General features: G+C 42.1%; 1 protein-coding gene across 1 annotated transcript; it reads left to right on the forward strand.

The window, feature by feature from the left end:
• Positions 1-40,758: 40,758 nt before the first annotated feature.
• MIRO1 (MIRO-related GTP-ase 1) lies at positions 40,759-109,409 on the forward strand. Its single transcript, XM_087401373.1, has 15 exons — positions 40,759-40,920; positions 41,163-41,588; positions 41,744-41,876; positions 41,961-42,107; positions 47,886-48,062; positions 48,211-48,465; positions 48,563-48,631; positions 61,320-61,375; positions 84,955-85,036; positions 85,715-85,926; positions 98,851-98,920; positions 99,099-99,211; positions 100,707-100,857; positions 102,435-102,621; positions 108,833-109,409. Exons 2-15 carry the CDS (start codon positions 41,383-41,385, stop codon positions 108,904-108,906), a joined length of 1,932 nt encoding a protein of 643 aa, XP_087257499.1. The 5' UTR covers positions 40,759-40,920; positions 41,163-41,382; the 3' UTR covers positions 108,907-109,409.
• Positions 109,410-144,179: the final 34,770 nt, after the last annotated feature.

Raw genomic sequence — 144,179 nt, forward strand, 5'->3', positions numbered from 1 at the left:
CCTCTCCTACTTATCTGGCTTTCTTGCCTGCTACTACTAATAGAGGGTCAACGTCAAGCTCATCCATGCCTCCACTTTGTGTTGCACCATTCAAATCTTTGGTGTTGTTTTTTGCCACAATTTCCCTACCTACAAGTTGAAAAATAAGAATAATATTAGCATTAAACTTGGGTATCTGATCTCCATCTTGGCATATTGACATTCATCTTTGCCGGTCTTCTTCTGCTTCTTGGTGGTTTGCCCCAGTTTGTCTGGGGATGTGTTCTTCCTCTTCTTCCGAGCAATCTATTCTAGTGTCTCATTATCATCTCCTACATGAACCAGAAACAAAGTTGAATTAGGCTCTTAAAGCAAGGCAATTTGCGTTAAATTCAAAAGTGAAATATTACAGCCTCTAGCTATAGAGGCAAGTCCAACTCACCATGTCAAGCACCCTATCTTTAGTTTCCTTTACCACCGATCACATGTAATGTGTTAAGGGGCTTTTCCTTAAGATTTTTGGGGCTAGTTTTTCTATTCAATGCATGAATGAAATGTCAAAGTCAATCGTGAAAGAAGATGTAAATTTTGAGTTAGAAATGTGGCGCCCAAGATCGACTAACTTGTCTTTCTTTGGGGTTGGAGTGTCATTCTTTGAGGGTGTAGCTTGCTTATGCCTGACTATTACTTTTCCTTCTTTTAAAGAGTTAGGGCTATCATCAAGCTAGCCATCATCTCCAATTTACCCCTCCCCACTATCCCTATTTGCATTGATTGGGCTTCTCATGCATCATTCAAGTGATGCCTCCTTTTGTAAAGGATCAAAATGAGAGTGCTCTCAATGGAAGCAAGAACGGAAGAGGGAGAGAGAGAAACAGAGAGCCACACAAATTTTGGTGGGTGCAGAACACCCTAATCTTCTTTTTCATTCATTTATATATGTGTTTGAGTATTGTACATAACCGGGGTAAAGGCACAGTGACCTTCAACCCCCACAACGTCCCACTTAAAGGACAAAGTGCCTTTAAGGGAAAACAACCAGTGAGCATACTATCCAATGCCCATCAATACATGACAATACTCAAACTGCTGACTAGGTAGACTCTTCGTTAGCATATCTGCAGGGTTATCATCTGTATGAACCTTGACAAGCTCTATGCGCTTGTCCTCAAGTACCTCCCTGATGAAATGGTACCTGACCTCAATGTGTTTGGTCTTTGCATGAAAGACTGAATTCCGTGCTAGCTGAATAGCACTCATGGAATCACTATGCAATGTCGGTACACCTGTATGAATCCCCAAATCTCCCACTAGCCGATCAAGCCATATAGCCTCCTTGCAACCCTCTGTGGCTGCAACATACTCAACCTCTGTGGTAGACAAAGCAACGCACTTCTGTGCGCAAGACATCCACGACACTGCACTACTTGCAAAGGTGAACACATAACCAAAAGTGGATCTCCTACTATCCACATGCCCTGCATAGTCTGAATCTATGTACCCAAGTACATGCATGTCTCCTCTACCAAAGCAGATGCACATCTCCTTGGTACCCTTCATGTACCTCATGATGCACTTAACTGCCTCCCAATGCCTCTTTCCTGGATTAGCCATATACCAGCTAACAACTCCCACTGCAAATGCAATGTCTGGTCTAGTAGCTATCATAGCATACATAAGACTCCCAACTGTTGATGCATAAGGAACCTTGGCCATCATGGCCCTTTCCTCATCTGATTTGGGACTATCTGCATGACTCAGTTTCACATATGGAGGCAATGGAGTACTCACTACCTTCCCCCCCTCCATATTGAAACACTGCAATACTTTTGTAACATACTCTTTTTGTGAAAGCCAAAGGAGTTTCCTACTCCGATCACACGTGATGCGCATACCAAGAATATGACCTGCAAGTCCCAAATCCTTCATATCAAAGGCCTCATGCAACTTGGCCTTTAATGCATCTAGCTCATAAGTATTCTTGCTAGCTAATAGCATATCATCCACATATAGTGCCAAGATAATCAGGCTATTATCCTTAGCCCTTTTAGTGTAGAGGCAGTGATCAATTTCACTCCTTCTAAAACCTTGGGACTGAATGAAAGCATCAAACTTCTGATACCATTGTCTAGGCGCTTGCTTAAGACCATAGAGACTCTTCTTCAGCTTGCAAACTAAATTCTCTTTGCCCTTTTCTTCAAAGCCTTCCGGCTGCACCATGTAAATTTCCTCATGCAAATCCCCATGCAAGAAAGCTGTCTTGACATCCATTTGCATAAGCTCCATATCCTCTTATGCCAGTAGTCCAAGCATGCATCTAAGTGTGGTCATCTTCACAACCGGAGAGAATATCTCATCAAAGTCCACACCCTTCTCTTGCTTGAACCCTTTAGCGACCAAACGGGCCTTGTACCTAGGCACATCATCACCTGTGACCTTCATTTTGTAGACCCATTTACATGGCAATGCTTTCTTTCCATGTGGCAAAGAAACCAAGTCCCAAGTCTTATTCTTCATAAGTGAACTCATCTCTGATTGCATAGCATACTCCTACTTGCATTGATCCTCGTGCATCATAGCCTCTCTATAGCAAGAAGACTCCCCACAATCAGTAAGCATCACATAGTCTACCCCTGGAACAAACCTATCAGGCGGTCTAGACACTCTAGATGATCTTCTCAAGGGCATTTCAGCTTACTGTCCCACCTGCATATATCAGCCACATTTGGCTCATCATTTCCACCAGTAGATGATCCATCATCTACCCTTGATTGTATACCTATGGGAGTACTTGGTGGTACCATTTCATGCACATAGAAGTTTTAGGACCTCCTGAGTCCACCGGAACTGACAGATCTGCAAATGGTTGCTCCAAACTTGAGTTCCAACACCTGGGCAGAAAAATGTAGAAACTGACAGTGAGTCAGAAATCCAATGAAATGATCCCAGATTCAAGAATGAAGGTGTTTCCAAGCTCATGAAGTGAAGTGGACACCAAAAGCAAGCAATAGTTGCCTCTACAAGTCAATACGGAGTCTTTGTCATCGAATAGAACAGGGAAAAGCTCAAAAAACAACTTTTTCTTTGAAAACACTTAACAGGCTCTCAAAACCACTTTGCAAAACCAAAGTGACTTTTCCAAAAGTTCCTCCAAGGTCTCTACACACTCGAATGCAAGTAAAGTCACCCACAAAGCTTCCCACAGAGCTTCTCCTTCCTCCCACAGAGCTGCTGAGCTTCAAGCATTCACACACGCTCAGCTAGATCACCCGGGCTCTGATACCAATTGAGAGTGCTCTCAACGGAAGCAAGAACGGAAGAGGGAGAGAGAGAAATAGAGAGCCACACAAATTTTGGTGGGTGCAGAACACCCTAATCTTCTTTTTCATTCATTTATATATGTGTTTGAGTATTGTACATAATCGGGGTAAAGGCACAGTGACCTTTAACCCCCACATAAAAGCACCTGCCAAAGCATACAATTTACATGATAAGCTTGCACTAGACCATCTATTTCTACAAGCAATTGGTACCATAGCATATACTCAATAGTACCTATAAATCAATTAATCGGAGGAGGGAATATGAAAATGTTACGGTCCCACATGCCTGTGCTAGAGTTGATTAAAACAATAATCATCTCAAAACAAAAAAGGTCACTACATTTTGATAATATTATTGTTATTTTAGTGAGTAAAAGTGCTAAAGGACATCTTTGTAACCTCATTACTTGCTAACGTGTTCTATATGCATTAGTAGTGGTGTTAATAACATAATAGTGGTTTTGTACCAGTAGGGATACCACTTCATATCAATAGAAAATCAGCACTAGCTTCCTTCTTGTATTCGATTGAACAGTGGTATTATATAATGAAATAGTAGTGCTAGAGTGAAATATCAGTATTACACTAAGCATAATAATACTTTCCACCACATATACTAGTTGACCGACAAAGAAAAAGCACTACCTTCCAACATTTGCAGTGGTAGTGGTGTTAATAATATTAAAGTGGTTTCTGTTAGATATCAATGCTCCACTCTCGTGTAACTACACAAAAACCAGCTAACTCTACTTATAAGCCCCCCATATGAGAAGGCATTTGAGTAGCTCGATTATCCGATAGGTCCTGGTTTGGATACCAGATGGGGGCCATGTGTGGCCTGATGGCTGGATGGCTTCAGATAAAGTTGGCACACTGCCAATTAGGCTACATGCAAGTGCGGGAAGGCATCCCATGACTGACCGCACTAAGGATAGATGGAGCATTTCCTGGGGCAGCCCACTCTCGGGTCGCAAGGCCCGTTTGGAGCCCTAGATGATCCCGGATGTGGCTCTGGGCAGAACGGTGACCGTAGGTTAGTTGCTCTATTCCGTGTGGTCGATGGCCTCGACCTCCAGTCGACCATTTTGGGTAGACTGAATCGGTCTCCCAATTGGGTCTAACTGACTACAACTGGTGGCTATATAAGAGCAAGCCCGTGAAGCCCATATTCATCACTGGCTACAGCAACCTTGATTCCTTAGCATCCAGCCTCCGTCCTCTATTGTTTCCAGCATGCCATCAAAGCTCCTCACATAGGAGCGCACAGCTGGGAGGCAGCACCATCTATTGTATCAGTTTTACAGTAATCAAATTTTTTATTCTCCATACTATCTGCTTTTCTCTCTTGCATACAAGATCCTGTTATCTGTTGAGCACAGACATTGTATTATTTTCTTACATGGTATCAGAGCTTGGGTTCTAGTAAGAAGATTTGGTAGTGTGTTTATGTTTGCGAGCAGATTGTGAGAGATGTCCCAGCCCGCAAGACTGCGAATCCCACCATTCGACGAAAGCGGAAAGTTGGACGGCACTAACTATCCACTCTGGAAGTTTAAGATGAAGACCATCCTAAGCGCATACGAGCTTTGGGATACTGCTACTAGGGTGGACCTGAAGCCGGTTGTGAGACTGAATCTAGCCAATGCAGCACAACAGATAGTTCCAACTGCAAATGAGATTCTCACGTGGACAAGAAGAAATGCAGATGCACTGTGTTCTATTGTCTACAGTGTAAGTGATTCTATCATGGCGTTAATTCAACATGTCACCATAGCGGAGGAGGCATGGACGGTCTTAAAAAATCAGTATGAGACCACGAATCAAATGCGGATTCAGAATCTGGAGACTCAACTCACGAACGAGAAATTGTTTGAGTCTGAAATGGTAGAGAAGTTCATCACTAGAATGAAGAATCTGCGTGATCAAATGACTGCAATTGGCATCACCATTATCAGCGAGAATCTAGCACAAAGGCGCATACGGATTCTCCCGCTAAAGTACGACGATCTTGTTACGGCATTGAATACGCAGAACAGAAATCCACCCTTCAACTTTGAGGATTTTAGCGCAATGCTTCTAGAGGAGGAGATGCATCAAAAGATGAGGACTGGAGAAGATTCGGCTTTCTGGGTTGGATCAAAGAAAGGTAAGGGTAAGGACTCTGGTAACCCATCTTCTTCTTATGATAAAGAGAAAGAAGAAGATCAAGTGCTTCTATTGCAACAAGGTAGGGCACAAGCAAAATGAGTGCCGGAAGAAGATTGCAGATGAGAAGAACGGAGTAAAGAAAGAGTCTAGCAACAGCACGCAAGCAATACCAGTAGAGCTGTTTGTAGCAATTGAGGAGATTTGCACAAAGGTAGTTCATGTACCTGCAGATGAACCTTGGATTATTGATAGTGGTGCATCGCACCACATGTCCAGTCGGAAGGATTGGTATACCTCTCTACATCCGGTAGGGAATGACATACTGGTAGCAGTCGGCAATGATGCAAAATGAACAGCAAAAGGAAAAGGTACGATTGCTCTCAAGTCATGGAGTTGTAAAACAGTTGTCCGATGTTCTTTATGTGCCAGATATCAAGAGGAACTTGTTGTCCATTTCTGCGATCACGGATCGGGACCTCAAAGTTCAATTCGATAAGAATGGTGCACAGATTTTGGATCTTCAAGGGAAGGTCGTTGGTAAAGGTACAAGGCGCAACAACATCTACAAACACTCAACTTTCAGTGCTCGAGCTGATGTGAGTAACACTAAGCTGTGGCATGAGAGGTTTGGTCATCTAAACCTTAGTTCGTTATAGGAGATGCATAAAAGTGGAATTGCAGACTTACCAAAAATTACAGATCTGCCCGATGTATGTGAAGCTTGCATGATGGGCAAGCAGCATTGACAGCCCTTTCCCAAAGAGGCCAGCAGGGCAAAGGCTCCTCTAGAGATCATTCACACGGACCTTTGCAGAAAGATGGAGATGGAAGCTTTGGGTAGTTCCTACTACTTCATGATGCTAATCGATGACTACAGTAGAAGGATATGGATATATTTCCTGAAGACTAAAGATGAGGCTTTTAGTAAGTTCAAGGAATGGCATGTAATGGTCGAGAAAGAAACGGGGAGGAAGGTGAAGAAGTTGAGATCAGACAGAGGTGGTGAGTTCACATCAAGTGAATTTGAAAGTTACTGCAAAAGTCATGGGATCAAGAGGCCAAAACCCCCACCACATACACCATAGCAAAATGGAGTAGCAGAGCGCAAGATGTGCATCATCTGCGAAATGGGCAGGAGAATGATGAAAGGGAAAGATTTGCCAAAGACTTTTTGGGGTGAAGCATGTAACACAGCAGTTTTCATTCTGAATCGTAGCTACACGAAGGCTGTGAACGGGATGACTCCATTGCAGGCCTTTTCTGGTAAGAAACCTTCAGCTGCACATTTCAGAGTTTTTGGATGTGACTATTGTGTGCATGTCCCTGATGCTAATAGAACCAAATGGGAATTGAAGAGCCAGAAATGTATTTTCTTGGGCTAGAGTGAAGAGGCGAAGGGTTACCATCTCTATAATTCTGTTACCAAGAAGGTAATAATAAGTCACGATGTGGTCTTCTCAGAACAGCTGCATCAATTGGAGGAGGATGCTTCCTTCCCAAACAACCAAGACCAGGATATCCATCCAGTACAACCACCAACAGTAGACCAAACTCCCCCAATGGTGCTTGGGAGGATTCAAGATAAAGAAGAGGAAGAAGAGCCTGCAAAACCACAATGGCAACAGACATTCCCGAAGTGGGTAAAGCAGCTTTTGGACGGCAAAGAACCTCCAGCCATTGAGGAGGAACCATCCGAACATTGTCAGTTCAAGAGATTAGAGGAGCAAAGAAGGGCACAGGAACACTTGGTCAACTACGCTTCGATGACAGAGGTGATCCATGCTAAAGAACCCAAGTGTCTTGAAGAGGCATAGGGTGATGATAGGTGGATGGAGGCTATGCAGTCAGAGTATGGCTCCATAATGAAGAACAACACTTGGGACCTTGTGGATTCGACCACCAAAATGCAAGGTAATTGGCACCAAGTGGGTGTACAAGACCAAGTACAAGTCCGACGGCACGTTGGATAAGTACAAGGCTGGGCTCGTGGCAACAGGATTAGCACAAGTATATGGTTTTGATTATCAGGATGCTTTTGCTCCCACAGCTCGGCTAACCACAATTCGCAGTGTTTTGGCTTTAGCAGCACAGGAAAGTTTCTCGTGTTTTAGATGGATGTAAAATCTGCCTTTTTAAATGGAGATCTGAAGAAGGAGGTATACGTGGAACAACCACCAGGTTTTGTGATCCCCAGTTCAGAAGGTAAAGTCTATAAACTGAAGAAGGCACTTTACGGGCTGAAATAGGCCCCACAAGCGTGGTACCAGTGGATTGATGCCCACTTTCTACAAAACAGTTCAGGAGGAGCCCATCTGATGCAAATTTGTATATCTACAGAGAAGGAGGCATGTGTATGATCGTGGTCCTTTATGTGGATGACCTTGTCATAACAGGGAACCATGAAGAAAAGATCTCACAGACAAAGCAGTTGCTAGAAAGAGAGTTTGAAATGACAGACCTCAGACTGATGCATTTCTGTTTAGGGATTGAAGTTCGGCAAGAGCCAAAATAGATCTTCATCTCACAACCGAAGTATGCTGGAGAGATATTGAAGGCATTTGGCATGGCTAAGTGCAAGACAGTTGGTACCCCTATGGAGGTTGACATGAAGCTCTCAAACGAGGATTCATCACCACTGGTGGATGAAGCGAAGTACAGAAGGCTTGTGGGCAGTTTGATTTACTTGTGTAACACGCGGCCAAACATTAGTTTTGCGACTGGTGTACTAAGCAAGTTTTCCAATAAGCCCCGGGAGAACCATTGGAGGGCAGGGATGCGGGTGCTGAAATACATCAAAGACACACTTGATTATGGCATTACCTATACCAAGGGCAACATCTTGAGACGTGGACGGCAGGAGATCAGTGACAGGTTACTGTTTCTCACTTGGATCTGGAGCTATGTCATGGGTCAGCAAGAAGCAACCTACACTTACTCTTTCTTCTACCGAGGCTGAGTACAAATCAACATGTTTTGCTTCTTGTGAGGCAGTCTAGTTGGGGAGGATTTTAGGGGACATGAGTGCAGTGCAAAACAAGCCTACACAACTATCATGTGACAATCAGAGCTGCATGGCAATTGCAAAGAACCCTGTGTTCCATGCTCGCACAAAACACATTGAGATTCAATATCACTTTGTACGCGAGCTCATCATGGATGGAGAGGTCAACTTGGTATACTGTCTAACTACAGAGAATGTTGCGGACATCTTCACGAAGGCTCTTGGAAGAGACTTGCTGGAGAGGCATCTTCATCGACTTGGCATTGGGTCAAAAAAGTAAGTTCACTTGCGGGTGGACATTGAGGGGGGTGTTAGATATCAATTCTCCACTCCCGTGTAACTACGTGGGAACTAGCTAACTCTACTTGTAAGCCCCCCATATGAGGAGAAGGCATTTGAGTAGCTCGGTTATTCGGTAGGTCCTGGTTTGGACACCAGATGGGGACCATGTGTGGCCTGATGGCTGAACGGCTTCAGATAGAGTTGGCACACTACCAACTAGGCTACATGCAAGTGCGAGAAGGCATCCCATGACTGACCACATTGAGGGTAGATGCATTTAGTGGGGCAACCCACTCTTGAGTTGCGGGGCCCTTTTGGAGCCCCAGATGGATCCCAGATGGCTCTGGTGGAACGGTCTTTATAGGTCAGTTGCTCTATTCTGCGCCACAATTCTAATGTGTGGTCGGTGGCCGACCTCCAGTCGGACCTTTTGGGTAGACTGGGTCGATCTCCCAATTGGGTCTAACCGACTACAACTGGTGGCTATATAAGAGCAAGCCCGTGAAGCCCATATTCATCACTAGCTATAGCAACCCTGATTCCTTAGCATCCAGCCTCCATCCTCTACTATTTCTGCCATCGAAGCTCCTCACATAGGAGCGCACAGCTGGGAGGTAGCGCCATCTATTGTATCAGTTTTACAATAATCAAATTTTTGATTCTCCATACTATCTGCTTTTCTCTCTTGCATATGAGATCCTATTATCTGTTGAGCACAAACGTCGTATTATTTTCTTACAGTTTCATACCAGTAGATACTACCTCATACCAATAGAAAATAAGCACTACTTTCCAACATCTTGTATTTGATTTAATAGTGATATTAATAATGTAATAGTCATGTTAGGAGTGAAATAACAATATACATGAAGCATAATAGTAGTTTTCATCATATACATCACATGATATGGACAAACAATAAGCACTACTTTTCAACATCTTATTTCTCCTAACTTTAATAGTAGCTTCTTGTCACAAATACCAATTCATACCAATAGAAAACATCTAAACATATTTAATAGTGATATTAAGAAAATAAGAGTGATGTCAGTAGTACAATACATGTATTATAGTAGGTTTCTTATAAATAGGTAGTAAGTAAGGTAGCTCTCCAAGTTTAATAGGGACAGATACCACTTTATACCACTACACAATGTCCACCATATTGAAATGAAGCTCTCCCAAGTTTAAAAGGGATAGATACCACTTTATGCCACTACACAACATATTGAAGTGTAGCCCTCCAAGTTTAATAGGGATAGATACCACTTTATAGCACTACACAATATAAACCATTATTCAGTCCCCGATTGTGATAGCATTCATCACATGTGCTTCCTTTCATGAAGTCTATAGGTTGTCATATGACTCCACACCATAAGGGTTCATGTACTACAATGCTATTTGTAAGACTGCACTTCATCTTTGAGTTGCTTTAGAACAATAGAATCAGTTGATAGTATAGTTTTTACTTCATCCAATGACTTGTTTGATGGACATAGCCTTTCCTAGATGCTTGCCATCAATCCAAGGACTTATTTTATGGACATATACTTTCCTTGAGGCTTGGCATCAATCCAAGTACTCCCTCATTGCGATGCAGCTCACACTTTGCACTCTCCATGTTCCTAGCCCATGAATCCATAGACAACACGGCTTTCTATAGTTTTTGTTGCACTAATCCTAGGATATTTGTCATCAAAGATTTAGTTGCATCGCCAACTTAGGCTTTCAAAATTTTCTCTCTGAATTCTTCTGGGCCTGGAGTACATGCAATGTCAATGGATGCTCCAGCAGTGCCATTGAGGAGGCCACTGATTGGTTCACTAATTTCATGGGACCACTTTTTGTAGCTTTTTGAGAAGCTACCTTCAGCACTTAGTTTACTCACAACACTCTCTCCAAACTCAGCCCAATAAATTGGCCTTGTACACACTTCAAACACAAATCCCCTTGCAAATGCAAGATTAACTTTAGAATTTGGAGGAGGCCCTTGAAAACACTTGAGGAAGCTCTAACAACACTTTAAGACAATCCTTCATTGTTACCTCCCTTTTGGTAAGCTGCCTTGGCTTCTCTCCTTCCATACACACACTGTACTCGCAATTGAAGTCACCTTTTGTCTTCCAAAAGGCCTTTAGTGTCTACTTCTACCATGGGAGCACGTTAGTGGCTTATTGACTATGTAGCCCATCCCACAACTAGAAGCAAAAATGGAACCATTTAAAGATCCAACTGAATAGCGAAGACCAAGAAACTAATGGAGATAAACTAAAAATGAGACCCAATACCAAAAACTCACCTTTGGAGAGGTGCATCTTCATCCACCTTGTTCTTTCCTTTATTGACGGGTTGAATAGGAGGCATTGCTGGAACCGAGCACTCCCCACACAACATACTTGGAAAAGAGCTCAAAAATATGCATTCAACCTATGTGGGTGGGGAAATCGAGGAGGTTTTGGTTCTCCTAGCAAGCGCAGGGTAGTGCAGGCATGAAAGTCTATTGATGGAAAGTGTAGAGGGAAAGATGTGCATGGAAAACTATTATTGCATTGATGATGGCAAGCTATTAACATGATGGTTGCTTATGGAAAGCTGTTAACAAGTTTTACATTTGAAACACATTCACGTTCAATACCATTTCCTCAAGGCTTCACAAAATCGATTAAAAGTGTACCACCTTACCATGCATGTACCCCCAAAGGTCGAAGATAAATTCTCACAATTTTGCTAGTAATATATTGACCCAAGAATCCAAGTTGTTGAGCCCTTAAGATTGCCTCGACATCACTCATTGAATCCACATTGCACATTGATTGTAATTTATGTCAAGTTGTTCCACAGACAATTTCCTTAGTGGTGCTAGTTTTCTCATTAACTACTTCATTTGTTTTTGTACATCTTGCTTCGAAAAAATTGATGGTTTCTTCTCCTTGTTTAAGGAAGAGTAACCTTCTTCCCAAAAATATTTTTGGAGGAAGAATAACACTCCATAAATCTTGAAAATGCTTGATAACACTCTCAAAGTATCCATACAAGGGATGACCTAGTATCACTAGACATTGACCAAAGGGATTTGCTCTTATCATTGATCGAACATCTGAAACATGTCTTAATTCAAGGAGATAAGGCAATACTTTTTCTATGAGTTCAACATTACCTTGACTTTGAAGGTTAAATGGCTCTGGAAACAAACAACTTCTGAAAGGATTTACATAACCCTTATATGGGATATCATCGATCAAGATAGGGTTTGTCTGATCATATTGTCCTTGCCACAATTCCCACATGCTATAAAGTGGCTTGAATAATGCTTCTACATTCTACTTGTTTGATCTAAACAATGGATGGTTTTGCCTTTTATAACATTCATCTTGTCTCCAAACCATAAAAAAGGCAACTTTTTATTTGCTGCATTATTTGGGAATTTCCTGATACTTTGGGAATTTCCAAAGGTAAAGATTTGGCAACATGGTCAAATATCAAGCACTTAATTGAAAGTGTAATCCAGCCTAAACACTATGTTTAGGATTCTGTACAAGTCCCAGTTTCAAATAAGGGATCAAGATTTTAGCCACATGGTCAAATCTTTAACCTTATTTGAAAGTGGGACTTGGGAAATTCCCAAATTCTCCAATATAGTGTTTGCTACTTCTTCTTGTAATTGAATTATTTGCTTTAGATTCCACCCCAAGGCACAAGACGATATGCCCACATTAAAATGTTCAAGAAGGATGTGTAGAAAGTATATGCATCTATTCTATAGTAATATCTTCTCTCTCTTAATGTTGTAACATCTATTATTAAAGAAGTTCTTATCAACCTTGCATAGAAATAATCCATTTAAGTCTAGAATGATAGCTTATTTATGAATTCTATGAGTCTCCTTTGTATGCGATGAACCCTGTATGGATTCCCACATTGAAATTTTGTTTTGGAGGATCATTCTATAGTTTCTCTTGAATCCTCTTTACAAATGTTCAGCTCAAGGTCCTCTTGTACTTGTACAGTATTTGCATGATCAACATTATGGTTTAATGACTCGTGAGCAATCACTAAATATATGCATAGATTCCTTTTCTTCTTCTTGATTCAGCTTAATAGGTTCACCTAAGGTGCAATCTCCTACACTATGAGATTCTTCTAGTGTGCAATGACCCACACTCCTATGGGAATCATTATTTCCTATGTACATGACCACTTCTATAAGCATCTTGTATATCTATATCTTGGTGAACGTTTTTCTTCACAATAGTTATTAATTGAAAAGTGCCTGTCAAGTAACCATATGAAAAATAGTATAAGTTATGTCATTTATATATTGAACAAGCTATCAAGTGTCATTTAAAATAAAGTAATGTAGGGGTGCAAGGATTATGTGCCTTCCTCAATGCTCTTCATATCCTTCCTCAGTGCAAGGATTATGTGCCTTCCTCAGTGCTCTTTATATCATTTCAAATTGCATTTATGTATATTGTGAACATGTCATAAGAAAAGTTTAATATTTGATATAAAAAGACTATGCTAACATATGCAAATCAAACATAAAGGAATAACAACTAATATCAAACTAATAAAGAAAATATACAAATCATCAAATGTACAAAAAATAAATGTCAAATATTTCATATATCAGCATTGTCTGAGTCCTCTTTGTCTTTTGTATCATTACCTCTATGCCATTCATCAATTGAACTACTTGGAGATGTTGGATGAGGTCTCTTTGCTTCGTTGTATATTTGTTTTAGAAGCTTGACACTTGTTATTAGAGTTGCCTTGGTAGATTCCTTGTCTTTATGAATGTCTATTCCCCCTCAATAAGGTGTGCACACATTGCCTCCAAATCTCCCACATCACCTTTTGATCGGATTCCTTGTCTTTATGAATGTCTATTCCCCCTCAATAAGGTGTGCACACATTGCCTAAATCCCACATCACCTTTTGATTTTGTAAGGGCTAGACATCTTCTTTTCATTAAGAGTTCTAATTCAGTGACAACCTAACCTGTGAATACATCTACAACATGGTGTTCATCATGACATAATGAATCAATTAAATGATCAACATATTTTGAATTTCATCTTTCTTCTAATTCTTTGTTTCTACCCAAGAGAGATTAGGTTCACAGTCTGATGGCATGAGTTGGCCAATGATTATAATCATCTCCTTTGTAAAAGTAGATGTGAAGCACCATGTATTGGTGAGATATTCAATTGGCATTTCTATCATATGAACCCCATTCCAAGATGGTATTCCAATTTCATTGCTTTGTGCATATAGTTAACATCCCAATGACTTCTAAGTCCTTGATAAATGCAACAAGGATGAATTGATCATGCTTATTAATCAAATCCAAGAGTATGAATAAGCTAGAAAAATCCTCTTAACTCCATCAATGGAATTATTCTTCAAATACCGTGTCAAGGACAACAAGGCCCAATCATGGCAACTTATTTAAAAACATCCAGGCATTCAAAATGTGCTCCTACTACAAACATTGTCCATGGCATATTTTTATCTGATGCCCTTGTCAATCCAACGTGTTGCCCATAGCATGAGGTGATCATATCCATCAATAGAATAGGCAATGGTGTGGGACTCTATCTTTGTATTCATTCATTCAAACTTGGTCTTGTTTTTTAAAGTGATTTTTGAGTAAAAGTTGTATTTAATTTAAAAATATTATTAATTATCTTAATTAAAGATAATTAACTTAATTAATAAGAACAATTATTAAATATCTTGATTAACAAAATCAATATAACAACTTTGTAGTAGTCAACTACATTAACGAAGTTTCTTAGAGCTTTAAAAAGCTAGGACTCATTGTAGTCATCACATGGCAATAGTTACATGCATGTGCAATGTTTTGTAATGGAAATAACTATCATAGACACATTAAACATATATCACATCATAAACATAGAAACTAGTCACAAAAGGATATACAACAATGAGTAGCATGCAAACCAAATTGTCCTTAGCTCATGCATTAGGGGAGAATTGGGGTCTCAAAAGGGCTTCATAAGGAATGGATTAAGAAATGGATTAGGCCTAATGCAAGCCATATTGTGGGGTCCAAGGCAGTCCTAACCCCCTGCACCTAGGTGGGTTAGGCCCAATTGAACCCACCTCTTACACCTCTTACAACAAGAAGGGGGCCACCTCTTACACCAAGGAGGGGACACTTCTCTCAAAGATAAAATTTCAAATTTTGAATTTGAATTCCCTCTCTCTCCCTCCTCCCCCCCCCCATCCTCCAAAGTCAAAATTTCTAATTTTGAATTTGAATGCCCTCTCTCTTCCTCCTCCTCCCCCCATCCTCCTCCCTGCCTCCCTCCTCCTTCTCTTCCACATGTCCCATTCCTCCTCCTCCTCCTCCTCCTCCCCCTCCCTCCCCCATCCTCCTCCTACTCCTCTCTCCACCCTCCCCCTCCTCCTCCTCCTCCCTCCTCCCACATGCATCCTCCTCCTCCTCCCCTTGTTGCTTTTTCCTACTCCTCCTCCTCCCTCATGCTCATCCATGCTCCTCTTCCCTCATGCTCATGCCTGCTCCTCCTATTGCTTCTCCTTCCTCCTGCTCATGGATGCTCCTCTTGCCTCATGCTCATGCTTGCTCCTTCTCTTGCTTCTCCTCCCTCTTGCTCATGCCTATTCCTCTGCCTTGATGCTCACACCTAGTCCTCCACTTACTTCTCCTTCCTCCTAATCATGCATGTCCTTCTCATCCCTCCTCATCCATGACACATCTTCTATCATGGCCTATCACATTATCTCTAAACTCTGTGACTATTGATGGCACCATTTGAGGAGATCTCCAATGTTACCATGTGAATGAACGTACAATTGTAGGATCAATATGTGATCCATGGTCTTTGTTTTCAAGAAAAGAATCATCTTGAACCATTGGAGGTAATCTAAAAAGGAGAATATGAGCTAAAAGGTTAATTCCCTAGTGTTTCGATGAAAATTTGGAGTTTGGACTATCCACAGTGGTGCATTGTTTATGCTAAGGTTGCCTTTGCTCTTCTTTTAGGAACTTCATGGAGGATGAGATGAGAATAGTTGGCATGGATGACATTGACTCTTCATACCCAAAGACACAAAGTCATGCATGAGCAAGTTGTTGCAGACGTGATGTAGGACTTCAAGGGCATGGTGATGCAAAGGAGATTCCCGGAGGTCATGGTGCTACTGATGTGAGTCTTGAAGCTCAACACCTTTCTCTCCATAAAGCAACTTAGAAGTTGATCCAAGAAGAAGAATTCACATGATGCATTACATTTGTTTAAATTTAGATTTCTAAAATGATGTTTCTTCATGTGTTTAGCAGCATATTCTCTATGTGCATGGACCATTGTTGTAAGGAATCTATCCATTTGGAAACAAGAAGGAATGGGGAATCTATCCATTTGGAACAAGAAGGCATGGAGAATTCACACTATTGACCCAAGTCGGCCTATGTGATTCATTCCAATGTGTTGTACATGGGATTATAAAAAATTACGAGTTGAATGTGAGATTCCAAATAGCATAGCAATGTTTCTAAGGTTACTTAAGGATTCAAAGACCTTATGATTGATGTATTAGAGTTGAAGAAGAAGAGAAATAGGCTATGAAGCCTCTTTGTAATACAATTTGAAATACAAAAACCTATTTCTAATAATGTTCTTCTATCTAAAGCTAAAATTCTTCATGTATCTATGGCCAAATGGTGAATCTTTTGTTATGGCTATTTTAATTATTTGTTGTTTTTGATATTGCATCTTTTTTTATATAGTCTTCCACACAAGTAAAAGAGACTCAATCGATACATGAGCTTGTCTTTTCCTGAGGCTACAAGACATGTCTTCCATTAGGCCTGTCGCCTTTTCTTGCCCACCATTCTCTTGTGTATATTTTGGATAGTGCAGCCTCAATGACCGATTCTATTCTCAACTTGTCTTTGCAAGTTCCTGACCATGGGGGGGTGACTCATCCTCCTCCAAGAGCTTGATTTGTTCCTCAAGTTGATTGCATCTTTTAGATCTAGCAAAATCTGCATGCTTTTTAATGGCTTTAAGAAAAATACATGTTCTTTTTGTAGCCCTAATCCATTTTTTGGTAACACTGGCGGTGCCCTCAAAGATTTATCCCACATTTTGATTACCTTTTATTGCTCATAGGGTAAGTGAAAGAAAAACGGGTTAGCTTTGAACCAAGATTTCCTTCTCTTATCTTGACTCTTATCCAAAGAAATCAGGATTGGTTTATGGTCGGAAAAAGGAAGAGAAACAAGGGCTTCACTCTTATAACAAAGAGCTGAGCCTATAATGTCTCTTGAAAAGTAGGCCCTATCTATCCTTGCTTTTCTATGGAGATGACCAATTTGATTAGTCCAAGTGAAAAAGGTATCTGTCAAGATATCAACAAGCACTGCAAAGTCCTTAAGAGCATTCCGCAAAGATAATTCGCTACCTCGGATAGTGTTTCCTAGTTCGGTCCATTTGTCTATCTGGGAGTCTACCATATTTCAATCACCTAGAAGAATAGTGTTGTTTTGAAGGAACTTGCCATCCCATAAAAGAGTCCTTTTCCTTGCGGAGTTAGGGGCGTAGATAGAGAAAATCTGAAAATTCAATTGAGGATGGCAAAAGTCAACTCCTATCCCGAAAGTTTGAAAACCACCGAGCTGTTTAGGACAATCACATTAAGTCCAAATGCATTTTTGTTGATTTAGGATTACCTGCAACCCCCACAAAATATAACCTTTAGTAAATCCCAAACAACCACTGCGCTTGTTTCAGTAAATCCCAAACAAGGGAAAATGTAAATCCTAAACAGTATACTAATCCCAAACAACCACCGAGCTTGTTTTAGTGACAATGATTGTGCATGAGGGACCATCTAATTCATAGTGAGGTTTCAGCTCTTCAAGTTGGAGTTGTTGCACTGGAACTACTAGAGCAAGATTGGGAGCCCGTGGATATTGCGGAGGATTGGGATTTCTCATTAGTTGAGGCACTTGTGTTCTCACCAAGAGTGGGTTGAGACGTGGCACTTATGCGTTAGATGCCAGTGCCGATTTTCTATACACTGGGATTGGCAGCTATTGGTATTGTTGGGGCCGGGGTTGTGCTACCCTCATATTGTAGAAACATGTATTTACATCATGCCTTGCAACATTGCATATGGGACACCATAACCGTGGGGGCTAAGCCACTTCTGGTGGGTTTAGTCTGTTCCTCAAGATTGGGCATTCATTGGATGTATTGTTGGCCATACAGTGTGGACACCAAACATTTTCTCTCCATGGGTACTATGGTGGTTGAGAGACACACAGCTTTTGCTTGATGGCCTACATCATTTCATCTTTGACTCTTAGGGCCATGGCTTCCACTCTATCCTCGATGGTGCAATCTTTGTTGGAAGTGCTTTCCTTCTTCGAAGATTTCTTGTCCCATTGACTTGATTTATAGCCATCATTGTTGCTACCAGAATCGGTCATGTCATCCTCAATGTCAATTGCAGCTTCATGAGCATCATTGAAATATGCATAGCTACTGACTTTTTTCATGTCCTTGCAAATGGATTTTTCCAGGCCAGAGATGAACCCCATGCTATGAGGTGCTTGTCATCCGGGCAGGGATCACACTTTGCTATTAATCTTTTCATTCTTTCTAAGTATGTTCTGACCTTTTCTTTCTTGCATATATCTATATTGCCTAGTTGTAATGCGAGGTCATCTTGCAGCCTTCCTATTTGGAATCTTCTTCTAAACTGCTCAAATAGTAGTTTCCATGTGGATCTTTCCTCTACGAGAAGGTTGAGGTACCATTCTGAAGCCTCATCAGTTAGCGCCATTGGGAACCAGGTGGCTTTGGTTTCATTTGACTGATCACCTCCAACACAACATGCTTTGTCGAAGAGTTAAAGAAACCTAGCGGGATCCCCTCGTCCATTGTACTTTGGCATTTCCAGTTTACCAAAGTGTCGTCTACCATTATTGTTGTGGTTGCAGTTGCATTGTTCTCTAAGGTGATCTGTAGGATGCAGATCGTCCTTACCTATTTCTTCTTTAATTGTTAGGTCCTCCATGCTACTTATTGATGGTGAGAGGCTGAATTCTTGAAGGGCATCAAGGGACGAAGAAAGCTCGCGAAAGTATGCAGGTGCTAGTCTTCATCCAGATCTGAGGTGCATACACAATGCTTAAGTGTATCCTTTAAGTGAGTGCCTTTGACTTTGAAATTCACAATTGATTTCGACCTTTGTAGCCCGATAATGGCAAAAAATATGCAATCAACGAGTCAAAATTAGTAGCTACAGAATGGCAACTAATGAGATTTAAAATGAGTAAGAAGACTTAAAAATTATATTTTGAGATTGGACGTTGCGTGAGTGAATCTTGGCATCAGACTGGGTGTAATTTAGTCTTCAAACGGTCATGATACGAGCTTCCAAAGAAGAAGTAAAATATGTTAGGGGGGGTTAGAGGTGCATTAGGGTAGTAGGGACCATCATGTTAAAAATGTGCCTAGGATTGTCCCACATGAGTAGGAAAATGTGCCAGTGCAGAGGGATTGTCAATCAGAGGTCACGGTGGAATCTTATGAGCGAAATAGTGCAAAAAAAGGACCCACATGGGGGTGCAAATTGACAAGTGTTATGGATGCCTAAATGGTGTGGGATTGGCTGGAAAAAGTCCCCATAGCTTGATGGCTCCGTGTGTGAGTTTGTGGTTCAATCCGGGTCCCCCGGGTCCCAAATATGCAAGTTATGGACCTTTAAAGTTAGGGGAATTTAGGGGCCCTTTGGTCTTTAGGTCCAAGTGTGAATGGACCTTAGGCCTAAGGGTACTTACCTTGTGTAGTTTGGCTAACCAAAGTGTTCAATTAACCTAACATTTTTTTTTACCTAACCTAGTTTGGTTATACTAACTACTCAGTTGGCCTAACTTTCTCTAACCTAATGGTGGTTAAGAATGCCGAACTATAGTTTATTGACTTTAATTTGTTGTGTTAGGTTAGGTTAACCTAACCTTAATCTAACTTAGGTTAAAATTTTAAAACTGACCTAACTATAGTAACCCTATTCTAACTAACCTAAGCTACACTAACTCTAATCTAACTAACCTAAATCACACTTACTCTCTCTCTCTCTCTCTCTCTCTCTCTCTCTCTCTCTCTCTCTCTCTCTCTCTCTCTCTCTCTCTCTCTCTCTCTCTCTCTCTCTCTCTCTCCTCTTTTTTAGGGGAGGGGCGACGATGGGCCTGTGTGACTTCTTCCTCCCTTAAAAAAATAAAAAATGTACAGCCATCACGTGGAGGAGGGCGGGCACCGTCACTTGGCGTGCAATCGCCACTTAACAAGCGGCACCGCAGCATGGCACACGAGCTCCGCCCAACAGGCGTGTGTAGCCTATAAGGCCTTAAGGCCTTTTAGTTAGGTTAAGGAAAGAGGGGAGCGAGTGAGGGGGGAGGGGGTAGGGGGGGGAGGGAGAAGAGGGGGGGGGATGGAGGTGGAGGGGGTGGGGGTGGGTGGAGGAGGGGGCAGGGGGGGGGGGGAGGTGGAGGTGGAGGTGGAGGTGGAGGTGGAGGTGGAGGTGGAGGTGGAGGTGGAGGTAGAGGGGGGGGGAGGAGGGGGGGGGGGATGGAGGTAGAAGGGGGGGGGAGGAGGAGAGGGGGGGGTGGAGGTGGGGGTGGAGGTGGAGGGGGGAGGAGGTGGGGGTGGAGGGGTGGGTGGAGGTGGAGGAGAGGGGGGAAGGCGATTGGAGGGGGGTGGGGGGAGGTGGAAGGGGAGGGGGGTGGGTGGGTGGAGGTGGGGAGAGAAAGGGGAGATGGAGGGGGAAAGGGGGAGATGGGGGTGTAGAGAGAGGTAGAGAGATGGTGGAGTGGAGGGTAATGGGGGTTTAGAGAGAGATAGAGAGATGGTGGAGGGGGAAAAGGGGAGTGGAGAGATGGTGGAGTGGAGGGTGATGGGGGTTTAGAGAGAGATAGAGAGATGGTGGAGGGGCAAAGGATGGTTACCTTGAGTGGGGGGGATGGGGGATGGAGGGAAAAAGTGGAGGTGGTGGGGAGGAAGATGATGGGAGGTGGTGGTGGTGGGGAGGAAGATGATGGGAGGTGGTGGTGGAGATGGAAGGGGGGTGACAGAAAAAGTGGTGGTGGAGGGGGGGTTGATGGAAAAAGTGGTGGTGGTGGTGGTGGAAATGGTGGATGGAAGTTGGAGGATGGAAAATAGAGATAGATGGAAAAAATATGGAGCTTAATGCAATTTGGAGAAGTGTGGCTTGCAAAAGTGTGGGGAAAGAAGTGAGGGGGTTGCTATTGATTTTATAGGATGTGAGGGGATTTAGGGTTAATTTTGGGTGTTTAGTGTATTAATGTGATTTTGTAAGTCAATATTATCCTTTTGCACCATTTGGAAGCATTTTTCCACTCCTTTGCCATGAGGGATGTATCTTGAATGGTTTTTTTGAAGAAGGTTCTTTTTCACACATGCAAACACATGCTCTGCTGTTGCTTCAGGTGTTAGCCTCCCCAACAACGGTGCCAAAATGTTGTCACTGTTTCTCCCAAGTGCAGGTTCTGAGGTGTTGGTCACCTACAGTTGTGTCATTGCTCATTGTAGCATAGGTGTTCACAAGTGTAGCATAGGTCCTCAGGTCATGTTCCGATGAGAGGTGTAGGCTAAAGCGTGGAAAGCAGAACTGATGCTCACTTGAATGAGAAAGAGAGGTTGATCATAACGATTAATGGAGGCTCTCACCTCCACATGAGTTTAAGGGTTTAGAGGGGGATTTCATGGTTCAAAAGGGGGATAGGGTTGAGAGAGCTAACTAGGAGTTCTAGGGTTCAGAGGGGGTTGTAGGGTTTAGGAGGAGTCCAAGGTTGAGGAGTGAAGAGCTAGTCTCCTTTGCAGATTTGAGGGGTAAGGGTTGAGGAGAAGGGACAAGGAAGGAGGAGGAAGAGGGAGGCGAGTGGAGGAGGAGGGAGGGAGGAGTAGGAGGAGGGAGGAGAGAGGAGGGAGGAAGGAGGAGGAGATGGGAGAAGGAGGAGGAGGGAGGAGGAGGGAGGAGGAGGGGATGGAGGAGAAGGATGAGGAGGAGGAGGAGAAGGAGGAGGAGGAGGAGGAGGAGGAGGAGGTAAGAGACGGCTCGATAGCTATAGATATGCGACATCTTGCAACTCATTAAGGAGCTACCATGGCCCCGGCTACATATTTGGAGCATTCACACTACCCGCTTGAGTCTTTGGAGAGTTTTTGAGATTTTGGGCTTATTAACTTAGCTTAGCCCCCAATAAGGGCCTTAGCGAGGCCTTTGTTTCAGCCCAATTGGCTTGTATGAGCTATTCTGCTAGTTATACTTTGTCTCATAGGCCCGCGAGGCCTCTTAAAGATGTTAATACATCTCTCTCTCTCTCTTTCTCTCTCTCTCTCACTCTCTTCTTCACATATACTTTACAAGCTCAAGCTTAACTGATTATGTTGGTGCTCTATGGTAAGCCATGGAAGATCTTCTTTCTAATATAATAAAACATACTTTGACTTGGATATTACTAAAATTCACTTGTTGCAAGTAGCGATGAATCAAATGAGGCGAGGAGTGAAAATGCTAAGAAATTACTAGTACAGCTTTTTTCCTTTCTTAATACATAACCAAGGTAACAATTGGTAGTACAAATTCTAAATCTTCCTTAGTCTCTCTACATGTATATCCTAAACCTTCCTTACTCACTATACATCTATATTCTAATAATGGTGTTGTTTGGAATGGAGGGATGTGATTAAACTCCCCCTTATTTCTAAATTGAAAATGTGACACAATAAAAAATTTACACAGCATCTCTGTTAATTTTTTACTATTGATTGAAGATCATAATATCCACTAACTTAGGAACATTTCCAAGGGTAGGCAGTGCATACATGGACAATATAGTGCGAAAAAACTATTTTTTAATAAGCCAGTGCATACATGAACCTTCCATCTCATTCAAAAATAATTATTTTCTTTGAACTCGTTATGATTCATTAATACTGCAATTATTGCCCTCATCCTCACCCTCTCCATGAGCTCAAAAGATTTCTCTCTCTTTATGTATTAGTATCGCTATGATCATGGTTTTTCTCTTGTGTTCATCATGGATATTGATTTTTGTTTAGAGGCTCCACCCTTCAGCTCATTGTATTATGTCTTTTTTAGTCTCATAGGCCCTTTGGTCTTCCAAACACTTTTAATTAACTTTCTATCTTTCTTTTTCTCCCATCTAAACCACTACATATAATGAAAAGTGCCAAGTTGTCTGAGTATGTTATTAGTTATCATTTATTGGTAGTGCAATGATTGTTTTATTTGAATTAGTTATCAATTATTGGTAGTGCAATTATCCCTTATATAAAATTAAGGAAATCTTTTATTGCTTTAAAGCATTGTATAAAAAGGTGATGTATGGTTTTCCTAAAGCTTTGCACACACATATTGCGAAAGCTAAAGCTTCCAATCTAAAGATAAGTGGATTCTCATCAAGAAATCTGAGCATGAGTGGAATGGATCATTGTAAATACCATGTGTATGAATGATAAATACCTTGGTATGGGGTGAGAGTTATTTGTGTATGGGATATTATGGGGATTTTAGAAAATAGGAAATAAAGAGGTGGGTCTCATGTCCATGTGTGCAACAATGTAAGAGTTCACATGCCAAGCATGTGAAAGAAGTGTGGAAGACTGTGTAGTCAAGAGGAATCCTTCTAGAATTCCTATGTGGAATAAGGAGGATGTGGACATATGGAAAAGAGAGGGTCCCTATGGACTCCATGTGGGAAGACCCTTGACTCTCTCAACATTTTAAGGCTCATAGCATCTTTTGATGGGGCACATATCAAGAGTAACCAAAAAGGACATGGATGGTGACATATGGGCTTGTGTGATTGATGGGGAAAGGAATCTACAGGTAACAATTGTAAATGGGTGAAGGAGGGTGATCAAATCTCTATAAAAGGAGCCCTCCTCTCCCTTGTTCAACATCTCTTCCACCATTGAGCCTCATGCTTCTATAGCTCTAGTTCCCTCAAGCCTCTTCAATGAGCCTTCTCTCTCCCTCTTGTAGATATCCTCTTATGTAGACTCTTGAGTCCATATCTCTCTAGTTCATTCTCTTTCTATGACTAGGCTTGGAGCACTTGCTCCCTCTTGTATGTATGAAAACTCTTCTTCTCCCTTGTGTTTGCAGTATTTTGAGTTGCATTTGAGTAGAGTCTCACTCTACTGGTAATGAAGGTCACTTCGAGTTATCTTTCTGGAGTGTCTCTCCCCTTTTTCCATTGCTTTGTTCTTTCTCTCTCTTCAAAAGTCTTCAAAAGTGCTTTCTATTCAGCCGCTCATTGTGCATACATGGTTTATCAGTTTCCTAAGATGCAATGGGAGCTCTTCCTTCCCTCCTAGGCAACCTCTATGGGACCTAGATCATCGATAAAGTCTGAGCATGGAGGGAGTATTCTCCCAAGTCAGCATCAATAGAAGGAGTCGGTGTTTTTCATGACTATTTGACCCCTCTCAGTACTTTGCTCATAACTTTTTGCTTGATGCTCTGATTTTGATGAAACTTATATCAGCGCAAATCTCTCTTTAAGATGCATCATCCTATGTATTCAGTTTATGTATCAAATGTCATATCAAAAAGTTATGAGTCTCTGTGTGTGACTCTTTATTTTTAAGACAGTTTTTACCCCCTTCTAGTAAAATGTCCATAACTTTTCAACCGCTTCTCTGTTTCTTACAAAACATATATCCATGCGAAGCCCATTTCAAGCTACAACTCTACATGTACCTGAATCTTTGTTTTCATGTCTCTATTATAAGCTATAGGCCTCTGCATCTGATGATAGTTTGCAGAGTGTTTTGAGTTACTTGTAGAGGTATCTATGAAGGAGGTGCAATCTTTCCCTGGAACCTACCCATCCAACCCAATCAACCCCTTCAAACCCCTTGATATATATCAATTCATGTCATATTGAGCTACAATATCTTCTTTCAATAACATATTGCTCTTCTCTTTGGTGTAGGCCGACCTGATGAGATTATGGCCTCCGTTAATCCTTTCCTTCTCCCTATGCTAGAGTATAACATCACCTAGGATGTTAGCATCTTCATTCTTGTCTAAGGAAAGAAAGGGAAGAATGGGTGGTGTGGTCTCTTAGCATGAAAGTTTCTATTTTATTTCCCCTTTCCCAGTAATAAAGATCTCTGTCACGAAGTTTGGAAGCAGTACGAAGCTAAGAGGTGAGTGAAATTTTATTACCCCCAACTTCATGTCACATCTTTTGGTGGAGACTCCGGGTATGTTTGGAATTGGATTCATCCCACCTTACTAAGTCTCGAGTATAGTGAATTGCATGTTATGCCTAGTATGGGAGCTCTTCCCTCCCTCCTTGGTGACCTCTATGGGACCTGGATTGTTAATATAGTTTGAGCATGGAGGGATTATTCTCCCAAGTCGACATCAGTAGAACGAGTAGGTGTTCATCATGATTGTTTGACCCCCTGTCAGTGTTTTGCTCATACTTTTTACTCGATGCTTCGATTTTGATGAAACTTCTATCACTGCAAATCTCTCTTCAAGGCGCATCATATATATTTGGTCTATGTATTAGATGTCAAATAAAAATTTTATGAGTCTCTGTGTGTGACTATCTATTTTTAAGATAGTTTTTACCCTCTTCCAATAAAATGTTCATAACCTTTTTAACCACTTCTCTATTTCTTATAAAACTTATCAGCACGAAGCCCATTTCAAGGCGCATATCTAAATATACTTGGATCTTTTTTTTTCGTGTCTCTATTAGAAGTTATAGGCCTCAGTGTCTGATGATAGTTTGCAGAGTGTTTTGAGCTACTTCTAGAAGTGTCTATGAAGGAGGTGCAATGCTTCCCCGGAACCTACCCATCCGACCCAATCCACCCCTTCAAACCCCTTGATGTATATTAGTTCATGTCATATTGAGCTACAAGATCTTCTTTCAACAACGTATTGCTCTTCTCGTTGGCGTAGACCGGCTTGGTGAGATTATGGCCTCCGCTGATCTTTTCCTTCTCCCTATGCTAGAGTACAACATCACTTGGCATGTTATCATCTTCAAGGGAAGAAAGGGAAGAATGTGTTGTGTGGTCTCTTAGTATTAAAATTTCTATTTTATTTCCCCTTTCCCAATGATAAAGATCTTTGTCACTAAGTTCTTCTACCCCCAACTTCATGTCATAGTGTGTGCGTGCATGTGTGTGTGTGCGTAAGAAATTACAACACCCCTTTCCATAGTGAAGAGAAGACAATTTAAAGTAGGAATGATAAAGACGGGAGGGAAAAAGAGAAGGTGGGGGAAATGATAAGAAGGAACTAATAAAAAGGTTAAAAGTGAAATTTTTGTTAATAAGGAGTCTTACATTAATAACTGTAAGGTTTAGAGAGGTAAAACAAAACAACGAAGTTTATAAGGGAAACTAAGATTTTTAAGTGGGGGGGATTTAAAAAAAGGGAAGGGGGGGGGGAATTAGAGAGGTTTAAGGCATTCGAGAGGGGGGGAATTAAAAAGGAAAGAGAGAGGTGTTAGGTTAAAAATGGGGAATTAAAAAGGAAAGAGGGAGGGGTTAGATTAAAAATGCAGAGGGGGGGAGGGTTTGATTCAAATAGTAAGGAAAAAAGGCAAAGGGATAATGGACAAATAGTGAGGTAAGGAATAGAAAAAAGGATATGTGATTTAATAAACTGTATGGAGGGGACCTGTGAGTCCATCGAGGACTTGAGGCAGTGGCCACTAAGTGGCATGATTCACACAGAACGCGAGCGAGGCATAGATCGTAGAAATGCGGCTGTTTCATAGAGGGTTCCAACTTCCAAAGTCAAGTCACCAAGCCTAGGGCATGCGACAGCCAAGCCCTTAGGTAATGATTAATGAAGACTTTTGAGGTACTGAGGAAGAGCACATGGAAGGGGCAGGGCAGAAGGCTAGGGTGTTGCAGTTGAGGTGCGACATCACGGTGTGTGCCGAAAGAGAATGCGAGAGCCAACAGCAAGTCACAATGAGTATGTGCACTATGCCGAGAGGTAGTAGGTAGGGCAGCAGAGGGTAGAATTGTAGAGGCAAGTAGAGGTGAAAGGTTAGGGGGTGGGTAGGATAGGGGAGAGTCCCTATTTAGATAGTGAGGGAGTCGAGGAGGGCATAGAGAGAGTTAGGGAGTCTAAGGGTTGGCAAGAGCGTGAAGACGAAGAGGCATGTCATGAATATGAAAAGGCAAGTAGTTAATAAAGAGTAGCGGGCCGAAAAAACACGCAAGAGGGGAGAATTTTTAAGGGTAGAAAATTAAAGGATACGAATTTAAAAGGAATAGGGGGAAAGTCGAGGGGAATAAGTAAACAAGGAAAAAGGGGGGGGGGAGGAAATCAAGAGAAATTAGGATAAATTTAAGAAAAAATTAGGAAATTTAGGAAAAAATAAGGAAAATTTAAGGAAAATAAAAAGATTGGATAAAATTAGTAAGAAAGCTTAGGAAAGCAGTGGAAATAAATAAATGCAAAAATATGGTAAAGTGAATGTAAAGCGGGGAATGAATAGGAAGTGTAAGTGTGTGTGTATGTGTTTGTGTGTGTGTGTGTACCCACCTTTGCCCCAGTAGGATACAACACGCTAGGTGAGACAGTAGGTCATCACCTAGTGTGATGAACTACTGTCTACCCGAGAATGTAAAGAAGTATTGAGAAGTGCCATTTTAAGGAATGGAAAATATGTAATTGCGTAAGGTAGGTAAAAATTAAGAAGTGTGGAAGCTAATAGATTAAATTGAGGTGTTAATAAGAGCAATAACAAGCAAGGAGAAGAAAGTGGGCAATTCTGACATTTGTTTGGGTTTGAAAAGTCCTTAAAAAGGTAAGTGGAGTAAAATAGTGTTTGCTCATAAGAGCAATGAAAAAAAGCCAGGGGCCATGATGCCTTAAATGTATTGTTTAGGAGACAAGAGCAAGAGTTAGAGTGGATCCTTGATTCAGAGTGACAGTCAGAGTTGTTGAGGGTCTTTGATAGGAGCGAGACATCCCAAGAATGTTTATGAAAGGAAAAAGGAAGAAAAGGAGAGCCAAGTTAGATCAGGGAGTCAAAAAGCCAAAGAAAGGCCTTGATGACTTAAAGGTCCTATGTGCAATCGTTCAAAGTTACAGGGGAAAGCATGTGTGTGTAGAAGACATTACAACACCCCTTTCCATAGTGAAGAGAAGACAATTTAAAGTAGGAATGAGAAATGTTTAATGATTTCCAATACGAATGAAGCAACATCACTAGAGGGTGAACATTTTTTAAGAAAAAAGAAAATGTGAGAAGTCGAGCTTTGATAACTCATTGGCAGCATCATTTTTATTGAAGAGGGGAATCTACCTTCGTACCACCATCCAACAAGAAAAAAACAGTGAGAACCAATTTTAACTTAAGTTGGGAAGATAGGTGTCATAAACACCCCTCCCTTGTTATCAGGGTCACAATAAATTTAACACTTAGCTTCAGACTAATCAAGCTTAATGAGAACTTGCAATTGTAAAGTAACCTTTTAGGAAAAGAAAGGGGAATAATAAATAAGGAGATTAATGTGAGCATCTAATCACACTAAGAGATAGTAAGCACATAGGTGTATATAAAAGAAGTTATGAAGAGAATTATTTTTAACATGGAAAATTTAAAGAAAGGAGGGTAATTAAAGGAAGGAGGTGGATCACAAGGGGATTTTTGTTTTGGGGGAAATGATAAGGGGATATTTTAAAGGGAGATTATGAAAACAAGAGGAGAATATAAAAGGGGGGAAAATTCCGTGAAATTTAGAGATAAAGAGGGGAGGGAAAAAGAGAAGGTGGGGGAAATGATAAGAAGGTACTAATAAAAAGGTTAAAGAGTGAAAAATTTGTTAAAAAGGAGTTTTACTTAATAACTATAAGGTTTAGAGAGGTAAAACAAAACAACGAAGTTTATAAGGGAAACTAAGAGTTTTAAGTGGGGGGGGGATTTAAAAAAAGGGGGGGGAGGGGCGGAATTAGAGAGGTTTAAGGCATTAGAGAGGGGGTGAATTAAAAAGGAAAGAGGGAGTTGTTATAGTAAGAATGGGGAATTAAAAAGGAAAGAGGGAGGGGTTAGATAAAAAATGCAGGGGGGGGGGAGGGGGGGAAGGGTTTGATTTAAATAGTAAGGAAAAAAGGCAAAGGGATAATGGACAAATAGTGAGGTAAGGAATAGAAAAAAGGATATGTGATTTGATAAATTGTATGGAGGGACCTGTGAGTCCATCGAGGACTTGAGGCAGTGGTCGTTGAGTGGCATGATTCGCACAGAGCACGAGGCATAGATCACAAAAATGCAGCTATTTCACATAGGGTTCCAACTTCCACAGTCAAATCACCAAGCCCATGCCATGCGATAGCCAAGCGCTTAGGTAATGAGTAATAAAGACTCCTGAGGTACTAAGGAAGAGCGCACAAAAGGGGCGGGGTGGAAGGCTAGGCTGTTGCAATCGAGGTGCAATGTCACGGTGCATGCCGAGAGAGAATGTGGGCACCAACAACAAGTCATCACAGTGAGTCTGTGCACTATGCGGAGAGGTAGTAGGTAGGGCAGCAAACGGTAGAATTGTAGAGTAAAGTAGAGGCGAAAGGTTAGGGGGTGGGTAGGATAGGGGAGAGCCCTATTTAAATAGTGAGGGAGTCAAGAAGGGAATAGAGAGAGTTAGGGAGTCTAAGGGTTGGGAAGAGCATGAAGACGGAGAGGCGTGTCATGAATATGAAAAGGTGAGTAGTTAGTAAAGAGTGGCATGCCGAAAAAACATGGAGGGGAGAACTTTTAAGGGTAGGAAATTAAAGTGATAGGAATTTCAAAGTAGGGGAAAAGTCGGGGGGAATAAGTAAACAAGGAAAAAAAGGGGGGGTGGGGAAGGAAATCAAGAGAAATTAGGACAAATTTGAGAAAAATTTAGGAAATTTAGGAAAAATTAAGGAAAATAAAAAGATTGGATAAAATTGGTAAGAAAGCTTAGGAAAGCAGCGGGGATAAGGTGGGAAGGGAGTGGAAATAAACAAATGAGGAAATAGGGTAAAGTAAATGTAAAGCAGGGAATAAATAGGAAGTGTGTGTGTGTCTGTGTGTGTGTGTGTGTGTGTGTGTGTGTGTGTGTGTGTGTGTGTGTGTGTGTGTGTGTGTGTGTGTGTGTACCCACCTTTGCCCCAGTAGGATACAACATGCTAGGTGAGAAAGTAGGTCATCATGTAGTATAATGACCTACTGTCTACCCGAGAAGGTAAAGAAGTATTAAGAAGTGCCATTTTAAGGAATGGAAAATACGTAATTGCATAAGGCAGGTAGAAATTAAGAAGTGTGGAAGCTAATAGATTAAATTGAGGTGTTAATAAGAGCAATAACAACCAAGGAGAGGAAAGTGGGCAATTCTTACATTTGTTTGGGTCTGAAGAGTCCTTAAAAAGGTAAAAATAAAAAGGTAAGTGGAGTAAAATAGTGTTTGCTCATAAGAGCAATGAAAAAAAGCCGGGGGCCATGATGCCTTAAATATATTGTTTAGGAGACGAGAGTGAGAGTTAGAGTGGATCCTTGATTCGGAGTGAGAGTCAGAGTTGTTCAGGGTCTTTGATAGGAGCGAGACATCCCCAAAATGTTTTTGAAAGGAAAAAGGGAGAAAAGGAGAACCATGTTAGATCAAGGAGTCAAAAAGCCAACGAAAGGCCTTGATGACTTAAAGGCCCAATGTGCAATCGTTCAAAGTTGCAAGGGAAAGCATGTGTGTGTAGAAGACATTACAACACCCCTTTCCATAGTGAAGAGAAGACAATTTAAAGTAGGAATGAGAAATATTTAATGACAAATTTTAATATTTCCAATATGAATGAAGCAGCATCACTAGAGGGTGAACATTTCTTAAGAAAAAAGGAAATGTGAGAGGTTGAGCTTTGATAAGTCGTTGGCAACATCATTTTTATTGAAGAGGGGAATCTGCCTACCTGCCACTATCCAACAAGGAAAATGGTGAGAACCAGCTTTAACTTAAGTTGGGAAGATAGTGTCATAAACACCCCTCCCTTGTTATTGGGGTCACAATAAATTTAACACTTAGCCTCATACTAATTAAGCTTAATAAGAACTTGCAATTGTAAAGTAACATTTTAGGAAAAGAAAGGGGAATAATAAATAAGGAGATTAACGTGAGCATCTAATCACACTAAGAGATAGTAAGCACATAGGTGTATATAAAAGAAGTTATGAAGAGAATTAATTTTAACATGGAAAATTTAAAGAAAGGAGGGTAATTAAAGGAAGGAGGTGGATCACAAGGGGGATTTTTTTTGGGGAAAATGAGAAGGGGATATTTTAAAGGGAGATTATGAAAACAAGAGGAGAAAATAAAAGGGGGAGAAATTTCGTGAAATTTAGAGATAAAGAGGGAAGGGAAAAAGAGAAAGTGGGGGAAATGATAAGAAGGAACTAACAAAAAGGTTAAAAAGTGAAATTTTTATTAATAAGGAGTTTTACATTAGTAATTGTAAGGTTCAGAGAGGTAGAACAAAACAACGAAGTTTATAAGGGAAACTAAGAGTTTTAAGTGGGGGGGGAGGGGATTTAGAGAGGTTTAAGGCATTAGAGAGGGGGGGAATTAAAAAGGAAAGAGGGAGGTGTTAGATAAAAAATGGGGAATTAAAAAGGAAAGAGGGAAGGGTTAGATTAAAAATGCGGGGCAGGGGGGGGGGGGGGAGGGTTTGATTTTAAATAGTAAGGAAAAAAGACAATGGGATAATGGACAAATAATGAGGTAGGGAAAAGTGAAAAGGATATGTGATTTAATAAACTGTATGGAGGGGACCTGTGGCCACTGAGTGGCGTGATTCGCACAGAGCGGCATGAGGCATTGGCCGTTGAGTGGCGTGATTCGCACAGAGCAGCATGAGGCATAGATCACAAAAATGCGGCTGTTTCACAGAGGGTTCCAACTTCTGCAGTCAAATCACCAAGCCCAAGGCATGCAGTAGCCAAGCGCTTAGGTAATGAGTAATGAAGACTCTTGAGGTATTGAGGAAGACCACACGGAAGGGGCGGGGCGAAAGGCTAGGGTGTTGTAGTCGAGGTGCGACGTCACGGTGCATGCCAGGAGAGAATGCGGGAGCCAACAGCAAGTCACAGTGAGTCTGTGCACTGTGCAGAGAGGAAGTAGGCAGGGTAGCAGAGGGTAGCACCATAGAGGCAAGTAGAGGCGAAAGGTTAGTGGGGTCGGTAGGATAGGGGAGAGTCCCTATTTAAATAGTGAGGGAGTCGGGGAGGGAATAGAGAATTTTAGGGAGTCTAAGGGTTGGGAAGAGCATGAAGAAAGAGAGGCGTGCCATGAATATGAAAGGGCGGGTAGTTAGTAAAGAGTGGCGGGTCGAAAAAACACATAGAAGGGGAGAATTGTTAAGGGTAGGAAATTAAAGTGATAGGAATTTAAAAGGAATAGGGGGAAAGTCGGGGGAATAAGTAAACAAGGAAAAAAGGGGGGGGGGAGGAAATCAAGAGAAATTAGGATAAATTTAAGAAAAATTAGGAAATTTAGGAAAAGATAAGGGAAAATTAAGGAAAATAAAAAGATTGGATAAATTTAGTAAGAAAGCTTAGGAAAGCAACAGGGATAAGGTCGGAAGGGAGTGGAAATAAATAAATTAGGAGTAGAAATAAATTAATATAGGAGATAAGGGGGATAAGTTTGTGACAAAGTAAAAAATAAGAAGGGATAAAAAAGAAAGGAAATTTTTTTTAAAGGAGGGTTAAAAATAGCCTAAATGAGGATTTTAAAAGAAGGCAATTAAAGGAGGGGGGTTTTTAGTAGGAGAATGGGGAGGAAAAAGGGTAAAGTAAATGTAAAGGGGGGAATGAATAGGAAGTGTGTGTGTGTCTGTGTGTGTGTGTGTGTATACCCACCTTTGCCCCAGCAGGATACAACATGCTAGGTGAGACAGTAGGTCATCACCTAGTGTTATGACGTACTGTCTACCCAAGAAGGTAAAGAAGTATTAAGAAGTGCCATTTTAAGGAATGGAAAATACGTAATTGCATAAGGTAGGTAAAAATTAAGCAGTGTGGAAGCTCATAGATTAAATTGAGTTGTTAATAAGAGCAATAACAAGCAAGGAGAGGAAAGTGGCCCATTTATTTGGGTTTGAAGAATCCTTAAAAAGGTGAAAATAAAAAGGTAAGTGGAGTAAAATAGTGTTTGCTCATAAGAGCAATGAAAAAAAGCTGGGGGCCATGATGCCTTAAATGTAGTGTTTAGGAGACGGGAGCAAGAGTCAAGTGGATGCTTGATTCGGAGTGAGAGTCAGAGTTGTTGAGGGTCTTTGATAGGAGCGAGACATCCCAAGAATGTTTTTGAAATGAAAAAGGGAGAAAAGGAGAACCAAGTTAGATCAGGAAATCAAAAGGCCAAAGAAAGGCCTTGATGACTTAAAGGTCCTATGTGCAACCATTCAAAGTTGCAAGGGAAAGCGTGTGTTGAGACAGTAGGTCATCACCTAGTGTGATGACCTATTGTCTACCCAAAGTAGTATTGAGAAGTGCCATTTTAAGGAATGGGAAATACGTAATTGCGTAAGGTAGGTAAAAATTAAGAAGTGTGGAAGCTAATAGATTAAATTGAGGTGTTAATAAGAGCAATAACAAGTAAGGAGAGGAATGTGAATTCATGAGGAAGCAATGAGGCACACAATGTAAAGCTTTATTCCAAGAGTGGTTACATATATAGGCAACTGCCTCCATGTAGGTAGATCCCATATCCATAATGATCTCCAGGATTATCTCAATCAATCACCTCCTATGATCACTCACTCATCAGACCATCCTAACACACTTACAGGTCCACTGATATTTTGTGATTGCTGCTATGAATTCTATGTAGCATTACCATTTTGTGCATCTACATCAATCATCACATTTACTGGTTTATACTAGCTGCTCATCTCATAAAAAACAACATCTCTGCTCACTGTAAACTTACGAGTAGAAGGGTTATAGCATCTATACCCTTTCTGTTGCAGAGAAAAACCAATAAAGATGCACTTCTCAGCTTTTGGATCCAACTTGGACCTCAACTCATCTAGCACATGAACATAGGCAATGCAACCAAAAATTTTCAAATGAGAAATGTCTGGTTTCCTACCAGTATACATCTCCTCTGGCATCATGCCATGTATTGCTGCAGTGGGAGTCCTGTTCATTATGTAAACTACTGTAGCAATTGCTTCAGCCCAATAATAATCTTATAGATCTTTTTCATTTAGCATGGCCCGAGATACCTCTCCAATATGCCTGTTTTTCCTTTCTGCAAGTCCATTTTGCTATGGGGTATTACTGCATGAATATTGCTGCTTTATGCCATGCTCCTGCAGGAACCTTGCAAACTCATTTGAGAGGTACTCTCCCCCTCCATCTGACCTTAGGCATTTTATTTGCAGACATGTTTCTTTTTCAGCCATAGCTTTAAAAGCTTTGAAATGCCCAAACACTTCACTTTTCTTTTTCATAAAATGCACCCAAACTTTTTTGCTATAGTCATCAATAAAAGTGACAAAATAATGACAGCCTCCAATAGATGCAGCTTTAGTAGTCCACACATCAGAGTGGATTAATTCCAATGGCTTCTTGCTCTCTTGAACATGCCTAGGAAATGGTTTCCTTGCCTGTTTTCCAAATTGATAGGCTTCACATACCTTATGCATTTCTGCAACCTTGAATTTAGGCAATCCTGCAACAATATTTTGGGCCTGCATTGATTTAAGTCGTTGTACATTAACATGACCAATGTGTTTATGCCAGATATCAATATCTGGAACAACACCAGTCTCATGTGCAAACATTGCTGTAGTCAATTCAGGCATGTCCGCATCCAATGTAAACATCCTGCCCTTCTTCTTCCCTTTCGCTATCAAGCGACCGTTATTTTTCATATCCTCAACAAAGCATCCATGAGGATTAAATCTGACCTGCAAGCCCTGCTCAACCATTTGACCAACAGAAACCAGGTTCTTGGTGATATTCAAGACATGAAATACATCAAACAGGTATTTCTTTTTCCCATCCTGCATAGACAAAGGAATTTTACCAATCTGCACAATAGGATGTGCAGTATCATCACCAGTCTCCACAAATCCTGGTTTTTCCATTTTCCTTGCATCCTGCATCCATTCTGCATGACCTGTCATGTGGTTTGATGCACCTGAGTCAATATACCACACATCATTTCGTTCGTCTGCACTTGTCACAGAATTGGTCATGTGCTGCACCATAAATAGATGCTCATTTCTGTCATCATGTAGCAATCCTTAGCCATATGACCCATTTTACCACAGTAGTATCATTCAACATTGCTGTTTGCATTTTGGCCTCTCTGCCATCCACCACGGCCTCTTTGGCTCCCCCTGCCTCTAGTGTTACCACGTCCTCCTCCATAGGACTGGTTTTCTTGAGTTTGCTGCATATTCTAATTTCTACCACGGCCTCCAGATCGGCCTCCTCTACCTCTGCCTCTACCTCTTCCAGCATTTGAGTAGAAGATAGTTTCTTTTGAAGTTCCTCCTGAAGAAGATGCACCCCCATTTCTCTGCTCTTCAGAAATTAGAAGAGCAAACAACTCTTCAAAATCAGGAAATTTTTCACGGACGGCAATGGATGTCCGGAACTGTGCATAATCCTTTCCTAGACCATTCAAGGTCACAGAAACTAGATCATCATCTTCCACTAGCGACCCAATGGAAGCAAGTGCATCTACAATTTTCTTCACCTTCATGTGGTAGTCATTGATGCTCACATTTTCTCTCTGCACATTGTGCAACTCCTGCTTGAGCTGCATTTTCCTGGCTTGCGTATTTGTGCTGTACATTTTTGCCAAGGTATCCCATGCCTCCTTTGGCGTACTTGCATCTTCAATATGCACAATCATAGAATCCGAAATACTGATAGACAGCCAGTACATAACTTTTCTGGGTCTCTCATGCCATCCTTTAAATGCCTGCATTTCCTATTGATTGGGAACATTAGGAAGAACTGGTTCTTCTTCATTTCCTGTAATGAACTCCCAATAGCCTTTTCCCATAAGGAAATTCGTCATTCTAAACTTCCATGCCTGGAAGTTGTTCTTGTCAAGCTTTTCAGTGACAATCTGTGAAAGAGAATCAGACGCCATTACAGAACACTACAAACTATTCTGTCACTGTAAAAACACAGCTTTTGCCTCACACAAGCAGATCTGCAAAACTGACGAAAGTGGTATTTGACCACATAGTCACTTCCTAGTGACGATTTTGCATCAACAGGCAACAAGCATGATTCTGCAACTCCCAATATCTTTGCGCACAGGCATACGATGCAATTTCTGCGGCAACTTTTCACCGACCAGCAGAGCAGTTGTCGCACATCAAAAACAGGGCCTTTTTCTAAGTGCCTGCAAAGAACTTCTGCCTTCAAAACGGGCCCCTCTCGCCACACCGCGAAGGGCATCTCAATCTGAAACAATGCACTCTTGCACTTCCGGCTGTGCTATCTGCAAAGATTTGCTCCCAAACTCGAAAAAGGAAAGCAACACTGGTCCTCTTACCAGGACACCGCGAACTTGGTTTGCTTTCTTGAGCTCCTTACCATGAACAAGGCTCTGATACCATGTGAAGATAGTGGGAGAGAGGGAAGGAGTCTCACTTGCGGCTTTCTCACATACACAATGGGGGAATACACACAAAGGTGGAGGTTGAAAACAATTTTTCTCTTCTTAGTTGTGTAAGCCAAAAGAACTCAAGTACAAAGAAATAGAAGAACCCTATATGTGGGTCTCAAACCAAACTCAACTTACTAAGGTGGCATACTAACTGAGCCACGAACTAGAGTAGATAAGGATAGTTGTCATCCAGGTATTATTCGTGGGCTAAGTACCAACCGCATCTGCAGCTAACAAGTCGGTGACATAAATGCACAACGGTCACCCTGGCATATCGCAAGTGGAGCTCGATATCTCAACATTCAGTGGGTAGCTCTAGTAGTGGAGAAGGCTTGGCTCAGAGGAATTGCAAGATAAGTGACTGAGATGAGCAGCATTGCAAAAATGGAGCAGAATAGATAGAGACAGTGTGCAGACATGGTGACAAATCTCTTCAATCCCACCAGTCAGATAGGTCGCCGAGGAGTGAGGAAGGTTTTGCTGAAGGGGTTTCTCAAAGCATTGCATGGATGGAGAGAACAAAGCTTCCCAAGCTCAAGGTAAAAGAGGGAGAGATAGGAGGCATTTGGGAAGAAGATAGAATCTAGTTGGAATCTACTAGGAATCTCATTCTAGGCACTCAGATTCTAACCAAGCTCTGATACCACGCGTGAATTCATGAGTAAGCAATGAGGCACACAATGTAAAGTTTTATTCCAAGAGTGGTTACATATATAGGCAATTGCCTCCATGTAGGTAGATCCCAGATCCACAATCATCTCCATGATTATCTCAAACAATCACCTCCTATGATCACTCACTCATCACACCAACCTGACACACCTAACTGATGAGTCACTAGAACCTTCTAGCACACCTACACTCACACACTCCTTGCATAGGACTCCAAGCCCATAGGCATACACACACACACACACATCAATTTGCCCCTTCAAGGAAAGTGGGCAATTCTGACATTTGTTTGGGTTTGAAGAGTCCTTAAAAAGATAAAAATAAAAAGGTAAGTGGAGTAAAATAGTATTTGCTCATAAGAGCAATAAAAAAAAGCTGGGGGCCATGATGCCTCAAATGTATTGTTTAGGAGACGGGAGCGAGAGTCGGAGTGGATCCTTGATTCAAAGTGAGAGTCAAAGTTGTTGAGGGTCTTTGATAGGATTGAGACATCCCTAGAATCTTCTGAAAGGAAAAAGGGAGAAAAGGAGAACCAAGTTAGATCATGGAGTCAAAAAGCCAACGAAAGGCCTTAATGACTTAAAGGTCCTATGTGCAACCATTCAAAGGTGCAGGGGAAAGCGTGTGTGTGTAGAAGACATTACAACACCCCTTTCCATAGTAAAGAGAAGACAATTTAAAGTAGGAATGAGAAATGTTTAATGACAAATTTTAAAATAAATAGAAATTCCACTATGAATGAGGCAGCATCACTAGAGGGTGAACATTTTTAAAGAAAAAAGGAAATGTGAGAAGTCGAGCTTTGATAAGTCATTGGCAACATCATTTTTATTGAAGAGGGGAATCTACCTTCCTGCCAGTAAGGAATAGTAACAAGGATATGTGATTTAATAAAGTGTATAGAGGGGACCTGTGAGTCCATCGAGGACTTGAGGCAGTGGCCGCTGAGTGGTGTGATTCACACAGAGCTCAGGCGTAGATCGCAGAAATGTAGCTATTTCACAGAGGGTTCCAACTTCCACAGTCAAATCACCAAGCCCAGGGCATGCAGCATCCAAGCGCTTAGGTAATGAGTAATGAAGACTCTTGAGGTACTCAGGAAGAGCACATGAAAGGGGCGGGGCGAAAGGCTAGGGTGTTGCAGTCGAGGTGCGACGTCACGACACGTGTCGGGAGAGAATGCGGGCACCAACAGCAAGTCACAGTGAGTCTATGCATTGTGCAGAGAGGGTTTAGGGTTTAGGGGAGAGTCCCTATTTAAATAGTGAGGGAGTCGGGGAGAGAATAGAGAGAGTTAGGGAGTCTAAGTGTTAGGAAGAGCGTGAAGACGGAGAGGCGTGCCATGAATATGAAAAGGTAGGTAGGTAGTTAGTAAACAGTGGTGGGTTGAAAAAACACGCAAGAGGGGAGAATTTTTAAGGGTAGGAAATTAAAGTGATAGGAATTTAAAAGGAATAGGGGGAAAGTCATAGGGAATAAGTAAACAAGGAAAAAGGGGGGGGGGGGGAGGAAATCAAGAGAAATTAGGATAAAATTAAGAAAATTTTAGGAAATTTAGGAAAAAATAAGTAAAAATTAAGGAAAATAAAAGATTCTATAAAACTAGTAAGAAAGCTTAGGAAAGCTGCAGGGATAATATGGGAAGGGAGTGGAAATAAATTAATGTAGGAGATAAGGGGGATAAGTTCGTGACAAAGTAAGAAATAATAAGAAGGGATAAAAAAGAAAGGAAAGAAGATTTAAAGGAGGGTTAAAAATAGCTTAAATGAGGATTTTAAAAGAGGGCAATTAAAGGAGGGGGGGGTTTTAAGTGGGAGAATAGAGAGGGGGGGAAAAAGGGGGGGGGGGGAGGAAATAGGGTAAAGTAAATGTAAAGGGGGGAATGAATAGGAAGTGTGTGTGTGTGTGTGTGTGTGTGCGTGAGTCGAAGTGGATCCTTGATTCGGAGCGAGAGTTAGAGTTGTTGAGGGTCTTTGATAGGAGCGAGACATCCTCAGAATTCTGAAAGGAAAAAGGAAGAAAAGGAGAACCAAGTTAGATCAGGGAGTCAAAAAGCCAAAGAAAGGCCTTGATGACTTAAAGGTCCTATGTGCAATCGTTCAAAGTTGCAGGGGAAAGTGTGTGTGTGTAGAAGACATTACAACACCCCTTTTTATAGTGAAGAGAAGACAATTTAAAGTAGGAATGATAAATGTTTAATGACAAATTTTAAAATAAATAGAAATTCCACTATGAATGAAGCAGCATCACTAGAGGGTGAAAATTTTTTAAGAAAAAAGGAAATGTGAGAAGTCGAGCTTTGATAAGTCATTGGTAGCATCATTTTTATTGAAGAGGGGAATTTGCCTACCTGCCACCATCCAACAAGAAAAACGGTGAGAACCAACTTTAACTTAAGTTGGGAAGACAGGTGTCATAAACACCCCTCCCTTGTTATCGGGGTAACAATAAATTGAACACTTAGCCTCAGACTAATCAAGCTTAATGAGAACTTGCAATTGTAAAGTAACCTTTTCGGAAAAGAAAGGGGAATAATAAATAAGGAGATTAATGTGAGCATTCAATCACACTAAGAGATAGTAAGCACATAGGTGTATATAAAAGAACTTATGAAGATAATTATTTCTAATATGAAAATGCATCTTGTTAATTATACATGTATGTATGTAGTCATGTGTATGTGTGCATGCACACAAAAACACTCCAAGCTCCTCTCTTCTTGCATTTCTACTCGGAGTTTCATTTTTTGGCTCTCTTAGCATCCTTGATTGCTCGGTTCATCTTGCTTTTCTGCATGCTCCTTTATTATGTCCCATAGTTATCCTCTTGTTTGCATGTTCTAGACAGCTTTTTTACAGGAACAACTTGCTCCCTTAATTGATTGCTCACTTCTCTCTAAGGTTGAATTCGAGACACGAGTCTCCCATTGAGCAAATCATGGGCATATCACTCCATTTTTTTTGCTACCACTTTTACTTTCCTACAAAGTTTTACACTTTCTTCCCTAAGGGTATTCCTCAAAGGTTTGTTGGGTCCTCTGCCCTTCAGGTTACAAAATGCACCTCGAGTTTAGTTTTATTCCCCTCTACTTTGGGGTTCTCTTGGCCCTGTACTTTCATCTTGCTACCTCTTGAACATATAGTGTGATTCTCTTATATCAACAAGAAGCTATGGCATCCCCTACTATTCAATAAGATATTTCTCCACTTGCCACCTTGGCATAGAATTTCCCATTTCGCGCAAAAGAACCATAATGTCGTAAGGCCTTTAGCCATCCAATTTCATGGGAAACTATGATTCAAATGGTCTTTAAAATGGGAAACTATCATTTACGATTGCTACCCTAACTCTAGATGGATTCGGGTGCTGATGTCTTGGGTCACATTTTAAATTGCGCGCTAAGTTGGCTCTGGTCAAGCTCGGCGCATATACACACATGTTTGAGCTGCTTAATCTAAACGCTCTTGGCTCGTGGGGGTTGAACTCAGGAGCGGCGGATATAAACCCACATGTTTTAGGGGCTTGATCTGAATGAGCTTGGAAGTGTGTAACCACCCTTATTACCCATACCGATACAATTAAATTTGATGGCCAAATGTGCCCTAACCCTAGATGAATTTGCGTGCTGAATGTGCGTTCGGTGATATTTTTATATTTGCTGCCTGCCAGTTTTTCGCGGGTGTGAGCTGTTGAATGCTTCACTGTTGTGTGTATTGGTAGCCTGCATCCATCGTCCCTGTCACCACCAGCCACTCCGAGCTTCATCAATCAGGTACGATTTCTAATTTCCCTGCATTGCTCCTTCTTTTCTTCATCAAGCCATCGTCCTGCTTTTTTGCTACTTCTTAACCTCCAAGTGACCTTTTTTTGCACTGGAGAACGTTTTTGAGATTGCATTTAAGACCATTTACGATGCACATCTGCACACTGAAGTCAAACAGGGCGCAAGATCGCATTCCTGCCTTTGTAGAAGCGCCGAAAAATTCTGAGAGACGAGTTTTATTGATTTTGTAGGAAATACAAGTTTAGGCAAAGCAATTGTAGCATAGAAGTGCCATTCAAGAAGTCAGAGTGGAAGGCGATTGCAGCCAGCAAGACCACAGTTTCATTTTTAGGGTTTGTTGGGGTACGGAGGCGTTCAGGTTGCATTTCAAAGAATTAATTCCAAAGCAGCGAGCGAGATTCCAGTTCTTTCGAGCTCAGGCGCTTGTCCGTCCTGAGCTCCGTGGCAAACATGGCAAGCACTGCAGGGCCTAGCAACATCTCAAATGTCAAAGTTGTTGTGATTGGAGATCCAGGCACTGGCAAATCCAGCCTCGTAATTGCTGTCGCTACCGACTCTTTTCCGAACATGGTCGCACCCGTCTTGCCACCAACCCGGCTGCCCCCCGACTTCTACCCGGACAGGGTGCCTTTGACGATTATCGATACCTCATCACGGTGCGTTCATTGCGATCCTTTTGCTTGCAATTTCCTATGCTAAATGTTTAGTGCCAGGGTTTTGAGGCACGATAAATAACAGATGCATCTCCGTTTTTTTGCAAGTAGCAATCGGCATTGTTTCTTCCTTACCATATAGGTTAGCTGCTTGGCAGACCCGAAGATAAAGGAAAGTTGGAGACCGAGTGTAAAAAGGCTGATGCAGTGGTGCTCACATATGCATGTGATAGGCCGCAAACACTTGAACGTCTTTCCACACATTGGCTGCCAGAGCTGCGACAACTTGGTGTAAGAAATTTTGTGATCGAACGACCTGCACGCCAGTGGTTTGTACCTTGGCATGGTTCTCACGTCTTTTGTTATTGGGGGCAGGTAAGGGTGCCGGTGATCGTTGTCGGGTGTAAGTTGGATCTCCGTAGTGACCAGCAGCTGAGCCTAGAGCAGATGATGACTCCTATTATGCAGGAATTCAGAGAGATAGAGACATGCATCGAATGCTCGGCTCTAAAACAAATTCAGGTGTGATTCAATGTAATAATGCTCTCATCTAGAGGAGGGTTGTACTTTTATTTTTTTTTGATGTGAAGATCCGGCATGTTTCTAGAGTCGTTTTGTGCGTATGGGTGCGTTTTCTTTGATAAGCGTAGAGTGAAACGTGAGGCATCTCCGAAAGCTAAGCAAAATATGGAAGGGTTGCCTTTTTTGAGGCTCGATGTTTACAAATTGTTTCTGTCTGTTGTGCATCTTTTTTATTTATGTCTCAGGTCAATTGTGTCCCTTAATGTGCTGTTTCACCTTGAAAGTGAGCGTCAGAGCTCAATGGCCTTTTTTCTTTTTGCACGTCTATTGGTTACTTTTTCACTCGTAGGATTGGCCAAATGGAATATCAGGGTGCTTGAGGATCCATTCAAGCTTTTATCCAAACGCGAGGGAAATACCTCATTATTTTGGGATTGCAGTAATAAAATGATGGATTTTATCACCTTTTGCATAGAAAGGATGATCACTCTTATGGACACATGGGATGCCATGGTGAAAGAACATGTGGGGCTCAAAAGGAAATGGAAGAATAAGCATTTAACCTAAAGAGCTACAAAACGAACGAGTGAGGATGTTTGAATGAAAGATTCTAGACGTTTTGCCACAAATTGTAGAAAGCTTAAGAGCAAGTAACGAAGGTTTCCAAAAAGTTGAAGGCCAAAATGCACTCAAAAATGGAAAACCATACTAAAGAGGCGAGAAGTGGTCAGATATGGTAAATGGACACAAACCCCAAAGGGTAATGCAAGAAGCTTTTGAGGAGGAAAATAGAAGATGAAACAAGGTCTTGAACCTGAAAGTGGTTGGGCCAAAAGAGGATGCAATCAGCCCATTAAATACAATGAAGGATTTCCTAATTGCCAAGCTTGTGATTGCCAGGACACAAATTGAGCATGAATGCAGGGTTGGAAAAGACGATTCATAGGATAAGCTCTCGTCAGCATGTTCCCATGATGTCGGAAAAATGAAAAATTCCATTAGTATTAGTCTCGGCCACCGCTCGGAATAATTAAACATAAGCTTACAAGAGAAATTAAGGGTCCCCTTATGAAAAATTAAGCCCTCAATCCCTCTGTTGTCTCGAAGCTTCTACTTCTTTTGGCTTCTTCAACCTCCCCCCTCTTTGCTTCTTCTCCCTCTATTGGTTGTTGGCTAACATCTGCCTTTGGTCCTACCTCAAGGTAGCAAAGCTTTTAAGCTAGGTTAATAGATTAGATTAATATGTATAAGCTTAGGTTAATAAATTTAATTTACACATGATTAGAGCACTAATTAATCGAATTTTAGTAAAGTAGAGCCAGGAGTTCCCTATAACATTGAAATATAACACTGCACGCTCAGTCTTGAAGCCTTCAACATACTTTCTTCTTAACTTATTGTAGCTGTGTTTAAGGTCCCTTTTAAACCTCTGCATAGACATGCAGGAACCACTTGCCTCCAAAGGCTCAAACGAGACGAGTGTCTTGAAACAAAGAAAGAAAGAAAGAAAGAAAGAAATTTTATTAGAGTCTTCGGAAGACTGATGGGTCTATGAGACTGAAAGAAAACCTGATACAAATCCCAGTAAGGGTGGAGCTACTAAAACGAGCATCATCACCCGTGCTGAATCCTAAGTCTGATCATACATAATCAAATACATCTGGGTATGACAGTGAAAAGAAAAAAGATTGGAGTGGAACATAATCCTCCGTATGTCATGTCGCCTTGGCTGGTGCATAGCCGGTGATGGGGCGTTGGCGTTCGTCAAGGGGTCCCTTGTGTCTCGGTCTTTTGGAGGAGGCTCGACGCAAGACCAGAGCCACCGTGACTCTCGTGGGATATTGTAAACTACTCGGTGCTTTCTATCAATTCAAACAACGGATTTTGCAGAGGCATTTGAATGAGATGATTGCGAGTTGCCAAACACATATACTTGAACTTAAGAGTTTGCAATTAAGCTGGAATTAAGACTTATACAGCTTAAACACAAAGTGACATCATTGGAGAATGCAATATGATTGAGGGGCCAAGACGGGCCCCCCCCCTTATCCAGGCTCACTTTATTCTTGAAAATGGAGATACAAGACCAAGGTGCAATGCACCTTCCAAACTGATGAACTCAGTGAAAACCTAGGACCTAGATACAAGACTCAAGAGCATATGTACAAGGTAGACAACAAAAAGGAGGACTCCAAGCTCAGGTTTCAGCTCTTGGCTTGCCCAATCCACAAGGAAGAAGCCTGCAACAATCACCACTTACATCCAACATTAGAGACAAACACTAGTTTCTAGAAAGATAGTAGAAACAACATGAAATAGTGCTGTAAATGAGATAAACTTGACAATACAGGCTCCCTTCGTGACTTGGCCTTTTTGTAGACGAAGTCCTTGATGCCTCTGAAGCTACCTTGGGTGAGGAGAGTGTGGAAATGGGGCTGGAATGAGAACAGCTTAGAAAAACAGCCTGTAGGCTAGAGAGAGAAAGCTTTTATGGAGTGATAGCTGTAGAGAGAGAGAGTGCCTATGCTGATCCCAAGGGAGGAGATGTAAGAGAGGAGCTGCTGCTGTTCCAGAGGTGCACAGAAAGGCAGATTTCTGCAAGGGAAATGGGCTGGAACAGTAGAGAGAGAAATTCTGCAGTAGAGAGAGAAAGACTGCAGCAGGAGAGAGAAAGGGGCTGTGGCTGCTCCAAGCTAGGTGAAGGAGAGAGGATGCTGCTGCTGTTCCAGAAGAGCTGAGAGGGGGCAGATTTCTGGAGAGGAGGGGCTGGAACTGTAGAGAGAGAATGTGCTGTTGTAGAGAGAGAAAGTGCTGCTGAGGTGAGAGAATGGCCTGTGGAGAAGCTGGCTGCACCCAAGGAGCTGGAGAGGTTTTGCTGCATCATCTAAAAGGAGGGAGAAGAAAAGTGACGAAATTTTCATGTGTGGAATGAAGGGGAGAGGCCTTCTTTTATAGGCTCAGCCCCCCTCCTAGGCCTAGAGTGGAAGGTGGACACTTGTCCCAGATTTTTGGTGGGCTGCAGTCCCAAAGAGGACAGCCCACCACTTGCCCTAAATCTACCAGATTTGGGGCCAAACACTTGGCCTGCATGCCCTGCCACTTGCCATGCATGCTGCCACATGTGTGGGACAGGTGGACTGACCTGCCAGCTCAGATTCCAAGTGGCAGTCTGCCACGTGTCAGCTACCACGTCACTCCCAAAAACCCTAAAATTTCAAAGTTGTCAGAATTTAATTCTGATCGCACACACGGGTTCTTAACAGCTTAGACTATCTATTGACGTACTCTAAGGTCATAATTGAGCCATACTGAGCTCATTTGTTTGTCGTCTTATCTTGTATCTCCATTACTCTTGGCATGCTGCCAGGCCCACACCCAAAGCTCATGGAACATTCTCTTGAATGGTTCCTAGGTCGGTACGCAATCTGTGCATTTGATTGGTCCCATGTTTGGGTACTCAGGTGGGGTGTGGTTTCTAGATGTCCCTCTCAAAGAGAGGCCATCACTCTTGTGGGTCACTAATGCCCATAACCCCAAGCAAGGGGGTCCACCCTCAAATGCTAGACCTAGTCCCCATTGTCCGTAACTGAACAGAAGGAAAACATTTCATTTCTTAATAAGCATACTATTGAAAAACAAAAAGAAATAGTACCAAGCAAGTGGATACATGTTGAAGCAGGATGATAGATATATCCCGGGTCTAAACAATGACGGGAGGTCCCCCTGGGTGATCTGTCCCCTCGATGTCTCGTGTGTTGTGCTGCAGTTGTTGGGTCGAGGTCTGTCACGTCTTCGGCTAGAGATTAGACGATCAATGTCACTCGATGGGAAGAACTCTGTGATCCTGCTCTGAGAGGTGTCTGATGGTGTGGCCAAGCCCCGTTGCTTAAGTACTCTCTGTGTCAGACCCCCTCGTGAATGAAGGCCGCGAGGCATCTTTGATTTGGGTAGGCGAGGTTGGGTAGGCGAGGAATCTGGAAAGGAGCTCGGAGTCGTCTTTGAAGAGACAGTGGTAGTGGCCTTGGATCTCGTAGTACACTAGGCACCTGAAAATAAAATGTTCCTCCGAACTTAATCTCTTGATAGTCGCACAATATGCATATGCGATGCTCCCTAGGGATCCCCTCTGCTTTGCCGCTCTCTATGCGGAGGCGGTGTAATGATACCCGAAACTGTGTGATGGAGATCCGTAGTGAGTGAGGCATATGAAGCTCAGTGTACCCTGGTGGTGTGATGAATCCCTCCTCTGAAATACAAAGACAGTGATCTCTGTAGAAACTCAGCTTCACTAGAAGCTCCCTCGACTCGAACCAGGATAGCTTGTCTAAAAGAGCTTACAGAATAGCAAAGCCATTGATCAGGAGGGCCTGTGAGTAGAATGCCTAACCCACGGGTGGGGGTTCCTTGCTGCAATCTTGGCCAAGGTGTTCAATGAGGCTTTCTACAAGCGGGCTTTTTGATCTCTTGGATTATAAACATTATCATACCCATTCACAAGTAGGGGATCCCATGGACACAATTAACTATCAGATTATCATGGTTGACCATTTGATGGCCAAGGTGTATGCTGTGTCTAGACGGCAGCTTGGGGGGCTTCATGTGGGGCAGCCATGCATGTGACATGCACTAGTAAAGTGTGCATGCAAGCCTTGCATGTGTGGGTAGCGATGGCATGTGGGACAAGAATAGTCCATGCATAAAAGGACGACTCATGTCTGTGACTCATGCAGACATGCATGCTTGGAAGTAATTGATTTGTGGGGCATGTGTGGACATGCATTGCCATGCAAGGCCTAGTGTTAGTTGCATGCCGATCTTTCCCTTTGTTAAAGGTGGAAATTAGAGCCCACTTTCACCTTTCTCTAAAAGTGAAACAGTTATTGTGGCTCATTTCTTTTTGGGCCTTCCTAAAAGTGTGGGTATTTGGTTAGTTCTATGCCAGCTCTTTAAAAAGTGGTGAATATTGGTGTGGAACTAAGCCTAAAAGGGCATAGTTTTGCCACATGTTTGGTGTAGCACAATTCACTCTTTTGAGAAGGTGTGGTTGCCTTTTTTACATGAATGCTACGCCACTCACTTGTTTTACAAGCCATCTCTTTGATAGTTTGGACTAGAATCTAGTCGTCCTCCTTCAGCTTGCTACTCCACCCTCATAGCTCATTGTTGGAGCTTGATTCACACCCTTCTAGCTCTCCATTACTCTCAAATTTGGTGCCCCTTCCCTATAGGAATTCTGCCCTATTCAAATCTTCTCTCTTTCGCAAACTGAGAAGCATTTGCACTTGTTTTGGGTCTCCTTAATGGCTGAATACATCATTCTATCTCTTGAATACATCATTCTATCTCTTTCTTCTTGTCTTGATCTTGTTAAGCCTTGGTGACAGCAGCTTTTGAGCTTGTTCATGCCTGGGATTAGCAAGTTTTGGGTCTAAACAAAGGAACATAGAAGTCCACTCACCCCCTCCCCCCCCCCACACAGATAGATCCTAATAGATCTCCTGATACAAGTATTTCATTTCATTTCATCTCTCTCTCTCTCACACACACACACGCGCACACACACTCACACTCACACTCACACATGCCCTCGCGCGGGTAAAAGCACTAAATTCATAATGTTTTTCTCTTCTTGAAGGGTTTAATATATTTTCTTATAAGGAGTTCCAGGAAGTTGCTGTCGGGATTCCTGATTGAAAATTCTTAATTGCTTGGTATTTTCACTCATTGCTCTTAGGAACACTGCCACCTTTGTAAGGTATCTCATGGATTGGTTTTCAGGTTGCAGAAGTCTTCTATTATGCTCAGAAAGCTGTGCTACATCCAACAGCACCCCTTTTCGATCAAGAATCACAGACATTGAAGCCGCGCTGTGTTCGAGCACTGAAAAGAATCTTTATTCTTTGTGATCATGACAGAGATGGTGCCTTAAGTGATGCTGAGCTCAATGATTTTCAGGTCAGTGAAGGTGGTTATTGAAAAAGCGCTTTTCCTTGTTAATTTGCACAACTGTGGCTTAACTACCTTCAATTACTGCTGCAGCACTCTTTCAGTATAATCAGAAGTATTGTTTGCATGTAGCTGATCAATTAAGCCTGTTTTGCAGGTCAAATGCTTCAATGCTCCGCTGCAACCATCAGAAGTCGTGGGGGTGAAGAAAGTCGTTGCTGAGAAGCTTCCTGAGGGTGTGAATGAGAATGGCCTCACGTTGACAGGCTTCTTGTTTTTGCATGCACTTTTTATAGAACGTGGACGTTTGGAGACTACATGGACTGTTCTTCGGAAGTTTGGGTATGACGATGAGATCAAGCTGCGTGATGAGCTTTTGCAGACTCCATCGTTCAAACGGGCACCTGATCAGGTCACTGGAGTCTTGCTTTTTCTAGAGTTTTAGGCTTTCCTTTTGGCTATGTGTTTCAAACCTGTCCTAAACCTTGCATTGTTTTGTTCTTTTCCAGAGCGTGGAGCTAACTGATAAAGCAATAGATTTTTTGAGAGGCATCTTCACTGCATTTGATATGGATGGGGTAAGTGATTTATTTGGAGACAACTTAAAAAAGCACTTCTTGACTTTGTGAATGATGGACTTGTACAGCAAGATTATCTTTACTAACTTATTAATTGTCCTACTACTTTGAAACTGGCGAATACGTGAGGTCAAAGGATTGCTTTTCCTTTTTCTTATGTTCTTTTTTTGGGGTGGGGGATGGAGTTGCTCCATGTTACATTTCCAGATGGGTTTAAATGGAGTTATGCTACAGTAGTGATGTTCTGTGAAAATGTTTATATTCAGAAACCCCCACCAAGATAGAGGGACTCCAATGCTGTCATTGCTCTTTTTGGTTTATCTTCCCCATATTCTCTTTATTTCTATCTGCTGATCCATCTGTCTCCTTTGTAAATTCTTTTGTTGTCCAAGCTGCTATAAGGGTGGTTATGCTAGATGGTAAGAGTGGCCATAGTAGGAGGCTAGAGCCTTGATGACAAGACCCCCAAGTTGGTGGAACTCCTTGCTCTTGTTTAAATGCCGATAGATCGACGAGTTCTAGGTAGGAAAGAGGTCAGCATTATCTCCATGAAAGCATACAGAACGAAGGCAAAGACCAGCAGTTTCTGATTCTCATATCTGTGCACACTCTACTTAGATGTAAGCATCCTCGAGGACAAGTTTTGCCCAATCACTCTACTGGTTCTTAGTAGAAATTTTTAGTATCAAATACAATTGAATGGTGTGGATAGTTTTGAATTGGAGGGAAAAAATCCCTTCGGGCACTAATTGTGCTGTCTTTTTAGCAAGCTTTTATCTTTTCATTTATGAATTTGAGTTTACGCAACATCTTATTTCTATCAATACCTGCCCTATGATTTCACATAAGCTTAGCCAAGCTAGGCGTTTTACATATAATTCATTTGTACCAGATGTTCCTGACTTTCAAGACTCTATGTACAAAGACTCTTGTGCTTTTGGAGAAGGAATCTATCCTTGTGACTCTTGTGAACTGAACTGCACTTCAAGAGGGGATTCTTGTGTTTTCGTAGATCTTAGACTTTCTCAATTTACCGTGGGATTAGAGGTTGATATTTATGATGAATGTGAACAACCTGAATATAGTGGTTTACACATTACAAAAATACCTCACATTGACTCAAAGATTTCTGATTTGGCAAAATATGGAGTCATTTCTTCCCAATTCCATAGATTTTCCTGCCTTTGTACAACTAAGTAGTCTTTTATCACTCGTTGTAGTAATTTGATCACTTTACTAATACACACAAGGTATAGTCCAATAAAAATAATGAAAAAAGTATTCACAATCTTAGATTTGAAGTCTTTTATTGAAACCCAAACCAGATGAAATCGCATTTCACTTTGGCACCGTGGGACAGTTCGCAATAAACGCGGGACTCCTCTGGAGCAAATTGTGGTACCTGAGAAATTCCATACACTCTTGCTGAAGCTGTGGAAAAGGAATCGCCAACAATATAGAGTGCTGGGAGAGAAGGGTAAGGAGCAAAACACGGCACTAGGCCCCAAAAATAAGGGCTGGACCCTCCGAAGGTCTTTATTGCAATAGAATGAGGCTTTGTACAATTGGCTCTCACAAGAGCATGGGCTGAGTACAATCTGTGTGTTCTAGAGCTCTGGGGCTCTTCTTTTATAGACTTAGCCTCCAACCCGAAAGCAAGAGCTTTCTTATAAGTTGGGGCTAGCTTCTAGCTTTTTCCTAAGCCCATACTTTTCTTAGAAAGCCGAGCTTTCCCTAAAATCAACTTTGGGGGGCTTTTTCTTGGAAATTGCGCTGGAATTCTTGCTGATTTGGCCTTGTGGGATCCTCTATAAAGTAGTCGCCCACATCTTGGTGCTTTTTGCCTTGTAGGACCTGCTTTTTTTACTTTTCGCTTTATTCTAGGACTTTTTTCCACTCCTCTTGGTCCTACACATTGCCACAAACAAAAACCAACACTTTAACCCGTTAAAGGTTAGTCTAATGCATGCATTCTAATTCTTGGACTATTTTTAGTCCCTTGTGGACGTTCCCACAGCTCTCTTTTTACCAATGCAAGGCAAAGATAAAAACAAGAAAACTTATTCTTGGTTAATCAACTTCACCATTCTTTGACCGAAGTCAAATCTAATAAAGATTACTGTTTATTTTCTTAGGAGAAGTCTGAAATGGTGACATTTATCTATGGTATATCGGCCTTAGGCATGTTTAGAATGATTGAACATAAGCTGGAAACAAAAAGTGGGGAGTGAAGAGCTCGTTTTTGTTTTAGTTTCAAAAGAGAGTTTTATTGTATGCATGAGTTAGGAATGTAATTTTGCATCTTTGTAGGAAAGGCACATAAGTGTAAGGGGTTCATTTAGTTTTTTATGTTTTAAATAATTCATTCATTTTGTAAATCCTTTCTTTCATTCCTACGAGAGAGAGAGAGAGAGAGAGAGAGAGAGAGAGAGAGAGATCTATTAACGTCCGCAGGGGTCCTTGTGGGCCTACGGGACAAAGTACAAAGTACACCAAAGGGGAAAAACTCATACAAGACTCAACGGGCTGGAGCAAAGGGCGAGCTAGGACCCTTGCTGGGTACTATGCTGATCTAAAGAGCTGATAGCTCGAGCAAAAATCAAGTACAAAACACATACTAATTGAAATAGGTTGAGAGGTGGGACTCAAAAATCAAAACCCGGCGCTGTAGTGGCTTGTCTGTGAGTGGTGAAAATGTCTTGGATTTGCGTCTCTCGGGTTGTCTCACGCTGTGGTGGCGGAGGAGGGCGTGTTCTCTTGGTCTCTGAACCCGTTGGGCTATGTTCAGAGTGACTCCTTGTCTCGGGCGTAATAGGTCGGACCTCAATAGAGTGTGCTCTAGTCGCTCTCCATGTCACGGGTCGCCTCTGCGTCTCTTAGTAATCCAGATTGTGTAAGAAATCCTAGATTTACTATATTTAGAACTGTGCTAAGGAACAGAAAAGAGACTGAGATAGCAGAGAGCAAGGAATAATTATATTGCTTGAATGTCCGTAGGGTGGATGTGATTGTCATCCATACTATTTGGCCTCTCTTATATAGAGAGTGAAGAGTCACACATGAAAAGGTGTGAACTCCAAAGGGTATGTGCATGAAGAGGTGTGTACCCCTTGTGAAGGGTGTGACCCTTGATGAGAGGGTACATTACAATAGGAATGTCTCTTCATTAGAATGTCTCTTGTGAAGGGTTGTGCCTCATTAGGAAGTGTCCCGTCGAAAGGGCAAGTGTCCCGTCGAAAGGTCATACCCTTCCACAAGTGTCCATTCATTAAACCATCCATAAGTCTAGAAAGAGAAAGGAATACGTCACAGATCGTGACATCCCCTCCCACTCAAAAGAAGACCCTGGTGGAGATAATGAACTGATGTAGAAAATATCATGGTAGATGCTGAAAATACTGCTGTAAAAGATCAGGGTACTGCTGTAAGTCTTCATCAGACTGCCAAGTAGCGTCGGAGTCGTCCAGATCTCGCCAAAGAACAAGGAATTCCGTGATACGTCGATGTCGAGTCTCTCGCTGTCGATGGTCCAGAATACGCTCAGGAATAAGGAGAACATAATCGTCTTCGATTTCTGGAACATAATCACCTGCAGGAGGAACTGCTTCATCGCCTGGAATGTACGTCTTTAGCCAAGAAATATGAAATGTTGGATGGATTTTACCCCATGATGGTGGTAATTCCAATTTATAACTTAAAGGTGAATTTTTCTTGACGATCCGGAAAGGTCCATAGTATCTTGGTCGCAACTTAGGAAACACAGACTTAACCGTCTTATAGCGATGTGGGGCTACAAATAATAGCACCATGTCACCAGTGTTAAATTCCAGGTGACGTCTATGTTTGTTGGCAGACCGTTGATACCGCTCTTGCGCTTTTCGCATATGATCCCTGACTTGCAGTAGAACGTCTTGCATTTCTTGAACCAGTTGATCAGCTAGGGCCACTCGATGTTGAAGTACAAAATTTGTTGGTACAATCGGAGTGTGTCCATAAGCTGCTTGGAATGGAGTCATGCTGATGGCACTATGGAAAGAGTTATTATAAGCAAACTCAAGGAGTGGTAGATACTCTTCCCAGGCTGCAAGGCGTGACTGAACATAATGTCGAAGCATTTCTTCCAGAACTTGGTTGACTCTTTCAGTCTGTCCATCTGATTCTGGGTGGTAGGCTGAACTGAACAGTAGAGTTGTACCCAAAGATTCAAACAGTGAAATCCAGAAGTGACTGGTAAACTTAGGATCTCTGTCGGATATGATATTCTTGGGTAATCCATGGTGTCGGAAGATGTGTTGTATAAAGAGTTTGGCTATGTCCGGGGCCTGTGCACTGCTTTTGCAAGCAACAAAGTGTGCCAATTTGGACAATCGATCAACAATTACCATAATCTGAGTATTACCTCGGGAAGATCGTGGTAGTGTTGTAATGAAATCCATGGAAATACTTTCCCACCTTTCAGTTGGAACTGGAAGAGGCTGAAGAAGTCCTGTTGGAAGTCGTCGACTTGCTTTCATTTGTTGACAGGATAAGCAAGATGTAACCATGTTGATGACATCTCTTTTCATCTGAGGCCAGTAGTATGTTGCACTGAGTAACCGACAAGTCTTATTGATGCCTGGATGGGCAGCATAAGGAACTACATGATGCTCTTTTAACAAAAGACGTAGAACATCCTTGTCATGTGGTACACAGACGCGATCTTGATAATACAGAAGGTCGTCCGTATAAGAATAGGATGAGAAAATCTTTTGTTCGGAAGTCGAAGGTTGATCTTTGGAAAGAACCTGTACTGCGGTGCCGAAGTCTTTATCATTGAAATACTTTCCTTTGAATGAATTCGGAACATCCACAGATAATGTAGAGATTACCATGGCTGATGCTAGAGGTAACGTGCTGAGAGCATCTGCAACTACATTGCGTAGTCCTGGTATGTACTCAATGGTCATATGAAAGTTAGCCAGAAACTCAACCCAGCGTGCTTGTCGAGCATTCATGACTGGCTGAGTAAAGATGTACTTTAAAGAATGATGGTCTGTTTTGACCACAGAGTCAGCACCCATGAGATAATGTTTCCAAGAGCGATAAGCATGTACAACAGCAAGAAACTCCTTATCATAGACCGGATATCGGGTTTGGATATCAGAATGTTTATGGCTGTCAAAAGCAATAACTTTGCCTTCTTGCATCAAGACTGCTTCTGTAGCGATGTCGGAAGCGTCGGTCATGACCTCAAATGGAAGGTTTGGGTCAGCAATAGCCATAACTGGTGTGGTAGTGAGTGCTTGCTTGAGTTGTTGGAAACTATACTCTGTTTCGGGAAGCCACTGAAAAATTGCTGTGCTTTTCAATAATTCGGACATAGGAGCTGCGATTTCGGAAAACTGATAGACCTTTGTATGGTAAAAGTTTGCCAATCCGAGAAAAGAGCGGACATCATGAACATTCTTAGGAGTAGGCCAGTTTCGGATTACCTCGACCTTCTTGGGATCCACAGAGATACCTTGAGCTGAAATAACATGTCCCAAATATTCAAGTTGGGTCTTGAAGAACTCACTCTTCTCAATGTTGATGTAGAGAGAATTCGCGCGGAGAACTTCAAAAACTTGGTGTAGATGTTGTTTGTGCTCATGTAGGGATCTGCTGAAAACGAGGATGTCATCGAGGTAAACGATGACGAACTTATCGAGGAAAGGCCTGAAGATGTTGTTCATTAATGTCATGAATGTGGCCGGGGCATTGTTTAACCCAAAAGGCATGACCAAACATTCATAGTGTCCATACTTTGTTCGAAAAGCTGTCTTGTACTCATCGCCTTCTCGTATGCGTATTTGATGATAACCTGAACGAAGATCAATCTTGGAGAATTGTGTTGCATGTAGAAGTTGATCGAAAAGGTCATCAATGCGAGGCAATGGATACTTGTTTTTGATAGTGAGCTTGTTGAGGGCTCGATAGTCGATGCAGAGGCGCATAGACTTGTTCTTTTTTTCCACAAGTAGTACAGGAGATCCGAAAGGGCTGCGACTGGGCCGAATGTGACCTTTGTCGAGTAGCTCGGTGACCTGTCTTTGGATTTCTTCATTTTGAGTGTAAGAAACCCGATAAGGAGGTTTCGACGGTGGATTACTGTCGGGAATAAGTTCGATTGGGTGATCCACTGGTCGTCGAGGTGGTAACTGCTTTGGCAATTCCTGTGGAAAAAGATCCAGGTAAGGCTGGAAAAAAGGTTGGTTGAGGTATTCAGGAGGATCCTTTGTTGGTGTCTCCTCAACTGCCGTAACCAACAGAAGTGAAGTCTTTGCTTGGCGTTTACGAACCCACTTCTTTACTTGTAGGACAGAGGCAACTGGGGTTGAAGGAGAATCCCTAGAACCAGTTAGCTCAATAAGTTTTCCCTGGTGGACAAACTGGATAGTATGGCTGCGAAAACTGATTGATGGATCATAGTCGTAGAGCCACTGTTGTCCGAGTATTACGTCGTACCGAGAAAGAGGCATGATGTCGAAGTTCAACTTGTCCGTATAATGTTGGATGCGAAAAGACAAGTTTTTGATCCTGGTGTTGCACAAGAAAGTTGTTCCATTTGCGAGTTCAATCTGATAGTCCATGAGACTAGGACTGGTGGTCAACCGAAGTTTATCGACCACAGAACTGGCTAGGAAATTATGAGAACAGCCACTGTCGATGAGGATGGTGACCGTTGTTCCACGAATCGATCCTTGAACACAAAGTACTTGAGTGGCCAGGGAAGGTTCGGGGTTGCTGGCAAGGCTCAGGTGGATGGTATTCGCCATTCGAACAGCTTTGCCTTTCTTGTCTTGTGCTGAGGTAGCATCTTCTTTTTGGGAAGTGCTAGGTTCCATATTAGAATTTTGCTTTGGTCGCTTGGGACAATCGAACCATCTATGGTCGCCTGTACAGATGGTACAAAGTCCTTTTGTGCTGGAGTTCTTCTTCTTGTCAGTGGCCGCACCTTTATGTTGGGGCTGTCGGTAATGACTTTGTGAAGAAGAAGAAACACGATCCTTGGGGGAGTGTTTCTGTTGGAATCCAGCAAATGATTTCTGAGGCTTCTGGGGATCTTGAGACTGTCGCTGACCTTGATTATCGAAGTTTTTGCGAAACCTGGTGTTATCTTGAGGGCGAGCACCTTTGGCCATAGGAGAGTTCTGTGTGCGATTAGCACTCTGCTTCCCTGTGTTTAGGAAATCTGTAATGCGCTCTGCGTAAGCAATAGCACCATCTGTGGTGGTGATATTTGCTTTAAGAACATTAATGCGTAACGAGGGATGTAGGCCTGAGATGAAAGCATGAAGGCGATCATCCTCAGTTAAACCATCAATCTCTAGCACCAATGTGGTGAACTGAGAGATATAATAAGACAGGGAACCCGTTTGCTCCAACTGTCGAAGTTTTGATCGTGCTTGGAAGTCCGCATTGGCAGGTACAAACTGCTTACGGAGCACGTGTTCAAAACGTTCCCAAGTTAACACACTTTTTCCGTCCTTTAAGTGTCTTTGCCACCATAGAAATGCTATATCCTTCAGGAGGGAGGCTGCCAAGGCGATCTTTTTGCCTTCCGTGAGGTCAACAGTGTCAAAATACATGCGCATTTTAGCGAGCCATTGGTCAACTGTTCGGCGGTTTCGTTGACCAGTGTAGGCTTCCGGAAGTTTGACGTCAAGTCGTTTTGTTTTGGAAGCTTGAAGTAATCGGTAGAGAGCACGCAGTTCAGTGTTTTCTACCTCTGGTGGGAAAGAGTCCGCATCGTCGTCGGGTTGCGTCACGTCGTCCTCTGTATGTGCTGGACTTCGAGAATCTTGGAGTTGTTGAACTTTTTGAACCAGGTCGGAGATGTTGTCCTGAAGCTGAGATATTTGAAGTTGCAATAGAGATTCACTGTGGACGTTGCCTTCAGGGGTCTTTTTGGGACTTGATTCTTTAATCTCGGGAGAGGCTTCACGCGAGCGGTGCGACATGTCGGATATCCCTGTAAGAAAAGCGCGAACTTGCGCTCTAGTTTGGACCATTCCTGAAAGAGGATTCGGGCTGCTCCCTGAGGTTGCTCATATTGGAGGGGGCAGGCGAGGCAGGATGGAACCACCCGTGGAAATCTGGTAAGGGAGGTCCTGTCGGAGGTAACACTGGAGATTCTGAGAAAGGTGTTACTGCTCGTGATAAGACAGGGGTAGGTAGCATAGTCCACGGATCTGAGAAAGGGTAAGGAGCTGCTGTCGGAAGAGGAGGATATCCAGGAGAGGGAGTGCCTTCAGAATGTAAATACTGACTTGGAGAAGGTACACCCTGTAGAGGAGGATATCGGGGAGCTGAAGGAGGTGGAGAGTACCCTGGGGATGCCGAAGGTGAAGGGTAAAACTCTCTCCAAAAATGAACAGCAAACTCCTGAGGAATATCGTGTTCCGGATATCTTCGTGTCTCGTGGAACACAACCTATACTGTGCTGAGGAAATAATGTAACTGAGGTGCCTCACGCAGAAGGTAGAGGATGTGATCCAAGTCACTCGGAGGGCACGTGACACAGAAGACCCAAGATGCAAAGGCTCCAAAATGGGCTGGCTGTGCAATTTGAACACGATATTGTGTAGTAGCAGGTGCCTGAGGTGTCCTTGAATGGCCGGGTGAATTACCAGGGGTTTCCATGCTTTAATGTGGATTCTTTCATTTGCTGTAATTTGTTAAAAAGAATCCTGAAAAAGCAGATTGGAAAGACTCCACCTGGCAATACTTTAATCTGCCAAGTGATTGCGTAGAAGAAGGCTGCAAATCGTTGTCCGGAGGTCCATGTTGCAATGTTTTGTGAGGAGTGCTCGAGGCTTGTCTGGTCCGGGCTGTCAACGGGCTGTCTTCATTGCGAGAAATGTGGCAACTGGTGCTGAATTGGCAGGGTGAAAATGGCGAAACAAGGAGAGGGCAGCAGACTGTCAGGAAAAGTGGTATCCAGGGCTGCAAATAAGGAGTGGACTGTCAGCGAAAATGGCGAGGCAAGGGCTGGCTGGCAGCGCAAATGACGAAACAGGTCCGGGCAGCGTAGGCTGAAGGATCTGTGCTGTCCGTACGGCGTGTACGGGACAGGCTGTACGGCCTGTACGGCAGGCTGTACGGCCTGTACGGCAGGCAGCGAAGAGCGGCCTGTACAGCAGGCAGCGAAGAGCGAGGATGGCGCAGGCTGTGGCTGTCCGTACGGCTGACATAGGCTGGTACGGAAAATCCGTACGGCTGACGCAGGTGTTGCGCAGGCTGGCTGACCAAAAATTCGTACATTGCAGTTTTGTGGGGAAAAGGCTGCGACGATTCGTTGGGTTGCCTAATGGGTTAGTTGCCCCAAATTAATTTGGGGGTTTAGTTAACCCTAGGGTAGTTGGGGTAAACCTAGGGGTAGGGGATGGGTTTAATTTTTGTCCCTTTTTTACCCCTCTAGGTACCCTTTTGTAGGTACTTGGGCCTAGGAGGTGTGCCTATTCGAAGGGGTGTGACCCTTGGAATAGGTGCACCTGTTCATGAGGGGATATGTCCCTATTGTTAAAAGGGGTGCGACCCTGCATGAATAGGTATGTCCCTTTGCCCACGATGGGGTATGTCCCATGAGTGAGGAGTCGAGACTCGTCACCAAAAGGTGTGTCCCATGGTGGAAAAGGCGCGTCCCTTGGTTTTGGGACAGCCCTCCATTCACATCAACTTGTGATGTGAGGGAGATGGAGAGGCCAGGATGACTTTAGGCGTTTAATAATTTTACGCTCATCCTCTCCATCTCTTCCATGCACTATGTGCACAGATGTCCTTCTAGCGGCAAAAATGTATCAGATCAGCGCTAGAAGGTGGGGGGCATTTCCTACAGGCAGGAGCGAATTTTGCTCTGATACCACTGTAAGAAATCCTAGATTTACTATATTTAGAACTGTGCTAAGGAACAGAAAAGAGACTGAGATAGCAGAGAGCAAGGAATAATTATATTGCTTGAATGTCTGTAGGGTGGATGTGATTGTCATCCATACAATTTGGCCTCTCTTATATAGAGAGTGAAGAGTCACACATGAAAAGGTGTGAACTCCAAAGGGTATGTGCATGAAGAGGTGTGTACCCCTTGTGAAGGGTGTGACCCTTGATGAGAGGGTACGTTACAATAGGAATGTCTCTTCATTAGAATGTCTCTTGTGAAGGGTTGTGCCTCATTAGGAAGTGTCCCGTCGAAAGGGCAAGTGTCCCGTCGAAAGGTCATACCCTTCCACAAGTGTCCATTCATTAAACCATCCATAAGTCTAGAAAGAGAAAGGAATACGTCACAGATCGTGACAGATTGCCCGCATATCAGCTAGGTCCTCCTCCTCCACTCCATTGTGTCTTGGAGTTGACTCAAATGCATGAAAATTTGAGACACGTCTCTGTGTTTGGTTAGCCTTTGTATTTTGCAGTCTGGTTGCCTCTTGTTGCTCTCTACTTTGTCGTAGTAGAGTCTTGCTGTGTTGGCGCATCTCAAGCCGATAGAGCCCAATGTAGACCTGGTCATGGAGGTGGATTAGTTGTGATGGTGGGCCAAAGCTGCTCCCATCCTGGTGGAGGCAGTGGTATCGTCCTCTGATCTCATAGTAGGCTGGGCAGGCACACGCCAAGTGTGTGCAGTATGCAGATCTGTTGCTCTCTGGGTATATGTGCTCTACCTGTCTCAATCCTCAGCGGACTGCTGATGGGATGAAAGCCGCATTTGTCCAATGGCGATCCTCAATGCATGCGAGACTCCTCTGTCCTCGAGATACTGGGGTCTGATGATAAATCCCTCTTGTGATAGTCTCAGGAAGCGGTCGTGATAGAACCGGGTCTTGGTGGGGAGCTCTTGATCTCCTCCCAAGTTCGAGATGTGTGGAGTTGGAGGAGATCTAATCGTATGATACGGTTAATCTCATATCGTGGGATCAACTTAGGAGGTGTGTCCATGTTGTATTGAAAGGGGGGAAGCTCGTCCATCTAAATCCTGTGCTTGGCAAACCATTTGGATATTCGTACATACCATGTGTCTGCTCCGCTTTGTGCTAGTCGTCTAGATGACGCCAGGGCAAGCCTTGGTAGTCTCCATCGAGGTAAGTGCCAGACTCTATGAATGTATGTCATTGTCTAAGATAGCATCAACCCGCAGAGGTGTCATGGCGGACTCTACTTGTACTATCTCATGTGGAACTGAGGGTTTACTCTGAATCATCCTAGATCCCATAGTCACCTGTAGTTGCTTAAATTTTCTCCACTCTGTCATCGGTAGATCACATCACCAGAAGGGTATTGCATACATGGCTGTCCGCTGCGCTAGTGTATCGAGAAGCCAGCACTTCGTCGGTGGATCCTGGAAGTGTGCTTGGAAACTGTCTCTCTAGTTGGGCTAGAGCACCCGCTCTCGTGTGAGTTGTGCTTGGACTGCATGGGTCATCGTGAAAAGGGGTCTTGTGAAGATTGCTTCCAAATGTGTGTAGGACTGTACTATCTCCACTGGCTCGCCACGATAAGTGAAGCTGAGTCGACAAAGCAATGCACGTGAGGTGTTGAAGACCATAACTTGGTCTTCCCAAGGTTGACTATCAGGTTTCTCTCTCTGCAGTGCGTAAGTAGGGACCGTGTGAGAAATTGTCACTACTAGCAAATTGTATCAACGGGGTTGTTTTAGTTGGACATATTTGAGAGCAACAAGCATGATGCTTGCTTGGCAACCATTTCTACGCCTGTCATGAAAGAGGTATAGTTATGCTATGCTAGAACGAGGATATATTTCTCACTTTAGTCTTTCTTTGTAACACATCTATTGCATTCTCGATACGTCTCCACATGTTGGTATTCTCCTCGCACTCCCATTTCCAACAAAGTCTCTCTTGGACGTTAAGCTCTGATTGCACATCAACAAATGGTGGAACCTTTACCTCTCCCTTAGTGTGAAGGTAGACAGCTATGCAAATTGCAGCATGTCTTCACATGCATGTCAACGAGGTTTTTAGTTCTACATTTTGCTGGTTTTCTCACTTTAGTCTTTCTTTGTAACACATCTATTGCATTCTCGATACGTCTCCATGTGTTGGTATTCTCCTCGCACTCCCATTTCCTACAAAGTCTCTTGGACGTTAAGCCTTGAACCAATAATCGAATATATTGTGCGGGGATGGATGGTAAAGTGTTCAAAATTTGGTAATTCTTCTGAGTGTCAATGATTTAGTATTTTGCACATCAACAAATGGTGGAACCTTTACCTCTCCCTTAGTGTGAAAGTAGACAGCTATGCAAATTGCAGCATGCCTTCACATGCATGTCAACGAGGTTTTTAGTTCTACATTTTGCTGGTTTTAACATGTCAGCTTTTGTAGATTAGATCCACGATGAAGCTTATTTGATGTTATCAAGATTTGGCACTATTAGTCATCTACTTCTATACTCAAGGGTGGTAAGATATTCCATTGCGGTAATTGCAAAATGGAACTTGTTCTACATCTGTAATTGTCTTTTGCTTTATCGATAGAGTACATCAATGCAATTGTTCATTAAGATTACTGTACCCCCTTGGCAAGATGGCGCCTTAAGACCTTAAGACTTGTTTAGACTGTCTTTTGAAAAATGGAATATTTTTAGATGTGTAATTGGCTTGCTTTTGGTTTATCAATAGAGTAATTCATTCAATGATTCTTGTGCCCCCTTGCAGGACGGTGCCTTAAGGCCTCAAGAACTTGATGAGCTTTTTTCCACTGCCCCATCCAGGTATGCAACGCATATTGAGATAGGTAGCATCTTCATTTACCTTTTTATGGGATCCTCTAGACAATACTTTTAAATTGTGCAAGGCCAATTCTTCAAGGGAATTTGTTAGTCTTGTCGAATGCTTTAAATTCTACCTAAAAACTTACTACTTCATTTTAATTTAGCTCTACTTGACTACTCATCGTCGCCCTTTACATTTTTATGTTCTATATCTCGCAGTGACATCACGATGTATTTTATTATTTGTCTTCTTTCAGACACCAGCCTTGGGTATGGGTGCTTGTTTTTAGTGACCCCACCCTTTAGCTTTCATCGTACTTTGTTTTTTAAAAGTCTTGTAGACTATTTGGTCTTTTGCAGACGTTAATAAACTTTCTTCTCTCTCTCTCTCTCTCTCTATCTATCTCTAGTTGAAAGTGAAAAAGGTATGGGTAACCAAGGAGCTCACTCAAGAACAATTGAGTCAAAAGGTAAGTGAGTTGGCCAAGGTCTATGCATCCAGCCAACACCTACAGTGTAGTTACCTTAAAGTAACCTGGAGTGCCTTATGCATTGCTTGGGAGCATCGTGATTCTACTTCATACTCCCTCGAACCTCTCTGTCATGTGCATGGTGTACCTAGGGTTAGATAGCAGGCTAACGTGGATTAAGGGATAGCAAAGGGTTGGGATGGCTATTTTTAGCTGGGATTGCTATACATAGAGGTTGCTTTATATATAGTGCTCACTTTATATTGAGGTGGCCATTAATAGCGTCGTGCTATTTATAGCAAGGTTTCCTTATATATAGAGGAGAGCCAGTTCAGTTGAGCGCTCCTCAACTGATGGTGGGGCTTGGACCCTGGTTGAGACTTTGGCCATCTACATGGCGGACCATAGGTTGCACATCCAGTTAAGAAGCCATGGAGCGTGTGTGGACATGTGGCATGAAGATGTGCGATGGGAGCTTGGCTTCATGTTGCTAAAAGGATGACGATGGATTTTTGCAATGCTTGAGCTTTTTTGGTCTTGACGAAATTAAAAAAGCAAGGCTGGTTTTGGCAGCATGTTTTTTGGAAAAGCGTAGATTGTAGCTTCCTACGTCTTGTTCGTCATTCCTATGGAAGGCCATTATCGGAGTCAGACTCCATCGTTGGATTATTCCTTTATTGAGCTGGAGGACGAGGCTACATCTAAGAGCATTCCTCGCAAACCTCAAGATTTGCTTCATGAGATTGATTCCTTGAAGGACGAACTTTGGCCAGCTCTTCACTACTACAAGAACCCACAATACCAGCAGTATATTGCAAAAGGCTCGTGTATATAGGGAAATGATGAGCGTGTCTAGGATTCTAAGTTTTGGCCGTCACTCCCTTATTTTTGGCTCGACTAAATCTCTGAATTACTTTTGTTTCTGAAGTTCCCCAATTCTTATGAATTGCTTAAGAGATTGTCTTTATTATTGGATGAATTAGTTTTCGGCTTTGGTACTTTCATTACTTGATTTCTCGAGAAGAACACTCGAGGTTATGCAACCTTGTTTAGATTGAGAGATTTCTCGGTACTTTCCATGAATTAGTTTCCGGCTTTGGTACTTTCATTGCAGTCGCATGGAAAGGATACCAGAATGAATTTGATAGTTAGAGTTTGGTTGGTGACATTGACTACCCTTCAAGAGAGTTTTCGAGCTTTCTTGTGAACTCAAGAGTGAGTTCTTAGAGGAAGGGAAGTATGCCATGTGCATGGTGTACCTAGGGTTAGATAGCAGGCTGATGTGGGTCAAGGGATAGCAAAGGGTTGGGATGGCTATTTTTAGCCGGGATTGCTATATATAGAGGCTGCTTTATATATAGTGCTCGCTTTATATTGAGGGGGCTATTCATAGTGTCATGCTATTTATAGCGAGGTTTCCTTCTATATAGAGGAGAGCTAGTGCTATTGTGGCAATGTAGTTGAGCGCTCCTCAACTGATGGTGGGGCTTGGACCTTGGCTGAAACTCTGGCCATCTACATGGCTGATCATAGGTTGCACATCGAGGGTCTTTTGGATGGGCTCAAGTGGTACGGGACGCTTGGGTAAGATGTGGATCTATGGAGGAGTCGAGCTGTAGCCCATGTGCTCGGGGGTGGTCAAGAGGATCGAGATTGCTTGTGCTTGATTCTGGTAGGATTGGAATTGAGATCCCGGATTAGTGATAGGGTAGATCATGTGGGGTCGTGTCACTTTGTGCCACCAGCTCTAGGTATCGAGTATCTATCGCGACTACCTGCGAGCCATTATTGGCTGTTGGACATGCATCTTGTCGTTGTAGACTGCCTAGCTACTGCTCCATATTGATGTAGCTGTTGAAGAATGCGTTAGAGTTGGCCTGCAATTAACTGGTATATCGTCGCATCTTTCATGAGTTTGTGGGCTCTATCCCTCTTGAGGGAACAACACCCATGGCTATGTCTGATGTTCTTGCTTACCTTAACAAAATTTGTTTGGTTTTGATTGAGAAGATGGTTTGGTTGAAGCCACAAATGTGATACTATTGTATGTGATACTATTGAATGAGAAAACACACGTAGACAAAACACTCCAAAAGGAGTTCATATCTGACGCCCTAGAGGAGGATAAGAGACCGAACAACAAGGCCTTAAACGTCATGCTTTGAGGCCTAGGAGTAGGAGCTATCCCAATGGCAGATGCCATAGCTTTGTTCACCAAAAAGGGTGTTAGCCTTACTTGTAAGGCAGGTTGGAGAGTGGATAAGACCGATGCATCGGCAAGGCCAATGGTAAAGTGGTTTGGACAGTAACAGAGATGTTCACTTTCATGAGTATGAGGGTACCATTGAAGGGAACTGGGACATATACCGATGATAATCTTACACTCCTGTAGCAAGAGCCTTGGAGGAAGGAAATGGTACGTGTGATGGTAGCTAGGCAACAAGGGAAGTGGGCTGCCTATAGAGATAGCAAAGTGATTATTTGAGAGAGAGCGAAAAGAGAAGAGAGGAATACGGACAACACATGACGATGTTGGGTCTACAAAATGGAGGCAAAACAGATTTGAGCATATGGCTGTATGGAACTTCAATGGCACCCTCTGGTCTGACCTAGGGGTTTTCTCAAAGACCTACACTAACAGAGATGCCGTCTTCTACATTGAGACATCTGAGATTTCAAAGAGAGAACTACCCATGGTGACATGATAACACTTGGGAGTCGGCTCACAGGAAGGAGACGAGAAGAGAGATTGGGATACAAGGTTCTGGGGACATTTCTATTGTTTTAAGATCGCACTTGAGACCGCTTATATTTGATATATGATATTATCACATGAGACAATATATGATAATATCATTGAGTTTTCCACGTAGAGGACAGATCCTCGTGTACATGGAATAGACAAGTGGGTCTACTAGATTTTGGATTAGATTCCCTCAGAGAGATGAACCTTGTAGAGCTTGAGATGATGAGGCACTCAGAGGATGCACCACCGTAACAAGATACGGGTGACAGTACTGGAGATGAGAGCATTACACAACTTGATCATATATAGCGGTTTTCAGGGATGATCGTTATCTAGAGGGCTCACATGTTTTCCACATGGAGAGGTGACAAATATAATAGACTAATTTATGGGTTGTCTAGCCTTTGTATTGCGAGTACACGACTTGTACAAGACTTTATTGTTCTTGCCCTCTACTCGGTGTTGATCACTCATATCTATCTCGAGCACCATGCTAGCTATAGAATGGGATTCATCAGCGTCCACCCGTATCAAGATGCACTTTGACCATGCCCTTGATGCTATCTATTTGAGCCACTTGTATCATGAGCTACTGACCTCTCTTGGAGATGATGTAGACCTCACCCATTGCTTAGACACCATCAATGATGTTGCTACATGATTTTCCATGACTCGATTTGTAGCCCGTCCCCCATTGATGAGGATTGCTCAGAGATGGGATCTCATCCGACGACACTCGAGGTGCAGTGGATCTCACGTCACTTGACATGCCAGAAGAGGTGGGCTGTCCTCTTGTGACTATCATGAGATTGAAATTGTTAGAATTATTGCTATAATTTAGCAGTGACCAATGTAATGTAATAAGTAGGTTAGGGGCACTTTTCCCTCACTTAGAGGTTTTTCCCCCTAACCACAGTTAGTTCACTAACTATGGTTAGTGAAGTGATAAGGTTTTGTCACTTAGACAAAACCCATCACTCTATTCAGTTGTATCATACTCATCTATTTGCAACTAAGCTTTCAGCTCTTACGCTCCTGCTCTTGTTCTCTCATCTGCTCTCTCTCTCCCATTCTCACATTTGGTATCAGAGCAGGTTGACCTTGCTCTCTGCCTCTAGCTCCAGCTCGCAAGCTCCATCTGTTCACCGTTCGTACAATTCGTACGGATTGATTCCGTACAGTTTGGTACTGTACCTACGTTGCCTTTCGTACAGCCCCATCGCCATCGTTGCTGTACTAGCTCGTCGCCTGTACAACTGTACGGTTCGTCGTACAGATCATGCACCAGATTTCGTATAGCGTGTATTGCACTTGCGTCGCCAGCCGTACATCGTCGCCAACCGTACACGTGTAGTTCGTCCGTACATCCCATCCGTGTGGTGACGTACAATCTCCGTACGACCGTACAATCCAGTCGCAGATACCGTACCAGCTTCAATCGTCATCCGTACAACAGGCGTCAACGTACAGCCGTACAATTGCCTATCAGTCCTCTGTACATCGCTGGCCGTTGCTTGCCGTACAGTACGTACGGTTGTTCATACATTGTACGGACAAGCACCCGCACATTTGCAGCTCTGCACTAGTCGTTTTCTTTGCAGGGCCTTCTTCAGCAGACATTTCTTTGCAGGGAGCCATTGTTTGGCTAGGCAGATTTTTGGACAGATTTGAGCACATTCTGTGAATTGGGCATTTTGTTAAATTTGGGGCTTTTGTCAAACTGCCCCAAGTTGTGCTCAATTTCAATTTGAAGCTTGGGGCTTTTGTCCATTTTCTGGCACACATTGCAAGCAAATTGCAAAGATTGGCCAAGAAATTGGGGCTTTTGCAGGAGATTAGCTTTTTGGGTGAAATTTGGCTCAATTTCAACTCCAAATTTGGGGCTTTTGTTCAGAAATTGCAGATTTGGGGCTTTTAGTAAATTTGCCCCTTTTTGGTTGCAATTTCAAGCCACAAATTGGGGCTTTTGTGTTGGGAGAGCAATTTGACAGATTTCAGTTCACACTGCCTTTCTGTGAGTGTTTTGAAGCACTCTTGGCAGGTTTTGGGAGAGATTGAATGCTCTGGCAGACTTCTGATAGAAACATTACAGAGATTTGAGTTGCATTTTTAGCCAGTGTTTGGCTGTGTTTTTTTGGGATTTGTGCACTCCATTCCCAGCAAGGGAATTCAGATTTGCATTTGCTGTATTTTCTTTCTCAGACATGGCCCAGCAAAATCAGAATGATTTCGGTTTCAGTGGTCTCTCACAAGAGGACAAGCTGGATGGTACCAACTACTCCCTTTGGAGTTTTTTGGTACGCAATATTCTGATTTCTCGTAATTTGTGGGACTACGTAAGTGGGGATGAGTTCCGGCCAGCAAATGTGGCACCTAATACCCCTCCCCAACAAGGAGGAGGCAGAGGTCGTGCACAGGGTACAGCTGCAACACAAGTTATTGGTGCAGTTATACCTACCACTCCAGAGCAAAAGAGATGGGATTCACGATTCACGTGATGCTTTAGCTTTGTCGTGTATTTCTCTTTCAGTGAAAAGATTCATCACTCCGCATATCCGGTCGTGTAAGACCTCAAAGGCAGCATGGGATATTTTGGAGAGCATGTATGCAGCTCGGAATGATGCCAGGGTGTCTTTTTTGAAAAGAATTGTCTCATATACATATGGAAGAGGGTGACTCCATGTCAGTGCACCTCACAAAGCTACAGGATTTATGAGAGCAGTTGCTGAATATTGATGAGATCATTCTTGATTCAGAGATGATTACTAAAACCGAGTTGGAGGGGAATAAAACAACTAAGGCTTCACGTCAACGACGGAATTCAAACTGTCCACAGCTCTCCCTCACTCCCTCTCTCTGATCATACATTAGGGCCCAGGACAAATTTGTCGGGCTGGACCCCCCCGAAGGTCTTTATTACTTTCAGAAAACTGCTACAAAAGTTCAGCATGAAGCTGTCTCGTAAATCTCTCATACGTGAAAAGAAATCCTTCTTTACAAGGGCTTCAAACCCCATTCAAATTGGCAACATGCCACTTGTCTACAATCTAGACTAACTCTTATTACAAGCCACTTAAGGCCATTCTGGAGTCTTCAAAGCTCTCGGTCACACGAACCGCTTCCTAGGTGCTTGTCAGGCTCCCATTTCGCTTAGGAAAAATAATCCTTCCTAGTACCTGCAACAATTAATTAAAGCGCACCACCATGGTACCCATTAATTGTTAGCGCTTTGCATGCAAATAACACACTGTGGACTAATCCTAGTCACGGTGGGCGTCCCCACTGAACACATGTGCACATCTAAACAAATATATATATTTATATATAAATAAATATATATATATTTTCTCTGGTTGACCGGAGTCAACACTCTTGATTATAATTAAAGAGCTTCGACCCAAGGTCAAGGCGCCCTAATTATAGCCAAGTCTCTCCAACCGGAGTTGGCACATCTTGGTTAACCGGGGTTAACCCTCTTGGCGCATACCAAGTCTTGTTGACCGAAGTCAACACTCTTTGACCGTAGTCAGGTTTACTTGACTAGAGTCAAGTATCTTTGACCGTAGTCAATCCTTTGACGATTAAAATAACTCTTTGACCGTAATTAACACATATAAAACTCTTTAATTATGATCAAATAAATGGTCAACTGTCCTTTGACTTAGGATATTTACATTGTGGTGACATCCCCTCGGCTTTGAAACACTATAGCAAGATGTTCTCTGTGCTCTTCCTCTGTCTTAGAGAAAACTAAGATATCATCAAAGAAGGTACCCGTAAAATGCCTGTACTTCCGGAAGATGCGATCCATCATTCTATTGAATGTGGCTGGAGCATTTGTCAATCCAAAAGGCATCACTAAGTATTCATACAACCCGAATGTTGTGCGGAATGCTGTCTTATGCACATCCTGAGGCTGTATCCTCACTTGGTGGTAGCCACTTTTCAAATCTATCCTGCTGAAAACTGAAGCTCCATTTAGCTGATCCAAGACATCATCAATACGCGGAATAGGGAATCTATTCTTGATGGTCATTTTGTTCAGTGCGCGATAATCGACGCACATACGGAATGAACCATCTTTCTTCTGTACTAACAGTACAGGGGAACAAAAAGGAGACGAGCTGGGCTGAATCAAGCCTTTGGACAGCAAGTCCTGTACCTGAGCCATAATCTCCTCTCTCTGAGTCGCACTGACTCTATAAGGGGGTTTGTTTGGTGGCTCACTACCAGGCATTAACTCTATCTGATGATCTTCTGGTCTCTCTGGGGGTAACTCCCCTGGTAAAACATCAGAAAAGCAATCTTTAAAGTTTACCAAAAACTGAAACCTATCTTTGTCTGCATCATTCATTTCAGCATGCATATCATTCTCTTTTTCTTTTACAAAAACCATGTACGCAGAAATTGCAGACTTTATTGCTTTACCGCATGAAACATCAGATACAATGGGGATAGTGTCCCCTTTATTCCTGGCAATTACACGCTGATTTTTCCTCCTATGTACAAATTCCAGCACTCTTTCAGGAAGAGTCAACTTCACTGCCTTGCGGTGAAACCAAGGCATCCCCAAAACTACATCATAATGTTTCAGTGGAGAAATGAAGAAGTCTTCCTGATCCACATAACTCTGAATATGAAGACGGAGCTTCCCTATCAAGGTAGTAACTGGCACAGGATTCCCACAAAACATTTGATCGGCATCCAAAGGCCTGCCTAGCTCTTCCGTCTTTATTCCCAGCCTCAGGGCTAGATCCTCTGATATGAAATTATCAGTAGCCCCTGGATCAAATAAAATCAGCGCTTGCTGGTCTCTAACTTTGCCCTATGATAGCAGCAATTCTCGTTCTTCTGGGTTCAAAGCATGACCCAGTATATCAGGAATTCCCCCCGCCATTGGCTTTTGCGGTCCTCGTGGCTTCTCTGCCTCTTTTCCCTTCGATGTTGAAGGCTTTTCTGGGCACTGGGCAGCCACATGCCCCTCTTTACCGCACCTGAAGCATTTCCCATCTCTACGGAATTCCGCTATCTGTTCAGGGGTAAATAGAGATTTGCCCTTATAGGTCTTCGAGAACTGAGTACCCCTCGGCTTCTGAGACTGAAACCCTTTCTTTTCAGCCTTAGGGGACTCTTTCTTTTCTGATTTTTGAAAATCAGATTTCTTTTTATCAGCACGTCCTGCATGCAAGGATGGCACTGTAGATGGATCTTGTAGCGGCACAAGACTCGCTACTGAGGCTGAATGCATAAGATCTTGAATATTCTTTGCCCCCAAAGCATTCACTACTGCCTGAATTCTTGGAGTGAGACCTGCTCTGTACTTCCTCATCTGGGTACCTTTGGAGATCTTTTTGAACGGTGCAACCTGCAAATAAGCATCCCAAAACTTTTGGTTGTACCCATCCACTGTATCTCCTGCATCCATGTGCAAGCTGTCCCAGTCTTGAAGAACATGGTCTCTAAACTGTTTAGGCATGAACTGCTGGTAGAAGGCTTTCTTGAAGCCCTTCCACTTTCTTGGGGCTGACCCATCTGTGGTCAGTGCACTCCACCATGCACTAGCCGTTGCTGTTAAGTGTAGGCTGACCATTCTTAACTTAGAGGATTCTGAAAATTTCTCAGTACCGAATGCAGCATCAAACTGTCTGATAAACTGCAATGCTTTGTCTGTATGACCATACTGTCCATTGTAGGTCATAAACTCAACAGATTTTCCTCCCTCTTTAAATTCCCTGGTCGCTTTGGAAGACTTTCTCTTCCCAGACTTCTCGTGTTTCCTTCTTTTCCTGGATGGTTTATCTGATAAGGAAGAAGAAGACACAGAAGTCGAACTGGAGGTAGACGGTGATGGACTAGGAGATCGGTGATGACGCCTCGATCTCTTTTTACTATGGGACCGTCTCCTATGAGATCTATGAGATCTCTCTCTCTCTCAGACTGTACACGAGAGTGTGCCTCTGGCATTGGCACATCATATACTGGATTAGGCATAGCCTCTGCTGGAAACAAATGCTGAGCCCTGGGATCCCTTTTAAGATTTTCCAGCTCTTGTATACGAGTGCGTACCATTTGTTCAAATTCTTGTTGAGTTTGTGGCACATTCCTCTGTCTTGGATGCACATCCCTATCTTGAGAATCCCACTGGATAGGTGATTGATCCATATTCTGAGATCTGCAGATTTTTCTCACACTGTGCAAGTAACTACCTTTGCTTTTCCAACAGAAAAGGTACCTCAACAAGAGGTGTTTTGCATTCACAATCTATGCCAGTACTGGCTGTCAGTTCAAGGCATGTACCCACACAACTGCCAAAGCATCATCAACTATGTTGCCCTTTTCTGGCTGCTGCAGATGGCTTCAAAAAGCATCTGTTTTTCCCTCTTTTTACTGCTCAAAGGCATGCATACTCCTTTTTCTGCAAATCTCTGTTTTCTCTGCTTTTCTCTGGTTTTCTGCTACTTTTCTGACAGTAAAAGTCTGACAGGCAGGAGAAAATTGATAGCCAAAACTGTCTCTGCAACTGTCTCTTTTTTTTTTTTTTTTTTTTGGAAAGAACTGTAACCAGATGGGTAACTACTGGTTACATTAACCAGATCAGTCCTGTTCTGGTCTGGTTAGATGATTGTAACTTGGCCCTTAACTGAAGCAAACTGGTTAACTGCACCAGTCCAGTTTGGTTAGGCTGTCTTCTGACCAAATCCCTAACCAGGGTCAGCTAACTGCAGTTAGTTTGAATAAGGTCACACTAACCACAGGTCTGCCAGCCTGGCTGCCACGTGTCAGAGTGCCACGTCAGTTCTGAGCTGGATGCCACGTGTACTGCCACGTCATCAGCCTGCACATGCTGCCACGTCAGCACCCACGCGTGCCTGCCACGTCAGCTCTGTGTATGCCACGTGTCTGCCTAGGTGGCACCCTGGCCACGTCAGCTCAGCCAAAGGTTTCAAACCTTGGCTATGCAGGAATCATCGCGCGTCGCGCCTGCGCCTTGTTGATCGATCTAAGCCTTCACGAATATGCGCTGAAGGTCTTCGTCGACAGCTCTGTTAGACAGCGGAATAACTCACGTTGTCCGTCCGTCGGATATTCACGGGACCCCAAATAGTGGCGCAACAGAGGCGTACACATTCATCACAAACTCGGAATCCCCCAACGCGAAGGCGTGTCCACACCTTCATGCTTCGCTTAAAATTCGATGTACAGAGGTCATTCCCTGTAGTCCGTTCATCGATGTCTGGTCTTGCCCCGTCCAATTTGAAGCCCCAAGCCTTCCAGCTACCACCTCTCTGGGCAACGCCATCCTTTCTTCAGGGTCAACGTTGGATCTTCTCTCTCTTGCTGAATCGTCACAACCTGAGAAGGTTATGAACCTTCGCTCTGATACCAATAAAACCGAGTTGGAGGGGAATAAAACAACTAAGGCTTCACGTCAACGACGGAATTCAAACTGTCCACAGCTCTCCCTCACTCCCTCTCTCTGATCATACATTAGGGCCCAGGACAAATTTGTCGGGCTGGACCCCCCCGAAGGTCTTTATTACTTTCAGAAAACTGTTACAAAAGTTCAGCATGAAGCTGTCTCGTAAATCTCTCATACGTGAAAAGAAATCCTTCTTTACAAGGGCTTCAAACCCCATTCAAATTGGCAACATGCCACTTGTCTACAATCTAGACTAACTCTTATTACAAGCCACTTAAGGCCATTCTGGAGTCTTCAAAGCTCTCGGTCACACGAACCGCTTCCTAGGTGCTTGTCAGGCTCCCATTTCGCTTAGGAAAAATAATCCTTCCTAGTACCTGCAACAATTAATTAAAGCGCACCACCATGGTACCCATTAATTGTTAGCGCTTTGCATGCAAATAACACACTGTGGACTAATCCTAGTCACGGTGGGCGTCCCCACTGAACACATGTGCACATCTAAACAAATATATATATTTATATATAAATAAATATATATATATTTTCTCTGGTTGACCGGAGTCAACACTCTTGATTATAATTAAAGAGCTTCGACCCAAGGTCAAGGCGCCCTAATTATAGCCAAGTCTCTCCAACCGGAGTTGGCACATCTTGGTTAACCGGGGTTAACCCTCTTGGCGCATACCAAGTCTTGTTGACCGAAGTCAACACTCTCTGACCGTAGTCAGGTTTACTTGACTAGAGTCAAGTATCTTTGACCGTAGTCAATCCTTTGACCATTAAAATAACTCTTTGACCGTAATTAACACATATAAAACTCTTTAATTATGATCAAATAAATGGTCAACTGTCCTTTGACTTAGGATATTTACATTGTGGTGACAATTACCACTACTTTGAATTCTCTTCCTGAGTCTTATCTCAGCTTTCATACCTCGCTGAACTTGTCTTTGAGGGGGGGTGCAAATCCTATCACTTTTCACGAGTTGATAGGACTTCTGGTGCAGGAAGAGCAGACTAAGAAAAACATGGCTTCACGAGCAGGTGAACATGCCATGCTCTCAAAATTCAAGCCTAAAGTAAAGGGACAGGCAAAGACTTCAGCAAATCAGCCTTCCAGTGGTTCAGGACAGCCTTCTCAAAAGGCTAAGGGTGATGTAGGTAAGCCCAAGAAGAAGGGAATATGTCATTACTGCAAAAAGCTAGGTCACTACATTGGAGAATGCAAGAAAAGGCTTGCAAAAGAAAAGAAAAACAGCTCCGGTATGGCTGTCTCAGATTCAGCTCCTCATGCATCTGACAATGAGCAAGCTACAGCCAACTTTGTGGAGCACGACTATGCCTTCTTGTCTTGCATTTCAGACTCTTAGTTGGCTGCTCGGGATAGTACAGCCACTTGTAATGATGACACTTATGCTTTTTTGACATGCAGTTATGATTCTTCCAAGGATGCATCAGCTTTCAGTGTCAATGAGACACATAATACATGGTATTTTGACAGCGGTGCCTCAAAGCATATCACTTCTAGGAAGTGTCTCTTCACATCTCTGCATCCACCACCTGTTGGTAAAAAGGTCACATGTGCCAACAACTCCTCCTATTCAGTCCGTGGTACAGGAGAAGTTGAACTTACAGCCATTGATGGTTCAACATTCAGAATTTCTGATGTCTTGTATGTGCCTGGTATCACAAAAAATCTACTTTCAGTGTCCACTCTTAATAGAGCTGGATTTCAGGTCATTTTTGAAGATGACAAGTGTGCAGTCCATGATAGAGAGCATGACTATGCCTTGAGATTGTCTGGCACTCTGTTGCGTGGTCTTTTTCAGCTTGACATGTATGAGAAAAGACCAGCACATGCTCTTGCAGTTTCCACTCCTACTGCGGCTATGCAGAATGCGGAGTTATGGCACGCGAGATATGGACACATGCATTACGGCAGCTTGATGACGCTTCAAAAACATGTCATGGTTGATGCATTGCCTCCTCTTGAAACACCTCCTCCACATGCTTGTGAAGGGTCCATTCTTGGTAAAATGCACAGATCTCCTTTTAAGAAGGATGGATCAGTTAAAGTTGTTCGAAAATTACAGCTTATCCATAGTGATGTCTGTGGTCCCATGAGGACTCCATCATTGGGTGGTCATCTTTACTTTGTCACTTTTATAGATGACTACTCCAACTACACTTGGGTTTATGGATTGAAACGCAAATCAGAAGTGTTTATGGTCTTCAAACACTTTGCAACCATGGTTGAGAATGAATCCGGACTCAAGATACAGACACTACGCACAGATAGAGGAGGGGAGTACTTGTCTGCAGATTTTGATGCTTTTTTGAAAGACAAGGGCATTGTATATCAGCTTACAGTGAGGCTAACTCCTCAGCAAAATGGGAAAGCTGAGAGAAAAAATCGTACTCTTATGGAGATGGATAGATGTATGCTGAAAAGCAAAAAATTGCCTCACAAATTTTGGCTTGAAGGTCTCATGTGTGCCAATTATGTTTTAAATCGGGCACCCACAAAAGCTTTGAAGACCAAGACTCCCTATGAAGTTTGGCAAGGGAGAAAGCCTTCTGTGGATCATTTCCATGTCTTTGGATGCCTTGCTTATGCTCATGTGCCTGTTGAGTTTCGGCATAAGTTGTCTGATAAGGCAATCAAATGCATTTTTGTTGGGTACAGTGCAGAAAGCAAGGGGTACCGTCTCTACAATCCTGTGACATGCAAGATCATTGTCAGTAGAGATGTAATATTTTCAGAAAATTCAGCTCACACTCAAGCTGAATTTGATATGCCTTCTTCTTTCGGTGATGTCTTTGAGGGGTTACTACCCATTGCCTTGGGTTCCCCTGCTGATATATTTGATGAAAATCAGAATATTCAGATACCTCCACATGCTCCGATTTAGCCACAGGATGTCATACCACCTCCACAAGCCGTGGAAGAGGTTGTTCAGCAAGAAATTGTAGACAAACATGCAGCAAAAACAGTCCCAAATTGGCTGTTACAGGCTCTCAGGGAGAGTAAAATTGATGCTCCATTACCTGGCAGAATTCGAAGTGCAGTAAGGCATGGGGGAGGTGCTCTTTCAGTTGAATCAGCTTATGCAGGTCCTCTTCTTGATGAGGAGGAACCTGAGACATTTGAAGAGGCACAGGATAATGTGCATTGGATGAATGCCATGCACGATGAGCTGCAGTCCATTGAGAAAAATCAGACATGGGAAGTTGTCGATTTGCCACCAGGTAAACATGCCATAGGTACACGGTGGGTTTTCAAAGTTAAAAGAAAGCCCGATGGCACCATTGACATGTACAAGGCAAGGCTGGTCGCAAAAGGATATGCTCAGAAAAAGGGCATAGACTATGAGGAGACTTTTGCTCCTACATCCAGAATGACAACCATCCGGTCAGTCATAGCAATGGCTGCAAATTTTCAGTGGAATGTTCATCAGTTGGACATAAAAACAGCCTTCCTTAATGGATACTTGTTGGAAGAGGTTTATGTCAAACAACCTTCAGGCTTTGAAATCTCAGGAAATGCACTTCAGGTATGCAAGCTGAATAAAGCTTTGTATGGGCTGAAACAAGCCCCACGTGCATGGTATGCAAAGATTCATGCCTTTCTGAGCAGCAAGGGGCTGCACAACAGTCCAACTGAAAGCACCCTCTACATCAAGAAGGATGGGGGGGATATTTTAGTCATCATTCTTTATGTAGATGACTTACTGCTCACAGGGTCAAATGAAGATGATATTGCAGATTTTAAAGCTGAATTGCAGACCACTTTTGACATGTCAGATTTGGGGCTGCTACACTTTTATTTGGGGATCTAGTTCACTCAAGAGCAAAGTGGCATCGGTATGTCTCAATCCAAGTATGTGCAAAAACTCTTGGACAGATTCAACATGCAGGATTGTAAGCCCATAGCTACCTCCATGGAGCCGGGGCTGAAGCTTACAATGCATGAAGCAGGTGATGTCACACTCTACAGTCAGGCTGTTGGATGCCTCATTTATCTCTACAATACACGACCTGACATTCAGTTTGCAGTTTCTCAGGTGAGCATATATATGCACAGCGTAAAGACTATGCATTGGCAGGCTGTAAAACACATCTTCCGTTATTTGCAAGGTACCAAGTCTTTTGGCTTGATGTTTCCCAGGGGGGTGACTTGCAGATGCATGCCTACAGTGACTCAGATTGGGCTGGAGATTATGACACTAGGCAGTCCACAAGTGGCAATTGTTTCTTTCTGGGGAAAGCTTGTATTTCTTGGTTGAGCAAGAAACAATCTACAGTGGCTACCTCTTCATGTGAAGCTGATTACAGGGCAGCTTTCACAGCGACAGTTGAATGTGTTTGGCTGCGTCGTTTATTTGCTGATCTTCATCTTTCATTGGAGGGTCCTCCAATTCTCACTGATAGTCAGAGTGCTATTGCAGTGGCAAAGAATTCTGTGTTTCATGTCGCACGAAGCACATTGAGGTTCACTATCACTACGTCAGAGAGAAGTTGCATGCAGGAGAGATCAGCATGATCTATGTGTCAACACATGACAATGTTGCAGACATTTTCACCAAAGCACTTCCACGTGAAAAGTTTGAGGCATTTCACAGTGCCTTGAACTTATCTCCTTTTGGTGATTGATCTTTTCCTTGTACATGACATTGGCACTGCAGGGGGGTGTTAGAATTATTGCTATAATTTACTAGTGACCAATGTAATATAATAAGTAGGTTATGGGCACTTTTCCCTCACTTAGAGGTTTTTTTTTCGAACCACAGTTAGTTCACTAACTATGGTTAGTGAAGTGATAAGGTTTTGTCACTTAGACAAAACCCATCACTCTATTCAGTTGTATCATACTCATCTATTTGCAACTGAGCTTTCAGCTCTTACGCTCCTGCTCTTGTTCTCTCATCTTCTCTCTCTCTCCCATTCTCACAGAAATTGCACTATTTTGTGTTTTTAGAGGATGAGTTTGGGCATGTTCCTAGACTCATCTAGGTGTGTGCTTCTGCCATATTAGCGGATGTGCAAATTTCACCTTGTGAAGTTCTCGTCCATGTTGCGGCTTGTTGGTTTTGTGATAATTCTTTTTATCTTAAGTGGTGCGTTGCCCTATGAGCTAGATTTAGATGCGTGTGGGAGAGACTAAAATGAAATTGTTTATTCTTCATGAGCAGTTGTAGCTTGAATGAAGAGATTTTGGACTACCTTTTGATTCGCCTTCTCCTTTAGTGCTAAGTCTACCCTTCATCTTCGGAGTGCCGACATAAACTCAGTATGAATACTTTTTTACAAATGGATGCTCAAGTATGTGTGGATGTGTAGATTTGTATGTCTGAGAGCATATGTTTATACTATGGTCTACACCCACTGTTGGGCGTGGATGACGTTAGTGGGGATGCCATAGTAGCTAGTCCTTGCTATGCATGATGGAGTTTATGATTTTTAACCTTATGAGTGACTATCATGAGATGGAAATTGCACTATTTTGTGCTTTTAGAGGATGAGTTTGGGCATGTTCCTAGACTCATCTAGGTATATGATTCATGCAGCCAAAGCCATAGCTTACACGAGAGAAGGGCGCTCTGGAACAGCTAGAGTGACAATGCTTTTAGACACACTTTTAGGACCACTCGCGACAAAGAGATGGTTGTTTGATAGACTAGTGAGGCTAACAGTCATATATGCAGCACCAATTTGGGAGAATGATCTCTTGATCTTCGGTTGGTGGAGATTCGAGAGGCTATATGTTCTCTATGTCTCATTAGATACTATAGGCAAAGTTTGCCAAGACACCAGTCTAGAGTGATGCTATCTTTCAGATGATGATATATTGTCATAAGGTTTGGGCTTTGCATAGTTGAAGACTACCAAAGTTGGCACTAGAGTCATCCATAGGACTAGTCCAGAAGAGGTTAGCATGACCTAGTATGCACGCATTTCCAGATGATTTGCTAGGCAAGGTATTCAGATGGATTGACTCTCCTCCTCCTCCATCCCGTGGGCTTCCACAATATGACATTAACTGTATCATACGGCTAGATCTACTCTAACTCTATACATCACGGACTTTGGAAAAGACCGGGAGTTCCCCACCAAGATCAAGTTCATTGTGATCACTTTTGGAGAGTATCAGAGGTGTTGGAAAGGTCACCTTCCCATCTGTAAGCCCCCATATGAGGAGAGCATGGGGGGGGTGAACCTAGGGTTTGAGTGTCTGTCACATGGGCATCTGATTGGATGCCATGTGGGCAAGAATCATAGAGATGGTGGGTACTTGGAGCTAGGATGGATCTGCAGTAGCAACAGGCGAAGCAATAGCCAGCACAAGGAACCCGTATGGCGCAGTACACGTGGCTGGGAAGAGGGCCTGGCAGAGGCACAGACATGGCAGGGAGTGCAGGCCCAGATCTGCAGCAAGGAATGTGACTATCAGTGGGCAGGTGGCAGGCCTTTTATAGGCTGCATATTTGCCTTGAAAGGAGGGCCAAAGGCCCTGGAAGTTTGGGCCAGAAAACCGTGGCTTGTGTGCCTTATAGGGCTGGACCAGCTACAGACTGGTCGGCCAGTCTGTAACAGGTTGGTCGGTTTTTATCAGCCCCCCCTTGGGGCCTATATAAGGAGGCTATTCAGGCCTCATTTGATCATCATCTGGAGCAGCAATTCCACCAGCAGAAGGAGCAGCAGCAGGGCTATCTTTGGGCCTACAGTCAGGAGGAGAAAGAAGTACCTTGTGCTGCAGACTTAGCTAACAGGAAGCTGCCCACCTAGACTGGTTTCCAGACAGCAAGGTGGAGAAGATCTTTCTAGACGGAAAGTCTACTCACGCTCGAGGTGGAGCACGCGGACTCTAGTCTAGAGATAGCCAGCAGATAGGAGAAGGACTTTTGTGGTAAGATCAGAGGACCACACCATTGGTGGGACTCTGGATCTGTCTCTCTTGTATTGTGTCCATAGTTGTGGACGGAAATATATTATTTGGTGGTTTCTCTATCTAGTTTGGTTCATTGTCTATTGATGAGTCTGCACACCTATTGAATGCACATAAGTAAAGAAGTTTGTGATTCCACACCCACACCGCACACTGTGTGAGCTCCTGGGCATTATTTCCGCTGCGTGTACCCTCTGTTGGGTCATTTCTAACTTGGTATCAGAGCCCAAGTAGGAGGCTCACAGGTGTGGGAGCCTGAAGGCAGGGACCTTGCTGAAGGACGACCCTGATTCAGAAGCTCTTGGGAATCGACTTCCACGACTGGAGGATTGTGCCCTTGCGAGAAGGAGGGTGACTCAGGTTCAGTCAGGTGCGTTCAGAGTTCTGGGTTACTGCATTTGAGTTTGGTTGACTTTGCTGTGTGGTATATATAGCAGAGATGTTGACAGCCTCTTCAGCCCCTGCTATTCCTTCCTCCTCCTCCAGTTTTCTCTCTTTCACTATCCCTAACTTTGGAGAGTCTGGCAACCTGGACGGGACTAATTACCCGATCTGGAAAGTGAAGATCCGGAGTCATTTAGTGGCTCGGAAGTTGTGGAAGCTGACCACGGGAGAGGAGTCGAAGCCGGAAGACATGGTGGACAGTAAAGGGAAGGTACTCATGGCAGTAGACAGAGAGGAGCTTGAAGCTTGGGAAGAAAGAGATGCCCATGCCCTGGCAATAATCATAGGGACTACGGCGGACTCTGTTCTTCCGCATATCCAGCTGGCCGAGATGTCAGTAGAGGCGTGGGCCACCCTGAAGGATCTGTATGAGACAGATAATACCTCCTGGATCGTGCTTCTTCAGCATCAACTCTACAATCTTGATATGGAAGAAGGCGATACGGTACATAGCCATTTGACGAAGGTCAAGGTGGTGTGGGATCAGTTGGCAGCAATTGGTCAGAAGACGGACTCATGTCATCTAGCCTTGATGGTACTGAGGAGATTGCCCCGGAGTTTCAAGAGCTTTGTTACAGCTGTGACAGCAGGACAGAGGACCAAACCTCTGACATTTGAGGAGTTGTGTCCCTTACTGCTACAGGAGGAAGCTCGGGAGAAGCTCTACAACGAGGATAAAGACGACAAGGCGATGCTGGTGAAGGATTCCGCAGGTAAGGGAAAGGGCAAGCCTAACAGTGGCAAGTCCAATAAAGATGATTCTGACGATGAGGGGACTTCGAAGAGGAAGCACAAGAAGAAGTGTTTCTATTGTGATATGCCCGGACATTTTGCAAAGGACTGCAGAAAGAAAAAGGTGGATCTGAAAAACAAACAGGAGTCTGACCCAGATTCAGAGGGAAAGGCCAAAGCTAATGTGGTAATCGAAGAATTGTTCCTGGTGACATCACTGAGTGTTACCGAGGTCAGGTATGTTGATCCCGAAATCATAGTAAGGATGTCTGACATAGAGAGTTGGGTCAACGAGGAGTCAGATGCCTTTGTGAAGGTGAAGGATAGTATGGAGTGCTTGGTAACTTCCAGGTGTGTAGCTGTTGACACTGACACGAGGGTGGATTCCATGGAAGGCCCTAGGGTCTCATGGTCAGATGGATGCTGGACTTCAGAAGGAGACAATACAGGATTACATAGGATCTTGGCGGGTGCCTCATTGAGGTACAGGGTTTGCTTTTCAGAGCGAACATTCAGGCAGTACAACAGTCTGGTATGTATTTGATATTCTGCATTTGCGCCTTTATAGCATGCTGTGGAGAGATTCTGCTCTTCATTTGTCTCAGGTGATAAGAGATTGGAAGGAATTGGCCTTCTTCGAAGGCAGAAGGGGAAGTATGGGTGCTTCTTCAAATCTCGGACGCAGATTGCTAGAAGGTGGTGGACAAAGAGTACTGAAGCCAGAATAGTACCTGCTTGAGAACTCGGCGCGAGTTCATGATCCAGGTTATCTGGAAATATTCATTGGTTACAGACCTTGCCAAAGGAAGGACGGGTTGAAACAGACCTTCAGAGCATGGTGCCTGGAAGACTCTAGGTTGTTCACTCATTATGAGGGGGACGATTGGAAGATCGTGACGGCTGGATTGCTCGAGTTCAGAGGCGGGAATGTGACTGAAGGAGGTGGTACCAGGAGGTGCTACCAGAGATGGACCTGTGTACCAGGATGGTGTGCGGAAGCAGAACCGGACCAGGTAGAGCAGGAGCCACTGGATGAAAAGCTAGGAAAAGATTTCGACACCAAAGGTTTCCAGAGGACTACGACCAGGGAGTTATTGGAGCATCTTCATCGACGTGTTGGCATTGGGCTGGGATGTGTCGGTGAGAGGGGGTGTTGGAAAGGTCACCTCCCCATCTGTAAGCCCCCATATGAGGAGAGCATGGGGGGGGTGAACCTAGGGTTTGAGTGTCTGTCACATGGGCATCTGATTGGATGCCATGTGGGCAAGAATCATAGAGATGGTGGGTACCTAGAGCTAGGATGGATCTGCAGTAGCAACAGGCGAAGCAGTAGCCAGCACAAGGAACCCGTATGGCGCAGTACACGTGGCTGGGAAGAGGGCCTGGCAGATGCACAGACATGGCAGGGAGTGCAGGCCCAGATCTGCAGCAAGGAATGTGACTATCAGTGGGCAGGTGGCAGGCCTTTTATAGGCTGCATATTTGCCTTGAAAGGAGGGCCAAAGGCCCTGGAAGTTTGGGCCAGAAAACCCTGGCCTGTGTGCCTTATAGGGCTGGACCAGCTACAGACTGGTCGGCCAGTCTGGTCGGCCAGTCTGTAACAGGCTGGTCGGTTTTTATCAGCCCCCCCTTGGGGCCTATATAAGGAGGCTATTCAGGCCTCATTTGATCATCATCTGGAGCAGCAATTCCACCAGCAGAAGGAGCAGCAGCAGGGCTATCTTTGGGCCTACAGTCAGGAGGAGAAAGAAGTACCTTGTGCTGCAGACTTAGCTAACAGGAAGCTGCCCACCTAGACTGGTTTCCAGACAGCAAGGTGGAGAAGATCTTTCTAGACGGAAAGTCTACTCACGCTCGAGGTGGAGCACGCGGACTCTAGTCTAGAGATAGCCAGCAGATAGGAGAAGGACTTTTGTGGTAAGATCAGAGGACCACACCATTGGTGGGACTCTGGATCTGTCTCTCTTGTATTGTGTCCATAGTTGTGGACGGAAATATATTATTTGGTGGTTTCTCTATCTAGTTTGGTTCATTGTCTATTGATGAGTCTGCACACCTATTGAATGCACATAAGTAAAGAAGTTTGTGATTCCACACCCACACCGCACACTGTGTGAGCTCCTGGGCATTATTTCCGCTGCGTGTACCCTCTGTTGGGTCATTTCTAACAAGAGGATGGTGTGATTATCAAACCCCAGTACCCATAGGATAGACGAGTCTCATGTGTGCTAAGGATTGCCATTGGATAGATGTGGGTCTCGTCGCATAAGCTGAGGGTTGAGGTAGGGAGAGTTGTAGGCAAATCTAGAGAGTTGTTGATCTGCAGGTTATACACACTGGAGGGGGTGGAGATAGAGGAGCATTTCCTATGTACTTGCCCATTATATTATGAGATCCTTGGATGATACCATTGTCTCTATCAAGAGGGGTGCGGCTTTGGGTCATTCACTCGGTTGATCCACTTTTCATGACGAGGTCTGCATTGATCTTTGCTTGATTGAGATGCGGTGATATAGAGAGCCCTACAAAGACATATCAGATAGCAGTTGGTGATAGTGTCATAGGACACAAAGACATATTGAGCATAGTAACATGTCACATATTTCTATGCATTTGACTCATCTCCAGGACACAGTGAAATGGAGGAGGAGGAGCTAGCTTATACGAGGGTAGAGTGGATTAGTGGGAACTTGGAAGAGGCAACGTGGAGATGTGGAGCTAGAGAGGTAGAGACCACTCATGATGCCGAGGTGAAGGTCCAGCCCATCCCAGTTCTACTCAGAGGAGATGACCATAGCCGAGGTGTCAGGCTCAATACGGCTCACTAGATATAGAGATCATGGAGAACACACCCCTCTTTGTATCGAGAGACGGACCAAGAGAGAGAAATACAGTATATCTTCGCTTGCCATTGGAGAGTTGCCTTGGCACCATGATCGTAGATGACATTAGGTCTACATTTATTGTCATCTCAGGATGCTTGATATTTTGTGTTTTGAATACTAGTCTTAAATTTTCGAGTTTCGTAGTATAGTCCATTATGGCCCTAGTGAGTGCTTTGCTCAGCCCAGGGTGGTTTGTATGAGTTACTTTTTCTGAATGTACCTTCTCTCATAGGCCCGCAAGGCTTCTCGAAGATGTTAATACATCTTTCTTTCTTTATTTCTTTCTTCGTCTTCCTCATATCCTTTGTGTGTGTGTGTGTGGGGCAGGTTCTTATTGTGTCTGAGGCTTCTTGTTTTATTTAAGAGCCAATTACTAGTAGGAAAATGGCCTAATGCCTTGCCGTTGTCTATATCTTGCCATATCCGTTGTCTATATCTTGCCATATGTTTACACCTACTGCCTCTCCCTCTTTTTTCATGGCTCCGAGGAGATTTGTATTGCGTCTCATATGATTGTTCGAGCTTTGCAGGTGGTCAGGGTAAAACTGATTGTACTCTAGGAAATTCATGTTATCCATTTTATGGAAAATACGGCGTGGCCATGTGCAGTAAAATTTATGTACTAAAACTTTTACACCCCTGATTATAACATTGAAATCAGTCCGAAAGAGGATGCCAATATGCCTCTAGACGGGCTATGTTCTATTAGAGCTTTGGTGATGTGAGGAAGAACAGATTTGTAGGTATTTGGGAAGGTCGTGCCCCCAGTGTACAGGAAACCTAGCCTATTGTGTGCTCAGACTGTCCACGTACTAGGAACTGCAGAGGCACTTGCACAAATCTTGTAGTTGGAAGATGCCTTCATTCAACAGGGACACATTGATTATGTGCCCCCTGTTGAGAGTAAGTCTTGTTTGTATCCATCCTTAGAGCTGGATCTGGAATGCAGCATGCTTGGGATTTTCCAAAAGAATGCTGTCTATTGTCAAGGGACCGTGAGCTGCTAGAGCTGGATCTGAAAGGCAGCATGCGTGGGATTTGGCAAACTAATGCTGCCTATTGCAAAGGCACCATGATTGCTGATATTGCTGCTCAAAGAATGAATTTTACTTTCTTTGCGGAGAAGTGGAATGGTTTTGACATTTGAATGTAATTTTGAGCAAGCAGATAGGTTTTCCGTTGCTGGAAGCGAAGGAAGCTGAATCTGTTGTTTTCTTGTCAAGCAAGGAAGAAAAGACATTGGTCATTACGGGTTATAACAAATTTGGTGGTTGTTCTGTAATTGTATTTTGTAATAAGGGTCAGGCCTGGTAGTCCTCATAAATCTTTAGAAGTCATCACACATGAGCCACATGCGGGGAAACTTGCACATATGGTTTTGACCTGGGAGGGAGGACCCACCATATCAGTTTCTAATAACCATCATACTAGCCGCGGTTGGTGCACCTATAATGTTTGCTAATCTTGGTAGACTGTCCTTTGTGTATGGAAAAGGAATCTCGGTGGACTCTGCTTTGTGTATGGAAAGGATGGGTGTTGGGGGGAGGGTGAAAGTATGGGGACGGAATACTGGCCCTAGGAGTGGTGCTTGGGAATCACATGCAGGGGAAGGACTCAGAGAGGTGTTCAGAGAGCGCACACGAGGGTGCGCTAGAGGCAGCTTTTTGACAACTATGCAGCATTTGGATGGAGGGGGGGAGTGTTCTTAAAGCTTGTGAATCTTCACAAATTTATCATGAGGAGAATGAAATGCGTCTGTAATATCAGGAGTGCGAAAATCAGTGGAATGAAGTCTTAGGAGGGTAGTGAATGATTTTTGTACATTTGCTCAGGCTGCGACATCAAGTGCTTTTAATGAACATAGATACTGTGATTGGATTGCAAATTGTAGTAATTGCTTTTATTGATGGTGGCCTATTTCATGATTTTGCAGCCCCTGGGAGGATAATGAATATGTAGATAGTGCAGAAAGGAATGCTATGGGTGCTCTTACTCTCAATGGATTTTTATCCCAGGTTCGTTTATTGGAATATTTCGCCTTTTATGCTTGGAAGCATTTCCTTTGTCTACGTGGATTGAAGATGAGGGGTGGGAGGTATGTTTTATTGGTCACTGCTTTTTTGGGGTGCTTGATGTTGAAGATTTTGGTACTTTCACTTCTTGTTTATATATAGTGTATGTATTCTATCTATATCGTTCTCAGGACTATACATTCCTAGGGATGCTGTTGGTTCAGGCCTGTGAGCAAGTACCATTCATTCAAGTTATACTTGTATTTTGGTGCTGATGATTATATGAATTTGAAAGGATGTAGGTATGCAATATGTATTTATATTGCTTATCTAAAAAGCTTTGTGAATGTTTTTTTTGTGAAATCAAACAACCCACCCCCCTTGCCCCTGTTCCTCCCTTTTCCTTTCCCCTTCTCTTGTTTTATGGAGTTTGGAATGTTAAATTTATTGTTGTTGATGTAAGCGTTTTCAAGGCTTTGTTTACGTTACAGCATTCTGGACATACACGATGTCTTCATAGCCGGATTCTAGCTTTTATCTGGAAAAGGCAGAAATTTTGGTGTTTCTAAGGTTTTAGCAGTTTGTTGTGGTTCTGGATGGAAGTTTCTTTCTTGTCCTGTTGCTTGACAATGCTGCATTATACAAGTTCAGAATCATTGTTTTTTGTTTTTTGGTTGGCAGATGGCTCTTTTGACGTTGCTGGATTCAGTCAAGAGTCTTGCCCATCTGATTTACCTGGGATTCCCTGGGGATCCTGCTTCTGCTTTTCAAATCACCCGCCGGCGGCGATTAGATCGTAAACGGCAGCGGTCACAACGCTCAGTACTACAGTGTTTTGTTTTTGGACCGTCAAGAGCTGGAAAAACTGCTCTTCTGCATTCATTGGTTGGAAGGTGATTCTTTTCCCATGTATAATGTTGTAAGGCTCTCTGGAGTTGAATGCATTTGGAGGAATGCACATGTTTTGAGAAATTTGTGGCTCCTCCTTTGAAAGTCTACAGTTGTTCGCACATTGTAGGGTTCATTTTGAGCCTCCTAAATATGAAGTACTCTAGCTGTTTTCTGTGTCTATGTTTTGAGAAAGGTTTTTAACAATCGGTAGACTGAGAATATCAATGCATTTTACTTTGTTTTTACGTATCTTAAAATTGTTATTGCAGAACTAACTTTTGTTGTGCAATGGTATATCTCATGCTGATTAAAAATATTTTTAATCACTCATGCTTGAACAAACCGCTCTATTATTAATATGACCCCTGTTTTATTGCATGGTATGATGAAGCAGTATCGTTAATGCATGAGCATGGCAGGTTTTTAATTGTCATTTGTGGCCGTTTCTGGCCTTTGCATTGATAAACTTGAAGGCAGTGCTTAGGATTGGACCAATGGCAAGAAATTAGTGTTTTAGATTAAGTGGCATGGTGCTTACTTTTGTTTATGTGCATGATGTAGCAGACAAAGCCAAGAATGTAGCTTCAGAGTCCTGCCTATAAATGCATCTCGTGTGAGCATGCGTAGATATGTGAGATATGCAGTCCTAAGAAAAGGATATGTAGCTACAACATCAGATCTCATTATATGACAAGAAAGCAGGATAATCAAGATCCTGTGCATGCAAGGCAGTCGAAAAAAGATTGCTATAGAGATGTCCGTACGAAGCAATACTTAGCCAGGGACGGATCACCAAAGACCCTATGGTTCCGGTTCCTCCATAGAGTCCATAGTGTTCAATAATGAACCCGAAAATAAAAGATCATACGCCTTCCTGATAGGATGAACCTCAAACAGCCAGAAAAGCAAGCAGTAGGGAAATGGGCCTGAAGGGGCTACTGTAGCAAAAGCAAGAAGTCAAGAGAATCAGGGCAACTCCAAAATAGATGAGGCATAGACTCCAGCAAGGACAGACATCAGTGAGAAGGAGGAGGGGCAATATGTCGGTTAGCCCAATTTTTTCCAAATGGAAGAACCCCAAGTAGAACTCAACATAAGAAAATCTGCTGACGAAGGGGAACTTTGCAAGCCCAAATTTGCTGCAACCTTTTCCTCCACCATCGAGAAGCACGTGCCATGGACTAGATGTGATTTGCATGATCAGATGTCCAAGGAGGAGGCAACAAAACTTATACAACCATGCAACCGTGACATCAGCTAAGAGCAACGAACAACAATCAGAATCATCTGAGTGAAGAGCCTAATCTTTGAGGCAGTCCATAATCTCAAGACGAGGCACTGGCTGTCACGGGGGCGTGAAATTCTAAGTACTTTAATGTACTACAAGACCGTGACAACTTTGGTTTTAAAAGTCCAAGCGTGGGCTTAATAATGTGTAATTAAACGCGGCATGGTGCCTAGCACATAAGCGTAATTAATCCCTAGGCCCAAAGGCATTCCAAGGAATTAAAAGAGTGGTTGTTGGGAAATGATGATGTGGCATTTTTAATGGGCCCCCTAGAGGGCCATGTACCTTCAGTGGCCCCCCTAGAGTTCGAGGTGGCTCTAGTGCCTTCTACATGCTCCTTTGCCATTCCTGGACCTTCCCGGGCCTTCTAAACTTCACATGTGTGGTTTTCTCTCTCTTCTCCTCCCTTTGTTGAGATTTTGGACTGGTTTTTCAGCCTTCTTCAGTTGAATTCCGTTTTTCTTCATAACTCCTCACCCGTTTGGATTCCTCGACTTCCGTTTGGCCCGATGGCTTCCCCTCTGCCTCCCGTTCGTAGTGATATGCTTTTCCCTCCGTGCGTTTGGTAGAACGGGCAGAGCTGAGCACTTCTTTTGCTGGTCGAATTTGCAAAAGTGGCTTTTTCTGGACCTTTTTTCTTCTACCGCCTCTTGGGCCTCTCCTCTTGCAAAGCTACAGCTTTCTGTTGAATTTTGAGTGGTTCGACGCGTTGGTTGACTGGTTTTTCTCAGTTTTGGAGGACTTTCTGGCGATGAAACTTCTCCAAAACCTTCTCAATGCATTCCTCTCTGAAGCACGCTTCTTTTGAGCCCAAGAACTCCCACTTCTTCGCGACAGAAGTGTTTCTTTTCGCATTTTTCATGGAATTCTTGCTGGTCGGCTCTTGTAAATGCTCTTTCTTCGTGCCTTTGCACTCCTCTTTGGCTGAGAATGCAATTGGGCATTGGCTACTATGTCCTCTTGGCGATTGAGGACTTGGTTCGAGTCTTCAGGGCTTGGTGAGTTGTGATTTTGCTACTGCAATTTCTTTTTGCCATAAGCTATTGGTTGGCCTCGTGTGCCACCTCTTTCTTGGCTCACAGGTGCCCAGGCAGTGCTATATGAGTCATTCTTTGGTTGGGTACTTTGCTGATTTTATTTTGGAGCTTTGAAAAGCTTTGTGAATGCCATCTGGAAACCACTCAAAGAGAGTGCAACTGGGGTGCAGTGTGATTGCATCTGGACAGCCAATGGAATTGCACTCGGAAAAGAGAATGCCTTTGGGTTGAGCCTACGGGTTAAGTGTACTTATGTGATGGTGTTCTATGTTTGAAAGCCTTGCGAAGGCTTAGTGAATTGGGGCTGCGTGCTCAGTTGCAGGAAAGGTCTCCCAGATGCAACTTGTAATTATTTCACTGTGAAATATAAAGAAATACCGAAAGGGGTGCCACGGTGTTTGGGGCCAATCGGGTGCACTTGTCTATGTCTGTTGAGCAGGGGCATTCTAGCCTCCATCCCTTTTTCAGTGGTTTTGTTTGTGAACAAATGGGTAAATGCCAAATGGTGATCATGCAATGGTTAATGGTTGTGATATATGCTTTGTGAGCTGTAAATAAGTGCTGAAGTGATTAAAGGTTTAGTTCCACTGCCCTCTGAGTGATTAGAGGCCAGTTTCACTGGCTGAAAGTCAGGAAGCATCTGGGACATATAATGCCAAAAAGGTCTATAATGCTGTCCTAAGCCATACTATTTGACTGTTGCAGGAAAAGATAACACCATGTCAGCATTATCAAGTCACAAGGCATATGCCCTTGGACCAAATAAACTAAGAGCGACTGGGCTCCTGCAGTGCCAACGAATGTGCAAACACCTTTGACCAATGAAAGCATTCAGCACTTGAAGATTTGCCAACAAGAGAAGCCCTGCCATTCCGTTCAAGATGAGAGAGTGTGTGCTTCCAGTCAGAAAACAAGTGAGAGTTAAAAGGGCATCTCTTAATGCTGCCATCAAAGTGACCCAGGAGAAAATCCCATCGGGGTAATCTGCCAATGACCAAATGCTGGAGAGGAAAAATGCAAAAGCAAATGTCACATCATGTACACCCATGGCTGATCACCTTGCATGAAGTGAAGCATCATTTCCCTTGGCATATGGATGTTTAGAATATTCAATCTCCATGTTTAAGGATGTTTAGAACATGTATATGGATTATTCAATTCCCTATGCATCTTCACACGAGTGTGCATGCATCCACCCACCCACAGCTAGTGTCAACTATCAGAGCAGAAACCAAATCTTGTTATGATTTCAAAAAAATTGATTCTTGGAAAACTAGTCCAGGATTAGCACCATTAAGTGCATTTAAAGATATAAACCATTGTAAAGAATTGTATGAAATTAGAAAAGGACACTTTAAACACACAACATGGGATTCAGAAGTAACACATGAGTGTGGCCTCTAGAATAAATTAAGCCAAGAGTAATCTAGTCTAGGGTTAGCCATTAGGCGCACTCTCATAGTATCCATGTACAAACATTGGGTATGATACTTTGACTTTGGGATAGTTTCTACCATATTAGTAGACACACAAATTGCACCTTGCATAGTTTGCGTCCATATTGGGCTTGCTGATATTGCGATAAATTCTTTCTATTTTAAGTGGTGCGTTAGCCCCTATCAGCTAGACAGTCTTTTTTTTGCTTAAATGCTTGTCTGGGAGAGACTAAATTGAAATCGTAGTCTTCACAAGCAATTGTAACTTGAATGGAGAGAATGTGGACTATTTTTGATTAGCCTTCTCCTTTAGTGTTAGCCTTTCTATTGTTGAGTTTGCCTCAAGAGTGCTGATAGAAATTCAGTATGAAGACCTTTGGATAAATGGATGCTAACGTATGTGTGGGTGTGTGGATTTGTATGTGGGAGAGCACATGTTTCTACTATGGTCTACACCCTCTGTTGGGCACTGATGACATTAGTGGGGATGTCATTGTAGCTAGTGCCTGCTATGCGTGATGGAGTTCATGGTTTTTAACCTTGTGAGTGACTACCATGAGATTTAACCTACACAATAGGTTGTGTTCTTAGAGTATGAGTTTGGGCATGTTTCTATATTCATCTTGTTTATCTTATGTGGCGTGTTCTCCTATTAAGTAAATTGTTTTAAGCCTTTTTTAATAAAAAGGTGCTCGTTTAGGAGAGACTAAAATGAAATGTTGTAGTCTTCACAAGCAGTTGGAGCTTGAATGAAGAGAATGTCGACTATTTCTTATTAGACTTTTCCTTTAGTGCTAGCCTTTGTCACTATTGAATTTGCCCTTCACCTCTTGGAGTGTTGACAGAAACTCAGTACGAAGACCTTTGTCTAAATAGATGCTGAAGTATGTGTGCGTGTGTGGACTTGTTGTATGAGAGCATATGTTTATACTATGGTCTACACTCACTGTTGGGTGCGATGACGTCAGTGGGGATGTCATAGTAGCTATGTAGCCATCCGGATCCTACTGGAGTCCCTCTCATACAGTGCCATGACTACCCAAGTGATCCCTTGAATGCACCCTAGATCCCGCAAGCGTGTGGCGAGCTTTCGGCATTGTGTCAAAAGTCTTGTCGAAATCAACAAAGAAGCGATAAACCATCAGTCTCCGTGGCCTCTTCAATGATGTCTAAGGATTTGATCTAGAGTCGCATGATCAGCAAAGAAGCTTGCCTATCCATCAGCTTTGAGTTCTTGGAGCTTTGCAAATTGGCTAACCTGTGTATCGAGCAGTGAGGCATGGATCTTAGACGTGACATGCCTAATCATATTGGTCATGTAGTGTTTCGTGCTCATGGGATGCCTTGCCTTGTGAGTGGGGGTGATGGTGAAAGTGTAAAGGGTGGTGCTTCATTGTTTGCTAAGATTGGAACCCAAATATGTTTTTCATATGCAATGTATTCAGTATGTAGTCCCTTGTGATCTTTGACTCGGCCACATAGTAGTCAAGGAGTTTTGAAATGGCAAATTCCAATATTTCAGAATTGAGTGTGGTGTCGGTTAGAGGAGAGGGGACTCCCCACTCGATAAGTCATTCAGAAGTCCTTGGAGTTGTTATTGAGAGTGTTACTAAGAACTAGATCCGGGTAGGTAGGTAGAGAAGATAGCATTTTGTTGTCCTATGGGCCATGCGTCCTAAAACCCATGCTTGGAGACTCCTAGGGTGGAAGCCACGAAGCTGGTCGCATTGTCAATGGCAGTCGTGGAGGTACATCAACGTCCACCCAGGCCTCAGGTGTAATGTCGTGTGACTGGTGTGGATAGGGTATGAAGGGGGGACTGGGTGAGTGGGATAGGGGCATAGGGGTGGAGATGACGGAAGACTGAGAATGCTATGCGGACATCTAGGAGATGGATGAGGTGAGCCTGATTGTAGAGGGAAAGGGTGGTTGGCTAAGGGGTATAGTTGACAAGAAAGTGGCGTGTTGTAAGGGGGCATAGGCGGGTAGTGTGGAACTCAGACTAGAGGGCATGTCGAGGCTGGCATCGATGCCGATGTTGATGCCAAAGCTGAAGCTGGTGATGATGATGTTGATGCTGATGCCAAGGAGGATAACGATGATGATGCTGATGATAAGGCTAGGGCTGTTGCAGCTGCAAGCTTTTGCATGGCCATACCGCCCCTCTATAGACCGTTGCGATTGTTGATGTCGTCAACATCCAACTGTCCTTTTGTCGGTGGTTTAAGTTGCTGTTTTTTGGCTTCTCTTCTTTCTTTTCTCCTCTCTCTCCTTTTGCCATGTCGTGCTGCTGTTCTCTTTTAAAATTGCAGTTCCCCCTGAGTTACGAGGGGGAGAGGGGTTCGTTGCCCTGCCTCCCCCATCATTTCTGTAGGGGGTACACCGGCGGTGGAATTGTTGAACTAAAAAGGGCTGAACAAGTGGCCTCTTAGGGGCAGAATGACCAGAGGGGGGACTTGGGAATGATGCAGGGAATAGAGGCTAGAATGGCCCAGGGCCCGGGGGGGGGGAGGGGCGAGGGGTGGGAATGGCCAGGGGTGTTCAAAGAAGGCAGAATGGCCAGATGGAGGTGGCTGGGAAAAGGGGAGGGGCTGCAAAAAGAGTAGATTGGCCAGGGGGGGAGGGGAGGGGATAGTACAAGGAGTTGGGAAGGGGGTGTAGGGGATGGTGGGGCTGGCGGGAAGGGAGGCGAGGAGAGGTCGGAAGGGAGGTGCAGGGGGCAGGGAGAGCTGGAAGGAAGGTGAGGTTAGAAGGGAGGTGCAGGGAGCAGGAAAGGGGCTGGAAGATAGGCGCAGAGAGCAGAAAAGCCAGGGGTGGGAATGGCCAGGGGTGTTCAAAGAAGGCAGAATGGCCACATGGAGGTGGCTGGGAAAAGGGGAGGGGCTGCAAAAAGAGTAGATTGGCCAGGGGGGGAGGGGAGGGGATAGTACAAGGAGTTGGGAAGGGGGTGTAGGGGATGGTGGGGCTGGCGGGAAGGGAGGCGAGGAGAGGTCGGAAGGGAGGTGCAGGGGGCAGGGAGAGCTGGAAGGAAGGTGAGGTTAGAAGGGAGGTGCAGGGAGCAGGAAAGGGGCTGGAAGATAGGCACAGAGAGCAGAAAAGCTCGCAGCGACAGCTGGAAGGGAAGCGGGGAGAGGTGAAAGGGAGGTGCGGCTGGTTGGAAGGGAGGCGGGAAGACATTGAGAGAGAGAGAGAGAGAGAGAGAGAGAGAGAGAGAGAGTTTATTAAAGTCTTCTAAAGACCGATGTGTCTATGAGATTGTGAAAAACTTGGTACAAACGAGCTGTGGTGGTGGAGCTACTAAATGAGCATCCACACCAATGCAAAATGCAAAAAATGCAGAATGGTGGTACTAAGTCCTAAGTACAACATAGTCATGTTGGTGGTCGACTATATATCAATCTCATCATCATCATCATCATCATCATCATCATCAAGACATCAGGGGGGATGAGGCAATGGGGGCTTGAAATCGTCGATGAGTGCCGTCGGCCACTCACAGGTGCAGCCCTGGCACGTGTCCTGGTTGTAGATCTGTGTCTAACCAAGACTACCGTGATCCTTATCGGTCCGGCCCCGACTGTAAATAGGGAGTGGATGCCCCCTAGTGTGATCTGTGTGTCAACCCTCAGTCTAAGCTGTTGGGTCATTGGCTTCGGGTCACAGTCATGTCGAGGCCTCGTCTCGCGAGGTCCATGTGATTTGGCTGAAAAAACTCCGTGATAGAGCTCTGAGAGGGATCAGCCAAGGAAAAAGTTTGCTCTTGTCTTCGTGCTCGAAGTATCCTCTCGCGGTGTCTGAGTACCTCATGAATGAAACTTGCCAAACATCGCTGGTCTGGGTAGGAGAGGAATTGGGCCATCTCTGAAGAGGTAGTAGAAACGCCCTCGGATCTCATAGTAGTAAACATGACACTTGAAGATGAAGTGCTCCTCTGTCTCAACCTCTTGCTTGTCACATAATGTGCATATGCGCCTTGGGTAGTCGCTTTGCTCTACCGCTCTCGATACGAAGTCTATATGAAGAGACCCGGAACTGCCAAATAGAGATCCTCAATGAGTGGGGTAAGTAGATTTGTGTCTATCCTTAACGTCAACTGGAGACCTCACGGGTCTATGGGACAAAATGCACACCAAAAACATCCACATCAGTTAGAGATTGAGAGTCTATGGGGGAGTACAACAGCTCAGCCCCAAATTATTATAGCATAACTACATTCGGTAGAGAGAGAGAGAGAGAGAGAGAGAGAGAGAGAGAGAGAGAGAGAGAGTTTTTTACTTCGTACGAACAATCCCAAGACGCACACAGTAGGCGTATCCGAAGTCGACCACAAGGATCGAACACACACACACAACGACATGAACCAGAGCCTCAACCACCAAGACCCACGCGGGTTTTACAAAACTTGATGTGAGAGAGAGAGAGAGAGAGAGAGAGAGAGAGAGAGAGAGAGGCGTATTAACATCTACAGGAGGCCTCGCGGGCCTATGAGACAAAGTACAAAACCAAAAGTAACTCGTGCAAGCCGCTATGGGCTGAAGCAAAGGGCTCTCTAAGGCCCTTGCTGTAAGCTGAAGTGCTAAACTAGTGAGCAAAATAGCAGAGTAGCAAAATGGCAAAATAGTATCATGTGGAGAAAGAGAGAGAGAGAGAGAGAGAGAGAAAGAGAGACACGGAGGAGGAGGAGGAGGAATTATATTAACGTCTTTAGAAGCCCTCACGGAAGTCCTCACAGGACTATGAGACAAAGTACATACCAAAAAAAGTGTAGCTACTACATCTCCAAAACTCAGAGAATCGAGGAGTGCACATGGCATCTCAGCTTGAGATTATTTAGTACACATCTAGGTTCTAGTCTTATATCAAAAGTGGCCTGCATTACATCAGTTTAAGACGGAGGATCTTTAGGTTTAGATTTGAAGTCTCTAATTAGAGCCATTCCATCACGGTAGACTTCCCATTTTCATGCTTTGTGTGCATCCTTCACTTTAGTTAGTTCAGCATTCCTTTGTTTGAGCTGAGTTGGGGTGAGCTCTTCAGATATCCATACTCGTGAATCTTTCAGCTTGTTTGTCTGTTGGAGTATCTTAACTTGTGCTTCCCTCTCATTGAAGTAAACTTGCACTTGTGTCCCCTTTTGGGAGATACAACTGATGTCATTTTCATCCCATTCTATTTGTGGTATCACCTTCTTGGGGCATGTAAATTTCTCTTCCTCTGTGTGTCCCTCCTCATCATCAAGACACCCAAGACTATCCTTTGGTAGTCCTCCAATGTGCAATATTTTCTTGTTATGTACTATGGCTTCCTGTGCTTTTACTTCTGCATAGAGATCTGTTTTTATTGATTTTGCTGTTGGCCACATTGGCAATTTCTTTCCCGTTGCAAACTTTGATGTGCCCTTTTGCTGAAGCTAATCCCCAAGCTAAGACAAGGGCTCAGCTCAGCCCGGGGTGAAGGAAAGGATTGTACGGAGAGGTACTATGGGGAGAGTATGACGGAGGTACGGCTAATGGAGAGGCAAGTACGATGGGACTATACAAGACTGTATGATAGGTACGGCGGGATTGTTCGGGATATATGATGGGAGTGTACGGAGAGACTAACGGCGGGACTGTACGGAGAGGCTGGACTGAACGGTAGATGCGGCGGGGGGAGAGAGAGAGAGAGAGAGAGAGAGAGAGAGAGAGAGAGAGTGAGACTGACTGACTGACGTTGACAGAAGCCCTCGCAGGGCTATGCGACCAAACAAACACACATCCAAAAGGGAGCTTACAATATCTGGATATGACCAGAAATTAGAGGAGTGCCCATGGCAACTCAGCTCTAAGTTATTATAGCAGCCTATTCCTAGATTTTTTTAAAGAAAAAACTATAGAAAAGTGGTCTTTAGGTTTGGATCTAAAATCCCTGATTAGTGCTACTCCATCTCAGTAGACAGCCCATTTTCCAGCTTTGCGTGCATCTTTCACTTTAGCTAGTTCTGTGTTCCGTTGCTTGAGCTGAGCTGAAGTAAGCTCCTGATATCCAACTCGAGTACCCTTCAGCTTATTTGTCTGTTGGAGAATCTTTGTTTGTCGTGCCCTCATTAAAATGTACTTGAAGTTGTTTTCCCTTGCGAGTGACACTGTTGATGTCTTTGGTATTCCATTCAACTTGTGGTATAGCTTTATTGAGACAAGTGGTGCCCTCTTCTTCATCAAAAAAGTATTCCTCTTCTTCGAGACAGCCAAGGCAGTCCTCTGGCAAACCCCCAATGCGTAGTGTTTTCCTATTGCTCACTATAGCTTCCTGTTCTTTTACCTTGGCATAAAGATCTGCTTTGTCAAGCTTGGTGCTAGCCATAGTGATAATTTCCTGCTTGGCTTAGCTAACTTCACTGGTGATCATCTCTTTGACTGTGGAGACAAGTGCAGGTGCGGGTGGAGATGTGCTGCATTTTTGTATGACTTCTGAAATGATGTCTTGTTTCCCATTTTGCTCCATCTCCTTCACTTTCGTAGTTAGAGCTACGATCATTAGTCGGAGCTCCTTGACTTCCTGGTGTAAGAAATATATCTTTTCCTGGGGGTCAGAGGCAATCCTCCTCTTATAGTGCAATGCATGGGGGTTGGGTGTCGATGCTGAGGCTGCTACATCAGAATAAGAAAGCCTCTTCAGGGTTTCCATGGCCTTGATGAGTTTAAGGCCCTTTGCTAATACTAACCACCAGGGCTGAGCCAAGGGCTCAGCTCAGCTTGGGGTGGTGAAAAAGTAAGAAGCGGCTGAAGGCTGAGGCTGACAGGAGAGACGTGAGAGAGAGGGAGGCAGCTGAGGCTGAGGCGCGCGAGAGAGAAGTAGAAGTAGTAGAAGTAGAAGTAGAAGTAGAAGAAGTAGAAGTAGAAGTAGAAGTAGAAGTAGAAGAAGTAGAAGTAGAAGAAGTAGAAGTAGAAGTAGAAGTAGAAGAAGTAGAAGTAGAAGTAGAAGAAGTAGAAGTAGTAGAAGTAGAAGTAGAAGTGGAAGTGGAAGTGGAAGTGGAAGTGGAAGTGGAAGTGGAAGTGGAAGTGGAAGTGGAAGTGGAAGTGGAAGTGGAAGTAGAAGTCGAAGTCGAAGTAGAAGTAGAAGTAGTAGAAGTAGAAGTAGAAGTAGAAGTAGTAGAAGTAGAAGTAGAAGTAGTAGTAGAAGTAGAAGTAGAAGTAGAAGTAGAAGTAGAAGTAGAAGTAGAAGTAGAAGTAGAAGTAGAAGTAGAAGTAGAAGTAGAAGTAGAAGTAGTAGAAGTAGAAGAAGTAGAAGTAGAAGAAGTAGAAGTAGAAGAAGTAGAAGTAGAAGAAGTAGAAGTAGAAGAAGTAGAAGTAGAAGTAGAAGTAGAAGTAGAAGTAGAAGTAGAAGTAGAAGTAGAAGTAGAAGTAGAAGTAGAAGTAGAAGTAGAAGTAGAAGTAGAAGTAGAAGTAGAAGTAGAAGTAGAAGTAGAAGTAGAAGTAGAAGTAGAAGTAGAAGTAGAAGTAGAAGTAGAAGTAGAAGTAGAAGTAGAAGTAGAAGTAGAAGTAGAAGTAGAAGTAGAAGTAGAAGTAGAAGTAGAAGTAGAAGTAGAAGTAGAAGTAGAAGTAGAAGTAGAAGTAGAAGTAGAAGTAGAAGTAGAAGTAGAAGTAGAAGTAGAAGTAGAAGTAGAAGTAGAAGTAGAAGTAGAAGTTATTAGCGTCCTCGGGGGGCCAAAAATGACCCATGGGACCCGTCTCGATACAATGTAAAAAGAGTCTCCTCAAGGAGAGGGGTCAGGAGTCTATGAGTTCCTGACAACAGGTAAAAAGACGAGCGACAAAAGATCCCAATGCTGTCGGGGAGGCAGTGGAGAGAACTGATGTCAACTGAGCGGAGTCCCACAGAGAGAGAGAGAGAGAGAGAGAGAGAGAGAGAGAGAGAGACTTTGTCTTCTAAAGGCCATTCTAGATTTCTTGAAGTACGTGAAAACATTAGGTTAAAAGATCTTCAATTGTGTAGGCATTGGCAGAAGCCCTACAATGCATGGAAAGCTAGCCATTCTTAGTTGCCCTTGTTGTACTAGTAAAAAGCTCACTTCTTTCGTTGATGGTTCTTTAGGACACTTAAATTTTGACTTTCTTGAGCATTGAGAGAAAGGAGGTACAAAGTCTTTTTTCTTCTCTTTCATTTTCTCTTTTATTTTTTGTGTAGTTTTTTGATCTTTAGAACAACAAAAAATCTAAATTTGTATGATTGGACTTATTCTAGTCTTACAAGTGTGTGTGTGTGTGTGTGTGTATATATATATATATATATATAGAGAGAGAGAGAGAGAGAGAGAGAGAGAGAGAGAATAATATTTATGACCTAGCCTATAGTAGAGTGTTGGTTATTTCTAGAAGTAAGTGTTTTTACTTGTATGGGTTTTAAGCTTCTCTATCTTTTAGCCCCTCGATCAACATTTTATCTAGTGAATGTATCTTGGTTGATGCGACAATGGTGTAGGGGCCTTGGAATTACTTAGATGCGTCGATTACTCACTATTGTCATCCCCTTTGCTCAATGGCATGGACATAGGTAAACCCACTTATATGAATTTGTTAAATTGGAACCTAGAAAAACTTTGCTAGGCCTAAGAAATGAATAACCCACTTAGCTAATCACTAGTATGACTTTAGGTCAAAGCTAACTCAGTCGTATGGTCCATAAAGGACTAGTGTGGCTCTTGTGAGAAGGATAAAGACCATAGTTTATGGTCTTTGTATTTTTTAAATCATGATGGGATTGGATATCCCTTTTCACCTAAGCTATAGCAAGCAAATGACATGACTGGTAGTAGTTACTATATCTAGCTGACGCGTACTAGTCATTGCCACTCCCAACACTCTCTTGAAACTGCCTGATATAGGGGGATGAGGGATCATAAGCGAATGAGAGTTGGGTAATTGGAGGACAGAGTGGCAAAGCTGTGGCCAAATCTCGTGACCATCTATGGAAAGAAAACAGGCCGTCACACGTGCTCCCTTATTTAGGTCAAGGTTTTGAGCATGACAAGTCAGAGTGGCAAAGGAATCAAGATTACTGATTCCCTATAATGGCTCATTCTCTTGCCTTGGTAATCCTCCTCTACTTGTGACTAAATAAGCAAATGAGTGTTGTAGCTTATGAAGTTTCCCTCCTTTTACTGGATCTTTCTGTGGAATGGTACAGGCCATATGTGGATACATACACTCATACGGAAGAAGAACAATATGCTGCCAACGTTGTTGAACAAATAGGGGTAAGCGTGCATAAGATAATGATTTAATGCCTCATGGAGACCCTGGTTAAAATGTTTTTTTGGGGAGGGTTTTCCATCTTGCTTGAACACTGGACCTCTGTTCTATCACAACGCAGTCTTCTTGTTTTCTATGATTGATTGATCTGAAATACTAATGTTCTGACATTTAGTGGTTCAGGGCTCAAGGAAGACCCTTATTTTGCGAGAGATTCCAAAGGATTATGTACCAAAACTTTTAGAAAAGAAAGATGCCTTGGCTTCTTGTGATGTGGCTGCCTTTGTTTATGACAGGTGCGTTGTCAATACTTGTTAGTGAAGGCACTATGTGGATGCTTTACTGCTTTCTATGCTAGATCTGGTGTGGACATATAATATGGTGTTGTGAGATTCTGATTGGTGGCTCTGATGGGTCTAATAGTTGCACATGTGCCTTCTTTATGAGTGTTGAGAGTGAATGACTTGTGTGCATAGCTAGTGTATTGGGAGCCATTACTGCTGCTCATCTGGTTTTACTTAGTATGTTTATCCTGCCTACTGAATATCTGCAAGGAGAGGGAAGTAGCTAAATCACCTTCAAGACGTATCATGTTTTACATACGTTCTTTGTGATCTTACAATGCTCCTTATATTGGATTTGAGTATCAGCCAAGCGCTTGTATGGTCTGGCCTTTTGGGAAGGGACTTTAGTCAGATGAAACATCCTAATCACTCATATCGCCAGTAACACCTCTGAAGCTATCAACTCTAGTGTCTTGATTCTGGCCTAAGTTTTATTTGCCAAGCTCATAGCAGTTAGGACTTTTTCAAGCAAGTCGCACATTTATTGTGATTGTATGGTTGAACACCCTGTTTGTTCCCTCCCAACCTTTTTTGTGGCCTAAGAAGGATTTCTCTTTATGGGATCGTTCAAGCTTAGGTGTTTCCATATATGGATTAAGCAGGTCACACATTGTAGAGACCATGAGATGCCTTTGCTTATTTGATTTCCAGGCTATATGATTAGTGGTATACTTGAACACCCTCTTCATTCGCTTCAAACCTTTTTTGTGCCATTCGAACAGAACACTTTTTTGTCTGCTATGAGATCCTTCAAGCTTAGTTTAATTCATAATGTTGACTATGGTCTGGAATCAGTGATTGCTACGGATATTTGCTGTATCTTTGTTTGTGTTTGTTGCCTCTGTGCTCCTCTCTTATTGACTATCCTGTAGTTCCCCTATTGTCATGTCTCTAAGGTGATCCTAATCTCGTCTTCTTTGATATTAGAAACATGCTTAGCACCCATCCATTCTACTCTCTTGGCAATACCCTTTTTTTTTGCTCACAATGTGTTTCCTGCCCAGCAACACATGCAGAGCTGAATTCGAGTGAGTTTAGCGTATGGATTTATACCACTTGAACTTCTTATAATTCGGTTGGACTAAGCTTATCATGAATCAAGAAGACACTAAGTTTCAGTTTAAGAATCTTGGTTTAGTTCAGGTTTGCAAGCTCTATAGAGATTTGCTTTTTTTGTTTGTTTCAATGCCTGTTAACATCCATCTGGTACAGTAACAGAACCATTTTTCATTTCTGGTTCTTGAATGTCTGACCATGTGTGGAAATATTTGCTAATTGAAGGCATTGATATGGGCTTGAAAAGAAGAATTCGGCACTTGTTCATGATTGGTTATGTTGTGCGACTAGTTCATGATTGGTTATGTTGTGCTACTAATCGTCTTAAAGGTGCAATGGATGACAGAAGTGGGCTTATTCAAAATTTTGGCTCCATTCTCGTCTTTTGCAGCTCAGATGAATCGTCATGGAAACAAGCGGCTAATCTTTTGTTAGAAGTAGCGGCCCACGGTGAGAATAGTGGTTTTGAGGTACCGTGCCTACTGGTTGCAGCAAAAGACGATTTGGGTCCACATGCAGCTGCTATAACTGATTCAGCAAGGGTAAGAAAAACTTTATATATTAAACATCATCCCCCCCCCCCCCCCCCCCCCCCCCCCCCCCCTTCCCTCCTCTCTTCCTTCTTTTTCCTTTTAATAAGGAGAGTTGTGCGTCTCTCCTCTAGCTCCTCAACTTTGATCATTCCCAAAAAAAGGAAAAAGAAATAAGGGGGGGGGGGGGGGGGAAGCTTGAGCCACTTCTTCCTAGAATAGTATCAACAGAGACATCACAGAGAGGAATGTGCACATGCACGCACACACAGACAGACACACATGCACATACAAATACTGATCATAGACCACATTGAATGAGTAAAAAATGGGTTATATAATTTCAGTCCGTTGGTTTGTCCTCTTGGCACATATGTGCACTTGAGACAAGCGATTTAATATGCTTCACATCGCCCTGTAAATAATCATCTCTGCTTTAAGATCTTAATTATTTGCTGTACGATTTATCTTCTTAGTGCCTTTATTGGTTATGGATGGAGTAAGAGAAATTTAAACTTAAGATGTGAAGCGGTTGATCTTGAAGAGAATGTGCCTTCTACCCCAAGACAGACAGTAAGGGACTATTGTGAAATCCTTTGTGATGTGGACATATTTCCGTTAATCTTCTTAGTGCCTTTATTGGTTATGGATGGAGTAAGAGAAATTTAAACTTAAGGTGTGAAGCGGTTGATCTTGAAGAGAATGTGTCGTCTACCCCAAGACAGACAGTAAGGGACTATTGTGAAATCCTTTGTGATGTGGACATATTTCCGTTAATTGAATTTTGTTGAATTTGATGTGTGCAATAATGAAAGCTTTACAAAATGAGTGTAGGTGATGTGCATTTTAATGGTATGCAACGTCTAGGAATTGGAAACCTTGTTTTGGGGGCGGGGAGAAACTTTTGGAGTGTCTGCAATGCTTTGATGTTCATTAACTGTGCTTTCTTCTCTAATATGCAGCTTCTTATGTGGCTTGTTGTACAGACAACAAGTGAATTTTCATGACTAATTGCAATTACCAAAACAAAACAGACATGATGAAGTTGGGGGTTTATTGTTGCAGGCTAGAGAATGCATGTTGTTTCCAAGTATGTGGAAAGGGCTCTCGTAATGTTTCAAACCTAACTGGCAATATAACTGCGTGTTTATTTGCATGACGCGGAGATTGCATTGCTTATTTGTCAGCCTGGAGGTCTTGGCATGCCTTTGTTAGTCCATTGCTACAAATTACAGGGTTAGCTTCCTAGCAGATGTATCCTTTATTTTATCTGATTAGGCAATTTACTATGGGTTTCCGTATCTGGTGTTCTATATCAGTGCTTTGTATCTGCACCAATGTTTTTTTTGTTGTGGTTATGCATGCATAGCGCCACAATTAAAGGGCAGAATGTTGTACACTCGTCTTAGGTTTCTGATTTAACATGGGTGAGAACTCATTGTTCCTTCTTGTGAATGAGCTGTATATTTGGAAGAATACTAGTGTAAAACCATTTCCTCCATGTTGGCTATTTCTTTATTGAGCTGTTTTCTAACTTGTCTTGCTATAGTCTTGCTCATTCTTGTAGTCCCTGAGTTTTTGCTTTACAGGTTTGTCAGGATATGGGCGTCGAAGCACCAATCTCAGTGAGTACAAAGCTCCGAGATATAGGAAACATCTACCGCCGCATGGTTGATGCTGCACAACGTCCACATCTGAGCATTCCAGTCACTGAGGCCGGAAAGAACTACCAGCACTACAAGCGAATAGTGAATCGTTCGCTTGTGTTTCTTTCGGGTATGACATGTCATCACGTGATCTTCAATTTGTTTATTTCTTACCCTCAGATGTCCGTGGAGGGTGTAGATGTTCATAAATTCTTCGGAGGGTGTGGGGAATGGTTTGCGTTTAGCACAAAAGTATGAAATGTTAATGAGGCCGTAGCTTCTTTTGGACTTGTCAAATGGAGCTTTTATTGATTGGTTCCATATAGCTCAGCCACTTCTTGCAGGGCATGGGCATGGTTTTCCCACTGTTGGCGTGTCAAAGTTAGAGGCCATGTGGAATTTCGCATAACCTTCTTTGTTCGACATGAAGAGCTCCTTTTGTTGCAATTTGGGCGGCCTTTGATTTTCTCTTTTTTCTTCTTGGATTGGTCAGGTTACTTCATATAGTCCTTGCAAGGTACATTGCCCCATCTTGATGCAATAGAGATCATTGCCCACTTTGGCACCTACAGTGTTAGTGGACTTGTCCCTTAAGGAAAATTTCTTGGGTCCCTCTTTCATGGGCTCCTCGTTGACTTTGCCCTGGTAACTTAAAGTGTTAGAAATCTGCCCACCACTGCCACATGGCAGTCAGCCATTGGTTGCGTTGAGTACATGGGGTCCCACTCCCCCGCCTCCTAGCCACGCGTAGCCTGCTTCAGAAGGCCAGCGTGACTGAAGGAGGGTTCTATCCCTTTCTTAATATACACCAAGGATCCTCAAATAATCCCATGCTTATGGGATTACTCTTCTTTTATCCACGTGTCAACTGCGCATGCCAAGGCCCTTTTTAGACCCCTCAATCTCTTGTATTTTATTTATTTGTGCATGGTACCATGAGGGGGTTAGGACCATACCAAGGCCCCTTTTTTCCAACACCCCTCCTTGGGCCTAACACCTGAATATAGAACTGTCAGTCAACATGCTGCACGCCCACTCAGGGCATGAACAGCCAATCATGCGGTTGCCCACCAAGTGACCGGGCCACCAATCAACAACTGCATAGTTCACTGACGCAGGTCATCAATTCCTATGCCAGTCATCAAATGACGGACAGCACACATGCACAGCACACAAGGATCATCACTTCCCACGTGTGCAGCCGCCAGAGAATCGCCGATAGCAGCTTTCACAAACAATCACCGTTGCCATGTTAGAAATTGTTGCACGCACAGAAGACAAGAATCACCACATGTCACCGCCACAGTCCGCAGGCTAACCGCCTGCTCTGATACCACTGTGCTCACCATTGCCACATGGCAGCCAGCCATTGGTTGCGTGGAGTAGGGGGGGGTCCCACTCCCCCGCCTCGTAGCCACGCATAGCCTCCGTCAGAAGGCGGGCAGGACTGAAGGAGGGTTCTATCCCTTTCTCAATATATACCAAGGATCCTGAAATTATCCCATGCTTATGGGATTACTCTTCTTTTATCCACGTGTCAACTGTGCATGCCAAGGCCCTTTTTAGACCCCTCAATCTCTTTTATTTTATTTATTTGTCCATGGTACAATGAGGGGGTTAGGAACATAGCAAGGCCACTTTTTTCCAACAAAAAGCAGTGTCATTGTCATCGTTGTTGCTCATTGTCATGCTCAATGCGCTTTGGATCAATACAGCGCTCGCCAAAAAAAGTATGTGGTTCAGCTCTCTCGTCAAATTCTTTAAAGCAGGGTGGAAATATACTTAAGAGCAGCATAACGACTGCCATTGAGTTGATTTTGTCATCATTAGGTGCAAGTTGGTCCCAAAGGACGTTGTCCTTTGGTGAATTGGTCTGCTATGGCCCTCCCTCTCCCAACTTGAGAGAGCCAAGCTGGTTGTAAATGGTTCAATGTTGGTAAGGGATTGAGTATCGAACTTTTTGTATCCGTGGTCCAAGCCTAGTGTGCTTGTGGCCATTTGAAGGAGCAAAATGATAGTGTGATTTCATGAACAAGATAGGAAATGTATCTTGTCTACCCACTATTAAAATGAGTTTTGCTATTGGAGGGGACTATTAACACCATGCTGATTTCACCTTGTGAAGTTTTCGTCCAAGTTGCGGCTTGCTGGTATTGTGATAATTCTTTCTATCTTAAATGGTGCGTTGCCCTATCAGCTAGATTTAGATTTAGATGCTCGTTGGGGAGAGACTCATTTAGACTTCACAAGCAGTTGTAGCTTGAATGAAGAGATTTTGGACTACCTTTTGATTAGCCTTCTCCTTTAGTGCTAGCCTTCGTCATGGCTGAGTTTGCCCTTCACCTTCGGAGTGCTGAATGAAGAGATTTTGGACTACCTTTTGATTAGCCTTCTCCTTTAGTGCTAGCCTTCGTCATGGTTGAGTCTACCCTTCACCTCCGGAGTGCCGATAGAAACTCAGTACGAAGACTTTGTATAAATGGATGCTCAAGTATGTGCGAGTGTGTGGATTTGTATGTGTGAGAGCATATTTTTATACTATGGTCTACACCCACTGTTGGGTGTTGATGACGTTAGTGGGGATGTCATAGTAGCTAGTCCCTGCTATGCATGATGGAGTTTATGGTTTTCAACCTTGTGAGTGACTATCATGAGATTGAAATTGCACTATGTTGTGTTTTCATCTAGGTATATGCTTCTGTCGTATTAGCGGACATGTGAAATTTCATATTAGCGGACATGCAAATTTCACCTTGTGAAGTTTTCCTCCAAGTTGCGGCCTGTTGGTATTGTGATAATTCTTTCTATCTTAAATGGTGCGTTGCCCTATCAGCTAGATTTAGATTGAGATGCTCGTTAGGGAGAGACTAAAATGAAAACGTTTAGACTTCACAAGCAGTTGTAGCTTGAATGAAGAGATTTTGGACTACCTTTTGATTAGCCTTCTCCTTTAGTGCTAGCCTTCGTCATGGTTGAGTCTGCCCTTCACCTCCGGAGTGCCGACAGAAACTCAGAACGAAGACTTTGTATAAATGGATGCTCAAGTATGTGTGGGTGTGTGGATTTGTATGTGTGAGAGCATATTTTTACACTATGGTCTACACCCACTGTTGGGCGCTAATGACGTTAGTAGGGATGTCGTAGTAGCTAGTCCCTGCTATGCATGATGGAGTTTATGGTTTTCAACCTTGTGAGTGACTATCATGAGATTGAAACTGCACTATGTTGTGGTTTTAGAGGATGAGTTTGGGAATGCTCTTGGATTCATCTAGGTATATGCTTTTGCTGTATTAGCGGACATGCAAATTTCACCTTGTGAAGTTTTTGTCCAAGTTGCGGCCTGCTGGTATTGTGATAATTCTATCTATCTTAAATGGTGCGTTGCCCTATCAGCTAGATTTAGATTTAGATGCTCGTTGGGGAGAGACTAAAATGAAAACGTTTAGACTTCACAAGCAGTTGTAGCTTGAATGAAGAGATTTTGGACTACCTTTTGATTAGCCTTCTCCTTTAGTGCTAGCCTTCGTCATGGCTGAGTCTGCCCTTCACCTCCGGAGTGCCGATAGAAACTCAGTGCGAAGACTTTGTATAAATGGATGCTCAAGTATGTGTGGGTGTGTGGATTTGTATGTGTGAGAGCATATTTTTATACTATGGTCTACACCCACTGTTGGGCGCTGATGACGTCAGTGGGGATGTCATAGTAGCTAGTCCCTGCTATGCATGATGGAGTTTATGGTTTTCAACCTTGTGAGTGACTATCATGAGATTGAAACTGCACTATGTTGTGTTTTTAGAGGATGAATTTGGGAATGTTCCTGGATTCATCTAGGTATATGCTGAGGTCAGTGGCCTCTTGGTCATATGGTTTAAACTGGATAGCTTCTCTAGATTGAATTGGACTGGTATTCTCTATGGCTTGCTTACATAGACCTCTTCTTTCAAACATTGGAGGGGCAAGGAAGTTGGATAAGTCCATCTATTCCTTGTGGAAGTTTGAGTCCAAATTCAGCTTGTAGCTTGTAGGATCTTCTTTTATTAGTGCCTAATCTGCATGGATACCAAATCTGGTAGGGCTGATATGATGAGGATTTATGAAAAGCCAACAAGAGTTACAAACCACTGTAGAAAATACTGCAAATATGTTACAGAGGAAGCTTAAAACCTTCACGAAAGATATGCGGGATATTGATGAACATCAGTGTCAAGATGGTGGTATCTGTCCCAGAAAGGGGAGGTGCCCATGGATAAATTCTGCATTGGGATGCCAAACTTGTATAGATGGCTCTATCGTGTGTAGCTAGTACATGAAGAGCGTCTGGGGATGACGAGGGCGGTTGAATCCTTAAAAGAGCTCCAAACACTTCAACCCACAAGTTGAAGCAGCTTCCCTTATGCTGCAGTAGCTGTCACAAACTTGGGTTGGTAGCATGCATGCTCTTTATGACGATTCCACTTGCTGAAGAGCCTCTTTCACTTGAGCTCCAAGTTATCACGTAGATCAATGAGGCTCTTAGGGATTGGCTAAAGCACCTGTGCCTTGACAGAAGCTTAGCTGCAAGCCACAAGACAATCTACCCTGAAGTCAAAGCGAACGTGCACAAAGATGAAACCGAGAACTCTATCAAATAAGGTTTGCCCAGATTCACTGAATGCTGCAAGCACAAAAGCCTATTGTGCACCATAGGTGCCATGCTCGAGGCTCAGTGTGGTGTGGAGCAGCATGCCTACATGGATGACCAAGTAGCCTAGTGGCCTGTTGGCCAGTCAACCTGACCCTCCACGAGGTTGGCTGGTTGAGTAGCCCTAAGTCGACTGACCAATTTGACTGGCTGGTGGGCTGCCTAGTTGAAGTGGCCGCATAACAGTCGCCGATACAGATCTCCAGAGACATCTAAAGCAGCTCTACCCAGAAGGGACCAAGATGGTGCTCAAAACTTACGATACTGTGAAGCTGAATGCATTTTTCCTGATTGTCATGAGTTCTTACAAAGTGGGTAAGGTAACTCGACGAAACATACAACTCTTTCAAGCTTACAGACTGGGTAGTGTCATTCTAACAAGAAATGTAATGTTGAAATGTTGAAGTTCTTGATGATAAGATTACATTACACCTCAGTCATCAACATTATGAACAAAAATCCGAAGTTTGAGTCTGGTGGTTGGTTTCATTGATTCCGAAAAAACAGTGGATTGTAACCAGCTAAACATACGACGCTGATGAGTACCCATGGATTTGATAGTCTTGTTTGGTTCTTGTTGATCCTTTTGTTTTCAACTTTGGTATATTGGACATACTTCTTGTGATTGAGGCCGCCTTTTCCTTGGAAGGCACTCCAGTTAAATTGGCCACCCTACCAGCCCTTATTTTTGTGTCAGGGCAACCCTTGAGAAATGGCCATGCTTGATGTACTTGAGGCATATTGTTGTTTTTTTTTGCCTCAAAGCACATCTCATCTATGCATATAGTCAGTGGGGGTGTCATAGTAGCTAGTCCTTGCTATGCGTGATGGAGTTTATGGTTTTCAATCTTAGGAGTGACTATCGTGAGATTGAAACTGCACTATGCTGTGTTTTTAGAGGATGAGTTTGGGAATGTTCCTGAATTCATCTAGGTATATGCATATAGTAACAGAAGAGGAGCATAACCAGCAAGTTGGACCCCTGCTCTGCTATGTTGCCTCATCCACGCTCTAGCTCATCTGTGTACATGCCAAAGGAGAATTGGGCAGAGGCTCTGACCGTGTTTGACCCATCATCTCATACATCCAACCGAAGACTTTTTGAAGAGCTCCGTTTCTACTTTCGACATTACTATACTGTTTGGTCATTAGTTGGCTGGTCATGATTGTCCTGTAGTCTCAACTTGTTTTTGCCACTTAATTTAAAAATGGGTACTATTCTGCTGATCTAGTGCTTTGTTTATGTATCTGTCTGTCTACATATCTATCTCCATGCTTTCCCAGTTTCTAGTGTTATCGCCTTTTGAATATCTTGCAAGGTGGATGATGTTTCTTACCTGGCCCTAGTGGAGACGTGTTTTTGTTTTCTTTCCTTATTTTTCATTGTTTTTCTTTACTGAATGCAACTAACTCTCCCATTTTACTTCTCCCCTTGAATGTCTTTGCATGGAGTTTTTTTGTTGGTCTTTCTCAAGCTTTATAAAGTGTTCAAATGAATTCTTTGATGATGTAGACTGCATGCAAGTGGTGATGAAATTGTCCACTGCAGTGGATCCTGTTGGATTTTGTACAGTGTTTTGCTAAAGGACACGACAGAGTTGCGATATGAGAGAGAGAGAGAGAGAGAGAGAGAGAGTAAATCTTCTGTCTTCATTGCAGTGGGAGCTGCCGTTGTTGTTGTTGGAGTAGCTGCTTACAGGGTCTATTCTCTGCGTCGTCAGACATCAAACTAGTACTTAGCCAAGCTGCTATGCAATATTGGAACGAACACCTTGTTGGGCCCTTGCAAATGGGTAGTTGTAATCTTTTTCCCCCTACTGGCTCTTAATGGGAGTAAAAAATGTTACATTGTATGGCCAGGTATTGGGAAAGTTTGTGTGCTGCACGTGAAACCTCCGTCAGAGTGAAGCCTTTCACCTTTAAGAGTTGTGCCATTGTCCTCAATAACATTGTAGGCTGTTTATTGTTGCCTACGCAGGGGACATTGCTCTGGATGCATGCAATTCCATACCTCGTGTAGAAAATATAGTATTTCTATTCTGCTCTCTCTCTCTCTCTCTCTCTCTCTCTCTCTCTCTCTCTCTCTTTCATTTTACATCTCCCAGTGAGGAATACCCTCTTTCTGAGGGTTAGCTGATGTGGATTTGCATATTCATCACTAGGAAGTGAGCATTTGCATGTGATAATAAATTTCTCAACAGATTTTGCAGAGAAAATCAAAGTCTCATCTCGATTACTCAGGACGATCCTACACATTTTTGAATGTAGTTTATTGTTAAGGCATTAACGAGGGGACATTGTTGCGAGCTTAGATTTCTCTATTATGTTGTGCTTTACCAATAGGATGAGCCACTTTGTCCTTATTGTTTTATCTTACCATCACTCCAATTTATATATCTCTGCTTCAAGGTCTATTTGATTGACATCCAATGTTCAAGCACGTCATTGGGGGAAAAATGATTAATCAAACTAACATGACTAAAGCTTATTTGATCATGATAAAGCGGTATTGCTAGGTGAGCAAAATCACCTTAAGCTTTTGTAAAAGTAATTTGCATGGGTTAAAGTGTAAAATCATGATGTGTACTTTTGCTAGGATATCTAACTTCTTAAAACATTGTTTTCGAGAGAAGTCAAATGTAGATCTTTTGATATCGCAAGTTATGTCTTAAGTTTCATATTCATCCAAAAGTTTTCTTTAATGAAAGACTATTCTTGAGACATGGAAACTCCTTATAGTACGAGTATCCATTGGCTATTCCAAACTTTAAAAATATAAAAACTCCTATGCTTGAACATTGGAAAGTACCTTCTTTTAATTCATCAAGGAAGATTTATAATGAGAGTTTTAAATATTCGCTACTCACATGAATAATACAAACATCCCACTCACACTCGCATGCATCATTGACATGACATCTATTAAGAGAAGAGACTAATATGAATGTTGGAAAGTGAATATGTCTCTCCCCTTACTAATTGTATAGAAATATTCCCCCCTCGATTATTTATTGCGCTTAGCGCCCTACCCTACAGCTTATGAAAGGGCTCCGCGATGGACGGCAGAAGGTCTGTAGTACCTGCCTACTTGAAAGGAACTCGGGAAAGCCGGAGTAGTGATCTAGTAGTCGGGAATGGGCCTAAGTAGCTAAAAGCCCGGTAGGTTATACTCTACATATTCACTCTGCTTAACCCCCTTGTTAGATCCATTGGATGTGTCTGACAGAATTCAGACAAGGGATTCAATCCTTGTGAATCTTTGGATGCATAGCTTTTCGAACAAGGCCGCAGGTAGGATATCTCGCTCTGCCTTGATCTGTGGATCATGGCCGTCATCGGGACGTTACTGAAGCAGCTGAAAAATATGCAAGATGAGGTGTCCGTTGGGATCTCGGTGGGGTGGAGTTTCGGAGATGAAAGTAATGAAGGAAAATCAAACTTTTGAAATGATAGAGAATGCAAAACTAGAACAAAGATGAATAGAAAAATTAGCAATTGGTATGCACAAGCTTTCAAAGGCCATTAAGGTGATGTTTGAGGGGGACAAAGATGATTGAATAATTCAGAAGATGACACGGGCTTGTCGGATACCTTAAAAAGGTCAAGCATGAGAAGCTAGGCGTGGATTGAGAATGCTTATAGGTTGGAAAGAAGATAAAAGGGACAAGCCCTTGATGCTAAGTCTTAGCGTACACTCTTTGCTTATGGGGATCTCACATATTGAGCAAAATGAATCAAGGTACATGAAAGGGGATCTCACACATCGAGGTATTAATATGATGTGTCGCTTGTTGGATATATTAAATCGGTGTTGTTTGTACTATAGCTTATGACCTCGGGTCGTATTTTGGTGAGACGTAAGCTTGAGTGTGGTAAGTAAACATAGTGCATGCATGTGACTGTACTAAATGGTACATGAACTAATTGTATCAAGCATCTTAATTGTTTATAACTAGGTCTATAAGACACATGCCAAGGAATGAGTGGTGTCAATGGATAGTTTAAAAAATGGCCTACAATATGGGTTGAAGTATCTTATACACATCTTACAATGCTTGAAGAACTAATGTCATAGTTGCATATGTTCATCTTGTATGGATATAGCAACCTTTGTTTGTACAGAGCTTAACAGATCAAGTCACTAAAGAAGCTAAGTTTAAAGTATATCGGAAAGCTTCGAACATAGGTTGATAAAGAGCTTTCGTAAAGAGATCTGGCAAGTTGTCTTCAGTGGGAACATAAGACAACTAAATATCACCTGTTGATAATCTGTATCAAACATAGTGATTATGAACATCAATATGCTTTGTGCGAGCATAAAGTCAAAGCACTTTGACTACATAGTGAAGATGATGGTAGGAGTTGTCTGACATGCATGAAGATTTGTAAGTAACTTTTGGAGCCAAACACACTCTATTGTAGATGTAAAAGTTACTCTGTACTCAATCTCATAGCTAGAGGTAGCAATCGTAGTCTGCTTCTTGTTGAACCAAGAGATGCGTGAAGTATCAAACGTGACAGTTGCAACTATGTGATACACGAGTGACAGAACAACCATTCCCAATCACTATTAGTGAATCCATGCATGACAAGTGAAGAATTGAGAAGTGAATCCATGCATGATAAGTGAACCCAATCACTATTAGTGAATCCATGCATGATAAGTGAAGAATTGACCTCGTAGAGAAGGCTCAAATCTTAAGTGCCTTCGAGGTACTTAAAGACACGCTTCATGGCATGTGCTATGCGTATATCTGCTCAACTATTAGATAGCATATTGAAGATCGGGTTTAAAATGACATAAATAAATCGAGCACCCAAGTCTCTATTGATAGAGAGTGATATCACATGCACCACTACCATTCTCTAATGAGAAATGAAAACCATGCTCTAATAGTATGGATATTGGCTTGCAATCCTCAAATTGAAAACATTGCAAAAGCTATCCAATGTACTTGGGTTGTGATATCAAAATACTCCCTTTGTTACCAAATTGAATACCGAGATAATAATGCAAAGAATCGAGATTTGACATAGTAAATGTCTTCTCCAAGTTGAGCTTAAAAGCTGCAATTTGCTCAGCATGTATCCCAGGCACAAGCATGTTATCCACATAGAGGACTAATATTAGTAACTTTGTCCCACTCTTACGCATGTAAAGGGTAGCCTTTGTAGGGGTGTTATGAAAGCCAAGACTTACTTAATGAGTATGAATCCTTGAATACCAAGTCCGGGTTGCCTATTCCAATTCATAAAGGATATACTTTAAACGGCATACCTTTTAGAACTTGCGGCCTCAAAGCCAAGAGGTTGGGTAACATAAACTTCCTCTTGCAAGTGCTCATGAAGAAATGTTGTCTTATATCATGCTGATGTACCTCCCATTGAAAGTGAGGCAATAACAATCCTAATAGTATAGTGATCCGGGAAGTGGGGGCAAAAGTCTCCTCAAAGTCAATGCCTTGTTGCTGAGCATAGCCCTTACCAACGAGACAGACTTTGTAATGGCCATCAGCTTTCCGTTTAACCTTGTATACCCACTTAGTCCCAATGGCATTCTTGCCAGGAGGTAAGTCACACAACTCCCCAACTCACACAACTCCCAAGTATTATTCTGATGGATGGAATCTAACTCAGCTTACATGGCCTGCAACTAATCATTTTCAAAGGCATCCTTATGGCATACTGGCTTCTCATTGCATGCTGTAGCAACCAAATTAGCATGTTCTTTCTTGACAGCTGCTCTAGTACGGGTTGGTAGAGGAGCATCTTTTTTGCTCTCTTTTAGAGTATCAATAACACAACGAAGAAACCTTTTGGGCTCTTGAATTCAATCGTGCTCTTGGTCAATGGCCTTGTGCACAATATCTTGATCAATTTGAGGCATATCAGGTTGTAAATCATGCTGATTTTTAGAGTGCACAAGTGGCTATAAATGACCATTAGGAGGAGGAGAAACCTCAGCATCATCATGGAGGTCTGACAAAAACAAAGACATAACAATGTCCCTACTAACAAAAACTTTGCCCGTGCAAGGCTGGTAGAGCTTGTAGCCCTTTCTTTTTGAGCTGTACCCAATAAAAATGCATTTGACAGCTTTATCATCCAACTTTGTTCGTGTTTGAGAAGGCACATGTGCATATGCCAAGCAACCAAAAGTCCTCATGTGAGAAATCTTGGGCTTATGGCTTGTCTAAGCTCATAAGGTGTGGAGTTTTCAATGCCTTGGTTGGGCATCTATTCATTAGGAGGTACATCTTGTAATAAAAGGCCAACCAGCTAGTCAAAGGAGTAGTGGTCGGCATTGCCCATGGTAACCAACCACAAAGTAGTGGCAAAGCCCTGGTAGGAATCGAGCAATCCATCAAGTATCATGGATACAAGCTCGGAATCAGGGACTACCTCATCAATATTTGCTAACTGCTCTTTCAAATCCTTAACACTGGTAAGATAGGCATCCATATTACCACCCTCTACACAAAGTTATTTTTTGGGATTAATTGCAACACTTTAGGAAAATCTAGAGACATAGCTCTTGTGTGCTCAACAAAGCGATTTGGGATCTTGGGCATCCCATCAACACTCAAAATCACTTTCTTAGGCACATGTATGAAGTTTGTTCCAAGAATAGTTTGTTTTGAAGATAGGAGCATGAGTTGCTTTTTCATTTGGAATTTTGGAGCATGAGTTGTTTTGGAGATGCTATTCTCTTAAGGCTTCTAAAAGGTAGTTGGCAATTGAAACGCTAGGTAAAAATTTGGAGCAATAGGTAGAAAATCTACATAAATAAATTACATCAAGTTGTTATAAATAAATCTATAATAAATCTACATATATAAATTACATCAAGCTGCTATTTTATAAATCCCCTCATAAACATAGATGGGATGTAAGTCCCCCCATTTAGAAGATACCCCTCAGTGCACTAAAGTGCTATGTCACATGTTTATGAGTGATCCTCGGGGTAATTGCCAAACCTACATGAGGTCACATTAAAATAGTCCTTACTCAATTCAAGAAATGTGACACATAAAAATAGTCCTTAACCTTGGACTACTCAATTTTAAGAAATGTGACACATAAACCCCCTTTTGAATACTTCATATTTCAAGCAATTATTTTTTTGGACACTTAGATTCTTTCTTTACTTTCTTGATTTCACTATTGCTTCAACAAATTGTCGCTTGCTTTTTTGGGCTCGCTCGCTTTTTCTTGCTCACTTTATTGACTGCGTCAGGGAGAAGAGGGGGGGGGGGGGAAGCAAGGTGGTTGGAAAGGCACTGCTTGATGTGTGTCATTGATATGTCTTTATTGATATTTCCAAGGTGGAATTGGCCGCCTTATAATTATAAGACATTGAGCTACTTTGATGCAAAATACATGTAGTAGAAGGCCATGAAAGAAGCTTTTGGTAAATTTATGTTTCTCAAGACATTACAACTAAAGAGAGAATAGTAAATCTCCTTTCCTTGCATCATTGTGAATATCTCACACAAAGGATTTGAACTCAAAGCTATTATGATAATTCTTCACCTGCAATAGATAAAGGAATTGCTTTTGTAGTTGTGCTAGGGTCTTCTCAACTTTGGGGGCTACTAATGATGCAAAGTATTCTGACTAGTTATTAAAGTTCGCGTAGCTAAAAGGATTGACTGAGTTGAACCTATGCTTTCTTATTAGCATCACGCTTTGTGGACAACCTTAGATGCTCAAGGTGCAACTTGTCAATAGAGTTGAGGGGATGGTTCTTGAGTTTTATTTCTACAATGCATTAAGGGCATGGTTCTTGAGTTTTGATTTTAACAATGCATTGCTCAAAGTACAATTTTGGTGTGAAATGATGCTAGTAGGTAGACTTCTCAAGAATGTCTTAGAGATTGGGTGGCTAGTGTGGTTGGTGTGCCTATCTTTCAAGGATAAGTGAACCTATGATACTACACAAGGGGTTTGGCAAGAAGGTGAAAGCCATGGTGTAGAGAAGCCATGATGATCATGATTGGCAAACCATGTTGGAATAAGGAGGTTCCAAGCTACTTCTTTATTGAAATTATGCCTATTAGGAGCATGTTGCTTATGTTCAAGTTTACATGAAAGTGAAAAATTCTTAATAATATTGTTGATTTGTTTGTGTGTATACTACTATGTAACTCTTTAAAGCAACCCGTTGTGAATCATTGAAGTATTACAAAATGTATGGGAGTTTTATATGTGAACTATTAGTAAATAGGCATGATCATGCTAGTTTCAAGAACTTGTACTTTTTATGATCCTAATAAAAGACATAAAATCACCATTATTTGCACATAGTTCCTTTTTTTGATGCGTTCATTAGGTACAAATGTGCTTCCTTTCATAGCCTAGTTTTTGCCTTATTATTGCAAAATTTTACTATCGTAAAAATAAATTCTCATTTGGCAAGGATTGTTCAATATACTTAGTGCTTAGGAACATTGCTGAATATAGGGTAGGCTATATAAACATTGATTCTTTTTTGAATAACTAGGTCAATTTTACAGATGTTTTGCACTGAATTTGAAAAAGGACAATTGATGTATATTGTTAAATAAAGTAGAGTACAATACTTCCTGCAAAATTTACAAATAGTCGTTGCTTAATTAATGCACCTAGCTCAGTAGTTTCTTGTCGGTATAGCTCACTACATTTATCCACTACATCTGCAAAGGTAGTTCCTTTATCCATTAATCTAATCATTACAAAGGAATTCATTATGCATTGATCTAATCACCTTGGAGCATCTAGGTTGCATGTTAGGCAAGCATAGGTTTAGCTTAGTCATGATAAGGCAATTCCTTTATCCAGTAATCTAATCACCTTGAAGCATGTAGGGTTGCATATTAGGCAAGCATAGGTTTACCTTAATCATGACTTCATAGGTAGAACACATTTGCATCGTCACTATCCCCCCAATGGTTACAAGACCCTAGCACATTAACAAACACAATTATTTTATCCATTGATATAATCATAGCATTTATCCATTACATATGAAAACGTAGTTCCATTATCCATTGTTCTAGTAACTACAAAGGTAGTTCCATTATCCATTGATCTAGCCATCATTGACCATCTAGTGTTGCACAAAACCTTTATGCTAGGCAAGCATAAGTTTTGGTTAGTCAAGCCTTCATAACTAGATATGACACTTTTGCATCCTTAGCGCCCCCCCAACGTTAAGAATACCCTAGCATAGGTGCAACTTTGTCAAGGCTTCATAACTAGGTGGAACACTTTTGCATGATTAGTGCCCCCCCAAGTCAAGAAGACCCCGCATAGCACATCTACGATGGAAGTAGGAGAGGCTCAATACCCGCAAGGGCATGTATACCATACATCCAAACTAGGCCCTAAACAAAGCCCCTAAGGCTGCCTCTACCCTAGAAAAGGTGGTTGAGGAAGGCTTAGAAGGCACTTCAGTGGGATGGTCTCTCTTACAGCACAAGATGTTTGAAGAGGATCCTACCTGGCACCCGACTATGAAAGAGGACTCTCTGTTCTTTTATGGCTTTGAAGAATTGTAGTTGGAAGACCAAGAACCCAGCAACCAATGTTGGGACGTGGTAGGGCTCATTGTATTCCCGTTCAAATAGGTAAAAATGCCTATAGTAGCCATGTTAAGAGGGAATCCCATCCTTTGGAGAGATACTCCCCTTTGGACAGATGGTCGATTGATCTAGCAAGTTAATCATCCATGTCTCTTGTAGCATATGCTTGCCCATGTGTCACTATAATAGAATATAGAAACTCCTTTCATTTACCGTCAACCTTCCATGATAACCTAAGAGTCATTAGGTACATAGAGAATAATCATTAATGGAACTTTTGACTAATCCCTTTTATGGACAATACCTCAAGTATCTTTACACCACATTAAAATTTGAATTATGCTAAGATTGCAATAACATGGTGAATGTAGCATCACGTTCCATTCCATGGTCACCCCAATGCATACTTTGAATGAAGACGATGGAGAAAGGGAAGAGCCTATGAGAAATACTAATGTTTAAAAAATGGGAGAAGTAGTCTCAACTAACATTCGAGTGTCATTTGATGGCTTGTAAAACAAATTTCATCCAACAACCTATGCCATGGCATGTTGAGTCACGGTCTTCATCGCAAACGTATCTAGTCTAGGCTCTATGGGTTGCCTTCTTATCTTACGACAATCATGGAGTACTGTGTGTGTGTGCGTACGTGCGTGCGCCTGTGCATGCATGAATTTGTGCATGTGTGTGTGTGTGTGTGCATGTGCGTACGCATGTGTATGCACACATGAAAAAGCTCATTCATCTATCCTCTCTTTGCAAGTCTCATCTCACTATTAGTCACTACCAATTTTGTGGATGGACAGTTCTTACTTGGATGGACATGTTGAGCTTCCAATGACCATGAACAAAAAAGGATACTTGATCATGCACATTACAAGAGAAAGATAAAGAAAATCTTGCAATATTTTTAGAGCCAAACGCCAATAAATTGCATATAGGTTGTCTATGGAGATTGATTTCCTAATGAACTTGTACAACTCCTTAAAAAGGATTCCATGGTTGCCATATGGCAAACAATCAAGCCATCAAATGAAAACTAGATTCCATTATATAATGCAAACCTTTACTCAACAGGCCAAGGCATGGGTGGTTGGAGAGAGAGAGAGAGAGAGAGAGAGAGAGAGAGAGAGAGAGAGAGAGAGAGAGAGAGAGAGAGAGAGAGAGAGAGAGAGAGAGAGAGAGAGAGAAACATGATAGAATGAGAGAAAGGGTGGAGCTACTAAGTGAGCATCCTAACCCATGTTAGAGAATACAAAACTGTGTAGACATAGTCAATGATGTCATCATACATGTCCATAAAAAATCTCTAGTATCAACATCCCCATGGACGATGTAGTCTGATCAAAATGTCAAGATACACCCAATGATGGACTAGATAGTGGAGGCAAAAATCCCGTGATAGATCGCTATCTGCTATATGGATGAGAGCTCTGTCGTGCCCTCTTTGTAGCTCCAGTTGGCTGCACCCTAAGTTTGAAAATGGAAGAAATGGATCATCCGTGACAACAAGAGAACCTATAATCTCTCCACTCAAGTCCACTCTATCTCAAATAGATCTGGCCCCTAGATTTCATTGTCGTACATGCCCAAAGGTCGGACCAAGGAGTCAAAAAGGAGAAGCTTGGTTTGTGGGTCTTGAAAATGTGAGTGGAAGCATTGTATCTCCAATCGGCGAGGGAGGCGTGTCCTCTACTTAGACAGGCTTACATCACCAGCCTCATCGTGAAGATAGGTCCAGAGAAAAGGACCCCCAGGTAAGTGTATGATGAGAGAGAAAGAGAGAGAGAGAGAGAGAGAGAGAGAGAGAGAGAGAGAGGGAGGGAGGGAGGGAGGGAGGGACGGAGAGAGAGAGAGAGAGAGAGAGAGAGAGAGAGAGAGAGAGAGAGAGAGAGAGAGAGAGAGAGAGAGAGAGAGAGAGAGAGAATGGAGAGACTTTATTCACTCTTTTATTCTTTGCAATTGAGAGAGAAGGTTAGAGTAGGAGATATTGCATAAAAGAACTGAAAACAATATCAAGGAACAAAGAGATAGGGAGTGAGTGAAATATAAAAGCAAGGAGTCATCTTTATTCAATATGTTATTATTTGCATTGAGATAGGGATGAGAGATTGCATAAGAGAACTAATCAGAGGACTAGGGAAGGAAGCCAAGATGTTTTTGTTGCTTAAAGTGAGAAAATAAATAAACATGTCAACAAGAATAGGGCACCTTACCTCAAAAGTTGTGGTTTTAATCAAGGATTTGATTGCATTAACATGTACCTTTACCAACAAACTAGGGTAACAATCACCCCTTGCCTCTTCAATGAATGAGTGGGAGGGTAGATGAGGAAGGAAGCTCTCCACATTTTAAGAAAGGAATATAGGTGCACTTTTACTTAAGGGGGTAGATCAAACCTTACAAACAAACTAAGATAGCTCTTAACTTACCAATGGGGTGGTGGAGGAAGGAATCTCTCAGTCCTTTTGTTTTAAAATATACATCCAACTTTACTCAAGGGGGTACCTCCAACCTTACTAACAATAGTAAGGTATTTATCACCCTTCTCTTGTCATTCAATGAGTGGGAGGGTAGTTGATGGAGGAAGCTCTCACTCTTTAAAAAATATATATGCCCAACTTCACTCAAGATGGAGAATTCCACAAACATTGTTTCAAAGTATGGCTTCCTTTGGTTTGAAAAAATTTCACCATCATTATCAAGTAGAAATCTCATACTCTTCTTATGACAAAATGTTGTCATTCCATTGTCTTCTACCATCACGATTAGATAGATATCTCATACTCTTGCTATCATGAAATGTCTCATACTTTTCCATGATCATCACAACAAAAGATAGAAAATATTAATTCATGACAGACCTTGCATAATCACCAAGCCAACAAACCTACCATGTCTTGCATGAATCAAATTAACATTCCATTCAAGCCCAAATTTAGCATCATCAATTTAATAAGAGTTGAAAAACATGGCTATTGAGAGTAAAATTCGAATGTATTAAAGGGAGCAAAATACAACCAATGTAGGGAGAAAAGCCTATGTATAAGGTCTCTAGCAAGACGTATATGCCCACACAAAACTATATAGACATGTAACTTTTACCCAAGTATGTTGAGCTAGTTAATGTGCATCACTATCACTGAGGGAGAATGAGGTGAAGGAGAAATGCTACACATGCTAAAGGTAGACCCAAGTTGGGATGGACAAAGCTCAAGCTATAGATGGGGAAAAATAGAATATGAGAGAGCATGAGGAAGAAGCTAGAGGGGAGGCATAAGAGGCTCATCAAAGAAAGTAGAGACTCGCTTGCTTGGTTAATGTGTATGAATTTTGTGCAATTGATTGGGGACAAGAGAGTATTGACTTGCTTGAGAGATAATTGGTTGATGTGAGGATGTTCTATTTAAAAAGACAAAAAAGTGACCCTTCTCATTTAGCTTTGATATGAGGATGTGGAAGTGAACCCTACCTAAAAAGACAAAAAAATAACCCTTCTCATTTAGCTTTAATTGGAGAAACTATATGGAATATATCATCCTTTCACAATCTCATGTGGTCGTTAGTCCCATTATGTGGAAACACCTTTATGATATGCTCCCATCATGTGGAGAGACAAGATACCTATGTGGATCTATGTGGAGGGATAGATGGATTTTGCCTCACTCTTGTTTGTCTCTTCTTTACCTAAGTAGACTTTTCTTAATATATTTCAATTGGCCATCCAAACATCGCATGTATCATAATGTATAAATTGTAGTGCCTCTACATATCAGATAAAGACACTACAAATAATCATAGAGAATCACATAATGTATAATAAAGAGAAACACTCGTGCACATGGAAATACACAGAGTTAGACTTGAAAATAGAGAATACAGGAGGAAATCCCATCTCCGTTGCATAAACACCTATGATAGAATGAATGACCAAAGACTCTAGCTTCAATATAGGCTCTGATTGATAAACTCAAACCAACTCATAGTGGTTACGACTACTCGCACGTCATGGAATCCCTATTAGATCCCTGAGATATTTAATGTCTTAACACATGGAAATCATGGTGGATTGTGTGAATCCACACGTGATAACTATCCCCTGATTAGAAGTCAGATATGTGCAAGTGCATTACAATCATTTTGGGCCAAACCAAGGCAAAGAACCTGCATGATAAGAAAAAATTCCCAAGTATTCATGAGACTTAACCAATCTTCTTGAGAAGATTGAACAACAAATGTCTTCTACTTGATCCCTTTGGGATCCCCACTACCCAAAGTAGTGGGCATTAGAAACCCTAGATTGTATGGATCAAAGTCTCACCTCCAAACTGGTTGGTACTTGCACCATCTCCACCACACAACAAACGTCTTTGTCGGTGCTCTTCAACCTCTTGCTCATGTCTTTTGATAATATGCTCCCAACACCATGCTTGCTCTATACCCATTAGCCACTACATTAGGTGTGGCCATGTGTAATCTACCTAACCCTTCTTTGACCACTATTGCACCACAATCATGGCTCTAGAAGGTAAATTCAAATCGATATGTTCCCTTGCCATCATTGGGCAACACTAATACACTTGTGGAAACAAAGCAGGAGGGTTTGCCAATGGAGCAAAAGGGGTATGATACTTGGAGTAGTGTGCGCTCAAAAACTGATCAGCTTCTCACCACAAGGGTGGGTGAGGTAGCATATGCATCGCCAATGAATGTGCATTCTAGCAAAAAACATAGCCTCTAGAGATTGCACTGCAATTGAATAATACATGCCATTTGAGTGCTGACGGATTCCACAAAATCAATAGATAAAGCATTATACTTGGCCTTTAAGATTTCTTGCTCCACTACTACATTGCCTTTTCCCTTATTCGCATTACCTCTGTTTGCAATCACTAGAACCATAGTGTGGAGGGCAAGAATGCCCATTGAATTGAGGCCCACATCTAATCGGGAACTCTACCAACTCTGCCATCTACGCCTGCATTTGGTTCTTGATGACATGTGAGTAAATTACGACATGCCTCTGGGATGGCAATGCATCACAAACATGCAATTTGGATGTTCCAATCCTACTACACCTTCTCGTACAAAGTACTCAGGAGCTCTTTTAATTGATTCATGTTAATTGACACATTCCCCAAAACTGTCACCAGATATTGTGCCAGATTGTCCGATGTCCTTTGACACAATTACTCTTCTACATCAATGCTCTAGACATAATCGTCATGGAGCTGTTGTGCCACCTTTGTGGAAGCCTCTACCTCCCTCACTCAATTCCAAGATTGTGAGTTGAGCCTCCATCTACTGCATTTATTATGCATGGGTTATCATTGTGACATTCTCCATCAATAGCATAGTGACTTTAGACTGCAAGTCCATAATCTGTTGGTTGAGCTTCTTTGTTGGCAGACGATTGGCTTGACATATCCATCAAGAAACACACATAATTGTGCAAGATATGAATTATATTTTGGTGGCCTCCATGGTGCAACTATCGTCATGACTTCTATAGCTGTCAAGATGGTTGAAATAGAAGAATTTGAGCAAGTCACCTGAGTTATAAAGACAAACTCTCTTCAGTTACAGATGCCACCAGTGCTATGCTTAAGGCTATCAATTGAAGAACTCTCTCTTGCCACTACCACAAACTAGAACTAAACCAAGAGTGATGACAACCACCAAACTCATCCCTATAGAATTCACCAGATTGTTTGGCCTTGTAATCATCATTGTTGTGGCCGAAGAACCTGGTGTTGTCATGTTCATAGTGGACACTGGAGTAGTCAAGGAGTCCACCACAAAGATTTTTGGTGTCAAAGGGGAAGGTCTACTTGGTGTTGCCTTTGTTATGGTACCCTTCACTTCATCCTTATGCTTCTTCTTTCCACACCTAGCAAAAGGCACATCTTCACCTCCTTCTTGAGGACTTATCAACCTTGCCATATCCCCTTGCATTAGCACACTTCCAATCACTTGATTAGAGGTATCCACAAATACATGAAAGAACTCCCAGTTTTAAGATAGTAACACCAAAACTTTGGATAGTTGAATCATGAGCTGGCGATATACCTTGTCACATTTCTCCATCCACACAAACACCTCATGCTCAAATGCATTATTGAATTTTCATATGCATCAAGAACCATAAGTGTACCAAGAACCATAAGTGCCAGTCACACAAATGCCTTGAGTTCTACATGCACTAGTGCATTGTTGAATTTCCATATGCATCAAGAACCATTAGTGCCAATCATGCCATTGGGTATGATCCCAAGGCTCGTCGGCATGCCAGAGCTTGCATGATGACTACTGCCTTGTCGGGATCCATTGTAATGCCATCTGCCAATATAAATGCCCCAACAAGTGGCCACTTCGCTCTGCAAATGCAAGGGTTTAAGCTAAAGGACACCTCCTTGCATCATTGGAAGCACAACTGTAGATGTTCTAGATGATCTGCATGTGCTCCAAACACCCCGAGTTCATCCAAAAAATATGCATGAATTTAGTCAAATAAGGCCCAAAGTCTCTTTCATAGCTTAGTGGAACATGGAAGGAGCATTCCTCAGTTCAAACCACATGACTATATAGGATAGATGCCCCATGTTGTGATAAAGGCCACCTTTGGTTGGTCCTCTAGTGCCTTGCAGATTTGGTTATATCCACTGTGCCATCCAGGAAAGAGCTAACTTTGTGTATAACCTCATCCAGAATGGAATCCATATATGGTAATGGGAATGGATCTAGAACAGTTGCTACATTCAGCTTGTGGCAATCCATGCAAATCCTTAGATTTTCATTTTGGGCATGATCACGAGGGGTGAGATCCACTCTAGATTTTTTATGGGAGCGATGAATCCCACTAGTAGTAGGTGCTTAAGGTTTTCCTTGACCTATTTGGTGACATGTGGATTCATGCGATAATTTTGCATCTTGGAAGCCATAACATCTTTCTTCTGATGTTGATAAACTTTCAGATTAAGTCCCCTCATGTTTGAATAGTCCCAAGTGAAGACATCAGTGAATTCCATCAGTAATGTGACTAGTGCAGTCTAGAGCTCTTCATCCAACAAGGTGCTGATCTTCACTAGTTTTTAGATTCTGTCAGCCCTCAAGAACACTATTTTAGGCACATCCTCCTAGACACATGTGGCAGGGCTCATCCTTTCTTTAGATTCCCACTCCTAGTTGAAAACATCCTATAGGTCCATGTTTATAGTTGCAAGTTCCTCCATTTCAGCTGCTGGGCTCGCTAGTCTTGCAAGATGCTCCTACACTATGTATTGTGCTAAGATGCCTACCACCATGAACAGTGGACCCAAGTATGAGTACACATTAGACTTGATTCTTGTGAGCATTTTGCCAGGGGAATCACATACCATGTCAATAGACCAGAGTGCTCTTGAGGCTAGACTATGCATTGGACAACTTGATTCTCATGAGTATTTTGCCATGGGAATTGCAAACCGTGTTAAGAGGCTGGATTTCTCCTAAGTCCATATTGCTTACTACATGTTAGACAACTTGATTCTTTTGAGAATTTTGCTAGAGAAATTGCAGGCCATGTCAACAAAGTAAATTTCTTTTGAAGCTAGATCATTTATAGACTATGTCGCATTTCATGACACCACTCTTTTAACTTCATAATGTGTTATTGTTTGGAAAGAAACCCGTTAATAGATATTTTCACTAGATGGTTCTTTCAGTCACTTATCTACTTAGACTAACAATCCATCCATGTTGCTCTTTGGCACTACTCTAGATCAATCCAAATGCGGTGAATGTGAGAGGCCTCCAAGAATTTTTTACACGCATGGTAAAGGTCTTAACAATTCTCAAAAAGTATAAACTTCTTTATGATGCTAGTTTGAGTGTAAGTTCTGGGCTGAAGTAAGCTATTGAGAAAAAATTTGTACTGTTGGAAAGGTAGAAAAGGGAGGACTAGAAAAGCCTATGGTGAGACAAATCACCTTTCAAAGGCTTTGGTACTTGCCTTGGGATAATCTACCTCTCTTGAGGCATCAATATGCTAGTTTCTCTTTTAGATTCTTCTAGCATCTCTTCCCACATGAATGAGCAGTTGCTAGAGCCATGTTTTCAACATAACCATGGATTTGCATTACATACTTTATATAACATGTTTAAAAAGTACTACTTCAAATGCAAAAATATATCAATATGATGCTACACGTTTGAAATTGGCTCTGTAAGTTTTGCTAGTACTACATTGAAAAAGAAAAGAAAAAAACAAGATTGGTAGAGCTGTTAAACTCATAAGATGAAATCCAAAAATGGCCTTGTGCCACAATAATCCTTCTCAAATAAGTAACACATTCCCTCTTGTGGCTCTCAAGTTTAAGAAGAAAACTCTCCTCAAGGAATTTTGATTCATCCTTTTCCAAGAAATAAAAATAGATAACATTACTCTTGGGATGAGACCACCTATGTGTCTTCATTAGATGCATGAAATTGCAATTCTCATTGATAATGATAGAAATTCCAAAAATTTTGCAAATTTAATTCCATGAATTCACATGTGATTTCACCTATTGCAATTAGTCACAAATCACTCGTGGATGCAAGAATTTTCAATGTCAAGATTTACCTAAATATGGAGCCTACAACTATATAAAATTATCAACTTTGCAATGTATCAATTCTGGATTTCAGACATGTAATCCATCTATTTGCTTTTGCATGCTACAAAAAATTCCAACTCTACAAATTCTATGAAATATGATAGGGGAATGTTCCAAAAATTTCAAATGCTTAAAGACTTCAGGTGTTGGCAAATCATGCATTTGCACTTCCTTTGATGGCCACTCCACATGAGAATGAAAATTAGTTATCCCCTATGACACTTTCTTTAACTACAGTTCCCTTCAAATTTCCATGGGTTTTGGTTATATATACCATGTTGAATATCAATCCTATGGAGCACATGAATGCACAAGGAGGAGGAAAATAGCCAAGTTTCATTAATAGAACTCTTTGAATATGAGAGAGATACTATCTACATGCATATATGTAAGATTCACACAAGATACTACAAGTGACGTCATATATAATAAAAATTTAAGTATTTTGCGATCATAAAGAATATGGCAGTGTCACATGATATGCCATCATACATATGGCTGAGCTTAACTACTGTGGATCCAAAAATGGCATCAAAAGTTGGAAAGACCAGGATTTGTGGAGACTGGTAATGATACTCCACATCCTATTGTGTAGATTGGTAAAATTCCTTTGTTTCTGCAAAATGGAAAAAATAAATACATGTCTGATGTATTTCATGTCCCAAATATCACCAAGAACCTGGTTTCTGTTGGTCAAATGGTTGAGCAGGGCTTGCAGGTCATATTTAATCCTCATGGATGCTTTGTTGAGGATATGAAAAAAAAAGGTCGCTTGATAGCAAAAGGGAAGAAGAAGGGTAGGATGTTTACATTGGATGCGGATATGCCTGAATTGAGTGCAGCAATGTTTGCACATGGGACCAGTGTAGTTGCAGATATTGATATCTAGCATAAACGCATTGGTCATGTTAATGTACAACGACTTAAATTAATGCAGGCCCAAAATATTGTTACAGGATTGCCTAAGTTCAAGGTTGCAGAAATGCATAAGGTATGTGAAGCCTGTCAATTTGGAAAACAGGCAAGGAAACCATTTCCTAGACATGTTCAAGAGAGTAAGAGGCCATTGGAATTAATCCACTCTAATGTGTGGACTAATAAAGCTGCATCTATTGGAGGCTTTCATTATTTTGTCACTTTTATTGATGACTACAGTAGAAAGTTTGGGTGTGTTTTATGAAAAAGAAAAGTGAAGTGTTTGGACATTTCAAAGCCTTTAAAGCTATGGTTGAAAAAGAAACAGGCCTACAAATAAAATGCCTAAGGTCAGATGGAGGGGGAGAGTTCCTCTTAAATGAGTTTGCAAGTTTCCTACAGAAGCATGGCATAAAGCAGCAATATTCATGCAGTCATACCCCATAGCAAAATGGACTTGCAGAAAGGAAAAACAGGCATATTGGAGAGGTATATCATGCCATGCTCAACGAAAAAGACCTGCCATATTATTATTGGGCTAAACTAGTTGCTACAACAGTCTACATAATGAACAGGACTCCCACTGTAGCAATACATGGCATGATGCCATAGGAGAGGTATACTGGTAGGAAACCTGATATTTCTCATTTGAAAGTTTTTGGTTGCATTGCCTATGTTCATGTGCCAGATGAGTTGAGATCCAAGTTGGATCCAAAAGCTGAGAAGTGCATCTTTATTGGTTATTCTCTACAGGAGAAAGGGTATAGATGCTATAACCCTTCTATCGTAAGTTTACAGTGAGCAGAGATGTTGTTTTTGATGAGATGAGCAGCTGGTATAAACCAGTAAATGTGATTGATGATGTAGGTGCACAAAATGGTAATGCTGCATAGAATTCACAGCAGCAATCACAAAATATTAGTGGACCTATAGTGTCCTCTAGCAGTGGTTCACATACTTCACCATGGACAGGCAGATTGAGATCAGGAGGATCTCCTCAAAGCAATGCAGATAGTGGTATGCAAGTATCACGAAAAGGAAAAGAGAAAGTAGATCAGCCCATGGTTGATATGAATGCAGGTCACTCTTATGTGGATGGTGAATCCAGTGGCTCAGAATAGAGCCTTGATGATGAGTTGGGTATTCCTTCTGTTGTTACACCTGGAGTAAGGAAGACCAGGGATGTTTTGAGAGCACCTGGAAGTGAGCCTATTTTGCGCAGGTGTACCAGAGCTAGGTATCCTATGGATAGGCTGAAATATGATGGATTTACAGCCATTCACTATGCCTATATGGTCAAAGTGATACATGAACCAGAACCCACTTCTTTTGAGCAAGCCATGGGAAAAGAAAAATGTAAGAAAGCCATGGATGAAGAAATGGATGCCTTGGAAGCAAATGCTACATGAGAATGCAATTGGCTGCAAGTGGGTTTATAAGGTGAAGCACAATGCAGATGGTTCTATGAACAGATACAAGGCAAGATTAGTTGTCAAGGGGTATGCACAGACATATGGCATTGATTATGAAGAAACATTCAGTTCGGTTGCAAGGATAGCAACCGTAAGAGCAGTCATTGCTATGGCTGCGTCAAAGGGATGGTCTTTACATTAGATGGATCTAAAGAATGCCTTCTTGCATGGTGATTTGCAAGAAGAGGTCTATATGGAGCAGCCACCACGTTATGTTCATGTTGTTCATCCTGATTTTGTTTGCAGGTTGAAGAAAGCCTTGTATGGCTTGAATCAAGCACCTAGAGCATGGTCTGACAAGATAGGACAGTATCTTGTCACTATTGGCTTTTGGATTTCCAAGGCAGATTTCTCACTTTATGTGAGAAAAACAGAGAAAGGCATTATGTTGCTTGTCATTTATGTTGATGATTTAATCATCACAGGTGATAGTGATGAAGATATCCTTCATGTGCAAATGCTATTGAAGCAGAAGTTTGAGATGAAGGATTTGGGAGAGCTACATTACTTCTTAGGCATTGAGGTGATTAGATCCACAAGTGGGATATGGCTCTTGCAGAGGCAGTATGGATTGGACATGCTGTCCAAATATGGGATGACAGGCTGTAAGCCTATTTCAGTTCCTTTGGAGCAGAATGTGAAGCTGAGCGTAGATGCAGGTGAGCTTCTAGAAGACCCTACTATGTACAGACGCATAGTAGGAAGTTTGATTTATATGACTATTACTAGGTCAGATTTGAGCTATGTTGTTGGGTTGGTAAGTCAATTTATGCAGGCTCCAAGGAAACCACATTTGGATGCGGCTAGACACATACTAAGGTATGTGAAGTCCACATTGCAGTATGGACTATTTTCTGAGACTGGGGTTCAGATACAGTTGCATGGATACACTAATGCTGATTGGGCTAGTAGTATTTCTGATAGACGATCTACCAATGGATATGTGTTCTCTTTTGGGAGTGCTGCAGTCACTTGGAGCAGTAAGAAATAGCCTACAATTGCCTTGTCGAGCATAGAGGCTGAGTATAGGGGTGCAGCAATGGCTGCATGTGAGGCAGCTTGGTTGCATAAGCTACTTTATAATATGCATTAGTCTACAGATGGGCTAGTTGTCATTTATTGTGACAACATGAGCAGTATACACTTGGCAAAGAACCCAGTCTATCATGCTAGAACAAAGCACATTGAGGTGCATTATCACTATGTGTGGGAGAAGGTTCTAGTAGGTTTTGTTGATCTAGTTTATGTCAGCACAAAGGATCAGGTAGCTGACATATTCACGAAGGCATTGGGCATAGAGAAGTTGCACAAGTTCAGAGACCTGCTTGGTGTGCAGGAATTGGGATTGAGCTCGAGGGGGAGTGTTGAGATATTGAGCTCCACTTGTGATATGCCAGGGTGTCTGTTGTGCATTTATGTCACCGAGTTGTTAGCTGCAGATGTGGTTGGTATACCGCCCATGAATAATAGCTGGATGACAGCTATCTTTATGTACCCTAGTTAGTGGCTCAGTTAGCATGCCACCTTAACTAGCTGACTTTGGTTTGAGACCCACATATAGGGTTTACCTATTCTTTTGTACTTAGAGTTGTTTTGGGTTTCACAACTAAGAAGAGGAAAACTGTTTTCAGCCTCCACCTTTGTGTATATTCCCCCATTGTGTATGTGAGAAAGCTGCAAGTGAGACTCCTTCCTTCTCTCCCACTCTCTTCACACAAGGAGCACACATTATATTGTAGTCTGCATCATTTTGATATAAACACACCATCTTGCATAAGCACGGTCTTCTTATCGAAAACGTGAAGAATATTATCAAAGAGATTGCCAAAGCGACAAGATCACTCTAGTACCTTGCTCTTGAATATTATGATCAACACAACTTCTCATAGAACCAGGTCCAATTTCTGCGTTACTATCCCCACAAAAACTTTCTGAAGTTATATTCTACTCTGCAATATTTTCATAAATACATCATTTTGCAAAAGTACACTCTTGTTCATCAAAAACTGAAAGAATATGATCCAACCTAAAACTTTAACTTCTAAAAACTCAAAGAGAGAGATTGACAAAGCAAAGAGATTGCTCTTGTACCTTGCTCCTTGATATTATGATAAACACAGCTTCTCATGGAGCGAGGTCCAGCTACTACTGGTTTGCCATCCCTGTCATGAAAAACTTGCAAAAGTTACATTCTAGTCTGCAGCATTCTGATAAACATACCATTTTGCAAAAGCATAGTCTTGTTCATTACAAACTTCTAAAAAGTCAAAGAGAGAGATTGACAAAGCAAAGAGCTCACTCTTGTACCTTGCTCCTAGAGGTACTTCAAGTTACTAGTTTGCCATCGCCACCAAAAATGCGCAAAAGGCAACCCAATCTAGAGGTTGAAGGAACGGATACGAGGAAGAAACACAGAGAGAGTGAGAGAGAGAGAGAGAGAGAGAGAGAGAGAGAGAGAGAGAGAGAGAGAGAGAGAGAGAGAGAGAGGGGGGGTGGTAAGAGTACTTTGGGAGGGGATAGTAGCTTGGGAGGGAAAGCACATTTCAGTTGGTGACATTGTCAAATAGTAGAATGGTGTCAGTACCTTGGAAAAAAATTATTTGTTATTGATAGTTGTACATGCATAAAATATTATTTCTTGCTCTGACATTCCAAAAATTTTTCAAATCTTTTTAATTTTCCCCACGGTACGTTGGCCCTATGGCCATTGGTTGAGAACTATTTTTCATTTTGGCCAAAAGGCCCCAAACTAAGCTCCCTTTTTTCCTAATGCATTGACACAAATGATTTGTGTCCGACCCATGAAGGCTGCCCAACTCCTCTAATTGTTACATGATTGGGCCATTCAACCACTACACCAATCATAGGTTGGTGACATAAATTAGCATCCTGATGTTCGTTGGGTGTTGTGAATCACCACCCCCAACAACCATCCTCCAATCCTATTTCCTCCTCTAGGGCAAGTGGGTGGTGTGAACCCAGGCTTAGGCAGTAGGGCATTTGCCCACCTCAGTTGGCTACCTATGTGCAAATCCTATGGGATGTCTCCAGCTAGGTTGCGAATCCTGTGGGATGTCTCCTACTACGTGGCAGATGGTAGGGCATTTGTCGACCTGAGCTAGCTACCCACATTCAAATCCTAAGGCATTTTTCCTACTACATAGCAATATATGTCTTGAGCAGATGCTTCCCCTCATAGTGGACCATGGGGATGTGAGTGGACGGGTTAAGGAGAAAGAAATAAAGGACTACTTTTGTTCAACAACCACCCCTCCAAATGTCGATCTCATGGTAATCTCAAAATTTATGACGTGCCCCGAGGCCTCCTCAACATCATACTGTGTCAAGAAGTGTGCTACCTCCACAAGCTTGTCATCTTGGGTAAGGCAAGCAAGACCATTGTGGCCCCATGATTTTTTGGAAAGTGGGCTTATAGTGGGGGTGAGACAATGCAATTCATGTGGTTTTGTCCTGATGATGTGACTTATACATGGTATCTAAACAAGAACATTGTGAATCCACCCATTGTGTCACTACAACAATGGTCAGTTGACAATGGAACTAACATGAGCCAAGAGGAAGTGGATAATTCAACAAAGGAGGGTACATGTTGTAGGCCCATGATGTGTAGGCCAATAATGTGGTGTCAAATAGTGCTCCGAAAATAGGTGAGGTTGCAATAAGGGAAAAATGAAGACAAAGAAGAACAATTTTTGCTACAGCCAATGATAGGATCATGAAGGCAATCGATTTGAAAGCGGTGGTTATGCGGGAGCAAGTCATGAACTAGAATAGGAAGGTTGTCTTTCATATTGAAAGCTATGCAACAACTCCTTCTAGTAGTACTTACAATGTGACTATAATTGATTCTCACAGTGCGGACTTTGTCCAGAGGTCTAAGAAAGGAAAGTTCACGGCTTGCAAGCATACTTACTTTGTTTACATAGTGGTATTGGGTCTCGACATAAATGATAACATGTGTATCCATCAACCACAACTCTCTCCAATAGAACTCTTCTAGATTTTATCTCATTCTAGAAACCTCAAGGTTGTTTAAGCTATTGTGGTGGAAAGTCGGTGAGATGGTTTGATCCGTTTTTCTATTATTGAGAAACATTTTGTTCATGTGATAGAAAATGTTGCAAATATTAAAATCTGGCTAATTTGGCATTACATTTGTGGTAGTCTTTGGCTCTCAAAATATGAAAATGTTGTCCATGTTCTGAGTCTCTTTTCAAATATGTTTGGACATCAATAAGTTTTTTGGTCTAAGGAGATCATGGTTTTATGAGCTTTAGAATTAGTCTTTGCAAGCATATTGCTTTTAACCTGTCTTCTTGTGGGTTTGAAAAAATTAATGCAAGAAGTCTCAACAAACATTTATGATATCTTGCTATTTATTGAACTAATGAGGGAGTAAGGGTACACTATATTTAGGGTGAATATATAGCTAGCCACTTACTATATATTTATAGGGTTGAAAACTCACAAAACTCGCAAGAAAAAAACTTGCAAAGTGGCAAGGGCCCTTCAAATTGACTTGGTGCAGAAAAGGAGGCCTTGGCCAAGGTGTTGTAAAAAATGAAAGCGAATAATAGCCCCAAATATAGTTAGCTAAGTGTGAGGATGGACAAGGTAAAGGGGTAGGGCCACCTGTGACAATGGATATCTTAAAAAAGATTTGGGCTAGGGTCCAATATCAAGGCTTGTAAAATCTTAACCAATATATCTGCTCCCTAAAGGCCAATGTAAAAGATAGGGTAAAGTTTACTGTAAAATAATCTGGCAATGGTGGGGAGGACGGGGGAGTGTCTGTGTTTCTGTGACTATCCATATGTACATAACTCTTTGAACAACATTTTTATCAATCTTCAACACGTGCAAAGGAGAATGGTTGAGTTTTATGATATGACATTTCAAGAGTGCCACGGGCTCTTGAATTTTGTTATAAAGATGGATGAATGTGAAATTGACAAGGAGAAAATTATTGAATGAGTGATCATCACTCTAATAAATAGAGCTCTTGATCCCTTGAGTATAATAGCAGACTTAAAACACTTCAGTGTGCAACCAGAAAAGCACATTTGGTGGCTAGGCACATTTGAGGTAAGCACACACTTGGATTGAAAGTGGTTTTTTTGGAAGTATAATGTATTTATTAATGTCTAATTCTTTAATTGTATTTTCAATGGTAGGTTAAGAAAGAGGACCACCAAACTCTTGATTGGGTATTCCAACACATAGAAATACCCGCAATTATTAAAGATTAAGTTCAAGGAGGGTATTTGCTTGTTGGTGGCAAAGGTGATTTCCAGATTGTTTGGCATATGGAAGGCAACCTCAAGACCCTCAAGTGTATGTTCAAAATAAGCAAAGGAGGTAATTCAAAATCTCCATGCCTTTACTACAAGGATCCAGCATATGTCATGGATCCCAAATGGTGGAGGAAGGCACCTAACAGAGATAAGGTTGATCCCAATTTCAAATTCATTCTTGATATCGCTTTGTGTAATGTACATATATGCACATTACACACTTTATGTCGAATCATTGAGAAGCTGGTATTTTTGTATATTGGTTTTGCCCAGAAGCTTTGTCCTGAAAAGCGTAGGAAGGATGCACTTCAAGAAATCAAGAAAGCATTGTCAAACATTGGTCTCCATGGAGGAGACGTTCATCTCACAACAGATCTGAAAAAATAAAAAAATTGAATGGAAGTTCCCATCAAGCCATCTATTGGTGAATTGAAGGCTAGAAGGTTTTTATCACAACCACAGAGCAAGAGAAAACCAAGTAGAAAATCACACTATGTTTCAAGAGTGTATTATGGCATTTGGAGGCATGTACACAATGCAATTAAAGATCATGAAGTAGACGAAATTGCACAAACTTTAAAATAGAAGTATGGAAATCCTTAGACAGGATTTTCATACTTTTTGACAAACAAACTTGGACCAAGAATGATCACCGTGCATTGGAGGAGGAACTGAAGACTTTTGGAAAGTCAATGAAAGAAGCTAGGACAACTTGCAACATAACAGATTACATGGTAATAAAATTTCAATCTTTTCTTACTAGGATTTTCTTATGTTATCTCTTAACAACAGAATGTGACTTCTTGTTTATTGTAAATGCAACATATTATCTACAACCATCTTTCATATTTTGTAAAAAAATATGGATGCCCTGCAATTTGGTCAACTCAGGGAATGGAGAAGTCTCATTACATAGGACAAAATGCATTTTTCTGACATACACAACATTTTGGAGGAGCATAGAAGGCAAATAGCCTCAAAGAAGTTTTCGAGTGGTTCGATCAATGTATGCTACAAAGGTTGCAATGTAAGAAAAAAGTGGTGACATCAAAAGTCAAGCTAGCATTCAAGATGGCCCAAAAAGAAAGAAGAAGGCAAATCTTGGATAACTCAATTTGTAGAGAGATATGCTGAATGGAGACAATCAAAGACTTTTGTGAACCACAGTGGATAGATAGAGCTTAGCAGCTTTGTAACAAAATGTACAATGTAGAGCTCAATAGATCAAAGCAGTAACTATATTATTTAAAGTTTGCAAATTCAATACATGTACACTTAAGTTCCTAGAGTAAATCAATGGCTATATGATGCAAGGTTTGAAAATGTCAAAAGAAAAGATACAATATGATTCAAAATCAATTGCTACACTTTGCAAGAGTTTGAAAGCTTACTAACAATACAATGTTTGTACAATCACTATAGTCAAAACAATGACTATATGATGCTTGATTTCTACACTATACTGAACTAACTTTCTCTAGATAAAAGTGACGGCCCTCTTTGCAACTTTAATTGCTAGCATCTTTTGAAATCTCATCAATAGGATTGTCTTGCACCTCTTCCTTTTGATCTTTTGCATGTTGCCTCTCTTGCTATTCAATTGGATTGTTTTCTTTAGATTGAATGGATTTATGTAGTAAAGCTAGCTCTCTAAACGTGAGAAGATGGTGTTTTCCATGAACATCTAAGTTCAGAGGGCTTGTAATGCCATGTCCAAGGGCATAGGCAGTGTAAGCAAGATAATATCATTCCCTAGAGTAGATCTTGCCAGGATAGTAAGCAAAATATTGTAAGCAGTGATTTTTTCCAAAAGAATGATCTTGTCCTTCTGTTGGTTGATTTGATCACCTCCCAAGAACTCTGACAAAGATTCAAAGAACCAAACAGTTGTCTCACGATCGTTGCTTAAATGCCGGTGATATATTAATAGTTTTGCGGTAGAGAACCTCTTAATATACTGAGAAAGGCTAGCAAGCTAGCCAAGAACGCCGCTCTCCTTGATCCCACCAGACCTCACAAGGAAGGGATCATCTTCAATATACAATTGCACAAACCATTAAAGGCAATATGAGAACAGAGATATCAAAAGATAAGATCACTCAAATGAAAATGAGAGCAGAGTTACCAAAAGACAAGATTACTCACCTTCATATTCCCATATGCCTCTAGATCCTTGTCCTTCCATAGGAAGATGCTTCTCTCTATGATATCTTCTGGTACTCTCTTCTGCTCCTCCCTTTTTTTGATCTTGTCAAATTTAAAGTCTCTTTGAATCTTCATGAATGTCTCATCATCGATGTCATAGTCTTCCATACATTTTTGAGCTTCCTCAAAGCATGTGGATAGACATTCCTTTGAGTTGAAGTTATCTTCCATGCAATGGAAAGGGCCATCCTTTGCAATGATCTCAGAATCCAAATGGCAAGCTTGGGCAATCAATTCCAGCGCATAATCTTCCCTCAAATCAAATATTGCTTGAATGTCATGAATAATAATATACTCCATATCTCCAATTTGGAAAGTGGGAAGCAATGGCACAGCGTGGCCATAGCAGCTTTTGATGTCAAGCTCTTCAATACTTACTGGCCCATTATGTGTGTTTGACCTTAGTGCCACAAGGTCGAGTGCAACAACTTCATCTCTCTCCTTGACAAGGTCTATCACCTCCTCTTCGTCCTCCTTCTCTGATACTTCCACCTCCCCTTGGAGTTCCTCTTGATCCTTGGGCCTCTCATCTGCTTCCTTATCCTCTTGCGTCTCCAAGACCTCCTTAGCATCAACATGATGGTAGTTCAAGTACAGTACAAACCCCAAACATTCCAACAGAAGTTTGCACTTTCTATTTTGCATGTTGCACTCTGCCTTAACATGCTTTGGCAAAAGTTCATACCTCTTATGAATGGAAAACCTGAACTTATTATCTGTCAACAAATCCTTGATGTGGATGTGATACTTATTTCCAATACAGACTCCCTGTGAGCCTTTGAAAGATGTTGCATTGTTCATCCAGAAATTCAATGTGTTGGTCAACCAAATGTGAACACAATCTAGCTCCTTGTTGAACATTTCATAGAAAATATGGAAATCCTGCTGGGCATTGCACTTATAAAGGAAATAGAAAAGCAATTTATCACATGTTTTTGTTTCTTCTCTTGCCTTGGAACCTTCCGAGGCATGTGATGATGTCTTTTCCTTGGGGGTACTTGATACTCTTGAACCCCTTTTCCTTTTCCCTGCATCATTTAAAACTCTTCATCAATATCTACTCATGTCTAGACATCGACAAAAGAAAATCAAGTTACATAAAATGAGAGTTTACTAGGCTTAGGGTGCTCCATGAGGGTAACATCAAAACTGAAGCTCACAGTTCTTTTAGAGAAAACCCTGATCTTATCTTGTGATTCTAACAAAGCAAAATTATTTTAAAACAGGGAAAACTTACATAATGAGTTGAAGACAAATAGAAATTCAACTTGATATGAGACATTATTTTGAGAAAATTTATTAAAGTGATGCTTTAGAGTGTGCTCAACATGATAAAATATCACTTTAGAGAATTATAAAGAAATGTGCTTAACAAACTTTCTTGAGCACATTTCTTTAAATGTGCTCAAGAAAGCGATTTGGCTTATTGGAGGCTTGCTCAACAGGATAAGTTTCTTTGTTAAGCACATTTCTTAATAATTTTGTCAAGTGATATTTTAACATGTTGAGCACATTCTGAAGCATCAATTCAATAAATTGGCTTTAAAAAACATTCTACCTAGAATAGGTTGGCCCTTGACCCAAAATCAGAAGTTGTTACCTTGGTCTTCTTTTGGAAGCTCTTACCCTTGTCTGTTAGATCACACAAAGGAAAAGTATTTCAATGGTATGAACAACCAAAAAAGGAGGAGAACTTGACCAAATATGTCCTTGAAAGATAAACTGGCACACTTTAACAACAGATAGTGTTCTTATGAGGGCATTAAACGTATCTAGCTCAAACCAATGCAAACATTTGCTTATGAAAGACCATATTCAAGATGTGTGCCCAAGAAAGTGATTTTGACTATTGGACAGTGCTCCAAGAGCCAAAATCTCTTTCTTAAGCACATTTCAAGATTTCCTTACATCCACATTTAATAGAGGCCCCACACTTCTTAAGGACACATGGCATTTAAAAGCACACATTGAATGATGAACATACCAGGTCTAGGATGGTCCTCCACCACAAGCCCAGCAGTCAACTCCATTGTCTTTTCTTGTTGCCCTTTACCCTTATCTTTTTGATCTAGCAAGAAAACATATTTCAAAAGCATAAACAACCAAATAGAGGACAAAACCACAACATAAATTGTGTTTAGAGGAGCAACTTAACACACTTCACTAATTGAGCTCGAGAAAGAGATTTAGCTTATTGAACAAAGACTCAACATCCCAAACCTCTTTCTTAAGCACACTTTTGCTTTATATAGTATTTACATTGCTTTACATATATAGTATCTACATTCAGTCAAAATAGCAAAGCAATATGACTTTTGATTGAAAGAGTGATGATTCTACCTGGTATAGGATTTTGGCTAGGACACAATCTGGGAGGTGAAATCCAACCTCCTTTTTTGGGATACTCTACCTAGATCCCTTTGATATGAAAGGAAATATAAAACTTTAGACTATTGAGCTTAAGAAATAATCTAATCCAAGGGAACTCAAGAATATGCTTAACAAAACGATTTTGCTTGTTGGCCATGTCTAGAGAGCCCAAAATTGCCTTCTTAAGCACTTTGTCAGGATTGTGCTTAAGAAAGCGATTTGAGGGAGTGGAGGCTTGGCCAATAGGCCAAATCGCTTTCTTAATAACAATTTCAAGATTGTGCTTAAGAAAGAAATTTGGCCTATTTGCCAAGCCTCCACTCCCTCAAATCTCTGTCTTAAGCACAATCCGAGGATTGTGCTAAAAAAAGGATTTGGCGTATTGCCAAGCATTAAAAAAATAAATTGCCCTCTTGCACACATGTGTTTGGAATCTAGTAGATTATATTGGAAATGTGCTAGTTAAGTGTGCTCTTGAAAGTGATTTGAGCTATTGGGCCAGGCTCCACAACACTCCAAATCATTTTCTTAAGCACAAGTCAAAATTTTCTTTGGACAGGGCACAAAATGCACGTGTTTGGAATTTGGTCAATGATATTGGAAATGTGCTCATGTTGGTCTGTGGTCCTATTACGAACTTTGCAAGTCGCTTTTTTAGGCACACTTCTACACAAAGTTATTTTTTGGGATTAATTGCAACACTATGGGAAAATCTAGAGACATAGCTCTTGTGTGCTCAACAAAGAGATTTGGGATCTTGGGCATCCGCTCAACACTTAAAATTGCTTTCTTAGGCACATGTATGAAGTTTGTTCCCAAGGGTAGTTTGTTTTGAAGATAGGAGCATCAATTGCTTTTTCATTTGGAATTTTGGTGATGCTATTCTCTTTAGGCTTCTAAAAGGTAGTTGGCAATTGAAACACTAGGTGAAAATCTAGAGTAATAGGTAGAATGTGCTCAAAAAAGTGATTTGGGATGTTGGGCATTCTCCTAAACCTCAAAATTGCTTTCTTAGGCACATGTATAAATTGTGCTATGAGGGTAGTTTGTTCTAAAGTAGGGGCATCAAATTTTTAGTATATATTTATGTTGGATTCATATATGATTGTGTTAATCAATGTTTTAAAATTTGTTTAGATACTATTGATTTTATACATTGCTATTTATGTCATCTTTCAACTGTGTTGGCCTTCTTACCAATTTAGTGGAATATGAGAGGTAAATAGATTGTGTGGGACATAATTTCAGTAATGTGTTTAAGAAAGCGATTTGGCCTGTTGGACAACTCCCAACCCTCCAAATCGCTTTTTTAAGCACAGTTTTGCATATGTTTTTGGTTGCATATTCTTTCTTTCTCTTCTTCCTCTACAGGTCCAATAGGGACTACTTTTGATTTCCACATTGATGGTTGTGTTATCTGTGAGCTGGGTTGGACTTTGGATCAATTTAGTGGGATGTGAGAGAGAACCAGGTTGTTTGGTATAGTTTTCCAATAATGTGCTTAAGAAGGTGATTTGGCTTGTTGGACAATTCCCAACCCTCCAAATTGCTTTCTTAAGCACATTTTTGCATATCCACTTGTTACAGGTTTTGTCTTACTCTCATCCTCTACACAACCAATAGGGACTACTTCTCTAATGAAGCTCTTGCTTACAGGCTGGAAGACTATCATGGCAAGGACAAAGAAGATAGCCAGGGTGTTGGTAAGGGGCCTCCCATTGCTCAAGCTACCACTACCCTTGTTGCTAGTGCCAGTGTTAGAGGATCTCATAAGATAAAAGGGAAGTTCGTGCATATTATCAAATGGGCAAAGAAGAGGAGGGTTTCTCAAAAGGTGTTAGTGCTTAGGGAGATAAGGAAGGAACAAAATGCCATGGGATATGCAATACCAAAAGCTCCCTTTCAAAGGCTTGTGAGGGAGATATGTGATGAAAATTAGTTAGGCTATAGATGGCATAGGTCTGCATTTTTGCCCTCCAAGAGTCAATTGAAGATTGGATGATAGAATTCTTCTAGGATAGCATGATTGTTGCTACTCATACTCATAGGGTCACCTTGATGGTGAAGGATATTGAGACACTTAAGAGAGTTCGTTATAGATATGATAGACTCCTTCATCCCTGTGATTGGGTGGACCTCAAAATGAGGGATATTCTATTTGTGCCACCAGCAAGGAAACCAAAGGATGAAGGGATAAATACCATGGAGGTAACACACAGCAAGGATACAAGAGGCAAGGCTGCTTATGATGAGGACATGATAGAGTAGAGGGAAGCTTCCAATAGACAATTCATCCAAGAGATTGCCTTAAGGGACCTTAGAAATAATCAAAGGATAATTGAGTTGGGATCAAATATTCTCCTCAAGTTTCAAGATGCCATTTCTATGAGAGATATAACACTGACCCAAGACTGTTTGCAAGCTTTGATGTCACGAGCAAAGTGGATGTCTGATACAATTCTTTTTTCTATTCTCAGGTAATTAATCTTCATGCTTAGGTGATGAATATGGGTTGAGTTTCTTGATTAATTGATGATATGGATTGAGTTTCTTATACAATGCATTGATAACAATATTTTTACCAGCATGTACAGAGTAGGGTTAAAAGAGCGGCAACAACTTGAGTTTCATGTACTTGATCCTTAGATGTCTCCCTTATTAAGAAATCCAAAGTTTCCTACAAGTGATATTGTCAAGTGGTTTAAACACTGTGACTTCACCTTGATCACTCTCATCCTCTTACCTTATCACTTTGAGTAGTGAATAATACATTTTACTTCATTTCTTCTATCATTTTTTGTTGTAATGTTGACTGATGTATCTGTCTTTTTTTTGTAGTAACCATTGGTGTCTAGTTTGTATCAATCTTCAACAAAAACAAGCCTTTTGTATGAATTCTCTCTATAGAAGACATATGGACCTTGATCTGTATGTTTCCTTTCTTTAATATAGCCCTATATAAATAAAGCTCTTAGTTGTTACTTCACCATTGCTAGCAATAGGATTTTATCTTGTAGAGGCCTAAAAAGGTTATTGGATGTCTTGGATCATTGTCCTCCAAATGTGAACATGCTAGATAGTGTTCATATTTTTGACTTAAAGGTAAGGACATTTCTAGATATTCAATGATGTTTTTGGCCTACTTAATAATATAAACCATATCTCAAGCTTGTTAAGTTTTTGTACGCACCACAACAGGATGATCCCCATTCATGTGGGGTGGAGGACAATAATCCATGTACTTTGCAGATCCACAACTAGATAGGGTAAGTATATAAATATATATATTCATAATAATGACTCTTGTACAAATGCCATTGTGAAACAAAATATAATCTAATCTTTCTTATTATTGTTCTTGATTGTAGGTTTAGAGGATAGCTTTACATCAGTGTATGTGGATGGATATAGATTCATGGTCATAGAAAAGCTATTAATTTATGCTCATAAAGTATCCTGAGGGAGACATAGAGTGAGATCTAGAGCTAGTTCTTCCGGAAGCAAGGAGCTTGTTGTTGCTGAAGGGAAGGAGCCTACCACCACAAGTGGTACGGAGGAGAAGGGGGGTGAGGAAACCATCATAGCTGATGTATGGACTCCCCCTAGACATTGACAAAGGGCTCAGGATTTTCATAGCAGAGTACTCTCCTCTTGTTGGGGGGGCTTTAATCTGAGTCTTGGCAATGTGCATGGTCTTTGGCCTCTCCATCATCTTCTCCATCGACTCCCCAAAAGATTCGAATGCAGCAAGCTAGGCTGGCAGCAATATTGAGTTGTATAAATATCCTCTTGCTCAATGAGGCTCATAACCACTCAGCAATGGATGGATGCAATCTTTTGGCCTCTAAAGCTCTCAACGATCTTTTGGCTTGCTGGATGTAATCTTTTGGTCTCTAAGGATCTCAACAATTTTTGAGTTTTTACAAATGTAATCTCTTTTGTTCAATTTGAAGCTCTCAGTATAAACTGTTGTGAATTTTTCTATAAACAACTTAGCAATGGCTGAGTGGTTATGGTCGCTAGATGTAATCTTTTGGCCTCTAAGGCTCTTAGCAATTGCTGAGTTTTTAGAAAAGTAAGATCTTCTGTTCAATTTTTGCTCTCAATATAAATTGTTGTTAATTTTTATATAACTTGTTATTGGATTTAGATGTAATCTCTTTTGCTCAATTTTTACTCGATGGATTGTAGTTGATTATCTAGATGGCACCACTGCACCTCCAGTCAACACAATGGCTCGGAATAAATTTTCCCTCATTTAGGATTTATTGCAAAAAGGTCTAATATACCAGTAAAGCAAGACTACATTTTCCTTGGTTTAGGACCAAAATAGCACTAAAATAGCTCCAAGAACCCACCATGGTTGTTGCATGGAGATACATCTAGGAAAATACAATTAAACTTTTAGAAAATGCAATTGATGATATGGCCCCTTAGGGGTCCCCTCTAGGGGCAACGGCCATATCGACATGCATTATACTAAGAGGAACATGCAAGTGTCCTTTGCAAGCATTAGCCAGCTTTCAAATTCATGCATGGTCTAATATGAAACTACTACATCACCTTTTTTCCCACACTCACATCGAATGAACCAATCAACCCTAGTCTTCCTTGAACCTCCTTGCATGAGGGTGTAGCACAACTAATTCTAGCACCAATGGCCTTCCATTGATGAAACAAGGGCATCTTCATGCCATGCATGCATGTGCAGTGTCCTGGGAAGCCACACCTACCACATTTTAGTTATTTTAAACTCTCAAAAGGTGTTTAATTTAATACCGTTATGATATCTTAAAGATTTTAGAGGACTCTTAAGGTAACTTAATGTCATGCAATGGGCCATACATACATACATATAATGTTTTCATGCATTTAATTTTTTTATTAATTTTAATTGTTAATAAGTGCAACATTATAGGAAGGATATTGCAAAAGTTATTATGTGGAAATAATAGTGCCAGAAAGTAAAGTTTTGATTCTCGAATGATATTTTCATAAAGTAAACTTTACATTTGGGAAAGATTTTTAGAATTTTTCCAAAGACAAAAAATGAGTCCAAAATTGACATGGGTTTTACATATATAAATATAATGCTCATACACACACACACACACACACACACACACACACACACACACACACACACACACACACACACACACACACACACACACACACACACACACACACACACACACACACACACACACACACACACACACACACACACACACACACACACACACACACACACACACACACACACACACACACACACACACACACACACACACACACACACACACACACAGAATCCCACCACATAAAATTTTGAATAAACAATTCGAATTATCCCTTGAATTGGAGATAAGATCAATGGCTAGGAATAAAAATCATGGTTTCTAAACTATGGATTAGAGGCTAGAGGGTCCCCTATATGTAAATCCTCTATATCACATGCACTCAAGCTCTAATTTGAATTAATTCCCTTGCATGTGAAATTTTCATGAATAAAACACACCCTTTTTCTATTCAATTTGTGAATACCCCATACAATGGTACCCTTTTGTATGATTATTGAAAAAAAGTGAACAAAAAAGATTAAAAAACCCCCTTCTATTGAACCCACATGCCCCAACCATAAACTCTTTTGGACATTTCAAAATAGCATTGACCCATGGAAAGGAGCACTCCAATTGGTCCACCTCAAATGCCCCATGGATCTCTTGAAATTAGGAAACACAAATTTAAGGCCCATTTGAAACCCCACTTCTCTCTTCATACTTTGTCATGTAGTACCGTCTGACATGTTACCTATGGATTGGGCATCCTGATTAAGATGTTAATGGGTGGGTCCAAACTGCCCCCCACTTTGGCCAGTCCTTTAGTTGTTGGCTCCCTTAATCCTTCATTGGGAAGAGGATGGGAAAGAATTATTTGCTAGGTTCATCCTTCAGTCTATGAGCTCTCCATTCTTTGGGAAAACTTGAATTGTCAAATGTCAATTATGGGGGTCAATAGGGAGTTTGGCTATAGCCAATACTAGTTTACAAGGAGGTTCATCTTTGACTATTCAAGGTTGAACACTCTTGCCTCTAAGACTTGTCAAAACCAATAAGGGTTGATGATCATGGTTGCATGTACTCCATAAGGAGTTGATTGGGCCGTTGCAAGTCACCTTATCAAATGTGCTCATCATGACTCTTGCTGCATTATTTTGAGTACACATGCAATAAATAATCTACTCACGAATAGAGAGGACCTCTCTAGTAGATCTCCTTGGTGCTATCAAGGTACATTTTTGATAGCTCAGTCATGGGACCCATATGGATTAGGGGATAATCAAACTTCATCATTAACATTCAATAATTGCAACAATTGGCCTTCGACTTCAACAAGCAAGGGAGCATGGGAACAACTCATGAGGTGCTAGAAATTTTTGAAAGAAAAGGGGGCTGATGAAATTTCAATCGTATTTTTAATTACCATGATTAGGGATGAGTTAATGATTAATCTAATCATTACTTTCC

The sequence above is a fragment of the Dipteris shenzhenensis genome, chromosome 30 (genome assembly GCF_047967505.1).
Source record: "Dipteris shenzhenensis isolate YYH24624 ecotype China chromosome 30, Dip_SZ_1.0, whole genome shotgun sequence".
In the NCBI taxonomy this organism is placed as follows: Eukaryota; Viridiplantae; Streptophyta; class Polypodiopsida; order Gleicheniales; family Dipteridaceae; genus Dipteris; species Dipteris shenzhenensis.

Coding starts and splice junctions, on each gene's coding strand:
- MIRO1 (XM_087401373.1), top strand. CDS start 41,383: ATGGCAAGCACTGCAGGGCCTAGCAACATCTCAAATGTCAAAGTTGTT. Junction 85,037..85,714: donor TCAATGGATTTTTATCCCAG/GTTCGTTTATTG, acceptor TTTGGTTGGCAG/ATGGCTCTTTTGACGTTGCT. Junction 98,921..99,098: donor ACGTTGTTGAACAAATAGGG/GTAAGCGTGCAT, acceptor TTAGTGGTTCAG/GGCTCAAGGAAGACCCTTAT.